This window comes from Pongo pygmaeus, chromosome 10 (genome assembly GCF_028885625.2).
Source record: "Pongo pygmaeus isolate AG05252 chromosome 10, NHGRI_mPonPyg2-v2.0_pri, whole genome shotgun sequence".
Classification (NCBI taxonomy): Eukaryota; Metazoa; Chordata; class Mammalia; order Primates; family Hominidae; genus Pongo; species Pongo pygmaeus.
In genome coordinates, this window is record NC_072383.2 from 43,702,071 (window position 1) to 43,846,249 (window position 144,179).

Genomic DNA, 144,179 nt, shown 5'->3' on the forward strand with positions numbered 1-144,179 from the left:
GGGTGGGATATTTAATACATGATGTTGGCATAATGGGATATGCCTTCAGAATAAATCAAAATTATATATTATCCTCAGACAACATTTAAAAATCTAGATGGATGGAAAGTATAAACTCTAAGAAAAATTAAGAATAAAAAAATTCAAGAGGAGCTCAAAGGTCATAAAAAGAAAGACAGACATACTTAACTACATGAAAATGAAACAATATAAAAATAAAAATTATAGACTGGAAAAATATTTATATTACATTTGAGAAATAAAGGGCTTCTACAAAATAGAAAAACAAATAAAAAATGTGATAGGAAGATGAGCAAAGTATATGAAGACAAAATTGACAGAACAGGAACTCAAAAAGTCCAACAAACATAAGAAAAGTTATTTAATTTCCCAGATATCCAGCAAAATTTAAATTGTATCATCTTTCAGCCATCAGATTAGCAAAGCCTTTAAAAAGTGATGGCATTTAATGTCAGAGAAGCTTTCAAGGGATTCACTGTCTAAAGAGAAAGATAAATATATTTAAAAAATAAATCTGACTGAAATACATGCTCTCATGCATTACTGGTGTATGAATTATTAGGAGCTTTTTGAAATAAAATTAACATTGTCTATTAAGATTTAAAGTCCACATAGTAATTGACTCAACAAATACTTACTTAGAAGTCCATCCCATAAAAATAAACACACACAAAATTTAGGATACACACAAGAAAGTGGTCATGAAAGCATTGTTTGTATTGGGAGGGAAAAAAGGAATAAAAACAAACTGAATGTTCTACAATAGGGAAATGATCGAATGAATTCCACTATATGCAATATTATGCAGTTATTTAAAAATGTATCAGATCTATATTCATTGAGCAAGAGAGATATCTTTGGGTAGATGGCTAAATTAAAAAAAAAAAGAAAGTTGCTGAATAATGTGAGTAGAATGATTCCATATTTACCAAAGTGAAGCAAATGAAAAGTAAGCAAATAAAACCCTTGTAGGTGTTCTGTGTTTGATGGAGAAAGTGTGGAAGGAAATATAGTTAAGCTCCAAACCAGCTAATAAAAGCCAATTTAGCCATAAAGTAGTGAGAAATGTTAGCAAAATAAGTTTTACATCATTTAACCAGGCTGTTCAGCTGTTCCTTGGGGAAGTGGGCATGGAGGAAGGGGGTGGGGGGAGGTAATGAATGCCTTGTGTTGTTTAATTAAATGCTTTGGATTGTTTAATTTGTTACAATGAGGATATATTACTTTTGTAAGTTAAAAAACCCTCTTTGAACACTCCAACCATTGTGTTATTTTCATCTGACTCTCATTATGCCTTAAAATGCTACTTATATTTTGTCATTCCCTCTTCCTTTCTGAAGACAAATTTTTATCTCTCCAGGCCCAGCTCTAGAGCTACCCCACTATGAAGCCTTTTTTGACTTGCTTACTAGGTAGACTTTCTTTGTACCCCTATGATTTTCTTTACTATTAATTTAGCGCTGATGTGGTTTGGCTCTGTGTCCCCACCCAAACCTCATCTCGAATTGTAATCCCCATGTGTCGAGGCAGGGATCTGTTGGGAGGTGATTGGATCTTGGGGGTGGTTTCCCCCATGCTGTTTTTGTGACAGTGAGTGAGTTCTCATGAGATCTGATAGTTTTAAAGTCTTTGGCAGTTTTTCCCTGCTCTCTCTCCTGCTGCCCTGTGAAGAAGTTTCCTGCTTCCTCTTCACCTTCCGCCATGATTGTAAATTTCCTGAGGCCTCCCCAGCCATGCAGCACTGTGAGTTAATTAAACCTCTTTCTTTTAAAAATTACCTAGTCTCAGGTATTTCTTTATAGCAGTGTGAAAATGAACTAATACAAGCACTTATCAGAGTTAACCATGTTATGTGTCTACTTGGCTGTCTACTTTTTGCTAGAACTTAAACCTTTCAAGGGTAGCGACTCTGTTTCATGTATTTAGTAATCTCTGTCTGGCACAGAGTCAGTGCATAGTAGATGTTTGTTGAGTGGAGAAGCTAAGTCTTTGAAGGAGAGACTTACCTTGTATCATGTAGTTCATAAGCCTATTTATGGCACTGTTCAAAAATATCATTGCTCCAGTCAGCAATCTTTAAAAAAATCTGATGATTAAGAAGATTATAAACACTTTTCTGCTGAATCTTAGTGGGAAAACAATCCCTAGGATTAATATATTTAAATTAACCTTGAGATGTTAAGTTCTCATATCAAGTATTTACTTGTAATAAAAATAGATTTTCCCCCTAGCTCTGCATTCCCTCATATTTAGAAAGGTGTCACCAAATATATACAAACATTTCTGACAGACCTAAATGACAGGGAGAAAAAGGGGATGTTGTCATACTCATTTTTCAAGGTCTATTTCTTTTCTGGTTTTCCCAATGAAAGTAGCATTTTTAAAAGTGCTATAAAAGTAATGCCTAATGATTTTTAAAATAATAAAATTCAGAAATTCACAAAAAGAAAGTGAAACCCACTTGGAATCTTATTATTTGCTGATAAATACAATTAGCATTTAACAATATATATCATTTCAGGCTTTTTTCTGTACCCAACTCACAAATATTTGTACAAAACAGGATCTTAAAATCATACTATTTTGCAACTGATTTTTTACTTAAAATAAATCTGGTCATTTTCATATTAATACATATAGACCTACATCTGCACTTTTAATGGTATTTTTTCTCTGGATGTATCATAAGTTATTAAACCAATATCCTATTGATGATGGATGTATAAAATTAAGGTAAGGGAACCAGACTGTCTGTGTTGGAACCCATGGTATGCCTCTTATTAGCTGTGTGACCTTGGGAAAATTTATTTAAATTCTCTGGACCTCAGCCTCCTCATCTGTAAAAGTGGGGAAAGTAACAGTGCCTACTTCCTAGGATGATCATGAGAATGAATGAATGCATGTGAGCCACCTATTGCAGTGCTGGTACACTGTAAATGCTCAGTGTTAGCCACTAGGTTAAGTATCTTTAGAATGGTAGTGGTACAGGAGAAAGCATAATCAAATAAGCTAACTGGTAACATATTGACAGACTAGAGAACTGAAATACAAAAGTGACATTAGGAATAAATCAGAAAGAATGTCTATCTGTAGTGTTCCTTTGACATAGTGGAGAATCTTTGCCTTTGTTTTTCAGGAAACACAATTGTTCTTGGCTCCACTTTAGAGGATGCACATGGCTCAGTACAGGGTGAGATTGATTTTGGCAACTGAATGGAACATTGGAGAGTTCAGTTTTAAGGCTCATTTGTGAAAAACAATAGCAATAAAGCAATTGACTAAAATGTCCTAATACAAGAAAATGATTGTTTAGAGTGTTGGATGTGATTTTTGGCTCTTGAATAAATTGCTTTGTTCCATTCATGAGAATAGCAGGGATTTTAACAAACATTATACAGTATTTTAAATTTTAGAACAGCTTAAGTCTTGCATAATTTTATTTACTGTTGAGTAAAACGACTGTACAGAACTATATTTCATTCACATGTGTGTATATATGCCACACTATTAGAGTTCCCTTGAATTTATATAATAATGATAAGAATAACTCTGCATGCTTGTATAGTGCTTAAAACTGTTGTATGAATTTTTCAATTTTTAGAGGATTGGTTCCTTTTTTTAATCATATACTCTGCTTAATCACTACTTTTGAAAAAAAGTAAGAAATCAGATCAAACTTATTTAACCTCAGGTTAAAGAAAAGAAAATGTGTTTTTTTTTTAGTTGTGGAGAAAATGCACAGCCAAGAAAATCCCTGTTGAAATGTAAATTTTATAATAACATGAACTATAAAAAAATCATATGAGTGGCTGATGCCATTAAAATCAATTGATTTCTGTAGGACACAAACTACACAAATCCCATGTCAGAAAGGAGGAATACAGTTATTTTTAACTTGGTAGCAAGATATTAATTTTGCATTATTTTTACCTGTAAAACCTTTCGGGAAGAGACAAATTACTTCCCCGTTGCCTAAGACAAAACAAAATTAAAACCATGTAAATTCTTTCATTGCACAAACTATTGCATTCCAGATGGTGGTGCTGTTCTCATTGAAAGAACACATCCTAAAAATGGTTTTGGTTTTTTTTGAGGTAAATTTTTGCAATTACTCTTTTATTTATAAATTAAACTGTTAAGACAACAATAAATTATAGATACACTTTCTACTAGCCTTTAAAACTATTGTTTTTAAATTTGGGATTACTTTAATCTATAGTGATTAATCAACCATGTACTTAGCAAAAAGTGGTGTGGTATATTTATTTATGGTGGGTAGTGGTGTAAAAGGGTACAACACCATTCTTTGTATCTAAAAAGCAAAATATCCAAAGAATGCCACTATCTTTGTAAAACACAGTGCTACATTTATGAAGACACAAAAACCTATAGAAAAGGTGCAAAATTTTAAGACAAATCATTACTCAGATGGTTTAGATGGAATTGCTAGTCAAATTCAAGCAGGGAAGCAGACTATTAAAGTCACACAATGTATAACTGCCAACAGCTTTGCTTTCATTTTAGATAACATTTTGTTGTTGTTATTTCATTTTTTCAGTTTCATATTTTTATTCCAGTCACTTCCTAAGAAATGAAAATTTCTTTCTTTCTATAACATTTGCTTTATGAAATAATGCCCAAATATTCATATGTAGCTCTCTGAATGCCTGTGGATGCTTAAAGAAAAAAATATCACCACATATTTATTTAAATTAGATAAAATCCAAATGTTTCCTGTGCGAGGACTGCAGCAGTTCTGTGAATTTGGGCAGGGATTGTCTCTAGTGTGGAAGTTGTTCCCCAGATAGAAGCCCATATTAAAATGATTAAACACATCTTTCACTGTAAGAAAAACCAATCACTTTCTGTCAGGAAACTAGACAGCCCATGTCCCCTTCCCTCCATCAAAATATCCTTAAAGTTTTTAAACTATTTTCTTTCCTTAGAAGAGTAAACAGTGCAGTTAACTCAGAAAGGAATCTGAGTCAGAAAGGAATCAGACTGGGATCAGCCTGGGATTCTGGAATCCATCAACCACTGACTTTCGGCCTTAGGCAAGATGCCTCACTTGTCTAAGCTGTTCCTTATACATAAATGAAAGGGTTGAACTAGCATATAGATAACCTCTCAGGCCACTTCCAAATCTATAACTATGATTCTAAAAGATAGTAATAGAGATTTAATATATATATATATATTTACACACAATAATATATATGTATATTTGAACAATAAGCAAAATGAATTATTATTTGGCCATAAAAGGAAAGAAGTACAGATACATGATAGATTAAGATGGATGAGCCTTGAAAGCATAAACTTTCATTCATGCTAAGCGGAAAAAGCCAGTCACAGAAGACCACATATTGCGTGATACCATTTATATGAAATGCACAGAAGAGTCAAATCTGTGAAGACAGAAAGTAGATTAGTGGTTGCTAGAGACTGGAGGATGGGAGAGGAGAGGTTGGAAGTGGGACTTGACTACTAATGGGTATAAGGTTCCTTTTTGGGGTAATGAAATGTTTTACAATTAGATTATGCTGACGGTTTCACTCTTAAAATATATTAGAAGCCATTGAATTGTATGATGTAAATGGGTGAACTTATTAGTGACATATAAATTATATCTGAATAAAGCTGTTTTTAAAAATGTATATTTATATATGCATGTATATGTGTATTGTATGTATACATGTGTGTATTTGTCTATGTATGTAAACTCTGAAGTAGCGTAGGTTTCCTATGATGATTCTTTGGCAAGCAGCATGATCTTAAGAGCTTTCACAAGCATAATATATTATGGGTTCCCATGAGAAAGAATGTGTAAATATATAAAGCAGTAATTTGGCTTTTCAAGTGCCTGAGACAGATGCTTTGGACAGGCTTAGGTTTATCCCTTCCTGCAACAAAAGTTATAGGTCCAATGGGTCCCTCTATCTAAGATGGCTTATTCTAAAATAAAACTTCTTTCTAAGGCCTGTTTTCATTGTTCTCAATATTCGAGGTAACTTTAAAAGGAGTGAATTTTGGATTTCCTATCATATGATTTTGTAGATTTTGTGTTTTTTGTTGCTTATTTTCTCCTCTTCTTTGTCTTTTATTCAATTATCGAAGTTTTATTTTGTTTTTGTTACATTTAGTTTTTCTAGTTGCTTGGAAGTTACACAATCTATTTCTACTTCATAATGATTATTCTTATATCTTTTATAATATACCTTTTAAGTATATTTTTCTCTCTACGTCTAGAGTGATCCAGCATTTAACTCAATCATGAGACAAATTTTGCATACCTTCATTTACCAGCTTCCTCTTTTTCTGCTGCTATTTTATGCTGAGATCATCTCGATTTTCATTTCTGGTGATTATTCTCTTTCCCTACCTCCAATTATTAAGATTTAACTTAATAATTGTTAAATTATTAATTAACAATTATAAGTATATAATAACTTAATAAGCCCCCTACTTATTATGATGGTTTGATTTATGATTTGTCAACTTTACAGTGGTGTCAAAGCATACCCATTCAGTATGCTCCTCGACCTAAGAGGTTACATCAGGATAAACTCATTGTAAGTTGAAAATGTTATCAACTTACAATAGGTTTATTGGGATGTAACTTCATCGTAAGTCAAGGAGCATCTGTAATTTTTTCTAGTTTCTTTGTCCATTCCTCCCTTTTTTCTTATCCTGTGTCCTCCTCTTGAGTTCATTTTTCATTATTTGGGAGTACATTCTTTACTAATTTTTTCAGAGATAACTCATGGTTGATAATTTTTTGAGTTTGAGTAGTTACATTGCCTTAGGTGAAGGCAAATGTCTTTGCCTTCACCTAAGTTATAGTTTAGCTAGGTATAGAATTTTAGGGTCAATCTTTTCTCAGAACTTTGAGGATGTTACAGTCTTCTTAATTCAGCATTATTGAAGTCTGATGTCAACATGATGTTTATTCTTACATAGATCATCTGTTGTTTACCCTCTAGAAGCCTTTAGAATGCCCACCTTATTCTCTTTGTTCTGAAATTTCACAAGGGTCACTCTGAGTGAATCCTTTTTTCTAAAATTTATTCTGCTTGGAACCTGGTGGTTAACAATATGAATATTTTCTTAATCTAAGAAATTTTATTTTACTAATTTCTCAATTTTTTCTCACCTACATTTTCTCTAGAATGCCTTTAAAATGAACTCCTATTTCTAGAACCCTTATTAAATGGCTGCGGAAATCTGGGTCAATCTTTCATGTCTCTAAACTTTTCTTTCATGTCTCTAAACTTTTCTTTCATGTCTCTAAACTTTTCTTTTTTTTTTTTTTTTTTTTTTTTCAGACAGAGTTTCACTCTTTTGCCTAGGCTGGAGTGCAGTGGCATGATCTCAGCTCACTGCAACCTCCGCCTTCTGTTTTGAAGCGATTCTCCTGCCTCAGCCTCCCGAGTAGCTGGGATTACAGGTGTCCACTACCATACCTGGCCAATTTTTGTATTTTTTATAGAGATGGGGTTTCACCATGTTGGCCAGGCTGGTCTCGAACTCCTGACCTCAGGTGATCTGCCCCCCTCAGTCTCCCAAAGTGCTGGGATTACAGGCGTGAGCCACTGAGCCTGGCTCTTTGTATTCTTTATTCCTTTGTGTTTTCCATTGTTTTGAGAGCATTCTCAAAATGCTATTTATCTATGTCCACTCTACTATTTTGCCCCTAAATCAATCTTTTTATTTTGATTTTCAAGTCTTAAATTTCTACCATATTCAGCTGATGTTTTAGTTACAGTGTCCTCCTACATCTTTCCAGAGATTTTTATATGCTTATTCCAAAATGTTGTGAGCTCTTTTAACTATGATTCTTCAAAATGTTTTACTTGCTGAGTTTTGCCTTTGTTTCAATGTATTAGTGTTTTCTAAATGTTTGCAGATTCTTAGTTGTTTGTTCATCTTTGTATTTGAGAATTGGTAAGTTTGTCTCCTCTGTTTAAACACTGTTTATGTGAGAGAGATGAGAGGTGCTAGCTGCTCAGCTTGTACTTTTTGTCTTTTCCTAGTGTAACTTCTCCACCTCCTAGAGGGCATTCTTCTTGGTTTCTTGCCCTGCTTCTCCAGCCCCAGAATGCAGGTTCACTGATTTTGCCTGTAGTAAATACTACTTCTACTTTTGTCCTGCTTTTTATCTGTCTGTATCTTTCAGTGCCTTACTTGGCTTGCCCACTGCCCCTTCCTGCTGTTGGCTGTAATTTCCTGAGAGAAGGGAAGAATCGGGTGGTGAGACCACCTCTACTTTTAGTTTTGTTTTGTTTCATTTTTAAGCATGGTGTAGGAACTCAGGCAATTACAAATTTTGAGAAAAAAATAAAGTATGTTTAACTAAAAAAATAGATTTCTGACTTAGGCTTTATACTGCTAACTTATTTAGCATCAAATGCTTTTTAAAACACAGCCTATGAAATAAGGAAAACTGATTTTTGAGTTCCAGTTCTGTCCCTTTTTCCAGGTGTTGTGAGTCATCTGTGAACCTGAATTTTTTCATCAGTAAGTTCAGGATAGTAAGTATACCTGCTGCATATATTCTGTGATGATGAAATATAACAGTAAAGTTAAAGTACTTTGAAAGCATCAAAGAGCCACTAACAATTTATTATTTATGGCACCAACTAATGCCCCAGTCAGACCTTTGGTGGGAGGATAAAGTAGGTAGTAAGAAAATATAATAAAAGACTGAGATACCCAAGATGAGGAAAGAGGAGATTGCCACAGGCTCTTGTCCTGAACTCTTGTTTTATAAACTTTGCTCTCTATTCTTTAGAATTCCTAAAACCAAGATTTTCTGCATGTCAGATCCAGGAACTTTGCTTTCCCTATGGCATAAAAGCTAGCCAAAAGAATCACTGTGAAGGTTCTCATCAGCCAGAGTAGATAATTGGTTATGGGGGATGAAGGATGGCTACTGATACTCAGTAGACAGGATTCTAAAATTATATTAACTTTTTCCTAGAACTTTATCAAAGTGACAGTTTTATATGTATCTCTGTGTACAAGAATTTGGAGCTAGCTAAAATCTAAATCTGAAAATATCTTCTATAAAAGAGAGGACTTTGTAGTTTTTTTTTCTTTCTCTCTCAGTGATGAAAAACTGGATAGAACCATAAACACTTCAAAGGATGTGAAATCCACATGGGCTGGAGTCCTAGCCAGAGTCCTTGCCAAGATCACTTTCCTCAGAGGATTTTCATCCTTTTCCTTTCTTTGGGGAATCAAATTTCCCAGCCACCTCAGCCCAAGAAGTGCTGTAGTTACATGTACTCACTTTGTGGCTTCATATTAAGAGGTCAAATGAGGAGTGGTAATGCTACAAGGCAGTGGGAATGGAGAGATTTCCTTCGGATGTGCTTTCACTTGGGTTATACCAGGTACTTGGAATTCTGTGTTTTACTTTTGGATAAAATAATTCTTTGCCAAAATGTTTTCTTCACTAGCGTGAAGCCATCTAGCTGAATCAAAATGGAGCTGTTGCCTGCCTACGGATTTTTTATGTGGGTGAACATTATTGTTTTTTAGAGAGGTGAGAATATTTATTTCCCTCCATTTTCATTCTTCAGAGATTATTCTATCACTTTGGATTCAGCACAGGTTACTCAGCAATTACTACTCACTCTTCTTGGGTTCAAATAAATGAGTTTGGTCCAACGTTTCCTGTATTTTAAAATGGAGGCAGTTCATGACGATCAGGATTTGGGGAGGAAGTGGATTTAATTAGACAAGGAAAGGGGTAGGAGACTGGACACGATTTGGGGCTATTTTCAGCTAGTTGAGCCAAATTGTTATTGACCTAAAGCTGACAGCTTTTCTGTGGCCTGCATAATATGAATTTAGTGAGCTCAGCCAATTCTCAGAGGACAAGTTCTCATATTTCTAGACATACCAGCAGTGGTTCCCGACATTTAGATTTCATGGACAAGTACAATTAAAAATAAAAGAAATATGGAGATAGAGAGAAGCCAAAAAATCTTAGGAAAAGGTCCGCCCTTTAAATGGAATACTTTCAAATATATGAAAGAAAAAAAAAAAACCTCACTTCAATGCCCTCAATTTTCTCATTTTTTTCCTGGCCAGTGAAAACTAGATCCTGGGACAGCACTGGACACACACAGATGTTTGAGAACTACGTTCCCAATCTATGAACGAAGCTGTAACTTTTCAATCTGCAAATTCACTTCAGATACTTAAGAAGAACCTTCTAACTGAAAATATGAAAGTGAACAAAAGCTTTCCTTTTTAAATACACTTGTGTAACCAATTGTTTGGAACAAGTCACCAATGATGCTTTACTTCAGTTCACTATTCTTTCAAATAAAAGATGTATTTGTGAAAGTATAATCATTCAAATAGCCATTTTGAGGGCTATGTTTTTGTTTTTGTTTTTTTTTTCAGTCACAAATCTAAGTGACCCTGAGAATTGTAAAAAGATACTATGGAAATATCAAGAGTGTTTTTATATTTTGAGCCAATCATTTTAAACTTCCACTTGCTAAAAAAAATCAAGAAAGATGAAGTATGACAACAAGCACGTAGATCTTTCTTTTGTATTACATGTGTGTAACTAAGAAACCAGTACTCAGGTAAATGGCTTACAATCTTAATAGCTCACTCCTGGAAAGCCAAAACTGCATTTCTCTTTTGTCAGGACTGGAAGTATGTAAATTGATTGCCCAATTGAGGAAAGGTTGACTGAAGGTGAGTAAGGTTTCAATGTTCCTGCCTTAATTGCTCAACAAGCTTTTTTAAGGGGCTAAATGGAGCAGCAAGGGAGTGGCTGGAGTGCAAGGGACTGCTTCTCTCCGAGTATTATTGGACAGCTGCCAAAGACAGTTAAAAAATAAAATAAAATAAAACTGCTCAAGCGTCCTATGCCGTGAAGAACAAGATTCTTCATGTTGGGGCTCGCAGTTTTAGTTATAGCAAACTGATTACAACATACATAATTTCTAGTTATGGATAAGGGGCCATTTGCACAGCATCTAGTAGTTTTCATATAATCTTGCCCTGGATTCTGTAAGTTAATAGAGGTAATATGTTATTATGGAAAAAGATGGAATCTGGCAAAGATCTCAGGCACTGAAGGAACCAGCTGTTCCATAGCAATGTGATTTTGCATGCTTCTTGGGGCCTGGCATTCTTAAACTTCCACCAGCGTTAGTTCTTACTGGTGAGTTTTCGCTCTACTGGGCCTGCTTATGCAACTCAGTGGCCCAAAAGTCTGATGTCACAGCCTAATGCTGTGTGTCCTCTGCCAAGAGTCTTTGCTGTGGGCACACATTTCTGATGAGAATCTACCCTGCTTTGACTCTTGACTGCATTAGTCTCTGGCAATTACCCTTGTGAAAATAACTCCTTTTTCAAGCATGCAATGTGTCTGGCTTTTATCCAATGGTTTAATCACAAACTCTCTGTGGCAGCTTTACCTTGAGTAGCCCCTTAGGGAATTCAGAAGAGCTAGGGTTGCATTTGGACTCTCTAACTACAACATTCTTTTGGCTTTTATACTGGCCTCAGATCTGGTCTAAACAATGATTTTGTACTTGCTGAGCAGAGTTTTTCACTACTTTGTTCCATGAATTCAAAGGAAGCATGGAAAATGGCACAGATAAGATCATCTTAATGTTAATAGGGGACCTTATTGTGGGCTTACTATGTGACAGATACTGTGCTAGACAATTTACAATATGCTATCCAGTCTAATTATTCCTTACAACCATTCTATGGGATGACTATTATTATTCCCACTTTATGGTTGTGGACACTGAGACTGAAAGAGATTAAGGAAACCTGCCCAATGTCACTTAGCTTTTAAGTAGCAGAGGCAGTATTCCAACCAAGGTCAGTCGGAGTCCAGAGCCATGTTCCTACCTCCTTGCAAATTCTCCTAGATAATACATTTGTCCTTGGGCCTTGTGGGGAATCGTGGAACAGAAGAACAGGCATTAACACAGAGAGAGAGAGAGACACAGACACACACACACAGACTCCAGAGTCTAGCTTTGCTTCCCATCAGACATGGGACTAGTGCTCATAGAGCTGACTGGGGATATCTCTACCTGCCTAGGACACCAAATCTCTGTAAAAGACAGCCCGCTTCCTGAAGCCTCGTCTAGTGGAGGGAGGTCCTGACATACTGTTTTGTTCAGGCTGGTCCTCCACCCCAAGAATGGAGCTCTGCTTCCTACCCTACCTACCTAAGGACTACTCTCCAAAGGAGTACAAGAACCCAAGCCAGTTCACTGCAAGGCAGATTATGCTGGATGCCTTTTTGGGCAGGACATAAGGCCTGTTTCCCACCTTATTTCCATTTTGTGTGGTGGTCTGATATAAGGCTTTGCTTGTGGGTAGTGTTGTAGCACTGGTTATAGCTGAAACTGCCCCACGAGGACAGGTTCCTTCATCAATTAACCCACTTGCCATAGAAGTTGGACCCTCCTTACCAAATTCCTCTCTAGTAAATGGTGTTATGAAGTTCTAGCCTAGATTTAATAAATTTGCATCGTATGCCTCCCCTCCCCCCAACCAAAGTTGGGAAAATTGAAAAAAAAATAGTCACTTTCACAGTATTATTTTGAGAACTGAAAAGTAAGAAGTAATACAAAATTAATAGAAATTTCAAAATGACAAGCATTTTGATGTGTCCTTCTAAAATACCGATAAAGAGAATTCTTCTTTCTGAAAGCAACTGGGTTCTGAAGAGACAGGGTGTGTTGAAATTTCCTGTGCTTTTAAATGGTTCTGGAATTCCACTTGATTGTTGGGGATTTGGGGTATCATTTGGAAAGCAAGATAACCCAAGAGCAAAAAAGAGTCTTTTGGAATTATCCTAATATCTGCTGAATTCTCTTTAGCTTCGATGATAATGAAGGTGAACTGGGCAAAAAGAGTTTGCTTTGAAGTCTCCTTTAATAAAAGCCAAATCATTTTGTTTTAGAGAGAATTTGGAAGGATAGGTATTCTATTAGCTAAATTTCCTCTATTGAGTTTCCCTTTAAGAAATAATCTAGAAGATCTTAAGATCATCTGATTATTTGCTAAAATCAAATTACAATAACTGTTTGGGGAACCTCTTAGATATGAATTTCTACCTGTTTAGTACCAGACAGTGTGTTGTTCTGCGAGGAAAGCATACGCACAGATTGCAGTTCATGATTGCATTGTTCTAAATCATGGATGATGCTACAGATGACAGTCTGTCTACTGCAATTTGGCCTTGGGTTAATTGATATTCAGAGGGGATATTTTAGCCTCAAATTCTGCTCAGTTCCTGCATTTGGTGTGAAACTTTCCACTTTCTCTGGAAAGCAGTCCTTAACTTAGAAGGAATTGTTGGTCTAGAGCTGAAGACAAGGCAGTTTAAAAGCTTCATCCATGTCCCTACAAAGGACATGAACTCATCCTTTTTATGGCTGCATAGTATTCCATGGTGTATATGTGCCACATTTTCTTAATCTAGTCTATCATTGATGGACATTTGGGTTGGTTCCAAGTCTTTGCTATTGTGAATAGTGCCACAGTAAACATATGTGTGCATGTGCCTTTATAGCAGCATGCTTTATAATCCTTTGGGTGTATACCCAGTAATGGGATGGCTGGGTCAAATGGTATTTCTAGTTCTAGATCCTTGAGGAATCGCCACACTGTCTTCCACAATGGTTGAACTAGTTTACAGTCCCACCAAACAGTGTAAAAGTGTTTCTATTTCTCCACATCCTCTCCAGCACCTGCGGTTTCTTGACTTTTTAATGATTGCCATTCTCACTGGTGTGAGATGGTATCTCACTGTGGTTTTGATTTGCATTTCTCTGATGGCCAGTGATCATGAGCATTTTTTCATGTGTCTCTTGGCTGCATAAATGTCTTCTTTTGAGAAGTGTCTGTTCATGTCCTTCGCCCACTTGTTGATGGGGTTGTTTGTTTTTTTCTTGTAAATTTGTTTGAGTTCATTGTAGATTCTGGATATCAGCCCTTTGTCAGACGAGTAGATTGCAAAAATTTTCTCCCATTCTGTAGGTTGCCTGGATGAAGCTGGAAACCACCATTCTTAGCAAACTATCACAAGAACAAAAAACCAAACACCGCATGTTTTCACTCATATGTGGGAGTTGGACAATGAGAACACTTGGACACAGGAAGGGGAACATCACACACTGGGACCTGTTGTGGGGTCGGGGAAAGGTGGAAGGAAAGCATTAGGAGATATACCTAATGTAAATGATGAGTTAATGGGTGCAGCACACCAACATGGGACATGTATACATATGTAACAAACCTGCACATTGTGCACATGTACCCTAGAACTTAAATTATAAAAAAAAAAAAAAGTTCAACAAAACCCTAACTGGGAGAAAAAGGGGAATTTGTGTGCCTGGTTAGGATATGGATTGGCGCTTCTTATCACCCACCTAAAAGTACATGAAGGAGAGGAAATAAGTCACAGGAATCATCAAATCAAGTAAACTTTATCTGTAATTTCCCAATTAATCCCAACAATGGATTATTTTTAGAACAAAGTCTTCCTTTTAAAATGTGAAACAAAAAAAGGATGAGACTTAGAATAAAAGATGAAATAGCATAGACCAATGAAAGTAGGGCAAAGCACATCTCTTCATCTCTAGCAGTGTTTCTCAACCTTTTGCATGTGCCAGAATTATCTAGGGAACTTCTTGTGTATGCAGATTCCTGGCCCTATCCTATGATTTAATAGGTCTGAGGGGGATTCAGGAATTTACATTTTTGTCAGAGACACCCAACTATTCTGATCCAGGTGATACACAGGCCATGTTTTGAATGACACTGAGCTATACTAGTACAGATTAACATCTGTAGATGCTGGTGTAACAGGCTGGATTTCCTCAGGGAGTGAAACTTCATAAAGGGTTGGGCAGACAAGCCTGAACAGAGAATCTCTGGAACTCATCTTTGGTCTGGGGCTTGCACATTGTCTCATTCCTTCTGGATTATATAAGCTACATGCAGGAAAAGGTGGGAGCAAAAACACTCTATACACACACATGTGCGCACACACACACGCACACACTCCCCTGATTTCTGTATTCCTGAATATCTTAGGCAAATACATGCTGAGATGCATATCTTATCATTAGCAAAAGTTTCTCTAGTCATGTCAGTGAATAAACCCTGGTACCTTATTACCTGTTACTTTCTCCACATTTGGACCTTGCAGAACTCTCCAAATTCCAACCAGCATGAACAAGGATCTTCTCAGCTGAGCCTTACACTGCTCCAAGATTGGGAGGATCTGCTGGCCTTTTTTCCCTTTCCCTAAACCCGCCTCTACCTTGGCTAGACTCTCCTATCCAGACCTATCCAGGTAGACTCTCTATATAAGTTCTGACCTGGTCCTTGATCCCATTTTGTCTGAGATAAGCAGGATACAAGCATACTTAGATTCCTCCTCCATACCAGCAGGACTTAATAATATTTAATTTACCTTCCATTCATTCAACAACATTTTTGTGCCTACTCAATACTTGAGTGTCTACTATGTGCCAGGAACTGTTCCAGGAACTTGGGATATATCAGTGAACAAAACAGAAGGATCCCCCATCCCCTTGTAGAGCTTATATTTCAGCAGACGATATAGACAACAAACAATATTTATAATTAAGGTGGTAAGTTCTCTGAGAAAATGACAAAATAGAGTTAAGGATGTGTGTGTGCATGTGTGTGTGTGTGTGTGTGTCTATGTATACGTAAGTTGCATTATTACACAGAATGGTCAGCGTAAGTCTTATTGAGAAAATGATAACTATGTAAGGATTAAAAGGATGAGAGGAAGGTAGCCAGATGATATTTGTGGAAAGAGCATTCTATTCTATGCTGGGTGCGATGACTCACACCTTTAATTCCAGCACTTGGGGAGGCTGACGCGGAGGGATCACTTCAGCCCAGGAGTTAGAGACCAGCCTGGGCAACATAGCAAGGCCTGTCTCTACAAAAATTTAAAAAACAGCTGGGTATGGCGGTGCATGCCTGTAGTCCCAGCTATTTGGGAGGCCCAGTTGATTGAGGCTGCAGTGATCTGTGATCACTCCACTGCATTCCAGCCTGGGTGACAGAGCAAGACTCTGTCTCAAAACACAAAGGTACACACACACACACACACACACACACACACACACCAAAAAACATTCTACCCAGAGGGATAAGTTACAAGAAAGTCTCTATGGCGGAGATATGCCTGGCATGTTCAAAGAACAGCCAAGAAGCCAGTGTAACTGGAACCAATTGAGCAAGAAGGATAACAGGAGACAAAATAAGGGGTACTGGTGGGGAAAGTCAAGAATAACTACAACTTTTTGTCTGAGCTACTAGAAGATTGGAGCTGACATTAGCTGAGATAGGGAGGGCTATGGATGGAGCTGGTTTAGGGAACAGGGAAATCAAGAGGCTTGTTTTGGAAATATCAGACATTCACATGAAGATGTTGAGTAGGCACTTGGGCATATGAGCTTGGAGTTCAACAGATTCATAAAAATGGCAATCATTAGCATATAGAATTTATTAAAGGACATGGGAATGCTTGAGGTTATCAAAATTAGATGAAAAAGAGGTCCAAGTCTGAGCCTTGGGGCACTACAACATTAAGAGGATAAATTAAGAGAAGCAAACAGCAAAAGAAAGTGAGAAGAAGCAACCCAAGAGGTATGACGAAAACTAAGAATGTGGTATGTTTGGAGAGTATTATGGAAGAGGGAGAGCATCAAAAGCTGCTGATATGTCAAGGCCCAAGGTTTGAGCATTATAATTAATAACATGGAATGGGTTCAAATGAAATACAAGGAAAGCAGCTGAAAACAGTAAATATAGATAACTCTTTCTAGGAAACTTGCTGCCAATGGAAAGGAAGAGAAATGGGACAGTAGGGAATAAGTGAGGTGTTGTTATTGTTGTTGTTTAAATGAGAGAAATATAAATGTTAATATGACTGATGACAATGATCGGAGAGAGAGAGAAGAAGGGAGAGAGAGAAGGTTGATGCTGTGGAGAGACAAAGGAAAATTGCTAGAGCAATGTCCTTGATTTGATAAGAGGGGTTAGAGTCCAGTCCACAAGTGTGGAGACTAGCTTTATATAGAGTACAAATAGATCATCTGTAGTATCAGAGAGAAAAGCTGAGTATGTGGGAGATGAGGCTGCTTGTTAGGTACATGAGATGGTGTGAGTTGGGGGAGGTTGTCTTCTGATTGCTTCAATTTTCTCAGGAAAGTAGGAAATAAAATCACCTGTTGAGAGTGAAGATGGGATGAAATTTTGGGGTGGGATGAAATTTTGGGGTTTAAGAAGACAGAAGAAGGTGTGAAATAGAGAGTAGGGGAATGAATGAACTTGAAATATGTGGTATCATTACCTGTAGCCATTAGGGGCACAGTGATAGTTCCTGGTCATAAATTTTAACTACAACTCATTAGGAGGTTGTAGTTTTTCTCCAGCCATATTTAGATGCACAGGAGCAGGCACTGAGTAGCTGAAAATTGGATTTCACCCAAGGAGGAAAGAAAAGACACTTTCAAGAGGAGTTAAAATTGAAGAGAATCTAATGAAGGGACAATTCTTGAAGGTAAGGGCTGTGATATGGGGAGCCCACAAGGATGATGAAACACTCCAGGGTTAGCAACAGCAGGGAGACATTACCACCTCAAGGCTAAAAGGGCAAGATTAGTTATCAGAACCCTGTGACAAGTGCAGCTGTAGGAGAAAGGTCCCTCATTCAGATCTGTGGCCTTAAAGAAACTCAGCCATTGCCATACTTCAGCCTGACTGTGAAGAGCAGAAGATCAATAACCCTACCACTCTTTCTCCTGCCCTCCATGCTCCTAGTGGTCCCTCTCATTGGCTGAAACTAACTAATAGCTAAAGGAGGGAGAATCTTGTTAAGACATCTATAAAAGGTAGCCTCCTAGGGCACAGAGCAAAGAAGGATAGAGCGAGAATCTAGAGGAGTGAACAGAGAAGAACATCCAGTCTGACAAGAGTTATGCTTTTGCCAAATGAGTACAATGAAGTGAGAGTGGCAAGGGAATTATATGCAAGTATGCAAGAGAGTGATTAGAGGCAGACCTTGGGGGTATTGTGGGTTTGGATCCAGACCACCACAATAAAGCAAATATCACAGTAAGTGAGTCATATGAATTTTTTGTTTTTCAGTGTATGTAAAAGCTTACACTATACTGTAGTATAGGAAGTGTGTGATAGCATTATGTCTTAAAAAATGTGCATACCTTAATTGGAAAATACTTTATTGGTAAAAAAAAATATGCTAGCAATCGTCTGAGCTAGTTGTAATCTTTTTGCTGGTGGAAGATTTTGCCTCAACGCTGATGGCTGCTGACTGATTAGCGTGGTTGTTGATGAAGATCAGGGTGGCTGTGGCAATGTCTTAAAATAAGACAAAAATAAAGGTTGCCTCACTGATTGACTCTTCCTTTCAGAAAAAAATTCTCTGTAGCATGTGATGGTGTTGGATAACATTTTCCCTACCGTAGAACTTTCAAAATTAGAGTCAATACTCTCAAACCCTGCCATGCTTTATCAATTAAGTTCATGAAATACTCTAAATTCTTTGTCTTCATTTCAACTGTGTTCAGGGCATCTTCACCAGGAATAGATTCTATTTCAAGAAACCACTTTCCTTGCACATCCACATGAAGTACCTACTCATTTGTTCAAGTTTTATCATGAGGTTGCAGCAATTCAGTCACATCTTCAGGCTCCACTTCTCTTATTTTTCCGCCACATCTGCAGTTACTTCCTCCATTGAAGTCTTAAACCCCCCAAAGCCATCCATGAAGGTTGTAATCAACTTCTTCCAAACTCCTGCTAATGTTACTATTTTAACTTCCTCCCATGAATCACAAATGTTATAAATGACATCTAGAATGGTGCATCCTTTCCAGAAGTTTTCAATTTACTTTTCCCATATGTATCTATAGAAGTTATAGTTTTATGAAATATATTTCTGAAATCAAAAGACTTGAAAGTCAAAATGACTTCTTGATCCATGGGCTGCAGAATGGATGGTGTGTTAGCAACAAGAAAACAACAACATTTATCTCCTTGTATATCTCCCTCAGAGCTCTTGAGTAACCAGGTGCTTTGGCAATAAGCAGCACTATTTTGAAAGGAGTCTTCATTTGAACAGTAGGTCTCAACAGTGAGCTTAAAAATATTCAGTGAACCAAGCTGTAAACAAAAGTGCTGTCATCCAGGCTTTGTTGTTCCATTTATAGAGCATAGGCAGAGTAGATTTAGCATAATTCTTAAGGGCCCTCATATTTTCAGAATGGTCAATGAACATTGGCTTCAACTTAAAGTCACCAGCTGTGTTAGCCTCTAACAAGAGAGTTGGCCTGTCCTTTGAAGCTTTGAAGTCAGGCATTGACTTCTCCTCTCTAGCTATGAAAGTCTCAGATGGCATCTTCTTCCAATAGAAGACTGTTTGGTCAACACTGAAAATATGTTTTTAGCATAGCCTCTTTCATCAGTGATCTTAACTAGGTCTTCTGGATAACTTGCTGCAGCTTCTCCATCAGCACTTGCTGTTTCACCTTGCTCTTTTATTGTAGGGAGATGACTTTTTCCCTTAAACCTCATGACCCAACCTCTGATACCTTCAGACTTTTCTTCCACATCTTCCTCACCTATCTCAGACTTCATAGAATTAGAGAGAGTTGGGGCATTTCTCTGGATTAGGCTTTGGCTTAAGAGAATGTGATGACTGGTTTGATCTATCCAGACCACTAAAACTGTCTCTCTACCAGCAATGAGGCTGTTTCACTCATCATTTGTGTGTTCACTGGGGTAGCACTTTAAATTTCCTTCAAGAACAATTCCTTTGCATTCACAACTTGGCTAACTGTTTGGTGCAAGAAGCCTAGCTTTCAGCCTATCTTGGCTGTCAACATGCCTTCCTCACCGAGCTTAATCAATTCTAACTGGGTTGAAGGGAGAGACACACAACTCTTCCTTTCACTTGAACACTTAGAGGTTGGGTTACTAATTGGCCTAATTTCAGTATTGTTGGGTCTCAGGGAAGAGGGAGGCCTGAGGGGAGGGAGAGAAATGGGAACAGCTAGTTAGTAGAACAGTCAAAACACGCACATTAATCAATTAAGTACACTGTCTCATAAGGGTGCAGTTTGTGGTGTCCCAAAACAATTACAATAGTAACATTAAAGATCAGTAATAAGAGGTCATGGTAACAGATGTAATAATATTGGAAAAGTATGAAATAGTACAAGAATTACCAAAATGTGACACAGACACTAAGTGAACATATGCTGTTGAAAAAATGGTGCTGATAGCCTTGCTCAAGGCAGAGTTGCCACAAATCTTCAATATGTAAAAAATGCACTATCTGCCAAGTGCAATAAAAGGAAGTATAATAAAACAAGATACCCTTGTGTAATAATTGTTTGTGGAATTTAAGCTGGATAAAGAAGTAAAAAGGACAGAAAAGTATAAGGGGCAGTTAGAATGCAGAGAACTTGTCATCTGGTGAAAATGAATGAGAGCTGGCATTCAGGTAACAGAAAGAGTAAGCTATACAGACAGGAAGTGGTGGTCAGAAAGTGGGATATGTGGAACTGAGATTATGGAGGAGTTGCAATTGTTGGTGACGACAAAGTCTAGATATTATGATGCAAGTGAGTGACTAGCATAGAGGACAAAGTCACTGAAGGAGGGGAGGTCAAGGAACTAAGAGGCCAGACCCAGGATCTGATGGCATACTGGCAGCCTTTGTGCCCAGGAGTTACTCCCAGACCACCTTGTTATCAGACCCTGCTGTTGCTGTACCTGTTTCGTGCCTCAGCTGGTGGCACTGGCTTTTGCCTCAGCCTTGGTTTCTAAGTTCCAATCAGTACCTTGTTGAGTACTCTTGTCCCTTCTAGGATTGGAGACTTGCCCTGAGGTACAGTATGGTTGACTGTGGACCTGCTGTCTTTGGAAAAGATTCCTGGCCAATGCTTGTCATCCTGACCTAGGAATTGCTTCTTACTTTCTTTTGCAGTTTCACCACTAAAAAGAGCCTAGTCACTTTCCTTTTGGAATCAGTAACTCCAACAGAAGGCCATCACCCCTGAAGCTGGTATGACAGTTCCTATAGGCCTCCTGAACCTCCCCTCAACTGGCAGCTGGATGGCCTCCCCCAAGAATCAGTCCTCATGCTGAATCTCTTTACCTTCCCATCTTCTCTTGCTGCTGAGGCCATTATGGCTTGAATTAGGGGGCTGAGTTATGAAAATACTACTGAAGGAGAATCTATAAATGGTCACAGCAAAGTGGCAGGTGCTGGTCGCACAATAGTCTTTTTAACCACATTGTGTGATGTAAAGTAATCCTATGTCCAACTCCAAAGCCTGAATTCTTAGTTTTTTCTCATAAATATTTGTAAAATACCTTTTTGGTTCATAGATAAAACCTAAGTACTTTTAATTTTTTTTTTTTTTTTTTTGAGACACAGTCTTGCTCTGTCACCCAGGCTGGAGGGCAGTGGTGCCATATCAACTTACTGGCTCACTGCAACCTCTGCCTCCTGGGTTCAAGCTATTCCTGTGCCTCAGCCTCCCGAATAGTTGGGATTATAGTCACGTGCCACCAGGCCTGGCTAATTTTTGTATTTTTTAGTATAGACCAGTTTCGCCATGTTGTCCAGACTGGTCTTGAACTCCTGACTTCAAGTGATCCACCTGTCTTGGCCTCCCAAAGTGCTGGGATTACAAACATGAGCCACTGCGCCCAGCCCTCTGTTAAACTTTCTTGCAAGGGAAAATCACATGAGTTATATATAAAGCACATAATATAAAGCAGATATAGATTTTCAAACTTACTGTAAGTGTTTAGAGCTAGAATAATGGCAAATTTTAAAGGAAAAAAGAATGTCAGTGATAAGTTGACAAGGCTGGAAATAAGTAAGATGCTTCTTCTACCTGGCATAATAACATAAAGAATCTAGAGTCTGCTGGTAATCAGTTAGAAATGGAGAAGGAGAAAAATATTCAGTTTATAATTGTGACAAAAACGACACAATTCTCAGGAATAAATCTTAAAAGAAAGGTATAGGATCTATATGAAGCAGACTAAATTCTTTCTGAAAGACACAAAATAGCATCTACATAAATTGAGAGACATGCCATGTTTTAGATGGGAAGAAGACTCAATGTAAGATAAACGTCTCTTTTTCCTAAATAAAAAAGGTTAATGTATTTCAGTGTCTAGCTACGTCCAAAAAGGCTTTCAAAACTTGCGCAAAATTATTTTAGCACCAAGAAAGAAGATTATACATTTAAAAGTGACCAATAATTTTTTAAAAGAAGGGTTGAAAGAGCCTTGCTATATCAATTATTGAAACATCATATAAAATGACTGTAATTCAGACAGTGTTAGCACAGGACTAGAAAAATTAGTAAGAAGGCTAGAAGAGGAAGCCAAGAAACAAATCGAAATATACTTGAAAACTTCATCAATAAACAGGCAAAGAGTGCCTTATATAATAAATGGTGCTGACTTAATTATCCATCCATCTATAAGAAAAGTTATGCCCTCACCTCATATACATACAAAAATATTTTTCAGATGGATTGAAGATCTTAAATATTATAAACAAGATAATAAACTAATTAGATTAAATTTTAGGAAGATATTCTTATTACTTGATACTAAGAATTTCTTTACAAAAACAAGAAATACAGAAAACCCCAAACCTTAAAATAAGAATAGATAAATTTGACTACATGAAAACATGAAATAAAAGGATACAAGAGATGTTATGAAGTCTAAAACCAAACACAGTAGACTGGGAAAAATATTTCGTAACACAAATAATAAACAAGTGTTCTTGCCAGGAATGGTGGTATGTGCCTGTGGTCCCAGCTACTCGGGAGGCTGAGGCAGGAGGATTGCTTGAGCCCAGGAGCCTGAGGCTGCAGTGAGTTATGATTGCTCCACTGCACTCCAGCCTGGATGACAGAGTGAGACCCCATCTCAAAAAACAAAAATTCAACGAACAACAAAAAACAAGTGTTCCTTTGTTCCTCTTATACAAATTGAGTAAAAAAAAAAAGACAACCCTACTGAACTATGGATAAAGAACTTGAAGAGACATTTCACAGGAAAGGAAATGAGAATTGCCAGTAAACACATGAAACAATGATCAGTCATGGTTTAAAATTTTAAAATAAAATGAAAACAAAATTCCATGTTTTTGTCATCACTAAGCAAAACTTTAAAAGTGTCTCAGCATTTAGTACTGGTGAGGGTGCAGGAAAAGGGGCAAATATTTATTATTTGTGGATTTGTGGATTATTACTAATAGTTTTAAAAAGTAATTTGATAATTTCTATTGAAGTTAAATAAGCACAGACCTTTTGAATCCCCAAAACAATCTCACTCTTAGGATTTTATGAGATATTTTGGGATATTTAGAGAAACAATGCAGCAATTTACAAGCACCTACGGTAAGGATATTTGTTGCAGCACTGTGTGTACTGGTTAAAACTATAAAAATCTGTATGTCTCTCAATACAGGAGAGATTGAAAAAAAATTGAAAAAAAATTATATCCCTGGTTTATCCATACCAGGGAATGCTATGCAAGTATTCCTAGAGTGAATTAAATCTGTAGGTACTGTTTCAGAGGCATATCTGAAATCTATTAAGTGGGAAAAGAATCAGATAATTTACTTATGCTTAAACGTGATGTGTACCATTCTAAGTTGTTGCTGTTGTTTTAATGAATGTCATTTACTTCTCACAGCAATTTTATGGAAAGCTTCTCTTATTACTTCCATTTTACAAAGGCAAAACCAGGCATCAAATAACATGTCTGAGATTGCTGATCCAATACATTTGAATCCAACCAGTCTGACTCTAGAATCCGTTTGTGTAACCACCATGCTGAAAGTCATATTCCTGATATTTAGTATCAGTCTAATATTCTAAAGACAAACAAACAAATCCGGCCCTACATCTATGTGTCTCTAGGTAGATATGTATTGCTATGCGAGCACTGGGGAAAAGGGTATTAATTTATATTTTTTCAGTGGGTGGGATAATAAGAGAGAAGGTTATTAGTCATTTCTTAATACAGCTCTGTAATATTTGACATCTTGCAAGGAGGAACCTATAATTTTTGGAACCCCTAGGAAGAAATATATTTTTAAATTAAATTAAACAATTGTAAAGAGAAAGAAAAATAAATCTGGAAACATGATGTTGAATCCTGTGTCTAATTATTCCACTTTAAAGATGAAATGTGACTTAGTGTAAACAGTTTCATTTATTTATTCAGTCAAATATTTATTTGAACACCTACCCTGTTTCAGGTGCTGAGAGACAGCAGTGAACAAAATAAACGCTGCCCTCATAGAGTTTACATTCTAGGTAGGCATAGACTATAAACAAATAACTAAACAAACTAAAGCATTTCAGATGAAGACAAGAGTTGACTAAAAAAATAATAATAATAAAGCAAGAGAAAGGATATAGGGAGTGAACTATGAGTGGGATGGGTAGGTAAGTTATTATTTGTTATGAAATGCTCTGAGAGTGTCTTAGTGAGAAGGCGACACCTGAGAAGAGACCTGAGGGCAGTGAGAATAAGTTATACAGGGCGTGAGAAGAGGATGACAGCAGAGAGAACAGTAAATGCACAGGCCCTGAGGTCAGAGTCTGTTTGTTATGTTCCAGGAACAAGGCCAGTTTTGGTGGTGGTGGCCAGGGTGGGGGGTTTCAGGATGTGGGAGGAAGAGATCATGGGAAGACCATCTGGGGAAGGGCTTCGGCTTTTTCTCTGAGTGATATGGGAAGTCGTGGAGCCTCGGAGGAATTGTGAACAATCACATGATATGACTTACTGACCTACTACTTGAAGAATCGATTATTTAGTCGGTCGTTTCAAATGGGAAGGTAGTAAAGTATTTGCCATTCATTTCACACAGCACACACAAACAATGCAGTGAGTGTCCCCTGAGAGCATTATTTGAAAAGAGGATGTGGTCTGCAAGAGTTTTCAGAGAAGTCTGAGAGGGGAACTATGGGGTGTTCCTGAGAACAGTTTGGAAATCCCATGCTAGGTCCCAGGTGAACAGACACTGCAGACATAATATGCTGTTTACATGGTTTATATGGTTACGTCATTCAGAGAAAGAACCTTGGGAGATTGGTAGGGGAATTTTATTCCAAAAGGAGCATTATCTATATGTTTGATATTGAACAAGGGGAAGAAGGTCCACAAGACTTAGCTAAGGACTGCCCCAACCCCATACTAAAAAAGAAAAAAAAAGACAAAAAACATAACCAGGATTTTATTTTACTTTTTAAAGAAAGATCAAAACAACAGGGGGGAAATGATTATTTTAAATATAACCTATAGATACTGTGGGCTGAGGCACACTTAACGTATTAGGTTGGGTTTCCCAGAAGCAAATCCCAAGACAGAATGTATGTGAAAGTGATTTATTAGAAAGTGTTCCCAAGAAGAATTCACAGAGGGTCAGGGAATGAGGCTAGGAAGGGAAGGAGCCGCGCAAGGAAGGATGCAGTATCCAGCAAAACCCAAGGGAAACTGGCTCCATCCCATGGGAGAGCAGTGCAGATACGCAAACACATCTCCACACGGTCCCCATCAGTGGTGGGGCTGCTGTGCCATTTACACCTGTCAGTCACGGGTTAAGTAAGGGGGGAAATGCTAAATACCCGGCATGTACATCACATAGGGGGCTCCACTGAAAATCTCTCAGGGAACAGATCCAGGAATAAAGACATCGTTTGACAGTCAAAAGGGTCTTTGAAAACTATGAATGGAAAGTAGATCTAACTTTTTCCTTCATGCTGTTCCAAACCATCCATATTCCACAGGAAAATAAACCTTTATCTCAAATAACTTTGATGTTTGAAAAGTAAAAGCAAGTGGCTTCCCCAGGCAGAAAGGACTGCTTCTAAACTACTTAGAAGAGCTATCCTTTCAAAAAGTAGGGATGGTATATAACATCTTTTCTGATGCCCTATCTCCAACTACTGAGCTGTTCATACAGATCTAATTTGCTTCCAGTGTGACTGACTGAAGAAAAAGTCACCAACTGGTGGTGGTCAGGGGCCTGTCCTGCTCTCAGACACGTTCTGTTTGGCCTGCCTATTGTTTCCGAAAATTGGAATTGCAATGTTTATCTTCATATAAGACATTTTTTGCCCATCAAGAATATATCAAAAAATTACTCTATGTCCAGGGTACCCATATCATGAATAAAATAAAAAGCTGATGATCAAAGATAATAAATACCATGGGGGCAGCAAGTATGACATCAAATATCACAACAGAGATGAGAATTTCACATCCTATGAATAGTATTTTTTTTTTTCCTTTTTTTAAGAGACAGAGTCTCACTCTGTCACCCAGGCTGTAGTGCACTGATGTGAATACAGCTCACTGCAACTTCAACATTCTGGGCTCAAGCCATCCTCCTGCCTTGGCCTCCGGTGTAGCTGGGACCATAGGTGCATACCACCATGCCCGGCTAATTAAAGAATATATTTTTTTGTAGGGGCAGGATCTCACTTTTTTGCCCAGGCAGGTCTCAAACTCCTGGGCTTAAGTGATCCTCCTGCCGATATTACAAGCATGAGCCACTGTGCCTGGCTGATAGTATTCTTAACAAAAATAATAAGACAAAGGCCACACACAGGCAATCTGAAGTAGGATGGTAAAACTGGTTAAAAGAACATTTTGCGGCCAGGTGTGGTGGTTTGCACCTGTAATTCCAGCACTTTGGGAGGCAGAGGCAGGAGGATCACTTGTTCTTATACCTTCTTGTAAGTTAGTAAGACCCCATCCTTACCAAAAAAAAAAATTAGCCAGGTCTGGTGGTGTGTGCCTGTGGTCCCAGCCACTGAAGAGGCTGAGGTGGAAGGATCACTTGAGCCCGGAAAGTCAGGCCTGCTGTTAGCCGTGTTCTAGCCACTGCACTCCAGCCTGGGTGACAGAGTGAGACCCTGTCTCAAAGAAAAAAAAAAAAACAAAACTCAGAGCATTTTGAAGAACTGGATGTTTATAGGCATATAGAAATAATAGAATAATATAACAAGATTGTTAAGTTAGATACAAACTTTTGAGATTATTTTTCTACTGGGCAGAAATCATTTGCATCTCTACCAGATAAAAATCTGAACAAACAAAAGTACATTCCTCTAGATAATTAAATAATCCTTGGCTAGGACTGGTAAATAATTTCCCAGTTTCATATTATGTCCTCTCTTCATCTTAAGTTTGGAGTAATTTTTTAAAATAATTTTTTTAATTTAACTTTTAAATTTGGGGGTACATGTGCAGGTTTGTTATATAGGTAAAGTTTTGTCCTGTGGGTTTGTTGTACAGATTATTTTGTCACCCAGGTATTAAACCATTAGTTATTTTTCCTGATCCTCTATCTCCTCCCACCTTCCACCCTGGAAGATTTTGAAAATATCTCTGACTATACCGCTAGAGATTATGATTTAATTGGTCTGAGGTAGGGCCCTAGCATAAGTATTTTTTAAAGCTGTCCTAAATTCATAAATTTCATAAAAACTACCGCTATCATTTTGAAACTGGCTATGTGGAAACAAACTAGAGTTGAACAGGGATTTGCCAATTAATATCTTCTGATGCATATGGTCAAATATCATCTCTAGTTTCTATCTGTGGTAGGGAGCTGGGCTAACTGGGAGCTTGAATATGGAAAACAGGGCTGGGGCTGGGTTTAGTTAGGGGAAGTATAAATATAAGCACTGTTGAAGAGCTTATTGAAAAAACAGAAGTGGTGAAGGAACAGCTAGGAGGACTACAGAAACATAAAAGAAGAGAGGCTGGAATACGAACTGAGGTAAACAGACAAGACGAGAATCTGACATTCTATTGTTCATATGTTCTTCTACCTTCTTGTGAGTTTAGAAAAATTCACAGACACAGAACTGATGGGACAAAAGTAAAGAGCACTTACAACATTCATAGATATTGCCAAATTGCTCTCCAAAAAGGTTGCAACAGTTTACATTCTCACCAACTGCATACACAAATGCCTGTTTCTTACATCCTTACCAGAACTATAACAGCAACCATTTTGGTCTTTGCCAATATGAAAAAGAAAGAAAAAGGTATCATATAGATATTCTAATTTGCATGTATTGATTTACGAGTTAGAGTGTTAGATTGAACACATCTCAAGTGTTTATTGTATTTCTTTTCCTGGTGGCTCCTTTTTTATTTTCTACAGCTTATTTTTTTCCTTCTTAGTGACTTTTAGAAGCTCTTGATTTATTAAGGAGATTAGCCTTATGCTATGTAGCCAAGGGCTGCTTAGGGAAACTTTGAGAGCTTCTAGGTGCTTCTTTGTGAAGACAATTAGTCACTTTTAAACAAGAGAAAAGTCGAATGGCCCTTAAATTCTGAATAGCAGCCAAATTTTCTTGAAAAGGGGATTTTTTAAAAACGAGCCAATCAGGCAAGCACCACTCCAAAGGAAGGATGTGACAGTGTTTCTGTGGTTTAACATGAGTGCCCCAAGTCAGACATTTCTGCACCAAAAATTATTGAGTCAGGCAAATTTGCAGAGGTACCAGGACAGCTCCTGGGAAAATAATATTGTCTCCTACTCAATTTTTTCCCTTTTGGGTTTTGCTACTTTTCATACTTCACTTGCGGATTAAGATAATAGTGGAAGGAGCAAGAAACAGTCCTAAGAGCGCTACAGGGGAACTCACCATGAGGACATCAGGAGTAGAACCTGGAATCAGTATCAAGTTTCAACTCCCATGCGTTGGGGGAAAGTGAGAGGGTTGGTTTTAACAGTGTACAGTTGTAAACAAAAGTCCCTCCTTAGCCAGACATGGTGGAGGGTATGGATTGGGAGCGAGCTGGTGGCAAACAGAGGAGCCATTCCTTGCTTGGGCTCCTAAAGTGACAGCTACCATAGCACTGTGTGGACTGGGGTCAACCTTCCTCTGCTGCTTCAGCCCTCCTCGAGTTGTGGACCTGTGAAGACATGACTGCAGCAGCAGACACAGATGTAACAGATTGCACAGGGCCAGTGTTCAACAGGGACATCATGTGGCAGTGACAGAAGTGACTGAGGTGGGAAGGAAGCCTGCTGTGAACTGATTACATTCACCAGTTCTCTCTTTGCCTGGAGTTTGGAAGCAGACACCTCTGGGTTCTTGCACCATTTGGAAGTGGGAAGGAAAGAGGTGTTAGGCATCCTGGAAATTTGGCCAGGGGAATATTTTGAATAATTTGAACCTCAAACTGAAGAGGCAGGTCCCACCCATTGCAACATGTGAGTGGCAAATGTTAGTTTTGTATCCCATTTGGATTTTCAGATTTTTTTGCATGTTAGCACTATTGTATGTCATACAGAGTTTTAAAATATTTACTGATCAATTACTTCCTCTGTGGCGCCTATGTTTTGTAAAAAGAAAGGTCTTCTGCACTCCAAGGTATTATCTGTATAAGATATAGATATACATATTGCAACAGAAAAATTGCGAAGGACTTTGAAATGGGCAAAACAGATTGTTAGGTGACCCTTCAGTGGAATACCACATGGTCCTTCAAGGTTATCGATAAGGATACCTAAGATATAATGGATAACTATTAGTTACTGAGGTAAATTAACTACAACCTTTTGGTCTTATTATCAAATAGGTTTCTGCTTCCTGAAACTTGCCTTAGTCTCTGCTATTAACTACAAGCCAAAATTTGGTTCTTCAGCAAAGAAAGACAGCCTCAGAGTCTCATGGAAGAAGACGGCGCCAAGTACTTTAAACAATCGAAGTCTATTCAAAGAATAGACTCTTGGGTACAAACCCTGAGCTGATGATATTTAGACAATTTTCAGTCTGTACCTGTGTAATGAGTATGAATTTACAGGAGTCTTTTCAATGCAGAAGCACATAGCTTTCTGAATGCAGAAATGCTAATCCAAAATTCAGCAAAACACAATTACGAAGGACAGAATGAGCTGATGAGGAAAATTTTTATTGTGGTTGTATTGATGTTGTTTTAAGGCTGTATTTGCTGGATATATAAGGAAGATATTTCTCTTTCTTCTTAGGCTATCTTCAGTCTACAACAATTCAGTAGACTCTGCTTTTGTAAAATGAAACTAAACATTTTTTTCCTGCTTCTCACTGAACTCTCCCCCACCCCGAGTTTAAACACTGTGACTGAGTTACCTTTTTGACAGCAATGTAGTTATTTGCATAGGTTCAACAAGAATCTTTTTCTTTCCCAGTACATAACTGGACAAAATTGAATGTCATCATGGCCTTACTTGGAAGATCATATGTGAGGGTGATGGTCATTTAACAGGTACGTCAAACAACTCCAAGGGACAAAGGTTAATTTTACTTCCGTAGCCAATGCTTACAAAACCCTGGCTTAGTACCAACCTTCTAGGGTTGTAACCTATGGTCTAGTACCTAAACTGGTCTTTAGGATCCTATTATGATGGGTGGTGACAAAGAGCACTTCCTGGCAGGCCATGAACCTTAGCAAATTTAAGGGAACTCAAGTAGAAAGGAATTCATCTAAATCTATAGATGGTATAGGTGAATACGGTGGAGTCTCTCAGGCTTGCTTTCCTAGCCCTGAGCTAGCAAATGATGGAGACTTTTTCCCCCTCAACCCATAGAGACTTTTAAAAGTGCAGTTCTATGGCTCCAGTAGCTGTTCAATAGTACATAGCTCTAGGTTTGCAAAGCAAACTCAAGGAAGCTTATGTGGTTAATTAACACTCTTGCCGCACCCATGCAAATAATCAGGCCAAGGCTAATGAGACCATTCTTTTTATGACCAAGAATAATCTTTGAGATTTTTATAGTCACAAAGGGGAAGTTGTTAGGGAAATTGGAAAGACTTTAAAAGAAGCAAAAAAGATTACTGGATGGGTGTACTTTCAACGAAATATTATATGCTGCTTCTGGGATATCCGATTCTATAAGAATTTTGCCTCGCACCCCCTTGTTTTTGGTTTTTGAGCTACTTTATAACCCTCTAAATTGTAGAAAACTGAGAGATGGAAATGATTATTGTCCAGACATACAAAATAATTCTGTCTGATTAAGATGCAATTAATTTCCCCATGTGGACAGGCCAGTTTTGCATCTATTAGCAAATTCATTTTAGAATTCCTGATTGCTTATATATGTATCTGTTCTTTGCGTTCTCCTTTGGACCAATTTTTAAACATATTACTTGTTCCTTAATTAATAAGCTAACTAAATTTTTTGACACATACTTTATTTAAGTCATGGTTTCATGCTTATAAAAATAGATATATTTACCCATGTGTTATTCAAAGTCTTTAATATATCTAAGTTCTCTTTAGGATAAGGGGTAATATAGAAATCTGGTTTCATTTTCTTCAAAAACTATGTATTTTTTCCTATCATTTATTAAGTAACCTTTATTTTTCCCCATTGGTTTGAAAGGCCACCTTTCTGGTATTATTTGGATCATTTATGCATTCACTAATATGATCTATTTCTTTATTTGTACCCAGTTCAATTCTGTTTTAAGTGCTATGGCTTTATAATACATTTGGATAATTTGGCAGATTATTTTGATGTTGTACTGACTCTCCCAATGAGCAGATTATTCTACTAACTTGGATTAGTCTAAAATGTAAACTAATAAAAGATTTTTAAAAATCGATATTCAAAAATTGGCCTAGTTATTTGGGCCTCATCCACCCTTTCCAAACTAGGCAGAACACAATTATAAATCTAGAAAGTAAGAAAACAGGACATCTGAGTTGCAAAGTTATCATTAAGCCCCGTGATGGTTAATATTAGGTGTCAACTTGATTGGACTGAAGGATGCCTAGATAGCTGGTAAAGTATTGTTTCTGGGTGCATCTGCAAGGGGATTGCCAGAGGAGACTGACATTTGAGTCAGTGGACTGGGAGAGGAAGACCCATCCTCAATGTGGGTGGGCACCATCCAATAAGCTGCCAGCACGGCTAGAACAAAGCAGGTGGAAGAAGATGGGCTAAGCTGGCTTGCTGAGTCTTCTGGCTTTCATCTTTCTCCTGTGCTGGATGCTTCCTTCTATTCCTCCTGCCCTTGGACATCAGACTCTAGGTTCTTCAGCTTTTGGACTCTGGGACTTACACTAGGGGTTTTTTGGGGGCTCTCTGGCCTTTGGCCACAGACTGAAGGCTGCACTGTCAGCTTACCTGCTTTTGAGGCTTTTGGACTCGGACTGAGCCACTACTGGCTTCTTTCTTCCCCAGTTTGCAGACGGCCTATTGTGAGACTTCGCCTTGTGATCGTGTGAGCCAACTCTCCCTAATACTCTCTTTCATATATACATATATCCTATTAGTTCTGTCCCTCTGGAGAGCCCTGACTAAAACAAGCCCATAGTTCATTCCATGGGAAAGGGGGAGAATAACTCTTCCCTGACAATTCTGTGTAAAAAAGGATGGAATGGAACAGTATTAGCAAATACTCATGGAGGGAGAGTAGGAGGAAGAAGCCAGAAATATCAAAGACACTGCAGGACGGGTCCTTTCAATTTGGAACAAAATCTGCTCAGATTCTCAATAGTCTTTTAACTTTTACTACTGCTTGAGTTTGAAAGTGATAATTACTCACTCACACCCTTTGCCTTTGGGGTTTTGATCAATTAAGTAGGCATAGGAGGCATGTAAGGATAAAAATATCAGCTTTATTCCTAACGAATTTATATTGGAGAACATGACTTGGACTCCCATGCCCCAGGTTTCTACTTTGAGTTTTGCGTGTGTGCCACCGAGGTCCTGCAGAATGTACTGCTGTCACCTGGGCAGGCCAGAGGAGTTCATCAAGGGAGTCTTCATCCCCAGCCACACCGTAAAAGACCCAGGCTATTCCTGTGCTAGCCCTGTCTACAAGAAGAACTTGGATGTCAGACTTTGGCCATCTTGCTGGTCTGGTAAAGCCTTTCTAAGATGCTGGAGAGGAGCTGGTGATGGATAAAGAAAAGACAAGGCTGCACTAGCTTTGACCCAATAGTTACGAGAAATGGAAGTGTTGATAGAATTTCTTCTTTTATAGGTGGCAGCAATGTGGGCAGAGGAAGACTCAACTCCTTCCAACAACACAGGGCAGAAATTAATACTTACAAAGGTAAACTTGAATTTAAAAAAATATTATGGCGAATCTACTCTGATGAAGAATGGAGAAATGTGGTATATGTTTCAGACCAGATAGATTTCTATCAGAAGTATTTTTTAAAATATTTACGTTAGGGTGCTTAAATATATAACCTTCTATGATCTAGAACACTGACAAATATGTACAACCCTTCTCCAGCAATCCTGAGTAGTGTATATAGTACACAACTGCCCCATTTTAGTATTGCATTGCAAAATAACAAACACAAAATTTTTAAATATTTTTAGTTCATATTTTTTAATGTTTAAAAACTATGTTAACAGAGCAGTTATAGAACAGAACTTCTTATATTTCTTTCTTTACACCACACCCTGAAAAAAAAAAAAACCCAGTTCTATTTGATTAACTATGAATAGCAAAGTTTTGTGACTTGTGACTCACTTAAATCACCCATCTGAAATTCATTTACAAGGTTTTTACATTACCAAAACAGTAGTGTGGTACATGTACTGGACTCAGATGAAGTCTAAAGTACACTGGACTCTAGAGAGTGGATTACATACCAATGACCAAGATTCAAGTGTTTGGAGAAAAAATTACCTTAGACAGTCTATGTTGGCGTCAACACTAAAATAAAAGGCAAACATGCAGGACTTTCAAAGCTTGATTAGATAATGGTTCTTTGTTTTCCTTCCTTCAAATTTGTGCTCATAATTAATATTCAGGTTCCCTCTCCCCGCTTTCATAGATCCCAAAGTTTGAGAAATGCAGCAATTCAATTGTGAAAAAAACATTCTTCTCCCCAGCTTCTGTTTTCATATGTACTGTGTAGTGGTATCAGTGTTAACAATGGAAGATCATTATGAAGAAACAATTTGTCGTTTGGGTATATCTGTTTCTATATGACAAGGATTTGTGTCTAAATATTCCTTATTTGTATCTCAGAGGACTATCTGTTAAATAATTGATCTTAATGCCAGCATAAGAAATCAATGGAACTATTTCTCAGACATTTCTTTCTCTAAATTAAGTAGGGTTTCAGGTTCCAAGTTTACATTCAGAGAACTATGTTACCTGGGAGAGAATGTAAATTTTTCTAATTCCCAAACAAAACCACTAATATCTAGGAAACATTTATTGTTTATATGCAGATCCTAGAGACTTCTATTTCAGTGTGGATCAACAACTTCAAAAATATACAGCCTCCTATTTATTTACAATAATATTTACATACAAATGAAGTATTTCCTGCAATAAGCCTCAGCTGCATAGATTCTTCCTTTAAAAATGTAAATTTGAGCCTGTACACAGATGGGCCCAGTTTCATAGCCCTTCCTTAGATAAAAGCCTAAAGAAGGAAAATGTCTGCACCTTGTGAACTTTACATATTTTCCAAGAACTTTCTCTTTGAGATTTAGTGATAGTTTTTAGTTTTTAGACACCCCACCTTCAGTTTGTACCCGAAAGCTTTATCTCGTTACAAATAATTCACTGTAATTTAGGGGAAGTATGTCCTGTTGCTAAAGGATTCTCAAACCTGCCATCCCCAAGGAAAATCATGTATTAGTATTGCTAAATGATGGTCTGTATCTTCTTTGTTTTGAAGGTGGCTAGATGTTTGCTGTAAACTTGAATGGGAGAATTATATTCTTAAAGTTTACACCCCCTCTATGCCTAAAGCCATTTAAATTGATAAACTGAGAGAGACTAATAGGTTTTGCTCTAAGGTATAAAATCCAATATCTGATTATATTCCTGACCTCCCCCCAACTCCAACTAAATGTGCCATAGTCCAACACTGTGCCCCACTGAATTGGAACTCAGTATTTCATTCTTTTGAGAGCAGTTTGTAGCTCCTTAAGCAGAGCAGACCTTTCAGTAGAGAATTTGCTTTAAAAGGAGGACAGGATTATCACCACACGATTAACACAAACACTGGAGAACTTCTGACACAAATTCAGTATTTCTTCTAAGTCTGCATTTACAAAAGGTCTTTTATTTTAATTTCTTTCACAACTGCCCCACCCCCACCAAAGCCTCACTTTCATTTCCTCACAGCTTTAAAAAATAAAATATCGTGCCTCAGCCCGAGGTAACACCAAGTGCAGGCAGGCTGTGTTTGGGAATTTGCACCTGCACTCACTGGTATTTTCAACGAGAGGGGGATGACCAGGTGGCAGCGCTGGATTCACTCACTGTCTTGCCATTGCAGAGACCCCTGCTGCCAGGCTCCTTTCCTCCCCTCCCTAAAGCCTGGCTCCTGTATCTTGCACCATGAGTCCTAGGAATCATCTGGTGGGGTAGGACTAATGGGAAGTAAAAGGGAGACTCATTGGCTTAGGGTGGTTCTCAAACTTGATGTACTTTAGAATCATTTGCTGAGTCCCTCCCTGACAGCTTCTGACTTCACCAAGTCTGGGAGGGGGCTGAGAATCTGCATTCTAATAAGGTCCCCAATGATGCTGATGCTATTGGTCTAGGGGCCACACTTTGAGAACCACTGGATTAGAGGCATGAATCAAGCTCTAGAAAGCAGTCAGTTCCAGGGTAACAGTCTTAGATGCTCTCCGAAGCACTGAGGAATCTTACCACAACCCTGTGTCCCACCACAAGCCCTGTCACCATCACCCATCTGGGTGCTTTTCTCAACAGGGTCTGTAACTGTAAAAAAGGAAAGTGGGTGGAGAGCTTTTTTTTCCCCTTTTTTCTTGTTTCTAACCTCCCAGCTGATTCCTGGAGAGTTAAAACATGGTTACTAGCACTAAAAACATTAAAAGTGCTGTGCGCTGGCCTCAATGACTGGTGCATGGGAGAAGCTCTGCAGCAGTATCCTTTTCTGTGGTGGGCAGGGCAGGAGATGAACCATAGGAGCCAAAAGTCAGACAAACAGAAGGAGGCAGACCAAGCCTGAACCCTCCAGACAACAGCAGAGGTACCAGCTGAGGGATGTCCCTGGAGGTTTCTGACCCACGAGAGGCCCCCTCACCCTCCTTCACCCTCCTCCTACCAGCAAGCTCTCCGGCAGTCATGGACTTATTCCTTCCCATTTTTTGCTGGACACCATGTTTCAGGCCACTCTGGTCACCCGTAGCCTGGTGGCATCTCTACCCCTACTGTCCAGTAGGTGGGATGTGGCTGGGATGGACAGTCCAGATTCTACTAACAGGCAACTCTGAACAAACACCCTCCCTGGAAACAATATTATATTTGATGGTTAGATTCTTTAGCAAACCTATTACATTATTCGATTTCAGCTAACCTATGGGTTTGATCATCTTTTCCAGCTGCTCTAGGGGCCTAACCACCATGGATAACGTGGTCTCTAAAGGAAAATACATTCCAGGTTGCAAACAACCAACTGACAACCTTTTGGAATATGATCTCCTTATACACTGGGGCTGCCTGTGCCTAAACAGAGTAGATTTCCCTCCTGTGCGTATTTCATCAGCCCCACTTCCAATAAGTAACATTAAGTAAATTAGGGATTGACAGTATTCTGTATTACAATAACTAGAGAACAGTTCTAAATCCAAAGTGTGAAACTGGCACTGTTCACTAGAATAGAGATCCTACCTATCAAAGGAAAACGTGCTGCTCCCCATGCCTAGGGTATAATATTCTTTAATCTACTAATTTAGCAGAAAAACTTCCATAGCACTTGACTGTGCTGTTTAAGTTTGACCTAACATCTGTGATACATGTATTTTTGGCTACCAATTAACTATTCTGAATAAGAATAAGAGCAGTATACTTTACAGCTAATCCCACACAAAGGATGTAACTTATCAGTGATATTTGACAAATTATGGTAGGGTCTATTATATTCAGTCAACAACAAATTTAGATAAACACACAAAGGTTTTTAAAAATATGTGTGGTATCACACAGATCAACAACACTGTGCCTCCTCTAAATAAATCTATTTTAAATAAATATTCCTTGTATTGACACGTGAAACCCAGAGGCCCAAAAATATCACTACACATCCCAGTTAATGATAAGGTTCTAAATTGACTTTGTGAGTGTAAAATGAATTGCTATAAAGTAACGAGGAAAATAGAAAGTAGCATAATATAGCTTACAAACTAAATTATGTATTTTTAAAGGTAAGGTCATCCCACTACCTGGCTATTTCATTACTTGGTGCTCTAGACAAGCTCCCAAGAACCAACTGAATCTTGGCTTCTTCTGTTTCTGTTGTTGCTAATATGGAAAACATTGCTGAAAAGGACAGAGATGGCCATGGATATGGCTAGGTTAGGTATTCATATCCAAATATCTGAACTCTAACCTAATGTGGATATGATTCTGTAGCATTATATTAAAGGCTATGATGATGCAATGCAGGAAATAACCTTTCATTCTCCCCCCAAGAGGATCACGACAGGTGCTTCAATGCCTGCCTTACCTATGGGACATTAGTGTGATTCTCAGTGAGAGTGAAGGCCTTTGGGGATTTGAGTCAGGAAGGGAACATGGCTAAGTGCCTGGAAACTCTGCCAACAGTCTGCAGTTAGATTCTATTTATCTCTGGATAAGAAATCTGTGCTCAATGAACTTATGTGTTTGGAAAATTCAACCAGAATATAGAGGAAACATAAGTCCTGTTTCAAGAGACCAGCTCACGGAGCATGCACATTTCTCACCATAGGCAAGCTATGGACAATTCAATCACAGGGGATGGCCCAACTTAGGGGAATGCAGTTCTGGGTTTCCTTGCTATCCCTATTCCTTTTTCAGCTACAAACTCTCTTCTTTTTCATTCTCTTCAGTTTCCTCGTGCTCCCTTTAGGAGAGAGACTAGGGTAAGAGTACCAGGCAACTCTGTCCTCCTGCATGGACAGTTGAGATGGGCAGTAATGGCACAGTCCTTGGTTGGGGGAGAGAAGAGGAGACAGCACAGACACTGAGACCCCCTTGTCTTTCTCATCTGGGGGAAGGAAGGTACTCAGTGATTCTGTCAGAAGCTCTTCACAAAGACTATCTCTTAGGGTTTTGTTTTTTTTTTTTTTTTTCACAAGACTAGATGGAGAATTAATGAAGAAGAAATAGAAATGAGGCTTATTTAAGGTACAAAAATCTTGTATTTGTAATAACCTAGATTTATAGATATAAAACAAGTCTTTTAAAGACTTCCCTAAAGTACTCAATATAAAACAGGAGTTACTTATCCTAGATCATCCTTAGTTAGGTACACATGATTCTCTGTGCAACTAGCTGGTGGACATGAATAAAAGCTGCTGGGCGTATAATGTACTAAAACATTTTTCTCCCTTCAACAAGACAGGTGGGGTTGAAGGCCAAACGCATCAGAGGAGTATTTTCTTAGGCATTTTGGACAATCTTTTTGCAGTAGGTTCCATAGGTTTTCCCCAGCGAAAGTTGACTCAGACCAGAGTAACTCTGACACAAGTTGCCAAGAGGGAAACAATACTTCATTTGCTAGATTACCCAAATGTGTAGCTTCATTTAATTACCAAGGTAAGAATCATCCCCAACCACTTTTCAGCTGAGAACACTTGCCAGAGAATGTCTCTGGATGGGAATAGATGTGGTACCAGCTAGGCCACTGGACTACCCGAGCTCAGCCGCCAGGAAATCAGAGCCACCTCAAATATTGGGCATACTCTGATTCAGCAGTGGCAGTGCCCTATAATTTTCAGATGATTATCTCTGTGTGCTATGTTAACCAAAATAGGCAAATTATTTACGAAACCATTTTTTTCTGTAAAGCAAAATAAATATATACAATTCAAGATTCTTTTCTCTTCTAAAAAGGTACAGATAGTGTGAGCTGAACATCAGTAGGAAAATTATTTCAGAATCTGGATGTATAATAAATAAACATGATTGCATATCATGTTTTCAAAGTTCTAAGAGACCGGGAAGCCACAAAACACAGAGTTAGATGGGTACAAAATGACTGTGAAAAGTACTGGGAAATATGATTGTATGAAATTTGGAAAAAAAAAAAAATTCACGATCCCTAAATTGATCTCAAATCTTGGAGGGACATGAAGCATTATAGAACCATGTCTCTGTTTTGCAACCAAAGAGTTATTCCATTTTAAGTATCCTGTACATTTCTGTTTGCTTCTGTAAACTTGCAAAAGAAGTGGTGAGAGATTGCTGATGGGTGGGGACTTGACTGAGCAGACAACAGGGATGTTTCTTTTTCTCGGCGGGTCTCAGTGGCCTTCGTCACTACTCGATGAGCAGGCCCAGTCATAGATGACCAAGGGAATGCTGACCAAGGAGAACAACACCCCCAGGCCCAAGAAAAGGGCAGCCTGGAGCAAGAGAAAGGCAAGGGTTATTTTCAGTGCAGCAAAAATTTTCCACATGTACCTGGGGAAAAAAAATAGAACGGTTTTTCCTCTCCCTTTGTGTCCTCTCGTATTCAGAGTTTGTCACAACCATGGCTGAACTGTGAGAATCTTTCTAAAATTTTATGAATCTGATTCTGCAAGGATGGGAAAATAGGAAAAAAAAAAACAAAAAACAAGCTAAGCAGAGTAGTCCTCTATGTCCCATTCTTTGACTTCATGGTCACCTCAAGTGTATGTATCCATTCTACAAATAACTGGGTATCCTTATGGCTTCTCTCAAACTAAGATTACAACCAAGGGGGAAAAAAAGGCCTTAGAAAATATCCAGGTCATTTTGTTATTCATTACCTACCAACCTAGCTTATCACTGGCAAGCAAACATTTCTGTTTGAAAAAGTGGAAAAAAAAATACAAAAGCAAAATAGATTTGATTAAGTGAAATAGGAAACCGGTGTCAAAACCTGAGTTACCTGAAGGGCTGATGAAGGCCATAAGTGGACAGATGATGATATGGTTTGGCTGTGTCCCTACCCAAATCTCATCTTGAATTTTAGCTCATAATTCCCACATGTCATGGGAGTTGCCTGGTAGGAGGTAATTGAATCCTTGGGGTGGGTCTTTCCCATGCTGTGCTCATGGTAGTGAATAAATCTCATGAGATCTGATGGTTTTATAAAGGGGAGTTCCCCTGCACATGCTCTCTGCCTGCCACCATGTAAGATGTGACTTTGCTCCTTGTTTGCCTTCTGCTATGATTGTGAGGCTTCCCCAGTCATGTGGAATTGTGAGTCAATTAAACCTCTTTCCTTTATAAATTACCCTGTCTCAGGTATTTTTTTTAATTATTATTATACTTTAAGTTCTAGGGTACATGTGCACAATGTGCAGGTTTGTTACATAGGTATACATGTGCCATGTTGGTTTGCTGCACCCATCAACTTGCAATTTATATTAGGTATTTCTCCTAATGCTATCCCTCCCTGGGCCCCCCACCCCACGACAGGCCCTGGTGTGTGATGTTCTCTGTCCTGTGTCCATGTGTTCTCATTGTTCAACTCCCACCTATGAGTGAAAACATGCAGTGTTTGGTTTTCTGTCCTTGTGATAGTTTGCTTAGAATGATGGTTTCTAGCTTCATCCATGTCCCTGCAAAGGACATGAACTCATCCTTTTTTTATGGCTGCATACGATTCCACGGTGTACATGTGCCACATTTTCTTAATCCAGTCTATCATCGATGGACATCTGGGGTTCCAAGTCTTTGCTATTGTGAATAGTGCCGCAATAAACATACATGTGCATGTGTCTTTATAGTAGCATGATTTATAATCCTTTGGGTATATACCCAGTAATGGGATTGCTGGGTCAAATGGTATTTCTAGTTCTGGATCCTTAAGGAATCACCACACTGTCTTCCACAATGGTTGAACTAATTTACACTCCCACCAACAGTGTAAAAGTGTTCCTATTTCTCCACATCCTCTCCAGCATCTGTTGTCTCCTGACTTTTTAATGATTGCCATTCTAACTGGTGCGAGATGGTAACTCACTGTGGTTTTGATTTGCATTTCTCTGATGACCAGTGATGATGAGCATTTTTTCATGTGTCTGTTGACTGCATAAATGTCTTCTTTTGAGAAGTGTCTGTTCATATCCTTCGCCCACTTTTTGATGGGTTTTTTTTTTCTTGTAAATTTGTTTGAGTTCTTTGTAGATTCTGGATATTAGCCCTTTGTCAGATGGGTAGACTGCAAAGATTTTCTCCCATTGTGTAGGTTGCCTGTTCACTCTGATAGTAGTTTCTTTTGCTGTGCAGAAGCTCTTTAGCTGAATGAGATCCCATTTGTCTATTTTGGCTTTTGTTGCCATGCTTTTTGTGTTTTAATCATGAAGTCTTTGCTCATGCCTATGTCCTGAATGGTATTGCCTAGGTTTTCTTCTAGGGTTGTTATGGTGTTAGGTCTTACCTTTAAGTCTTTAACCCATCTTGAGTTAATTTTTGTATATGGTGTAAGGAAGGGATCCAGTTTTCTACATATGGCTAGCTTTCTACATATGGCTAGCCAGTTTTCTCAGCACCATTTATTAAATAGGGAATCCTTTCCCCATTTCTTGTTTTTGTCAGGTTTGTCAAAGATCAGATGGTTATAGATGTGTGGTGTTAATTCTGAGGCCTCTGTTCTGTTCCATTGGTCCATATTATCTGTTTTGGTACCAGTACCATGCTGTTTTCGTTACTGTAGCCTTGTAGTACAGTTTGAAGTCGGGTAGCATGATGCCTCCAGCTTGTTATTTTTGCATAGGATTGTCTTGACTATGCGAGCTCTTTTTTGGTTCCATATGAACTTTAAAGTAGTTTTTTCCAATTATGTGAAGAAAGTCAGTGGTAGCTTGATGGGGATAGCATTGAATCTATAAATTACCTTGGGCAGTATGGCCATTTTCACGATATTAATTCTTCCTATCCATGAGCATGGAATGTTCTTCCATTTGTTTGTGTCCTCTTTTACTTCGTTGAGCAGTGGTTTGTAGTTCTCCTTGAAGAGGTCCTTCACATCCCTTGTAAGTCGGCTTCCTAGGTATTTTATTCTCTTTAGAGTAAATGTGAATGGGATTTCACTCATGATCAGTTGTTTGTCTATTATTGGTGTATAGGAACGGTTGTGATTTTTGCACATTGATTTTGTATCTAAGACTTTGCTGAAATTCCTTATCAGCTTAAGGAGATTTTGGGCTGAGACAATGGGGTTTTCTAAATATACAATCAGGTCATCTGCAAACAGAGACAATTTCACTTCCTCTTCTCCTAATTGAATACCCTTTTTATTCTTTCTTGTGCCTGATTGCCCTAGCCAGAACTTCCAACACTATGTTGAATAGGAGTGGTGAAAGAGGGCATCCTTGTCTTGTGCCAGTTTTCAAAGGGAATGCTTTCAGTTTTTGCCCATTCAGTATGATATTGGCTGTGGGTTTGTCATAAATAGCTCTTTATTATTTTGAGATATGTTCCATCAATACCTAGTTTATTGAGAGTTTTTAGCATGAAGCACTGTTGAATTTTGTCAAAGGCCTTTTCTGCATCTATTGAGATAATCATGTGGTTTTTGTCATTGGTTCTGTTTATGTGATGGATTACATTTGTTGATTTGCATATGTTGAACCAGCCTTGAATCCCAGGGATGAAGCTGACTTGATCATGGTGGACAAGCTTTTTGATGTGCTGCTGGATTTGGTTTGCCAGTATTTTACTGAGGATTTTCCAATCAATGTTCCTCAGGGATATTGGCCTAAAATTCTCTTTTTTGTTGTGTCTCTACCAGGCTTTGATAACAGGATGATGCTAGCCTCATAAAATGAGGTAGGGAGGATTCCCTCTTTTCTACTGATTGAAATAGTTACAGGAAGAATGGTACCAGCTCCTCTTTGTACCTCTGGTAGAATTTGGCTGTGATTCCTTCTGGTCCTGCACTTTTTTTGGTTGGTAGGCTATTATTTATTGCCTCAATTTCAGAACCTGATATTGATCTATTCAGAGATTCAACTTCTTCCTGGTTTAGTCTTGGGAGGGTTTATGTGCCCAGGAATTTATATATTTCTTCTAGATTTTCTAGTTTATTTGCATAGAGGTGTTTATAGTATTATCTGATGGTAGTTTGTATTTCTGTGGGATCGGTGGTGATATCCCCTTTATCATTTTTTATTGCATCTATTTGATTCTTCTCTCTTTTCTTCTTTACTTGTCTTGCTAGTGGTCTATCAATTTTGTTGATCTTTTCAAAAAACCAGCTCCAGGATTCATTGATTTTTTGAAGGGTTTTTTGTGTCTCTATCTCCTTCAATTCCGCTCTGATCTTAGTTATCTCTTACCTTCTGCTAGCTTTTGAATTTGTTTGCTCTTGCTTCTCTAGTTCTTTTAATTGTGATGTAAGGGTGTCGATTTTAGATCTTCCTTGCTTTCTCTTGAAGGCATTTAGTGCTATAAATTTTCCTGTACACACTGCTTTAAATGTGTCCCAGAGATTCTGGTACTTTATGTCTTGGTTCTCATTGGTTTCAAAGAACATCTTTATTTGTGCCTTCATTTTGTTATTTACCCAGTAGTTATTCAGGAGCAGGTTGTTCAGTTTCCATGTAGTTGTGTGGTTTTGAGTGAGTTTCGTAATCCTGAGTTCTAATTTGATTGCACTGTGTCTGAGAGACAGTTTGTTGTGATTTCTGTTCTTTTACATTTGCGAAGGAGTGTTTTACTACCAATTATGTGGCCTATTTTAGAATAAGTGCAATGTGGTGCTAAGAAGAATGCATATTGTCTTGATTTGGGGTGAAGAGTTCTGTAGATATCTATGAGGTCCGCTTGGTGCAGAGCCGAGTACAAGTGCTGGATATCCTCGATAACCTTCTGTCTCGTTGATCTGTCTAATATTGACAGTGGGGTGTTAAAGTCTCCCATTATTATTGTGTGGGAGTCTAAGTCTCTTTGTAGGTCTCTAAGGACTTGCTTTATGGATCTGGGTGCTCCTGTATTGAGTGCATATATATTTAGAATAGTTAGGTCTTCTTGGTGAATTGATCCTTTTACCACTATGTAGTGATCCTCTTTATCTCTTTTGATCTTTGTTGGTTTAAAGTCTGGTTTATCAGAGACTAGGATGGCAAGTCCTGCTTTTTTTTTTTTTTTTTTGCTTTCCATTTGCTTGGTAGATCTTCCTCCATCCTTTTATTTTGAGCCTATGTGCATCTTTGCACATGAGATGGGTCTCCTCAATACAGCACACTGATGGTTCTTGACTCTTTATCAAATTTGCCTTTCTCTGTCTTTTAATTGGGGCATTTAGTCCATTTACATTTGAAGTTAATATTGTTATGTTTGAATTTGATCCTGTCATTATGACGTTAGCTGGTTATTTTGCTCGTTAATTGATGCAGTTTTTTCATAGCGTCACTGGTCTTTACCATTTGGCATGTTTTTGCAGTGGCTGGTACTGGTTGGTCCTTTCCATGTTTAGTGCTTCCTTCAGGAGCTTTTGTAAGGCAGGCCTGGTGGTGACAAAATCTCTCAGCATTTGCTTGTCTGTATTTTATTTCTCCTTCACTTATGAAGCTTAGTTTGGCTGGATAGGAGATTCTGGGTTGAAAATTCTTTTCTTTCATAATGTTGAATATTGGCCCCCACTCCCTTCTGGCTTGTAGGGTTTCTGCAGAGAGATCGGCTGTTAGTCTGATGGGCTTCCCTTTGTGGGTAACCCAACCTCTCTCTCTGGCTGCCCTTAACATTTTTTCCTTCATTTCAACCTTGGTGAATCTGACAATTATGTGTCTTGGGGTTGCTCCTCTTGAGGAGTATTCTTTGTGGTGTTCTCTGTATTTCCTTAATTTGAATGTTGCCTGCCTTGCTAGATTGGGGAAGTTCTCCTCGATAGTATCCTGAAGAGTGTTTTCTAACTTGGATCCATTCTCCCCGTCACTTTCAGGAACACCAATCAAACGTATATTTGGTCTTTTCACATAGTCCCATATTTCTTGGAGGCTTTGTTTGTTTTCTTTTCACTCTTTTTTCTGTATTCTTGTCTTCTCACTTTATTTCATTAATTTGGTCTTTAATCACTGATATCCTTTCTTCCACTTGATCGAATCGGCTATTGAAGCTTGTGCATGAGTCTCGAAGTTCTTGTGCCGTGGTTTTCAGCTTCATCAGGTCATTTGAGGTCTTCTCTACACTGGTTATTCTAGTTAGCCATTCATCTAACCTTTTTTTCATGGTTTTTAGCCTCTTTGCGATGGGTTAGAACATGCTCCTTTAGCCCAGAGAAGTTTGTTATTACCAACCTTCTGAAGCCTACTTCTGTCAACTTGTCAAACTCATTCTCCGTCTAGTTTTGCTCCCTTGCTGGCGAGGAGCTGTGATCCTTTGGAGGAGCAGAGGTGCTTGTTTTTTGGAATTTTCAGCTTTTCTGCTCTGGTTTCTCTCCCCATCTTTGTGATTTTATCTACCTTTGGTCTTTGATGTTGGTGACCTATAGATGGGGATTTGGTGTGGAGGTCCTTTTTGTTGATGTTGATGCTATTGCTTTCTCTTTGTTAGTTTTCCTTCCCACAGTCAGACCCCTCAGCTGCAGGTTTGTTGGAGTTTGCTGGAGGTCCACTTCAGAATCTGTCTGCCTGGGTATCACCAGCGAAGGCTGCAGAACAGCAAATATTGCTGCCTGATCCTTCCTCTGGAAGCTTCGTCCCAGAGGGGCACCCGCGTGTTTGAGATATCTCTCGGCCCCTGATGGGAGGTGTTTCCCAGTCCAGCTACATGAGGGTCAGGGACCTGCTTGAGGAGGCAGTCTGTCTGTTCTTGGAGCTCGAATGCCATGTCGAGAGAACCATTGATCTCTTCAGAGCCGTCAGACAGGGACGTTTAAGTCTGCAAAAGCTGTCTGCTGCCTTTTTTTCTGCTACGCCCTGCCTCCAGAGGTGGAATCTATAGAGGCAGTAGGCCTTGCTGAGCAGCGGTGAGCTCTGCCCAGCTCATGCTTCCGGGCCTCTTTGTTTACACTGTGAGCTACTCAAGCCTCAGCAATGTTGGATGCCTCTCCCTGCATCAAGCTGCAGTGTTGCAGGTCGATCTTAGACTGTTGCACTAGCAGTGAGCAAGGCTCTGTTGGCATGGGACCCACTGAGCCAGGCACAGGAGGGTATTACCTGGTCTGCCAGTTGCTAAGACTGTGGGAAAAGTGCAGCATTTGGTCAGGAGTGTACCGTTTCTCCAGTTACAGTCTGTCACGGCTTCCCTTGGCTGGGAAAGGTAAATCTCCTGACCCCTTGCGCTTCCTGGGTGAGGTGATGCCCCACCCTGCTTCAGCTCGCCTTCCATGGGCTGCACCCATTGTCCAACCAGTCCCAATGAGAGGAACCAGGCACCTCAGTTGGAAATGCAGAAATCACCCGTCTTCTACATCGATCTTGCTGGGAGCTGCAGACCACAGCTGTTCCTATTTGGCTATCTTGGAAGCAAACTCAGGTATTTCTTTATTAGCAGTGTGAGAACAGACTAATACAGATTACTAAATCCAGAATCCAGAGAACACAAGATTATAAGTTCCTTGTGCTTGAGCATGTTCAGTGAGAGTGCTGCAGGGAGAAGGATGATGCATTCTGAGAGCCAGCAGGGCTGGACTGGAAACTGGAGGAAGAGAAAGAGCTAAGGAAGGAGAGGAGCAAATTGGGGGTTGACATGGCTGCACATGGCATACCATCCCGGGTCCAGTCTAACACCCAGTGGTCCTTACACAGATGGAGCCCTTGTCTAATGCCATTTGGCAGACCCTACTACTAGTTTCATTATAGGACCAGGGTTGGAGAGGCTCCGAATTCATGGGCAGCAGGCCTCCACCATTTTCAGATTTAATCTGAATATATTGTCCTGTTGTGCCACAGTGACTGCTTCTTCCTCTCTGTCCTCATTAAGCCCCTACAGATAAGGCTTGAAAGGATTTGGGAATTAAGGCTTCAGGGGTGATCATGTTGGGGAACTGGATGCTCTACTAGCATCAGTGCTTCTTTTCCTAAATGCACAGGGATGACCCTCCTGCCTACACCTCTCATCTGGATCTGTTAACTCAGGTAACAGGTACAATTGCAGTGCTTACACTAGCTGGGAGGGCAGCTGAGAAGCCTTCTCCAAGACCAAGCAAAATGGAGCTCCAGAAGGGACGCAGGTAGCAGCCACTTCACCCCTGCTTCCCTCACTGTCTCCAAGTGCACCACCTTCAAGATGCCCTTGAACTTCACCAGACCTGGAAACAAGAATCCCAATATAGAAAGGTAGTTTTTGAATCCAGGTCTGTTGTTCTAAAGCATATCTGTCAAATAATAAAAAAGACTATTTAAGCTAACTCAGACATTTTAATTAAGGCATTGCATGTTCCCTGGGCTGTAGGGAAGAGTTACATGACTAGAAATCATATGGAAACAGTGGACTGCATAACATCTGTGAGTCCCTCGTCACTTCCTCTCTTGCTGAAGACTAGACACTGTCCTATAGAGACACAGGAGGATGAATGTCCATTCTTCTGACTGGCCATGCCCTGGATCAGAACAAAAGCTGAGGCACAATAACAGTAAAACCAGAGGGCCGGGTGCGGTGGCTCATGCCTGTAATCCCAGCACTGTGGGAGGCCGAGGCGGGCGGCTCTTGAGGTCAGGAGATCCAGACCATCCTGGCTAACATGGTGAAACCCCATCTCTACTAAAAATACAAAAAATAAAAATAAAAAAGAAAAAAATTAGCCAGGCATGGTGGTGGGCGCCTGTAGTCCCAGCTACTCTCTGAGGCAGAAGAATGGCATGAACCCGGGAGGCAGAGCTTACAGTGAGCTGAGATTGGGCCACTGCACTCCAGCCTGGGTGACAGAGTGAGACTCCATCTCAAAAAAAAGAGTAAAACCAGAAAAGATATTTAGAGGGACGGGAGAAGATTCTGATATGATATTTTAAATATCTCCCAAGCAGCAAAGCTACAGGGCTTCTGCCTCCTTTCAAGGCAACTGAAAGTAGTCTTGATAGAGAGGTGGACTATTTATTTTGTAAATTTAAATGGAAAACTAATCAGAAAAGTTAGAGTGGCTGGCAAGAGACATACCCAAATTCTTTGAGTTCCTTTATCTCCATCCTGGTCTGTGATTTTTAAATAAAGAGATGAAGGAAGAATGAAAATAAGCATGTTAGCAGATGTAACTCCTGTAAAATAAGAAAAAAGAGAAAGTTTAGCATTGCTATTGTGAAAATTTCCCTCCAAACAGCTACTGTAGAATGACAAGCAGAAAGTCATGAAGCCATACCTACAACTCCAAAAATATCCTTCATGGAGGGTATGAAGATCACCAACAAGTTGATAACAACCAAGAGTATGCAGGTAACCACGGTATGACGACATAAATTAAACTTTGTTTTCTTAGCCAGTTCAAATAAAGATGAACGAACCTGCAAGAAAAGAAAACAAAGATTCTGTAAGTGCCTACAGCATGCCAACATTGACATTTCTCCGCAGAGTAACTGATTTATTGGTGCACACGAATTCATGAAATGTTTTGTAATGCCTAGTGAATTTATAGATAGCTTAACAGTTTTGGAAGTATGGGGGATTGACTTAAGAGGGAAGTATTTTTATTTATGAGTTTTCTTGTTGGGGGGTGTAATTTCTGTCTTTGGTTTATCTAAGACTTGAGTGTTCATTTCTGTTCTTTTTATATTCTCTCTTCATGTCTACTGAGATTTGAACATTTTATTGTCATTTCTTTGTAAAGAACAGGGTCAGATTAATTAGAATGGAGATTCACTGCATCAGAGGCTCCCTGACACACTGAATGCCACTTGCTTTTCAAAGAGCCTGAACCGAGTCTTGGGATCTTTCCCAGATGCAGATTCAATAACCCAGGAAAGTTACCTGGGGCAGGCTTTCTCTGCAACGGGCTCCTGCAGGCAGAAGGAAAGCCGAGACCTCAGCTTTTCTCATATTGCACAGAGGCCCTTACTCACCGTGAAAAATAACACCGGCACTGTGAGGATCACAGCAACAATGACAGCCAGCCGCACTGTCAGGATGAGAATGTCATCTTTACTCTGATATTTGTGAAGGAGGTCTGACTGCACGTTGTCTAAAATGAGGGAAAAGCAAGAGGGTTTTAAAAGGAGACAAAGTATACAGCTGAATGACAGTTTTTCTGAACAACAAAGAATTTGTAAACTAAAGGGCAAGAAAAGCAATGTTTTGAAATGTCTATTAAAACAATTAAGTTGGAAAGAAAAATCTCTATGTAAGACATGCTCCACTGTGCATATGTGACGTAGCAAAGGAATTTAAAGTAATCACTAGAAGAAGCTACATGGAGTGGGAATGCTTAATTTAGACTAAATTAAACCTAGGAGTACACTGGGCTTGAAAATGAAACATACAGTTGAAACACGAAGCTGCTCTTAATCTAGACTTTCCCTCCACTCTTCAAAACTAAACACTTAAAAATAGCTAAGCCTTTTTTATTTAATCCAAGAGTAATAAAAGTATTTGGTGTTCTATTCTATGTGAAAAATAATGCATTTACAAAGAAAAATTATAGCTTCAACAAGACAATAGTGAGACTTCAACTAACATTAAGTTCTCCGCCTCTCTCTCCCTGTACCCACTCCAGCCCTGCAACTCTGTATGCACCTTAGCAACACCATTTTTATGTAAAAATTAAATATGGTATTTATGAATTCATTAGACAATGCTATTCTCTATTGCTAGTGAAAACGATAATAATATCTGTATAATCAGAGTAGCCTTTTTCTCCAGGCTGAATTAATAATTTTTAAATGTGTTTAATTTTGAGACATTTGTGTTTATGAAAAAAAGTCCCAAAGAATTATTATTTAGTAGAGAAGATTGTGAAATACATATATATATATATACACACACACACATATATATACACATATGTATATTTAAATTGGGTCCTCAATTATAAAGATAATGAAAGATGTTAAACAAAGCTTCAGGATAATTTGAATAGGAGAGGATGAAGAAGCAGTAAAAGCCGGTAAACTGCTCATTCAAGGTCAGTAAAAGTTACATATGAAAACTTGTTCCCTTTTTCAGATTTCATTTTTTAAAATTTTCTATCATTCCTTTGGATCTTTGCAAGGCTCTGACTTCCAGTGAACAATTAGAAGTTTCATTTTTAATTAACTCAGAGTGTCATGAGTGTAGCACTCCGCTCTTTCTCACTTTCAGCATCTGTCTCTGTCTCTCCATTCTATTAATGGAATCTGACCCAATTTGCAGTGTCAATTAGGAAAGCCTTCTCTGATATAGTTTTAAACCTTCCTCAGTAAAGGTAGCATGCTTCTAAAATGCAATTTCTTTTAAGGACACTGTTAGGAGAAAAAAATTATAAATATTGTTTTAGTAATTATTTTATTTGGCAGTCTGCATGAACATGTAAAGATCACCATTGCTTTAAGTAGAAGAAAAAACTAGAAAAACCAATGGATAGCTTTGTTGCTTTCTTTGCCTTTCATGTTAAAAGTTATTTCAACACTAATTTTTACTAATTTGTTTACAAATACTTATATTTATGTACCAGTAGAAATTACTTACCATAGAATGTCAAGTAGCCAAAAATGGCAGTCAAGAAGTACATAACAAACATGGCGAAAAAGGAGATGTTTGAAACCATCTGCATTTTTTTCTGTGATCGGCTAAAAACAAATAAATGTTAAAAATTAAAAATCATATCACTGAATTTAAGCGCCAGTGTTAACATTGAAGAATACTAATTTAACTTTGCTTCTATCAGGTTAGGGAAGATCTGAACAGCTGAAATTACCCCTAGCAGTTATGCCAGTTGAAAATAAACTCTCTTATACTGAATTGGTATTGAGGGTGAGATCTATGGGACTACACTCCCGTTAGCGTTCTTCCCCATTCTTTTAAAAGAATATCGAGTTCTCATCAGAAGGGCAGACAGCATTTTTTTAATATTTGTGCTTGATATTATCTCCACACTAGCTGGGCAAAGGAAAAAAGGCAGAAAAAAATCAATGCTGTTCTCCTCGCTCCGGAGATTCGTGGCAGAGCTGGAACTTGACCTCAGGTGTTCTGTCTCTAAAGCTGCTGTTTTAGGTTCTGATTTTCCCATTAGGTGGCCTCAGGGATGCACCTGGAAGTCTGTAGGTCTCCAGCGCACCAAGTGGCCAAAAGATCACAGCTGGAATGATGAAGGGCTCCATCTCTCAGGTCAAGTTCACTCTGGGGTTGGGATGACCCTCTAAGTTTCTTTAACTGCCCAAACAATTAATCTGCAAGGCTTGTATTCAATAAATAACAGACCACAGATAGTCATAACATTTGGTTATGTCATAACAAGGAATCCGGGATGCCATGGGAGTATGGAAAACAAGAAAAACGGAGAAGTAGGCCGGGCGCGGCGGCTCACGCCTATAATCCCAGCACTTTGGGAGGCTGAGGCAGGCAGATCACCTGAGCTCAGGAGTTCAAGACCAGCCTGGGCAACATGGTGAAACTGTGTCTACAGAAAATACAAAAGTTAGCTGGGTGTGGGGGCATGTGCCTGTAGTTCTAGCTACCTGAGAGGCTGAGGTGGGAGGATTGCTTGACCCTGGGAAGTTGAGACAGCAGTGAGCTGAGATCACACCATAGCAATAGTCTGGGTGACAGAGGGAGACTCTGTCTCAAAAAAAAAAAAAGTAAAGAAAAATTGAGAAGCATATGCTTGAGAAAATTAAAAACTAAAACTAAAAGCTGAACTATTAAAAGATGCCAAAGATATTTCAAACTGGAAATAAATATTGATATTGTCTATCTTTTCTAGTTTTTAAGATACGCTATGGTAACTATTTTTGTTTATGTTTGATAACCATAGGCTAAAAAGAGACATGAAGAAGTTTATAAGCAGGCCTTAATTTTCTCAAAACCAGCAATCAAAAATAAATCAATAAATCCATAGAATTTTCTTAATAGTTAAAAATGAACAGCAATATTCTCTTTTCCTAGTTTGTGGTCTTAACATTGATTTCTTATTGTCTGATTTACTAGCCTTTTCACCCAAACCCACAGGCAAATCAGAGACGATGTATTTAGCAGTTTACAGATAAATCTGAAGATTATCACCCACTTGCAAAATACGCATACGTAATGGAAAGCAACACAAATACTTAAACTTTCCTCGGTGATACAATATTTGAAAAACCAAATTAATGAAAAAGCCCACATGGTTGGCTACTTTTTATGTTTATGGCCCCCCAAAATACTGCAAGTTTCTGATTTTTCTTGCTTTCTTGTTTTTTAAAATACAATGCTTGTTTAAGAACGGCACAATGTGAGTAAATATTGAAGCTGGGTGATGAATCCGCTGACGTTCATTAGAAAAGTCTGTTTATTTTAATTGCATACTTGCCTATTAATGAGGGGATGTAAAACGATTAAGATAAAAAATTAAACAAATTTCTTACTCTTTAAGCTCACTGTAAATTGGCAGGACTGACGGGTGGCAGACAAATGCAAATGCAATGGTGGGTAAAGCATACACGGTCTATTTGAGAGAAAAGAACAGACATTAGGAAAAACACTTTTACCATAAAAATGACACAGCTCCAGTATTTCTGAGCTGTCTTTTTATCTCACAGCTCTTCAGAATCCCTGGATTATTCGGTTATTAGGAAGGTTTTGATCTCTAAAATAGAAGCAGCTTTTCTAAGAGAGCTTATCTAGCTCGAGCCATTAGCCACTTGTCACAGAGGGACTTCAGATTTGGCTCACCTATGGTGTATTTTATATACTCCAGGTATACAACACCCCCTGTTTATACAGCATGAGCCAGTTACATGGCACTTTTCCTAGGATAGCTCGCTGGGTCCCCACAGCAATCCCAAGCAGTAGGCAGACTGTGGCTGTTCTCCTGGCTCCCTCCAACAGGTCAGGCGACTGGCCCAGCACTCCCACCTCTAGTTTACTGCTCTTTGCTCTACATCAGGTGCATGGAATCGGACTTAAAAGATACCCTCTGAAAAGAAAATCTGTTCCATATTGCACTACTTTGGCTATATCCTTACAATTAGAGAGAAAGAGAAAGATCGCGATCTATTTAGTTTTCTTAGATAAGGTTCTTTGAAACTCTCAAACTCAATCTAACTTCCTATGCAAAAAGAAGTGAAAACTAACCTATCTTATGCCCTAACTCTGCTGATACACTATGCTAGGCACATTCTAACAAAACCTTGTAAGATACAGAATAGAATCCTTATTTTTACTCAAGGGGGTTGGGTGACTTGCCTGAGGATTCAAATCCAAGCCTGACTGACTCCATAATCCTCTGTTTCCCATTGTATCAACAATATTTTAATAGTATGAGAGTTTTTTAAGTGCCAGTTTGTGGTGGCATCTAAATTTCAACTGTGCAAGCTGAGGAAGTCTGCAGTATTCCTTTCTGTCATCACCAGAAGAAGGGGGCTAAGGATGTTATTAGTCTATTTTTGAAGTATCACCTAGCACTCTACACAGGAAAAGCTGAGACAATTATCTAGAATGGGATTTTGACAGAGAATGCTTAATGGTAAGAGAGAGTGTAAAATATAATATTTGTATATTTCTCAAGGATCTCTACATAGATGTGTAATCTGGAAGCAATGGTATCATGTGTTCTTTTGAGAACTAATACGTTCAAACCAGTGCAATTACAAGCATGAGAAATAGAATGTCCTTAATAAAAATGCTTGTTTCATCTGCAAAGGATCAGGAAACTTACCTTCGAATTGAAAGTAACATATTTTGGCGTACACGTGTCAGCATTTGTTGAATTAGCACTTATCGTTGAATTTAGCTCTGGAACGATGCAGGGAATTTGAAATTTCTTGTAAATAACCTGGTATTAAGAAGTATAGCAGAAGCAATACGGACTTTAGTAAAGCCAAATAATGAATAATTATTACATGCCATTGTACTATCACAAAACCAAACCAGCCATTTCAGTCAGCACTTACCACTATTAGGAAAAAAACCATACAGCTCAAGGAAAATCCACTAGTATAGCCAAGATACCCTTTAAAAAAAAGTAAAAAATAAATTATTTCATTTTTTCCATTTTTTAAAAATGGAAAAACATCATAAACTGTTATTATTTCAAAATTCCTCACTTATTTCAGTGCATTATTTGAAGCATATTTTAGAGATCCAATAATAAACATACATGCCCAAGTGAATACAAGATTTATTATTTGACAGTGCTACTTTATTTGGCAAAAAAAAATTGGGCTCTGAATAAAAACATTATATTATGTGTTTTGATTCCAACTCTCCCTGGCACACTAGAGAACACAGATTCCCAGAATCCAGCAGAAAAGAGCCTTCCAATTTTTGCTGTAAGTCTGTGTTGGTGGACTCTGATGGAGTCCTATGGGCAAATCCATTTACTCCTTGATCCCCTCAATAGCTCTTTATTATGCACTTATTGTGTGCATACTGAATGTCAGTTATAATACTTTTCTCCCCAGATGAGAGAGAGTAGATGAAGCGAATTTCTAGTGGTAAATTGAGTATCTGGGGCTCTTCAGTATCTCCCCTTAGAATGCCTAGGAGATCTCCAATTGCCACCATGACCTCCAGAAAGGTAGAGTTAAGTAGCCTCTTGGGACTGCATTATTTTCAACCCTGGGGAAGAGCTTTTCTCTATTTAACTGAAAAGAGCTACCTCTATAGGTACAGAAAACACAGATGCAGAAACCAGAAAATTAAGTAGTTAAAAAAAATCTATTTATAAACCTCACAGAACAACTACAGAGTTGTTTTGTTTTGTATCCAAAACAAAAAACTGGGGCTCACAATTATTGTTTGGAGAGCTTTTATCCAAACTTCTGTTTGAATTAGCCCAGAATTAAAGTAAATACATTTTGCAGGTTTTTGACTAGATGGCAGTCTGGCCACATTATTCAATGTATGAAATTCCCTTAACATCAGGCATCCTTGTCTCCAAATACAAGCATAAAAACAAGTAGTAGATCAAAGCCAAATGGATACAACTTGGAGATTATCCACCGTTTCTGACTTTTGATTTCTCTCTCCCACTTCGAAGAGAAATAATTGAGGCTGGTTAGACTCTCTAAATTTATAATACTTGTGAGTATAAATCTAGGCAGCTTTCTGTCTCCATATTAGATTTGAAAATATATTTATCTAAATAATGAGGGTATTTAAGACTTCGTATGATGAGAATTCCATTTCTGGACTTTTCTTAGAGTAGCATATAAGTTGTACTATTGAAAATAGCCCTGTCTGTCCTGGCCCCAGAACCTCCCTTCTCCCCTCCACAGCTCAGCAGAGGGATTGTTGAGGAGGTCACATACTGACTATTATTTTTATCCAGTATTAAAGTTGGGACTGATTAATACTTGCAATTTATCACGCACTTAATCTTTGAGTGCATGCAGAGGGGAAGCAGAGGGCAACGCTGTCCATTTTTATTCAGTTTCTGATTCACTTGGGCACTGCAGAATATGATAAAAACAAAATCTGTCCTTACCTAAGTTCTTCAAGAGACACAGAGGGAGAATTATGCCAAAGGTAACTATCACCACCAGAACGCGGCCATCCACATACCAGGCTCTGAAAGGCATTTAAGTGATTAGGTTAAATTTTTTTAGAAAGTGACTTTTTTCCCCTCCAATGTAAAATTTCATGATATGTATTTTTATTAATTTTTACTATATGCATTAATTTTTAAAATCATTATTCAGGTCTTATCCAAACACTTTAACCCAGCCACTACTTATATACTACAGCTTCACTCCCATGTAATGGAAGAGGGAATATTGCTGGTTTTTTTTTTTCCCATTGGCTAAATGTGACATTCTTTTGAATTATTTACATGGTTTCAAAACTGAATGCATACATTTCATTCTGTCAGATTACAATTTGTCCTATCAATTATTTAAAGAGAAAGCTCCTTTTTGTTTTGCTGGGCTAGTATCAGTGAGAAACAAGTCACCACAGGTAGGCATTTCTCTCTCCCTGATTCCTTGGATTTGACCTTGAATCCTGAGAACACTAGAAACTCTGGCTTCTACGATTCTCCCTTGAAAGAAAACAGAGAAACTAAGACTGACAAGAACTGTTAAACAAGAGGGAGTCAAAACACAATTGTGCCAAATGTAGCTGCAACATTTTCCAGGGTTATCTATATCTTTAATGAGGTTGGCTCATGTAAATTTTGCCCGCAAAATGCTATGTCCCTTCTTTAAGCAAGAGGCTAGGGTCTTAATTTTTTTTGCATGTTCCACTTTTGTGTTAAAAATACTCCATATATGTTCTATTTCACAGAAACTAGATAAAGATTTCAGGCTTTTGGGAAAATGCAGTATCTACCGCTCACAGCATGACAGACAAATCTACTTTTCAAATGTGCATATTCAAATGGCTCTCCTGCTTTTTTCATTTATATAGCCCCAAAGAAATTTATTGTTGAAACAAACAAACAAAAAGCAGCCTAGGAAAAACTTTCTGCAATATTCATAAACCAAGAATTTTGATTAGCCCATATTTAAATTAAAAACATTTTAGTTATATCATAAAAAACTGGTCTATAACTTACGAAAATGTCTCTTCCTTTCCCATTAGAAACTTTATGGCAGAGGGTAGTTCGTTTTTTACGATGAAGAGGTAGCTCAGCATTGCTGAAGGAAAATGAGAACATTTTTAGAAAGAAGATACGAAGGCTTATGTTGCAAGCTATATAAAAAGTTATCAGCCCGTTCTTAGACCAACCGTCAGTAAGACATAAAGGCAACTTCAGCTACTCTAGCAGGATTTGTGGCTTTAAATAAGTGACTGCTGTCTCCGCTTTACTTTCTCTGTGCCATTTTAGCAATGAGGATGATAACTGCTTGAATTATGTTAAAATTCATGTGGCCGCTCAGCCACCAGAATTAGTTTCAAGTTATGTATATTAGAAAAGCATGTTCTTTTTACCTCCAGTGTTCTGTAGAGAGGTGGCTCCAAAGATTACGAACTTCCCTGTGGTGCCAAAGACTTGTTCCCCCAGCTTTTCATACACCATGCAGCCTATTTAAAAATCAAATTTAAGAACACAAGAAATGACAGGGTTCAGAAAGTTAAAATAGTCAAGATTTTGTCATTCTATTGACTGTTCCCCAAGTTACTATGTGCCTTTCTCAAACTCACACAAATAGTCATTTTGGCCTTCAGGGGTTAAGGTATCCTCATTACAAAACAAACTCTTGACATTTTAGAAAGTGAGACGCAACCATCATTTCTCCTTTTTCAAGCTGGCTACCAGAGCATTACAATTAACCTATTAGGTCATAACGCTTATTTTTAACTACCTCTATCTTACAAAGGGGAAATTCCTTCTATGATCTTTTTCTTCAGGTCTGGTATATACAATTAAAATACATATTTGATTTAAACAGATCCTAATGGTTGAAACAAAAAGATTCCTTTTGAATTAATGACCTGAACTGATTAGGCTAACAAGGAATTATCTTAATAACAACCCATCAATGCCTCCATGTTCTAAATGTAATAACAAGCTTAAAAACATTTTAATAGCCATGACATACAAAATCTAATTATTCATAAAATGTAGTTCAAATACATGCAACTCACAAAAGAGAGCAGAAGACTAATCTGTCAAAAGCATAATTTGTCTGTAGCAAAATTTGAAAGTGTTCGACTAGCTCATCTCAATAAATACTAAAACTCTAAAGCATTCACTTTTTAAAAAATGTTTATATTTCTTTATAACTGTTCAGTTCATGTTTTCAAAAGGTTCACGGAGAGCAATATGGGACAGGCTATAATTAAACCTTTGTTTAATCTCTCATAAGACTAGTGTTTAAACTAGACAGTGGTTAGCTCCTCAATTTATTATAAAATGTTCCAGTTAAATGGAGTCATGTATATACAATAATAGTTGGCCAATGTGGTTTTAGCTAATGTAAAAGTGAAAGAATTACAAACATAATCCAGTGTCCCAGAAATAGAAAATAAACACTTCAGGTATTACACTGCCCAGAGTACTTGAAGTCTCTTCATAGCTTGCTCACTCCCACATTGCCTCAGGAGTAACACTTTCTCCTTGGAATACACACAGGAGAATGAAAGGTCTGTTTACTTTTAAAACTTTGGAAGCTATAATATAAAAACATGGAATCTTTGTTCTGGATTTATAAAGACCTAAGGAAAAACTGAAGCTTTTAAAATGAAGTCATTTTAAACTAGAAAAACAGGTATAACTGAGGGTTCACTTTAAGTGACAACATTATTTCCTCATTGTCCATGACAATTTAATTTATATTTTGCTGCAACTGTTTCTCTAGATAAATACTCCCTAGGTCTTCCAATCACTCTAGGTCAAAATAGTCTTTCTTTTTAATAATCAAATTGCTGTACAGAAAGAACATCATTGTTCCATAATGCCACCATAAAAATAATTCACCCTGGTTTTAACAAAATCAAACATGTCCTCAGCTTACCTGTTTCTTTTGAACAGATCAATAGGAGGTTTATTGAATATATAGACAGCAATGTCACTGAAGTCAAAAGTACCCTAAAGCAAAGAAAATAAATCTTATTGTAATATCTAGAAAAGAATATATTCTGGCATTACAGTTTAGAAGGGCAAAGGTTTATTTGTATGGTTAACACTATTTGTTAATAGTATCCAAATTTTGGAACCTATTAGTCATCCCTGCTTTAAAATCCTCAACAAAAATGTCCTACCAAATAAAGAAGTGCTCATTAGAATCTGAGTAACAGATCAAATCCTTTATGTAATTCAAAGCCCAAATAGCTCTCTGGGAGCATTTCGGTTGAGATGACTTTAAAACAACATTATGAAAGAAGGCTTTTGTAGTCTATGTTGCACTCTCTGTTACATCCGGGTGAGAAAGTGTGAGAATGGGGTGGGAGGGGCGAAGGGAAAGGCTGGCAGTGACCTTAGGAGAATGACCACCTGACTTTGGGCAACTTGCTTAACATTCGCATCTCTGGATTCCTTGCCCATAATATAAAGATACAAGCCAAATGATGTCTAGGGTTCTTTTCATCTATTACTTCATGGCTATTTTAAAATCTATATATTGGGCTACTAATGTAATTCACTTTTTTTGCACCTGGTTCCTCTTAGATGAATAAGCACTGCTTGCTAACCAGTGAGAAAATTTGACAATCAAGTATAATGAAAAGACTTTTTTGAATGATGAACTCATGTTTTTGTTTTAGTACATCTGGCTCATTATCAAACCCTTCTCAAGAAAAAGTGCAGTAAAATGATGTGGGAGATTATATAGATGATTTCTGAAACATTTGGTTAAAACAGACATGATAATTGAAAATAAAGACTATTTATTAAAAAAGAAGAAAAAAAATCCAGTCCCCATATGAAACCGCTCACTTCCTGATGTGGGAAAATATATCCCTAGAACAATACATTACTGCAATTGACTCTACGTTTGAGTCATTAAAGGCAATTATTTTTCCACCAAGTGCTGTCGAGAGGCACTTGGCACATCATGCTGTTCGCTCTGCGTGGGCTGCATCCTCCTGGCCCTTCCCCCTCCCAGCACACCTGTTGAAGGCTGCTGTAGGCCCCAGCTCAGAGGCCAACTCCTCAGTTGCCTTCCCTGGCCCCAGGCAGAATGACTGCTCCTCAGCTGTCTATGATCCTACAGCACTTTATTTCTCCTGCATATGGGGCAGCCATGAGGGGATAAACCAGGAGTACGGAATGGTCAACAGCAGAACAGATGAATTGCCAGAAACTGGACAGCAAACAAAAGAGAGGCAAAGCTCAGCAGAGGCAAAACGAACACTAGGAGAAAGAACAGAAGACCTAACACTTTGGTTAAAGGCCCAACTGATCTGCCAATAAAGAGGAATTTAGGTTAAGATATGATTGGTAAGGAAGCACATTCAGATCTATACTTATTTCCCTAAAATCCTTGAGTGAGGAGGCTGATTGATATGGTTTGGCTGTGTCCCCAACCAAATCTCATCTTGAATTGTAACTCCCATAATTTCCACGTGTTGTGGGAGGGACCCCGTGGGAGATAACTGAATAATGGGGGCGGTTCTCCCATACTGTTCTTGTGGTAGTGAATAAGTCTCACAAGATCTGACGGTTTTTTTATAAGGGGAAACCCCTTTCACTTGTCTCTCAATTTTCTCTCATCTGCGGGCAAGTAAGATGTGCTGTTAGCCTTTTGCCATAGTTGTGAGGCCTCCCCAGTCACGTGGAACTGTGAGTCTGTTAAACCTCTTTTTCTTTATAAATTACCCAGTCTCAGGAATGTCTTTATCAGGAGCATGAAAATGGACTAATACACTGATTAAGAGGGTAGGTCTCTTATTATCTCTTCAGGTTGAGGGGTGTGTGAAATGGACAGCAAGCATTTATTAGCAAACCCAGTAGTTCTGAGATATGTAATGGAACAGGATTTGATATGCTCTGCCACAGAATAAGATATGGGACCTAATTGTGGCATGATTTTTTTTCCCATCAAGTAAGATAAGCAATATTTATGTCAAAGAAGCAAGCTTTCAGTTTCTTGCAGAGTTCACTTGTTTTGAGGGACACAATACTAAGTAGCCACTTCTACACGAACATGTGACAGGCCCTAGAGGATTTCCGTGTGGCACAGAAGAGCACAGGCTTCCTAGTGGGGTAAAATGAGTGACATCTTAGGATGAGCCAGATGCTATTCTGGAGTGACCATGTGCCCTGTTGGGTCTACTCTGCTGAGACCAAAGGGATTTTCCCATGGGCCCAAGGCTAATGTATAAAGAGTATGACCTTGTAGGAACTATCTATGTGCCTAGCAGGAGAGGATAATTATGAATATCTACATAATTATTTACAAAAGGCCCTAACCCTGGAGAACTCGGTATTTATTAGCAAAAGAAACATTCTAAGGAAACATTTGCTGTGTTCCCTCAGTCAGTAGCCCCTGCAACCACGTGGTTCTTGCACATGGTTGTGTCTTAACCAACCTATGCGTTGAATCTCTTTGCAGATGATGCTCAGTGGCATCTGGCCCTTTGAGCATCATAAACTGCTATCCCCCCTTTTCAAGTAGGAGAAAAGTGTTGATTAGGGAAGATTTTAGTAGTGTTCACTTATCTTCTTCCCCCCACTTAAACACAACAGAATGGGGTGCTCCCACAGTGATGAAAACAACCCCCTCCCATGTTTAAGAGACATAACATTGCACCCCAGTGTACTTAAAGTCTGATAGTTTTTGCCTTTAACTGTCTGATCTGCAAAGACTCTCTTCTTAGTCCTTTCCCAAATGTATATCTTCTCTTCCAAGACTGAAAATTAATATAAAGCAAAACCCCCTTTTCTATCAGATCACTAAGAGGCAAACTGTAAAGGTAAAATTCTAAGAGTACTTTAGCCTATACAAGAATCTGGCATTAATAGGATTAAAATTTAGAAAAGTATACTTCCTTGTTCAGATTCTTAGAAAGAAGGAATATGTTGTCTAACTGACTCTAATAGAACCTAGAAAGGGTTAGAAAAATCAAATCATAAATGTCTTGAGACACAGAAACCATGACATCTAAGAGAAAGAAGAAAGAGGAATAACTGGAGAGAAGGTATTGACTTGTTTGAACACTTCTATTTAGAGCATGATTATGCCCCTAATTGTCCAGGTAGATATTTGTACATATAATTATGGTTTCCTGGAAGAGAAACACATGCTGGGATTCCTGTGTTAACACAGAGGAACACAAGTGATTTCTTTTTAAAATTTCATCTGGATATAATTTAAGCTTCAACATTGTTAACCACCGACCACAAGTATTAATATGGCTGGGGCAAAAACTGGTTGCTAAAAAAGGTGTACTTACATGGGGACTACAGATCAGCAATTGATAATAGGGCTGCCAAGGTATTGATATTTCAGACTTATGTTGATCTTTGAGAGAAGATCTAGAGCATGTAATTGTACATGGGTCATGGGGAAGGGGTGGCAAGAGAGTTAGAATTGCGAATAATATGGTCAGGAACCTTCAAGAGTCTTTGAGTCAGCAACATTATGAAAGATGTGGTGCAGGACATTCTAGTAAATTTTTGAGTCTTCTGAGAAGAAACTTGGAATTCTAGACTCCTGAAGCAGGGAGAGACTTTCAGAGAGAACCTAGTCCAGCACAGGATTTTTATCCAGGACAGGAAACCTTTATGCTCCATGCCAACACACAGGCATCCAGGTCTGCAAAGTGTCTTTTAAAAGGGGACATATTATGCAACCCATTCTGTTTCTGAAAAGTTCTGTGCTTGGAACTGAGGCTCAGCTGAAATCACTGTCGCTACTTCTGTCCTTGGGTCCTCATTTTATCTTCTGGACCTATTTGAATCTACTTGAAATCTAACACCTCTCCTACCTAACAGTCCTGAGGGTGCTCATTTTAAGATTGTGCTCTTTAACTCAAACATCTTTAATTCTTTGAACTGTTCATCTTGTGATGAAGTGTTTGGGCTGTTTACATCTCAGTTATGGTCCAGTTCCTCAACCATCCTTTTTAAAGGCTGTGTGCTGAGATGAACACAATGCTATAACATCAGATTTGGTCCAAACAGCGCAAAGCATGATAGGATTTTTAATTTCTCTGAGTCAGACATCTTTCTTCTTTCAAGGTAATCTATTTTGGAATTCATTTTTACGGCAACCACACACTTTTCATTCTTTTTGAGCTTCTGGTGTGAATGCTACTAGGCCGTCTTCCTGATTCTATCTTGTGTACTTTTTTTGTTTGTTTTTGAAGCTAAGTGCAAGTCCTATATTTGTTTACATTACATTTTATCTTTCAGGTCTCATGATCTCTTCTTAAATTGTCGATCCTTTTTACTTATATATTAACCACTGCATCTAACTTCATATCTTAAGTGTACCTTCATCCAAGTCACTGGCATCAACTTTGAATAGAACAAGACCATCTGGAAATGGCCCATTGTCCAGCCAACTGCTTGAAGCCTGGAAGTCGACCTTATCTCTCACCCATTCCCTCATCCTTTATATCTAGTTCATTGGCAAGTGCCCTATCATTTCTATCTCCAAAATTTATCCCAAATCCATAGGCATTTGTTCCCATCTCCACTCTAGTGTGAGCCATCGTCTTTAATTTCTGGATAACTGTGATCATGTTTACTTGTCTCCTCACATCCATCTTCCACCCAGCAGCCAGAGTAATCTTTTTATTTTATTGCTTTATTATGTGTCTCCATCACTAGACTGTAAGACAGACCATGACAGTTTAATTCAACTATTTACCTATTTACATTCAACATCAAACACACACATAACAGAGTCTTCGCTGAGAATCAGTGAATTTAGAAACATTAGAACCTCATTGGCAAGTTATGTGAGACTATGCCAAATATCTTAACTAAAATCAAGACTCCCTCTATGAAGATAGTCCCGTGATCTACTTAGCTCACCTTATCTCAAAAGATGATATTAGTTTAGTGACTATTTAGAAAAACTGTTGGTTTCTACAGAGCAATCTTTTCTGCAGTCATTGCACATAAACAAGCTGTTTAATAATTTTCCCTACACTATTTCTTGGCATCTACTTTTTTGCCATTTTTGAAAGTTGGGATTAAATTAGCCTATTTCTAACCCTCTGGGGATACTCTTGCTTTCCATGATTTTTAAAAAGATTTCTGATAGTATCTTAGACAAAGTGGCATGAGCAAAAAAAGAAAAAAAGAAAAAGATTTCTCACAGTGGTCCTAGATATATTTACTCTTTTTGCTGCAAGAAAATTTTGACTCATCTTTTAAGCAACGAACATCTAAACATCTATTTAAAAAATGTTATTTGTCAATGTTTTGAATCATATTAACAGAATTGTAATCATTTGGTCTTCCATAATTTACCCAAAGATTATATGAATAATGTTATTATTTTCATATTTAAAAGTACCATATGCTAATAAAGTGGAAAGCTGTGACAACAAATAAAACCAAAACATTTAATGTGATTGAAATGTTCTACACCGTGATTGTGGTGGTGATTTCACAACTGTATTTGGGTAAATTTAACAAACCTCACCCTTTAAATTGGGGAATTTTATTGTATATAAAGTATACCCCAAAACAAACAAACAAAAAACCAACCAACAAACAAAAACCAACCTCAGGACACTTTAAGGGAGATAAGACTATATTTTAAAAGCCTAGCTACACAGCAACAAATCATATGACATCCTCCCAACACAGCATCAGAACCTTTGGTAGGGGTGGAGGTAAAGCAGCCGTCACTGCATCAGATCCAGAAATAGCTCAGATGGGGGTGTTTGGGACTGCCTTGCAGCTGAGTGCTTTCAACTCCTCCAGGACCCATTCCTCCCCAAAAAAGAGAGAACCGTTACCAGTCCTCCCTAGCATGACTCTCCCTTGCAAAGTTGAAAGCAGCTATTCTCAAACTTTAACGAGTGTGCAAATTAGGATCTTGTTAAAATGGATGGGTTGGGACCTGAGATTCAGCGTTTCTAACAAGTTGCCAGATGCTGCTGCTGCTACTGGTCCACTGACCTCCCTGGAAGCAGCAAGACTGAAAGCCCTAACCTCTGGCCCTGTGGTGTATACATTCCAGTTCTTTCTGTTTCTCACTACACTGTGCTGTGCATCATCTGCCACACTGTCTGTGGTGAGGTGCTGTGCCAACACTGCAGCTCAGTTACCTGTAAACACAGACCCCACGGCTACCCAGGTAAGGTGGCAGTGAAGAATAGCACTTACAGCTGAATCATTCTCATTGCTGTGGGATGCTGACTAGCTTCCAGTGTGAAAAGTAAGGTCTCATCTACTTCCTTTGGTTGACTTCCTCAAGCATTATTTTTTTTCTTGAGACAGAGTCTTGCTCTGTCACCCAGGCTAGAGTGCAGTGGTGCAATCTTGGCTCACTGCAACCTCTGCCTCCCAGGTTCAAGCGATTCTCCTGCCTCTCCTGAGTAGCTGGGATTACAGGTGCATGCCACCACACCCAGCTAATTTTTGTATTTTTCAGTAGAGACGGGTTTCACCATATTGGCCAGTCTGATCTCAAACTCCTGACCTCAGGTGATCTGCCCACCTCAAGCATTATTTACTTCAGCAGGACATATATTTAAATATTATTTTCAACCTCCCCTCCCCCATGTTTCACTCCTTCCAAAAGGGATCTGAGGCTTACTAAATTATGTAATTCTTCCTCTTCTAGATCCAGTTAGAAGTGTAAAACTTTTACTATCCTCAATTAAACAAGCAGGCTAGTACATATAAAAACTCCTTGAGCTGGAGTAAAAGTGGTCTTTATTACTAGTCCTCCTTTGATCTATCACTGTCTCCTGTTAACCCACAGCCCTCACTCCAAAACTTACAGACATACTGCTTGTTGAGGCAGAGTATTTACAAGAAAAATTTAAAATCCAGGACAAGGAACGTAGACAAACCATAGGAAATGCATCGGTTCTGGGCTAGCCTATCTTTCTCCACCCCTTTCTGCTATTGCTGGCCTCTCCCTCACCCTCTTCTACCTCTTACTTCCAGTCTACCTTTCTCAAGGGTCTCAACCCTCCTGCATCTTCACCTTGCACTTTCCTGTTCGTCTTTCATCTCCACCAACTCTCCCTGCTTCTCCATCCCACCCCCAGTTATTCTAGGGGAAATATCTGTATAAAGATTTGAAAACACTGTTGAAGAGACTAGAACATTAGCTGAAAATGATGGAGGGGCTGGACTGTGGGGAGGACCCAACTGAGAATGCAGACCAATAATTTAGTGTTGCCGTGTCTATGTGGTTGGAAAGCTCAGCTTCAGGGGTTTTCCAGGCAAGTGTGACAGCCAGCCAGTGGAAACAGGAAGCAGGGCATGAGTAGAAGGTTTAAGTGAGGGACCAGAGGCTCTCAGTGAGGCTTGAGGACAGGAATAGTGGTTTCTGGCCTAGGGAAGCAATGCCAATGGAAGACTTAAGTGGTGAGGAAAGAGACACAGAAGAATCCTGGCCAGGCACGGTGGCTCACACCTGTAATCCCAGCACTTTGGGAGGTCAAGGTGGGCAGATTGCCTGAGCTCAGGAGTCCACGACCAGCCTGGATAACATGGTGAAACCCCGTATCTACATTATCTACTAAAATACAAAAAATGAGCCGGGCATAGCGGCGTGTGCCTGTGGTCCCAGCTACTCGGGAGGCTGAGGCAGGAGAATTGCTTGAACCCGGGAGGCGGAGGTTGCAGTGAGCTGAGATCATGTCACTGCACTCCAGCCTGGGTGACAGAGCGAGATGCCATTTCAAAAAAAAAAAAAAAAATCCTTTGTTTAATGAGAGCTCAGATGGAAAGAGGCAGGCCCAAAAGCGAAGAGAGAGGGACAAGGTGTTCTGAGTCCCTGAATTCATATGAAAATGTTAAATATTTTGAAAAATTCAAAATGATCTTTTATATGAAAATGGGTTTTGTCAAGCTCTTTAATTTACCTTAAGGGATTCAATATAATTAATGAAACACTTTACTCATCATTAATAGTACCAAATGTTGGGGTATTCATTATATATCAGGCCCTTTCTAAGCACTTTTTAAAATACTTCACTTGTGAGTAGTACTATTACTATCCTTATTTTACAGATAAGGTAAATAAGGTAACAAGGAGGTTAAGAATTTTGTCTAAGGTCACACAGCTAGTGTCAGAGCACTCAAACCCTGGTAGTATGACTCCAAAGTCCCTACCCATCATGTTGCATTGTCAATCAAAGTCAAACATCCAGAGAGGAATAACACTGTAAAAAATAAGACCTAAGCGGCAAACAAAAATCTTAGAATGAAATACATTGAAATGTTAATGGAGCTTGTCTAAGGTGAGCCTGAACACTCTGAACAGAGAGACTTTGTGTGTTTTCTTTATACTTTATTTCATTTATTTTATGCATTTTCAAAATGGTTTAATGGTTATCTTAGTCTTACAATAAAAATATAAAGAACTTTTCAAGTGACAGTATTATTATTTTAACCCCTTTTTAGGGGAGAGTTGCATTTGTTTAAGTCTTAAGCTCATTAATAGAGTCCCTGTTTGATTAAGGAGCTCACAAAATACTTACAGAAAGGAGTAGAAACATAATTATTCAGTCCTAAAGTGGACTTCTTAGTCACTAAATTCTGATCAAATTTCAAAATTCTGAGGGTCAGAAGACCAGCACATGGTGACCTTGCAGCATGTGATCATGTATAATGCTTACAAATTAGATTAGGGAATTAAATGGGTGGTTTTAAAAGGCCAGGCAGGAAACAGGTGGAGAGCAATTATTTGTACAGTTCTTTCTATTTCTTTCCTTGTAGGTAAATCTAAGCTCTGTGGTGCAAAGCTTTTCTTAAACTAGCCTCACTGTCAGTTAGGTATTTTGTTTTGTCTAGAAAAAGAAATATGCATTGCTGATGGCCAATTCAAATAGTATCTAATATAATCCTAAAAAGAAAGAGGAATCTAAAAGAAGTATGCTGGTAAAAATAGAATTTTAGTTTAGTTGGTTCTTTGTAAAACAGTTAAAGAGAGGTCTGAGCTTAAATGAGGATGTTGTACCAGTGAGAAAGAGAGCCATGTACCACTACCGCTTCCTGTTTTTAACCTATAGTGGGTAGAGGGCTGTGGGTTTTGTGGGCACTCCATTTATAACTCTTGACACTCTTGATGTGTCCTCGTTCCTCTTTTCCCACTCCACAAGGACAAGTCGTTTCCCTTCTCCTCAAACCTAGATCCTTACTCTTTATCATACTCTAAAGATGTTAACTCTTGAGTGACAGTAAAATCCCATGTAACTGTTGAAATAAAGGAATATGCTGTTCTCGGTGGGTATTTGGGACTTTTGTTCCAGTAGAAAGGTGGATTGGGGGTTTCATTCATATTTTCCCATTCTGTTTTTGTGGTAACAAGGCACATTTAAGGAGAAATAGGCGGTTTAAGAGGAGCACCCAACGGACTTGTTGCTCTCCTCTCCACAGATGTCAGTCATCTTGGGCAAGTTACTTAGCCTCTGTTAATTTTAGTTTTGTAGTCGCCCAATGAGTTCACCTTGCCCGCTGCCTAGACAGAACCACTTTATCGAGACAGGGGAACTGCAATGGAGAAAGAGTAAGTCACGCAGAGTCAGCTGTGTGGGAGACCGGAGTTTTATTATTACTCAAATCAGTCTCCCAGAGCATTCAGGGATCAGAGTTCTTAAAGATAATTTGGCAGCTAGGGGCTTGGGAAGTGGGGAGTGATGATTGGTTAGGTTGGATATGAAATCATAGAGGGGTGAAGTAAGATTTTCTTGCTGTCTTCTGTTCCTGGGTGCGATGGCAGAACTGGTTGGGCGAGATTACCAGTCTGGGTGGTGTCAGCTGATACACTGAGTACAGCTCTGCAAAATATCTCAAGCACTGATCTTAGGTTTTACAATAATGATGTTACCCCAAGGAGCAATTTGGGGAGGTTCAGACTCTTGGAGCCAGAGGCTGTATGACCCCTAAACTGTAATTTCTAATCGTGTAGTTAATTTGTTAGTCCTGCAAAGGCAGACTGGACCCCAGGCAAGAAGGGGGTCTTTTTGGAAAAGGGCTGTTACCAGTTTTGTTTCAGTTAAACCATGAACTGAATTCCTTCCAAAAGTTAGTTCGGCCTATGCCCAGGAATGAACAAGGACAGCTTAAGGGTTAGAAGCAAGATAGAGTTGGTTAGGTCTGATTTCTTTCACTGTCATAATTTCCTTGGTTATAATTTTGCAAAGGTAGTTTCAGTTTCTTTATCTATAAAATGGGGATGATTAACAGGGTTGTTATAAAGATCTCATGGAACAATGTACACTTTGTAACTATCTTTTCTTTTTTAAAGTCCTTTATAAAATTAAAAGTCAATCTTACCTAGCCAGCCACACAAAAGGAGGCTGTGGGTGGCTTTGGTCTGCAGGCTGTCCCTTGCTGACCCCTGATATAGATGCAGATCTTTGAAATCACGTGCCTGACATAAGGGGAAGTCTGTGGCCAGAGAACAAAGCAAAACTAACTGGCCCACAAAGGAGCAGTTTTCCAATTAAACCAACTACCACTCTGTGAGTAATAAAAGTTTAAGCTAACCTGGAAAATCCAACTCTCTGCACCATACTTAACCTACTCTACTTTGCTAACACACACCTGGCCTACTGTAAACCAGAGGAGTGAACAGAGAAGGCATTCTACCAATCATGGAGGTAAATAACGCTGTAAAACCATAGCCAGTATAGTTAAGTTGTCTGTTGCAGGCTGTACCAAAACAGAGATCACACTGTTGTCCTTGGATAGGACCAAGGCACCTGATGCAACTCAGCATAAATAGGACTGAGTGAACTCAGGGTATACACTCTAGAGCATATGCGCGCACGTGCACACACACACGCACACACATGCACACACACCCTACCTTTCTGGGGCTAAGAGAATTGAATTCTTAGAACCCCTTTATCAGATGCATCACAGATGACTCATAAACTAGCAATAGCTGCTCAACTTCTAAAAACAATGGGTGGGACTCATCTCCTACGCATGCCAACTATTTCTGTTTACAAAATAGGCACTCATTGTTAGTGCAACACTAACCACTTTCCCATTTCCCTATTTCTGAAAAGCTTCTTAATCCAGTGGATTTCAATAGAGTTGAATGGCACTGCCACTGTCCCTTTTCCATGTATTTCAAATGTTGGCAAGCCTGAATGTGCCATTTCTCCCTCTCCCGGGTTATTACTCCCAAACAACAGACTCTGATGTCAATGATTTTTGCTGCCAGCCAAAGGACAATTTTCTCTTCAAATCATTTCTAAGGAACTGTGACTATAACTCAAAGAATTCTAAAAACAAGAAACTGATTGGCAAGAGGAAAGATGAATGTGACTAGTCCGATGGACCTCCTAGGATCATCCGGAAGAGTAGGGGTTTCCTTATTGACTTCCTCTTAACTGCTCTGTCTTTAGATCACAAGGTCCAGTGTGGTATTTCCTAAGGAGGCAAAGAACTGCTCACTTAGGAATGCACGGAGGAGATGACTTATCATTTATAAGGAATAACTTGATAAATAGCACACAGACCATCTTCATTGCCACTGAGAGCAAAATTATTATCTTGGTAGGTGTCATTCGACATTTTGGCATATATATAAAGTAATAAAGCAATGACAGCTTAAGAGCAGGCCGAGTTTGTATAAAGGTATGCTGCAATCTCACTGCAACTTAGTAGAATTTGCTGAAAAATATTTGGAGACATCAGAAAGTGATGCTGGTGCAGTTGGTTAAGAATATAATTCTCCCGATAGAATGAGAAGACTATTTTTTGTGATGGGATGATAATGATCAAATTCCCATAATATACGAGCAAGGACTTAGGGCAATGTGCTGATGAGTCTATACTTTTACTTCTATTTCTATTTACTCCTTATGTAGGCTCAATTGTAAAACACTAAATTTAAAGAGAGAAGGGACCTGGTAGTCTGATCTCAGTTTACACAGACACTTATATTTTTAGACTTATCCTTACTGGAAGGGGTACTTACTGATTTGTTTGTAAACATGGATCATAGACAATACAATGGTGCATTGTTTTGCTGGTAGGATAATTACAAATGGCCCACAAAGGCAAATATTGAGAGACAGACAGAGAGACAGGGAGGGAGAGAGGGCCAGAGAATTCACCTACAATTAAGTAAACAATCCACCAAAGTGAAGGTAATTGCTGTAACTGGCAATGACAATTACTGCCCTTTTCCCAAATAGCAATTTAACAACAAATGCCCTTTTGCAATACCAACCTCATCTAGTATTTCTTAGCAGTCTCAGAACTATTTTGAATTTTCAAATGAAGGAGGCATTCCTAGGAAAGTAGACAATGAGCAGCCAGTCCCATGCTGACTTTGTGATTATTATCACCACATCTCCACAGCCTACTAAAAGTTTGAGGGTGAACTAAACCTTTCAGTTGATCTTTTTCCTCTCTGATAAATTTGCAACAATAATGAAGGCTACTGTTTTGCCCTAAAGCCTGTTTCTGGTTTTGCAAAATCTAATTCTTACATATCCATTCACTCATTTCAGTAAAACTTTGCTGAGGAGCAGCTACGTGCAAATGCTGTTCTAGATCGTGTTAGCAGGAGGAGGATGATTTCAACAAGGAAGAATTTGGCATTAATCCTGCCCTTGTAGGGCTCAGCGTTCAATACGGAAGGTAAAATGTATGCCTAAATAATGGAAGTGATACTTACTATTAGAAAGATACAAATTACACTGAAAAGGAAAGGAAGAGAGACCTCCCTTCCACCTGGAAGGATTAGACAAGCAGTTTCGGAGGAGATAACATCTGATCTAGGCCTTCCAGGACCATGAGGATTCAGAAGACAGAGATGAGACAGGGTACAGGTGGGCTGCTGGAAAGACCAAGGTAACGGTTTTAAGGCAGGCAGCCTCTACAGAAAAGGGAAGGTTAGTGTGGCAGAAGCTGAGGTCATCTGAAGGGAAAAGAGGTTGAAAATACAGTCTGGAACAAGTGGCAACACAGCATTGACAGAGTCCTCATTCTAGCTTCATGGTCTAACTATCTACAACAAAAATATATTTTCTCTCTCAAGTTTTTAGTAGGTGAGAGGAAAAGGAAAAAGTCTTATTGCACTGGTGTTAAGTTCTTCAAAAAAACAATTTTTTCAACTAGCTTTTTTTCCTCTAAAAGCAGGTTAAAAATAAATTTAAAGAGTCTAAACTTTCCATCTCCACTCCATCTCTAGACCCTTTCTCACTCTCCAGAAGTAACCACTGCCAAGAGTTCTCTTGTGTACCCTCCCCAAATATTCTGGGCAATATAATGTATACATGTAGACACACCCTCCTTCCATGCTCACTTCCACCCAATATTCAGTTTGTATTCATGTAATAGTACTATGTTACACAGTATTAATAATACTATGCTACACAGTAACATAGTGTTACACACGATGTTCCCGGTTACAACCTAGGAGATTTTTCCTCACCTGCCCATATAAGTCTATTTTACTCTTTTAAGTAGTAGTCTAATACTCTATTTTATGAAAGTACCATGGTTATTTAACAAGTTTCCTAGGCTTAGACTTGGTATTATTTGATTTTGCTATCACTTGGTGTTTAATTCTTAATAACAAAATGTTTAGTTACTTCTTTCAGGAGTTCAAGGGCTCCTGAAAGCAATGGGAAATCTCAAATTGCACATGCAGGAACCCACATGACAAATATGAAGCCGCTGAGAGGTTTATTGGTTTCACAATATACTTTAAGCATACATTTTACTTGTTGTGAACAGGAACCTGACATCCTCGGTCTACAGTTTGGTACACTTGATATTGCCAAGCTGTTTTCATGACAGTAAAGGGGATGGTTATTGGTGGAACACTAGCAAGATAATTCAGGAACACTGGCTGATTTTATAAGGTGATTTTAAAGGTACATTATATTGGAAAGTAAAAGGTAAGTACTAACTTGCAAGCATCCATTGATAAAAATAAAGTTTTTCTCAAGTTGTAGAGTAATAATGCAACTTTGGTGTCTGAAGAAGGCATCACCAAAGGCGGTATGGTGTTTTAGATCACGCTGGCTCTAGAGTCAAGCAAGCCTGGATGGGATGCTGGCTCCCCTACTTTCTAATGTGTGATCACAGGTAAGTTATGAAGCCTCAGTTACTTTATCTGTAAAATGGGGCTAATACCTACCTCATAATGTTGTTGGTGGGGATTAAGATAGTGTAGCATATATAGATACTGTTCAGTAAACGTTAGCCATTATTTAGTGACTACCTAATACTAACTGTAGTATTTTAACAAATACCTACAGGGTGTACTATGTACCACGCAGTACTATCACTCTCTCCATCTCTCTTTCTCTCTCACATTCACACACACACATACCCCCCACTCATTTATTATTCCTAGCAGCTCTATGCGTTGGTACTAAAAAAAGTCTCCTTGCATGCCACTTTTCAAAGTCTGTTTTTAGATAAATTATCTTTTTCATTCCCACAACCACAACACAAATGAGATAGAAAATGGAAAACAAGAATCCAAAAGGTCTGGTATTATAATCAACCAAATAAAATTTAAACTATTGTTTTATACACATTGTACTTTTGTTTCACAATTAACATTTCAAAGAGATTGTTCACAAACTCAGTGTTAATAATAAACTGATATCTCAGAAGTGTTGTGAATTCTACTTTTGTTTTTTATGGTTTTCAACTTAAGGACTACATTATTAAAATAAAAATAATAATACATGCTAAGAAGTTATGAAAAAATAAAAAGCATTTATTGCTTTATCAGATTCTGTGTAGTGCAATAAACATCATACTTACCCTTACCTAGTACTATGAGATGTGTTCTAGAGATTAATTTCCTATAAAATGTATGCCTTTAATAGAAATCTTCAGAAAATGTAACAAAACGTAACAAAACAAAACCCACCATTCTTCCTTGTCAATATTGATTTCTAATCCCTACTTCTGCTATGATGGAGTTATGGGTAAGACTCAGATAAAGAGGAAGTTACGGTGGCAGGAAATTCCTTTAGCATCTATTGCCTTTTATTTGGGTCCTTACTCCCAGGAAAACAGCTCAACAAGTACTCTTTACCCTGAGGTACTTGTGCCTCAGTACATCCCTGACTTGCAGCCTCAGGGTCCAGCCCCACTTTGTTCCCCATAGAGGATATATACCTGCAGAACTATGATAAATCAAGAGTGCCCACCAGCATCCTCAGAATTCAGAAAAATGCAAAATCCAGCACCATTCTTACAACAGGACAGGACTCACTGAATCTAACTGAATTAGAGTGTGTTAAACAGGGATGACAGCCATTATGGATAGGTTAAAAAAAAAAATGAGCTGCAAACTCATCCAAGAAAAAGAAATCACACCAACAAGTTTCCAGATGACTGCAGAGAAGGCTCCACACCCAGCCTCAGGGAGACACTAAGGAGCCTTCCCAGCTGCTGGTCCAAAGAAGCCTGGACAGTCTTGGACTCCTTTCCTGTGTTGGCCAGTGTGAGTCTGGAATGGAGCCTTGTACCAGATGAAATATCTTGATCCTGCCAACTGCTTCTTGGCTTTGAGCAGCTGTAGGAGCAGCTGGTTTTACAACAGTCACAGAGTGAAATCCTTGTCCTGAGGTAGGAGCGTCCTAAGTTTAGTGAGAAACTTAAAGTTTGAGCCTTTGTACAACTACCTTCATGAGATTTAGCTGAAGACTTGGTGTGTTGCACTTGTTATCCATGAATCTTACAAATAACTAAATGACCTATAATAGTTTCATCCAGGAAAAATCTTCCTTCTACTACAAAAGTAAATTTTTCTAATTCCCTGCTTTAATCAGACACTAAAGTGTCATGAGATAGGAGGTCAATTATCCCTCAGCCAGTATAGTTAAAAATCAATTGAATTCTAGGAATAGTAGATTGAATACAAGTACTTACTCCCTCTCCCTTGATATCCCAGTAAAAAGATTTTTTTTAAGGCGTAAAGCTACTAGGATAAAACATAATAGTAGACAATAATGAAATTTTTAAAGCTGGAAAGCAGACAGACCTGAACCATAAATCAGCGGTGGAAAAAGCCAAGACCAACTCAGTTTACCTCACAGAATCTCTAAAAGGCACTGCTGGCATGACTGAAAGTTGGGGATAATGGAAGGGGTGAGCTAAAATAGTGAGGATCTGTTGAACTTTTTTCAAGAAATAGCTAGATTCCCCAGACCAGGTCCTACTCCATAAAGCTGACTGGTTGGTCCTCTCCCATCCTGGCAACAATCTGAATATATATTCTTTGGAAAATATACAATATATGTTTCTAGGTGAGAGACTAGGCACAATTTGTGGGGAAGAGGCATACTCTAATGAAAACTGGGAACTGAGTGAACACATGCCTGCTGGGATAATCATTCCAGCCCTTTCCCCCCTACTTGGTTCCCAGAAAGATGGCGGTGAGGTCCAGGCCCCCAGAACAGGGGATTGGGAGCTGTTCTCTGGGTGATCTGAACAGCCAAAGAAGAGGGTCCTAGACAAATGACCCTGGTGGTTCCCAAGTAAAGGGCTCGAGAGCATCTTAAGTGACGCTATTGCAAACAAGCCCCACTCATGTGTGCCAGGCTCAAATCAGCCTTGTTTTTCCTCCATTCTTGAAGACAGCAGATAAACAGGAACTATCTGACATCTGGGCAAAGAGTCTAAGGTGAAAGACCCCAAAACAAACAAAAATCAGCTTGTACCTCAGGGATACAAAAGCAAAATCCAGATTGTGGAAAACTTTACAGAAATGGCCCTGTTTCTTAAATAAATGGCACAGAATAAAAGGAGAGAAATGGGAAAATATAAATTAAAAAAGACTTAAAATACATATCAACCAATTGCACTGTGTGAACCTTATCTGAGTACTGATCTGAACAATCCATATGTTTAAAAACATAACATAATCAAAGCAATTTAAATACTGATTGTATATTTGATGATATTAGGGAACTGTTGTTGACTTGTTTCTAGATACGACATATTGAGTTAAAAGAGTCCTTATATTTTAGAGATATATATTAAAATATTTAGGGATGAAATAATAAAAGAGTTGAGATTTGCTTCAAGACAATCTTGGTGGGGGACTGACTAAAACAACCATCCATAGAAGGAAGGAAACATAAAAATCTTTTTCTACTATTCTCTCTACTTCACGTTTTAAATTTTTCATAATGCAGAAAAAAAACTATCATTAGAATCCTCAGAGAAGATATTGAAATCATGAAACAGAACCAAAATAATATTAAAAAGAAACATTCTTAGAGTTTTTAAGTTCCTATAAATAAAAAATAGTAACAGAAATAAAACATTCAATAAGGAGGGGAAAAATTGAGGACATATCCCAAAAATTACAGTGAAACATTATAGAAATGAAAATAAAGGAAAGATTAAAAAACTCAGAGGACTAGTTTAGAAGGTCCAAAAACTGGGGGTAATAGGAATTCATCAACACAATAATGTAAAAAAAATTCCCCAAACTGAAGGCCATGGATTTCCTTTTTTTTTTTTTTTTTTTTTGAGACAGAAGCTTGCTCTGTCCCCCAGGCTGGACATGATCTCGGCTCACTGCAACCTCCGCCTCCCGGGTTCAACCGATTCTCCTGCCTCAGCCTCCTGAGTAGCTGGGATTACAGGTGCCCGCCCCCACACCCAGCTAATTTTTTGTATTTTTAGTAGAGACGGGGTTTCACCATGTTGGCAAGGCTGGCCAGGCTGGTCTCAAACTGCCAGGTGATCCACCGGCCTCAGCCTCCCAAAGTGCTGGGATTATAGGCATGAGCCACTGCGCCTGGCCAAGGCTATGGATTTCTAAAAGAAAAGATTTCACCCAATGCCTGACACAATTGATGAAAATAGGCCCACATCAAGGCACGTCATTGTCAAACTGCAGGATATTGGGAACCAAGAGATTTGACAAGTTTCCAAAAAAAAAATTAACAAAACCCGGCTATATATAAAAGATCAGGAATCAGAAGCATATAGGACTTCACAACAGAAAAAAGCTAGAAAGAAATAGAGCAATACCTTCAAAATTGTGAAGGAAAATTATTGCTAGTATAAAGTTCTATATTCAACCAAACTACCAATCAAAGGTAAAAGTAGAATAAAAATATTTTTCAGAAATAAAGGTCTCAAAAATTTTATTTTCAGTCACCTTTTCTGAGCAGTAACAGCACATAAGTAAATCTAGAAAGAAGAAGAAATGGAATATAGGAAACAATGGATCTAGCAAAGAAGAGAGGTAGAGGAAATCCCCAGAAGGGTGATCAAGAAAGATTCCAAAATTAAAGCTACCCTTTATGCCTCAGTTTCCTTATCTGTGAAACAGGAAATTAATGATAGCAGCTACTTCATAGAGTTATTGTAAGGATTCTGCATAAAACACTTGGAGTAATGCCTGGCACTACTACATACTACTTGTATCTCTTGTAGAGATACAAGAATTACTGTTGTTACAACCATCAAAGAATTGATTTTTACACCAGGTTAATTTATAACTTGATATATTGCAATAACTTTTAAAAAAAGAAATCAATGTAATACACATTCTGAACTGAACATATTCCCAGCTTTGGAATGACTGAAAATAGTCACAGAACCATAGCGTTTTGGAGGTTTGCCTGGTTCTGAAATTTTTCTTGCACAATTTCCTTGTTTTGAAGAGGAAGGAACTGAAGCTCAGAGTGGCTAAGAAACTTGCTTAAAACTACATAGCCATTTAGAAGAGGAGTTGGGAGTAGCGCTCAGGTGTCTCATGTAAATGCACTGAAAACCAGAAGTGTAGCTCCTCAAGCAGTCTACTATCCTCAGAGAGTCAGAATTTCACATATACCCAAAAAAATCACCATAGAAATATGTTGTCCAATTCTGCCATATTACCCTAAAACCTGGCACTCAGCTCAAGTGGAAAGGCAACTTAGAAAGATGCAATCAGAATGATCAAGAGAGGAGGCTAGAGTTAGGTTCACTGAATTAGGCTGACAATATGGAAGACAATGTATCGAATTCACCATCTTACACAGTCTTTTAATTTTAGAAAGGACACGTTAGTTTACACACACAAAAAATATTAATGCCTAACACAGGGCAGCATGGATGGGCATTTCTGTTCCTGGAGTAATGGAATGGGCAGTAATATTCTTTTATCTCAGTTTTTGATGCGTTTTTTTGAAAGGATATCCACAGTTTGTAGGATTAGTAACCATTTCGGTCACTGCTTCTAAGGAAATGATGCTCCTGTCAAAAGCACATGGCAACAAGGACTATCTAGCCAGGCCAATGAAAAGCATGAGTTTCAAAGTCAGGGAACAAAAGGCAAGATCCTCGGAGAAGTGCTTTCTCCCTCACCTCACCACTGACACTCGTGGGACATTTGAGAGGGAATCAGGCTGGGCGAGAATTTTCTTAGTACAAATTCTATCATCTCTCTTAATCTTGTTCCAACTAAAAATAAGCCCTCCATACATTTGCAGAAAGTCCCATTCAACAGTTTGAGATAAAGTTATTTAAAAAGAAAATTGCCCATTTTCTTTTCACTGAATCTCAGTGGGAAAGTACATGCTAATTTCTCATCTTCAAAACACTGAAAATTTCTATGCTTCTTGAATATTTATTACAAACAAATTTGTAATCGCCCTTTGATGTAGTACACGCTCCACAGCAATCCAAAGGCCAAAGTAGTGATTGGCTGGGGTTAAACACCTCTTAATATTTTAACTGAGATTTAAAGTCACAGGTAGACTCCAAAAATACCAAAAAAAGTTATTTGCAAATGTTTTAATCCTTTTCACAAATGGTTATTTCAGTATTCTTGAATAATAAAAATATTTTCTCCTTCCTCTTTGTTGTAAGCATTAAGTACATTTTGAAAAATCACTCAGGCAATAAATATCAAAGTATGTACTTGTAACTTAGCCAAGTTAATAAAAAAAACTATTTATAAATATTTCACATTTCTTCTATGTAATAACAGAAACATACAAAAAGTTCAGTTTTAAAATGGAAAGTACCGGCACGTCAATACTCACAGAAAAAGTAGGATTCCAGTGTTTGCCAGGGCAAAGGCGAGTCCCAAAATCCCACTGCCCATAATGGCGTTGCTTAGGTTAAAAACAGACATGCCTAAGGAGGTTGTACCTGGAATCTGAACAAAGAAACCAACATTGACACTAAGCAAAATAATCCCCAAGAAAGTTCATCAAGCCAAAGCCTTTAATGCACTCTCAGGAACCAATATGGAAGTAAAATTCAAGAAAATCCATTCTTAGTTATCTAGTTATTTCCTTGAATGGATTTCAAGAGAAAATACATAAGGTATGAGGAATATCCTGGTGAATACAGGTAGTTATGCTTTTGGTATTATGCTACTTGAATTAAAAAGATTTGTCCCAATTTATATGATTAAAAAAATAAGCATACTTCATTATAATGATACTTACATACTCATCACACTTCTTTTTTTCCAAATGGCTGTTTGTGAGACTTCTTCTACTTTCACGATCAGAAATAAACTTGCTGTAAAGACATGCGTAATATATTTAACCTTATGATAATGATTTGAAGCTTGACATCTTTACTAAATGATATACTACTCACCAAAACATATATGAACAGTTATCAATCAGCTCTCTAAGAGTTTACAGCCCTATTCAACCACTAACTCCCCCCACTTTTTTTTTTTTTTTTGCCATTATGAGTTGTCTATATTCTCGTTTTACCAAATAAACTATAAATGCCCCAAGGGCAGGAACTTTGCCTCATTCATTTTTATATCCTGCACTCTACCTAGTACAAAACAATGCCAATAACAGGTGCTCATCTTGAGACGAAATGAAAGACAACCATAAGTCAAAAACAGCTATACATTTTGAATCATTTTAATAATAAATTTAAACACTATATACAACATAAATTAATTTTTGTATAGTTTTTCCCTAAGTGGAAAATTAGATAATATCAAGACTACTATAAACCTGGTATTTAAAAGGATACTAGAGGTAAGTTTTCTTTTGAGCTTAGGTTCTTTGACTACAAAATTGTTAAATAGAAAGTCCCTCTCCCTTGCAGAAAAGAAAACAACTGTTTCACCATCAAACACTCCTTCAGCACCTGCTATATGCAAGTCACTGGAACAGGCACTGGGGAGACATGGGGGTAGGTAATAAATGATGCAAACAGGAGGCTACAGGGGTTCAGACTAGGAAATTATGGTGGGGAGGCAAGGCATATGGTCAATGGTGAGGGTCAGAGCCAAGGCTTTAAGAAAGCAAGGGACTTAGAACTTGAATTCAAATCCTCACTATCTCTGAGGGCCTGAGCATGCTACCTTAGTTTCCTCATCTGGGAAACAGAAGTTAACACTATTACATTATCTTATCAAGTTACTGGGAGACTTAAATGAGAGAGCACACGTTAAGCATCAGTCCAGCACCTGGCACAGAGTAACAGCAATAGATGTTAGACAGTCCTCTCCATGGGGAATATAGGACTTGAGATGGGAACAATTCAGCCAGGCTAAATGGAGTAAATGATGTACAAATATACAGAAGTAAGAATTTAAAATGCTTTAAGAATCATCAAATATATTCAGGGTGAATATCAAAACTTTATAGCCTAAATTTCCAATTTAAAAAAATTATCCAACAAATGATTTTGTCAAAGAAAAGTCCAACAACAGACGTTGGCGAGGATGTGGAAAAAAAGGAATGCTTATACACCATTGGTGGGAACTTAAATTAAGACAGTCTCTATGGAAAACAGTATGAAGATTCCTCAAAGAACTAAAAATAGAACACCATTCCATCTAGCAATCCCGCTACTGGGTATCTACCCAAAGGAAAGGAAACTATTATATCAAAAAAATACCTGCATTCATATATTTTTCACAGTACTATTCACCATAGCAAAGTCATGGAATCAAACTAAGTTTCCATCAACAGATGACTGGATAAAGAAAATATAGTGTAGATGTATACCACGGAATACTATGTCACCATAAAAAATAATAAAATCATGTCTTTTGCAGCAATGTGGGTCTATATGAAATGACTCAGAAACAGAACATCAAAACCTGAATGTTCTTACTCATAAGTGGGAGCTAAACAATGGGTCCACGTGGACATAGAGAGTGAAATAATAGACACTGGAGACTCCAAAGAAGGGGAAGGTGGGAGGGGGCAACGGATGAAACACTATCCAATGGGTACAATGTTTACTATTTTAAAAGCCCAAACTTCACCACTATGTACTATATTTGTGTAACACAAATGGACTTGTACCTCCTAAATCTATAAAAATAAAAAATTAAATGAAATTAAAAGTCCATGCATAGGCAAACTGCTGCATATATTAGTAAGATATGTTAAGGATGCTTTTTGGCTCTTCTAGTCTAGAAATTCAATTACCTGATTACGGTTAGAACTGATGACAGTGAATTTTGCATTAATAAATATAAAACCACTTGAACTGGACTAATTTAATGAAGCAATGATGCATGCCTATTTAAACTGTACATTAGATTTTAATATACTTTTTTCTGAGACAGAGTCTCACTCAGTCACCCAGGCTGCAGTGCAGTTGTACAATCTCCACTTCCCAGGCTCAAGTGATTCTAGTGCCTCAGCCTCCCAAGTAGCTGGGATTACAGTTATGCACCACCACGCCCAGCTAATTTTTGTATTTTTAGTAGAGACGTGGTTTTGCTATGCCAGCCAGGCTGGTCTTGAACTGCTGGCCTCCCAAAGTGTTGGGATTACAGGCATAAGCCACCGCACCCAGCCTCACACACTTTTTTCAATGATGCTATATTTCACAATAAAACATTTTTAAATGAAACATATGTAACATTGATGTTGATTTTATTCATTGACGTTTTTCGTCTTTATCCAAGGGATCTGGTTCTTTCAGGCATTATTTCTCCAAGTTTGTGTTATTTCAAACAAACTAACCAAAGTTAGGCAATACACTTATTACAAACTTACTCTGGGATCATCACTTGGTTTAAGCTATACAATCTGCGGACACTGCTTTTGGCTAGGACCTACTGGGGATCAAAAGGATGTGGAAGAAAAACCTTGGTCTCTTGAAACACAGGAGCTGACATTCGGCCAAGGAGAGACCATACCAGCTAACACCAGTATAGGAAGGAACGTCAGGCTGTGCAGATTAAGATGAGGTAAGGAGTCCAGAGAAGGAAAAAACCAGCACAGACTGGGATTAGCCAGAGGAAACTAAAAGACAAAAACCTAAGAAATAATATAGAATGTTCTTAGCAAGAGATTGACATAATAAAAGCAATATATTTGCAGGCAAACTCTGGTGGTTGTATATAGCATTGCTGCTAATAACTGGTTTGGCTTTTCTTTTGTCTTTAACGTTTTGAATCTTTCCACAGAACTGAGGTTTACAGATCTGGCTGCAGAATGGCAGGGGAAAGCAGCCTTCCCTTTCACACAGGCTGCCCTAAGAAACGTGGGGACTGGACTTTCCAAAATGAAATTGAGTCAAAATATTTAAGTGTTGTTGTCAAAAGACTGTACAGTGTCCCTTGGTATTTGTAGGGGATTGATTCTAGGATACCCCTCTCTCTTCTTCAGATACTAAAACCCAAGGATGCTCAAGTCCCTAACATAAAATAGTTATAGAATTTGCAAATAACCTATGCATATTCTCCTGTATACTTTAAGTCATCTCTAGACTACTTATAATACCTAATACAAATGCTAGGTAAATAGTTGTTATACTATATTTTTAAATTTGCATTTTTAAAATTGTTGTATTGTCAATTTGTGTTTGTTTTCTCAAATATTTTCAATCCTGAGTTGAATCTGCAGTTGCAGAACCCAAGGATATGGGCAGCCAACTATATTTCGTCAAGCTAATTTTATTATTATTATTATTATTTTAGAGACAAGTTCTTGCTTTGTTGCCCAAGCTGGAGTGCAGTGACACAATCATAGCTCACTGTAACCTGGAGCTCCTAGGCTCAAGTAATCCTCCTGCCTCAGCCTCCCAAGTAGCTGGGAGGACTACTTGGGGACTCCCAAGCCCACCACGCCCAGCTTATCTTTTAAAAAAAATTGTGTAGGGATGGAGTCTTGCTATGTTGCCCAGGCTGGTCTCGAACTCTTTGTCTCAAGTGATTCTTCCAACCTCGCCTTCCCAAAGTACTGGGATTACAGGTGTGAGCCACTGTGCTTGACCTAATCTGGCTAATTTTCATAACCAACTCAAGTCTACTAAGTCTATCCAGCAGTTTCCCTTTGCCTTTCTTGTGGAGGGACTTCTTTTCCGGAGAGAATTTCCATTATATTTAAATTAATAGAAAAGCCTAAACATTTTCAAACAAACCAAACAAAACACCAATAAACTGCCTGTTATGGAAGATCTAAATTCCAGGCCTGGTAACACTCCCCTGGGTTGGTAGCAAAGCATAGGTGAGCAGAGAAGAAAGAGATCCAGGCACTGGGACATGAGGGGGTATTCAGCCAGGTCAAACATTGTACAGTTGAAGCAGATAAAGAATAAGTCCCTGTATGACTGCCAGCTGTTTCCTGCAGAACTTCTGCATAATGAGAATAATGATACTGACTGACAGAGCTATTTTAATGAGTAACCGTTAAATAGCACATTAAAACCCATTATTTGTAGAGTGTCTCCTTGATTCTGTCTCTTTCAGTCTACTTTCTGCAACAAGACTTAATAGGTTTTCCCAAAAATCTTCACTGCCTCCCCCACTGAATAAGCTTCAAACACAAATTCCTCACCCTGCAATTCCAGGTACTACTTAATTTGATTTTGCCTCAATGTTCCAATCTTAGCTCCCCCTGCTCCTCCTGAGAGGGGCTGAGGGCTGAGATACGACCAGTGCATTCTGAGAGCAGAGAACGAAAAACAAGATGGCAGTAGGAATTCACTTTCCTTTGAGGAGGTCCTCTTTCTTCCTCTCAGCCAATCTTTCCCTATCAGTTCAAAACCCTCATCATCCACAAGTCTTCCACACTCTGGTTTGGAATTTTTGGACTGTGACCTACTTATTACTTTATCTGTACCATACTCTGTCAACACTGAACTCATCTTGAATTGTGGTTGTCCAGTGCTGTCTCTCAGCTCCTTCTAGTATGTACCTACCCACACATTAGCAATTCAGAGGAGCTCTCCATAAGCTGAATATGCATCTTCTGTTTAGAAATTAGGGAGTAGCTTAAGCTGGAGGGAAATTTAGCTCAATAAGAATGAAGTACTTAAAGCCTCCCTATTCTCTTCATGGTGTTTCAACTTTTTCTTCTCTTTAAGTCTTTACATCTTTGCTTTGTATTTCTTTTTTTTTTTTTTTTTTTTTTGAGACGGAGTCTTGCTCTTTTGCCCAGGCCAGACTGCAGTGGCGCTATCTCGGCTCACTGCAAGCTTCGCCTCCTGGGTTTACGCCATTCTCCTGCCTCAGCCTCCCGAGTAGCTGGGACCACAGGCGCCCGCCACCACACCCGGCTAATTTTTTGTATTTTTAGTAGAGACGGGGTTTCACCGTGTTAGCCAGGATGCTCTCGATCTCCTGACCTCGTGATCCACCCGCCTCAGCCTCCCAAAGTGTTTGCTTTGAATTTCTATACATTTAAAACATATATAAAACTAACTTTTTGTAATGGAAAATTCCATTCGAAATAACTAGGTCAAGCAGCTTATCACAAGTTTCTGTTATCTCACCATTTAAAAGATGCACTTGCTTGTTAAAAAGCACGACCTTTGGCAATATAATTGATATAATATTTCTCTTTATTGACTTAAAATATGCTATGGAAGAAGGTGCCTTTGACATGTTATCTCAGGATGATAAAGTATTATTAAAAAAAGAGTTCTCACTGGGTGTGTCTGTACCCATAAAACAGAATTTAATTAACCATTAGGTAGCCAATTTCTCTGTGAACAAACAAAACAAACCAAACTCTGCAATGGGTGATTGGGTGACCCTGAACAGACAAAGCCTTAAAAAATGATGTAAGCTGTTATACTGAGGTACATTGTGAAGACAGGCAAGCAACAGAAAGCTGTTATTTAAAACCAGAAACAAATCAACAGTAACAATCTAATTAAGGATGAGTTGTACAACAGAAAGATAATCTTCCTATTTTAATCTCTTACCAATCAGGTTCTTACTAGATTATACTGTTTCCTCTGAGAATTCATAACATAAAAGAGATGAGTGGTTGAACTTAAATGACCTTTCCTACTCCTTTCTCTGAAATGCTAACATTGTATTAAAAAGGAGAATAAAATGAAAGGGAAGAAGCAAGTAACAAAGAGACTGGAAAACATGAAAAGGGAGGATTGAAGAAACAGGACTCTAAAGAGAAGAGATGACTGAGAGGTAAGCAAAGCCTTATTTGATGGACAAATTCCACTGAAAATAGGAAAAAAAGACTTTAATTGTAACAGGAGTAATGAAAGAGAAGAATTTTCTGACATGAAAATTGAATATAGAAAGAAGTTATGGAATCTTCTTCCCTAAGGTATAGAAAACATAGAAGAAGAGGTCTAACTTTTCAAGGGTCCTCTCAAGTGATAAAAATTTAGCCCACAAACTCCAAAAGATGTATAAAGACAAGTGGATTCAGGGTGTAGTGACAAGAGTTGCCTCGAATTCTTTTAAAAACAAATCTTAATGAAATAATCTCAAATTTTGTTAAATAGTTCCTGGGTCATAATAGCAATAAGTATACAGAAAGAACAATAGCAGATAAATATTAAAATACATGCATATTTGTCTGGATACACCTAGAATAATCTACTAATGTTTCACCAAATTTAAGGTGGCAATAACCAGCAATCATCCAAAACCTAGAGCAATGTCATTGCTTCTTGAGGTGGAGAAGAAAGAAGTGCTTGCCAAAGAAAGGGGACTGCATTTTTACTGATAGACTTTTCTCATACTAAGAGGCTTACTATTGCCAGAAACTGTGCCAAGTACTTTACATGGATTTCCTCATTTATTTTCACAATAATTATATGTGGTTGGTATTATTTTTAGCCCCAGTTTGGAAAAATTAAGTAACTTGACCTAAGTTACATTACTATTAACCCATTTATGCCAGAGGTTGCAATTATTTTTGTGCGAAAAATTAGACCTTGGCAATGACCTTGAGCAGTAGGATATAAATAAGTCCCACAAGCTTAGTGTTCCAATAAGGGAACACTAGGCATAAATGGGCTAACTAACCTGTTGTGGCAGGATTTGAATATAAGCAGGCTAAGTGCAGAGCCTATGTTCTTAACCTACAGATAATAGCGCATTAAACATTCCCCAACAATCCCATGAGGAAAGGTATTATTATTATCCCCATCTTAAAGGAATGGGATTGAGGCTCAGAGCACAAGATCAATAAGATCTATGATAGAGCCAGGATTCAATGCAAGTCTAAATCCAAAGCCATGTACTTTACTCTCTCTCTCAGTCAACACATAATTTGTAATGTCCACCCTGTAGACATTACCTAGACACTAGGATAGGCAGTCCACCCTGCCTAGACACTAGGATAGGCAGAAGGAATATAAAGATGATTAAGACAGTCCCTTCTCACAAGAAGTTCACATTTAGAGGAAGAGTCTAGAGCTTTCTACTCAAAGTTTGGTTCATGGACCAGCAGTTATGGGCGTCACCTGGGAATTTGCTAGAAATCAGAATTGCAGGCCCCACCCCAGACTTACTGAATCAGAATCTGCATTTAACAAGGTTTCCAAGTGTTTCATACACACATTAAAACACCAATTGGCAGCACTGGTCTGATGGATATTTTAAAAGGTATTGCCATTCCAGGTATAGGTTTCTATGACTACAACCCCCAAATTTGGGCATGAAATAAAACAACTGAACTGGAATAAGGGCAGATGTCTGAATGCTCAAATGACCCTACCCTTATTTTCAACCAAACTTAAAAGAATAAAAGGTTCTTATTGTATCCATTTGCGAAGTTTCCAGGCAGAGCTATCAGCTAGATGCCAAGTAACACACCATCAATGTTTGTTTTCAACATTTTCTCCAGCTTCCTAAAATTTCACTGTTTGGGGAGAAGTGGTTTTCTTAGATTCATATAATTGGACCTACCTTCCTCCCACAAATTTGAGAAAGCCACAGGAAGAATGAGGGGTATTTAGGTGTAGTTTTTGCAGGAATCATGGACTACTAAAATATGCCAATACAGTAAGCCAGATAACCCAGTAGGGACCTTCAATAAAATTGGCAAGGGTCTTTTTCTTTATTAGTTTCATGCTATAACGTGTTGTTTTTAATTTTCTTAGAGCCAGAAATGAAGCAAGAGTCATAAACTGAGTCAGAGAAGGAGGGGAAATAAAGAAAAAAAAATCGTCACACTGCATTTGCAATACAAGAACCAAAAGCCAACAGACCTCCCTCTGTACCAACGCTTGCCCTGGTTGGAGCCTATAGGGAAGTGAGCTCATCCAGGCAAGGTGCCTAAGTTGCGGGTGAGAATAGATGTTTCTCCCATCTACTGCAAGTGGTAATCATCTAAAAACTTGACATTTTTAGTAAGTGACACTTTTAAAAATCAAGTTCAGATTCTAAACTGACTATTATAAATGACTCCCACCTTTAAGGCCCTTGAGGTTTGGATTGCTTTGATAATGGATTGCTTTGATAATTTTCTAAAACCACAATGTCCTACTTGTGGTGAGAATTCCTTCCACTGTTCAGTGGAGGTCAGCAGGGACTACTGAACTGTCCAGGAGTACAGCACATAAAATGGCCCTGGTAGCATTTAATAGAACTATTAAAGACTAGCTTTTTACCAATGCCCAAGCATTATAACCAGAGGGAGGAAGGTAGAGTAAAAATACACAAATTTTAGACAGACCTGTGTGTACCCTTGGATAAGTTATTTTCTTCCTCTGAACCTTAGTTTCCTTATTTGTAAACAGAAATTTTACAGTTTTCTCATTTGCAGAATACCTGCTGTGCATGGCAGTTATAAGGATATGTGGTGGCATATGTAAAATACCTGGCACTCAAGAAATGGTTATTATTATTAAGAATTACTCAAAAAAGATAAAAGAAGTAAGTACACTTGAGTCCCATAGTAAGAAACATCACCTAGCACAGTTGACCGTACTTGGACAATAATGAGGAAAAGTGTCTGAGTTGGGGACTTAACCTCTAAGAACATTTAAAGGAGTAAAAAAGGAGAACATCTGTATTAATAAATGATGGTAACTAAATCCTATGCTGGGCTTTTAATCACATACTTTATCAGAATGTAGACTATCAGAAATGATTTCTACAAAGATGCCTGGTTAGTTGGCATAATGTTCTTATCCTCTTCCATCCCAATTTCCTTTTGACCCTCCCAAAGTATAACATTGTAGGTGTTCTAACAGTCCTGCATATGTCACTCTCTTCTCCTAATCTTTCAGGAGGCTGTGCTGCTAACTCCCAAGCTGGAGGCTTCCTACTAAGCCGGCTAGACAATCAGTGGGTCTAAGAATGCCCGAAATCATTTTTTTAAAAAGACATTTGGTTCTACTCTTGTGACGTAAGCAATAAAGACCCAAGGGTTGGAAGGACCTGCCTGAGGACACAGCTAGTGGCTGGGAGCTTCCAGGCCAGCACTCTTCCTACCCTGACCCTCTACTTCTCCCCCATTGCTTCTCTCCTCAGTCGTGGTCACTTTCCTTCTCTTTTTCTTTTATATACCATGTCTCTATTATAGTTCCTCACAGAGTCATTTGGGCTCAACCATTATTATTATTTAAAATCCATACTACAAATGATGCTTATAAGGATGACATACTTGTAGTTTAACACAGATTCATTAGCAAATGCAACTTTGACCATTTCTTGATTAAAATATGTACAGATGACTGTAGTACACATTTGGATATGGGATGCAGTGAAATTCCAGTAGTCTGTTTAATTCATAACACAGAGCTTGGTTGGGGTTCAATGTATTCATACATTTTTATTAGTCTCAATTGAAAGATTTTAAAAGATGAATAAATTACTTTCCTATTTGCTTCATCTGCTATTGCAAACTATGCCCAACAGATGTCACATAAGAAATTCAAATTGCATCTTCAAATGGAACATAACTTTAGTAATGAATAATTCAACAGAATAACTAAAAACCGGAATAATTTTTAAAGCCATTTCTTTTTCTTTACTTTTTTTTTTTTTTTTTTTTCCGAGACAGTTTCACTCTGTCGTCCAGGCTGTAGTGCAGTGGCATGATCTCAGCTCACTGCAACCTCCACCTCCCAGGTTCAAGGGATTCTCCTGCCTCAGCCTCCCAAGTAGCTGGGACTACAGGCATGTACCACCATGCCTGGCTAATTTTTTGTATTTTTAGTAGAGATGGGGTTTCACCATGTTGGTCAGACTGGTCTTGAATTCCTGACCTCAAATGATCCACCCACCTCGGCCTCCCAAAGTGCGGGGATTACAGGTGTGAGCCACGAGCCATTTCTTTCACTGGATAAGAGTGTTAGTGGAAAAATACTCACCTATTTATCTGACCATTTTCTACTTCAGTGAAATCATTGGAGTCATTGCTAATGTTATCATCCTCAGGCACTGTCATGTTTTGCAACTCAGTTAATTCGAGTCCACTTTTGAAATGCATCATGATTAGAAAGTATCTGTAGTCTGAAAATTAGTCCAAATTTCTCCTGTTCTGAGTGTATTTAGAAGTAGATACCAAAATGGAAGCTTGACACCCCTAAAATATAGCAAAATAAAAAAATAACTAAACATGAAATGCTACTGGTTAAAATTAAATTACCACAAATAAACAAGTAGTTAATTTACTGATTATACAACTTTTACATGTTGCTACTAGATGCATTAAAGCAATCTTTGTCTATCAAGTTATGGAGGTGTATCTAAATTTTATGCCTTTTATAGATTTCCTTCCATTTTTAACTATACAGTGAATCATGCCCCATAATCTTACTGATCAGGTTTATAAGAATATCATGTTAGCTGTAGGTAACAGAGACCTCCTTTTATGATATGAAGCAGTGTTGTTGTTGTTGTTCTTTGAGATGGAGTTTCGCTCTTGTTGCCCAGGCTGGAGTGCAATGGCACAGTCTCGGCTCACTGCAACCTCTGCTTCCCTGGTTCAAGCGATTCTCCTGCCTCACCCTCCCACGTAGCTATGATTACAGGCATGCGCCACCACGCCCGGCTAATTTTTGTATTTTTAATAGAGACAGGTTTCTCCATGTTGGTCAGGCTGGTCTCAATCTCCTGACCTCAGGTGATCAGCCCTCCTCGGGCTCCCAAAGTGTTCAAATTACAGGCATGAGCCACCGCGCCTGGCCTGAAGCAGTGCTTTTAAAATGAAAGTGATTCAGTTATTTTAATGTGTCAGATCACAGAGCACACATACAGCTGGATACAGACTGCACAGACACAAAAGCACCTTTGGTTTAGCAATCCCAGCTTAAAGAAAAATGCAAATCCTGGGATCAAGTACCCAACCTGGTAGTCAACCAGTAAACAACAAATTTATGATTTGAAATTTTGCAAGTAGTGTATCCATCAACTGCAAGAGATTAAATCAATCTCTTCAATGAAATCACTTTATGTCAGGGAATTAGGGAATTAAAAACTCATACTCAAAGGATTTGGTTTAATCCAACTGCTACTATATTACTCATCAGAAATGAAAAACTTCCAGAGTTCACATTTTCTCCCATATGGATGACTGTGGTTTAAGTTTCTGAGGGATCACCCATAGTAAGTAGGGAGGGAGAAAAAGAATTTTGGGGGCACAGCAGCCTCACGAATTAAAAAGCAGATGGCTTGTCTATGGCCATGCCACCCTGAATGTGCCCAATCTTGTCTAAAAAGCAGATGGCCACAGAGGCAAATGCAACTTCAAAAGCAAGGCGTATAATGCATGGGGAGCCTCACTGTGATACTCTCAGCAAAGTGATGGGGACCATGGAATGAAGCAGAATGTCAATGAGCTGGGGTTTTTTTTTTAATGTCATTAGCAAATCCCCTTGGACAATGTTTTGAATTTTGTCTGATCCTAAATTCCATAAGATGGCTGTAGCCTAGTTAAGGGTCAAACCCCAATGTGCCCAACTAAGTAGTATTTCAAGAGGCATCTTACTAATTTCTAATATTTTGAAGACCCACAGAAAGTGCCCTAGAATGATAACTTTTCCAGGTATCCCCCTCTTTTCCTCTTTCCACAGCCAGGCCACACATTATTCTTTTCATGCACACAGTCTCCTATTTAGAATAAAACTTCCCTGGTTTCAGGGTCCTGTAATGTGCCATAATATACACATGTTTATAACATCTCAGGTTCTAGGAACCTTGTCTTGTCTTCAGGGCAAGGCACCTCCTCAAGAAGGAGGAGAGCCAGGACAGGGAGATTTGACCCCATGACTCCTGGTCTGAGGCTGATTCCTCTAACCACAGTGGTGGTGCTAGAGACTGGCCCATCTCTGATTGTTTCTGGTACCTTCATGCAGTGGTGATGTTTTACCATCTGCCTTATTTTGCAAAAGCTGAAATGAATTAAAATGGTTGAGCCCCACTCTTACCCCTTGGCCCTCTTTGATGAAAGCTGTCCAAATGGGCTAGACTGGGTAATTTCTATAAGTCTTGCCACACTGACTCCCTCTTGTGTGACTACATCGCAGGCTACTGAAGTGATATTACACGGCTGATAGAAAGTTAATTCAGTGGATGGCATTTCCAATCTGGGTTAAGGAGACTTTTCTCTCTACAAAATGGAAGGAAATAGGGCACCAGACACAAATTTTCTGCGGTAAGAAAGGATTGACTAATAATAGATCTTGAGTCTACTGTTTAAATTTTCATATTAAAAATACATAGGTATGTATATATATGTGAGTGTGTGTATGCATATCACGCACACGTGTGCGTGTGTAAAACTAGTAAGAAACAGAGAAGAAGGCAAAAGAACGAAAACAACAGATGAAGTCCTGGCCACTAAAATTAGGTCAATATTATGTAAATACTAGTACAAATTAATCACAAAGAATAATTTTTTATTATTATTAAATAACCTCTCTGAAACCTAACTTGTTCTTGAAAATCAAAATGGAAATTGAAGGGAAAAATTAACAAAATTAATGACACCTATCACCAAGGCCACACTTGAAAAAATAGTATCAATTCAACTTCTCATATATTTATTGAGTACTAAGTGATGAAGGGATTGAAAAAGCTTGAAAAATGTTAAATGCAGGGATCTCAGGCAGCTTCATAGAAAAGTCACATTTGGATTGGACCTTGAAATTTTTTTTTCCTAATTCTAAAAGTAATACAATGGCTGGGCATGGTGGCTCACACTTGTAATCTCAACACTTTGGGATGCCCAGGCAGGCAGATCACTTAAGCCCAAAAATTTGAGACAACACAGCAAAATCCCGTCTCTACAAAAAACAAACAACAACAAAAAAAACAAAACAACAACAAAAAAATCAAAACAAAACATTAGCTGGGTGTGTAGCACGTGCCTGTGGTCCCAGCTACTTGAGAGGCTGTGGTGGGAGATCACTTGAGCCTAGGGAGGTCAAAGCTCCACTGAAATGTGATCATGCCACTGTGCTCCAGCCTGGGCAACAGAGTGAGACCCTGTCTCAAAAAATAAATAAAAGCAACACATACTCACTGTAGAATCTTTAGAACAGATATTGTAAAAGAAATTCTACCACCCCCAAATGGGCCACTGTTAAGATTTTTCTTCCTTTTTTCTTTTCCTTTCCTTTCTCTAGCTCTAGCTCTTCTTCCTTCTCTTTTTTAAGTTTAGCACTGGTGATTTTACATTGTTTTTAGCCTACTTTTTTCATTGAGTGTTATATTGTAAGCATTTTGAAGAACAGAAGTGATTATTTTAAAAAATATTAGTCATTTATTAATAAATACTAATTTATTAAAAATAAATAAATGAATTAATTAACTAATATAGATTTGGTAGAAAAGTTAGAAAATACAATTTTTCAGATGGAATAAAATGAGCAAAAAGAAAAAAATTCACCTGTTATCTCAGCAAGCAGAGACGATCACTCTATATATATTGTTGTATGGCCTTCCAGGGTTTTTCTATGCACATAGATATAGTGCCTGGCACACAGTAGACACTCAATAAATATCTGTCAAATGAAAGAATGAGCACAAATAAAAAATATATACACATTTACAAAAATGGAAATTATACCAAACATTGAGTTTTTAAAACATTTTTTTCACTTAACAAGATATCACTTCCTATCCTGAGTTATGTCAGTAAGCACAGGTCTACACCACTACTGTTGATACTTGGTTAACTCTGCCAGAAATTGACATCTAACCAGTTATTGCTGGACATTCAGACTGCTTGGTGGAGAGAAGATTGACAGATGGAGATGGGGCCTGAGCTGAGACTTCTCAGTGGAGGGAGAACATGGTCAATGGCACAGAGGCGGGAAGTGCAGATTGAGTTCAAGAAACAAAGAACTATAGTTTCACTGAAAGACAGAAATAATCCTCAGGCTATACGATTAATTAAAAGGCAGACTAGGGTCATCATGTGAAGATCTTGGTGTTAACACAACCATAATTACTATCTGTCAACATTTATAATAGCTTACAAATTACAATTTATTTAGCACAGAACATTTCTGATCCTTACCACAACTTTGTGAAGTACTTAAGGAAGGCATCAATTTCTTGTTATGCTTATTGGTACAATTTATTAATAGTACCAATGTAAAATACATAATCTTGCTATTTATACTGCATGGTGTTATATATCAAAGGAGAGGATACACAAAGAAACTTATCTGGCCTTAAGTCACTTAGAGCCTATTTAACCAAGCAAGACCAACCCATGTAAAATGACACTGTACCTCAAAACATTTGCATGATATAGACTAAACTACATGGCAGAATGAAGAATAAGTCTGGTTCAGAGACACACATACCTACACACTGCATACATGCATGAAGGAGGGAAGGAAGCAAGGAAGGAAAGAAGAAAGGAAAGTAGAACGGTGGAGAAATCAATGAGGCCAGGAGAGATCAGGTAAGTCTTAATTTAATAAAGAGATAGGACTTGAACTGTGTCTAACAATAGGTAATATTAGATTGGGGGAGAGGGAAGACTTTCCTTGTACCGGGGACAGTACTGGCAGCCTAGTCGCTAACACTTTGTGGCGGATTGGTCCACTCAATATTTGTTCCCACCTCTTTTTAGTCCAGTTCTATAAAGGATAGAAAGTTGAAAACTACATTTCCCACACTCCCTTGCAGCTAGGTTTCTAGATATAATTTAGATTCCACCAATGAGAGAGTGGTGGTGGCCAGAGCAAGGCATCCACTTTGCTGGTACCATTCTAGCAGGTGCTGCAGCAGCAGGTAGCCCTGGAGCCAACAGTTGTGGCTATGATTCTTGATCATCAGATTTGGCTCAAGTGATGTGTTCCTGGGGCATGCACTTGATATAATGGCTTCCTGATTTTCAGACTTCCTGAAGGAGGCACAGATAGCATTTAACCTTAGCAAGCCAGTTGAATGTGTTATGTTAATTATTCCTAGAGGCCCAGCCTAGAGCCTGCACTGCCAGTAATTTTAATAAATTTTTAGGCACTGAATTCCCTGTATTAAATCTGTTTTCCTTAGCATAAACAGATCTCTGTTAAATGAAACTAAACCCTGACTGATATCCTTAATTTTATTTCTCCCTTAAAATTTTTTTTATTACTGGAAATTTAAAACACATGTAAAAGTAGACAATGGTATAATGAACTCCCATATACCAACTTCAATTATCAATTCAGGCCTCTTGTTGGATTTTTTTATGCCCACCATCACCTGGAATTATTTTGCAGCAGGTCCTTGATATCTATCATCTGTAAATATTTCAGCAAGAATCTCTAAAAGGCGAGAACTCCCTTCTTAAACAATACCACTGCATGACTATCAAAACTAAAAAATAACAAAAATTGGGTAGCACTACATGTCTTGCCACATACACTTAATTCTAAAACTTGTTATGAATCATCATTGGTTTTTTATTGTGAAGAACTCATATAATCAGACCTCTCCTAGCTCAACTCCTGAGAATCAATTATAAAAGCTAGGTCAGTGATTTTGAGAAAGTATTAGTAGACATTTCTCCAAAGAATACATAAAAATGTCCACAATTGTGTGAAAAGGTGCTCAACATTATTAACCGTCAGCGAAATGCAAATCCATACTGCAATGAGCTATCACCTCACAGCTCTTAGGACAGCCATTATCAAAAGTCAAGAGACAACAAGTGTTGGCAAGGGTATGGAGAAAAGGAAATCTTTGTACACTGTCGGAGGGAAGGTAGTTTGGTGCGCCATTATAGAAAACCTTATGGAGGTTCCTAACAAAATTAAAAGTAGAACTTTACTGTTTCGTATGACACAGTAATCCCACTTCTGGATATATACCCAAAGAAAATGAAATCACCACCTCATAAAGACATGTGCGCTGAGCCTGGGGAGGTCAAGACCACTTAGCTGTGATCATGCCACTGTGCTCCAGCCTGGGTAACAGCGTGAGACCCCATCTCAAAAAATAAATAAAAGTAACACATACTCACTGTAGAATCTTCAGAACAGATACTGTAAAAGAAATTCTACCACCCCCAAATGGGCCACTGTTGAGATTTTTCTTCCTTTTTTTCTTCCTTTTTTATTTTTATTTCCTTTCTCTAGCTCTAGTTCCTTTTCCTTCCCTTTTTTAATTTAGCATTGGTGATTTTAGATTGTTTTTAGCCTACTTTTTAAATTGAGTATTGTATTGTAAGCATTTTGAAGAACAGAAGTGGATCTTTTAAAAAATATGATTTCTTGATCTCTGTCACAGTCTGTTCCAAGAGGGCCAAATAGGAACAGCTCCATTCTGCAGCTCCCAGTGTGAACAAAGCATAAGACAGGTGATTTCTGCATTTCCAACTGAGGTACCTGGTTCATTTCATTGGGACTGGTTGGACAGTGGGTACAGCCCACGGAGGGTGAGGCAAAGCAGGGCGGGGTGTCGCCTCACTCAGGAAGCACAAGGGGTCTGGGAATTTCCCTTGTCAGGCCAAGGGAAGCCGTGACAGACTGTACATGGAAAAACAGGAAACTCCCACTCAAATACTGCACTTTTTCAAAGGTCTTAGCAAACAGCAAACCAGGAGATCGTATCCCACGCCTGGATCAGCAGGTCCCACACCCACAGAACCTTGCTCACTGCTAGCGCAACAGTCTGAGATTGACTTGCCAGGCAGCAGCCTGGCAGCGGAAGGGGTGTCCACCATTTCTGAGGCTCGAATAGGTAAACAAAGCAGCCAAGGAAGCTCAAACTGGGTGGAGCCCACCGCAGCAGAGCAAGGCTTGCTGTCTCTATAGACCCCACCACTGGGGGCAGAGTATAGCTGAAGAAAAGGCAGCAGAAACTTCTGCAGACTTAAACATCCCTGTCTGACAGCTCTGAAGAGAGCAGCGATTCTCCCAGCACAATGTTTGAGCTCTGAGAACAGACACACTGCCTCCTCAAGTGGGTCCCTGACCCCCATTTAGCCTAACTGGGAGACACCTCCTAGCAGGGGCTGACTGACACCTCATACAAGCAGGAGCCCCTCTTGGACGAAGCTTCCAGAGGAAGGATCAGGCAGCAATATTTGCTGTTCTGCAATATTTGCTGTTTTGCAACCTCCGCTGGTGATACCTGGGCAAACAGGGTCTGGAAAGAACCTTCAGCAAATTCCAACAGACCTGCAGCTGAGGGACATGACTGTTAAAAGGAAAACTAACAAACAGCAGGGAATAGCATCAACATAACAAAAATGACATCCACACCAACACCCCATCTTTAGGTCACCAACATCAAAGACCAAAGGTAGATAAAACCACAAAGATGGGGAAAAAACAGAGCAGAAAAGCTGAAAATTCTAAAAACCAGAGCGCCTCTTCTCCTCCAAAGGATGGCAGCTCCTCACCAGCAATGGAACAAAGCTGGACGGAGAATGAGTTTGACAAGTTTGCAGAAGTAGGCTTCAGAAGGTCGGTAATAACAAACATCTCCGAGCTAAAGGAGGATGTTCTATCCCAGCACAAGGAAGCTAAACACCCTGAAAAAACATTAGACAAATGGCTAACTAGAATAAACAGTGTAGAGAAGACCGCAAATGACCTGATGGAGCTGAAAACCATGGCATGAGAACTATGCGATACGTGCACAAGCTTCGATAGCCAATTTGATCAAGTGGAAGAAAGGGTATCAGTGATTGAAGATCAAATTAATGAAATAAAGCGAGAAGAGAAGTTTAGAGGAAAAACAGGAAAAAGAAATGAACAAAGCCTCCAAGAAATATGGGACTATGTGAAGAGACCAAATCTATGTTTGACTGGTGTACATGTAAGTGACAGGGAAAATGAAACAAAGTTAGAAAACACTCTCAGGATATTATTCAGGAGAACTTCCACAACTTAGCATGGCAGGCCAACACTCAAATTTAGGAAATACAGAGAACACCACAAAGACAGTCCTTGAGAACAGCAACCCCAAGACACATAATTGTCAGATTCACCAAGGTTGAAATGAAGGAAAAAATGTTAAGGGCAGCCAGAGAGAAAGGTTGGGTTACCCACGAAGGGAAGTCCATCAGACTAACAGCAGATCTCTTGGAAGAAACTCTACAGGCCAGAAGAGAGTGGGGGCCAACATTCAACATTCTGAAAGAAAAGAATTTTCAACCCAGAATTTCATATCCAGCCAAACTAAGCTTCATAAGTGGAGGAGAAATAAAATCCTTTATAGACAAGCAAATGCTGAGAGATTTTGTCACCACTAGGTCTGCCTTACAAGAGCTCCTGAGGGAAGCACTAAACATGGAAAGGAACAACCAGTACCAGCCGCTGCAAAAACATGCCAAATTGTAAAGACCATTGATGCCGTGAAGAAACTACATCAATTAACAAGCAAAATAACCAACTAACATCATAATGACAGGATCAAACTCACACATAACAATATTAACCTTACGTGTAAATGGGCTAAATGCCCCAATTAAAAAACACAGACTGGCAAATTGGATAAAGATTCAAGACCCATAAGTGTGCTGTATTCAAGAGACCCATCTCACGTGCAAAGACACACATAAGCTCAAAATATAGGGATGGAGAAAGATCTACCAAGCAAATGGAAAGCAAAAAAAGGTAGGGGTTGCAATCCTAGTCTCTGATAAAACAGACTTTAAATGAACAAAGATCAAAAGAGACAAAGAAGGCCATTACATAATGGTAAAGGGATCAATTCAACAAGAAGAGCGAACTACTTTAAATATATATGCACCCAATGCAGGAGTACCCAGATTCATAAAGCAAGTCCTTAGAGACCTGCAAAGAGACTTAGACTCCCGCACAATAATAATGGGAGGCTTTAACACCCACTGTCAATATTAGACAGATCAATGAGACGGAAGGTTAACAAGGATATCCAAGACTTGAACTCATCTCTGGACCAAGTGGACCTAATAGACATCTACAGAACTCTCCACCCCAAATCAACAGAATATACATTCTTCTCAGCACCACATCGCACTTATTCCAAAATTGACCACATAGTTGGAAGCAAAGCACTCCTCAGCAAATGTAAAAGAACAGAAATCACAACAAACTGTCTCTCAGACCACAGTGCAATCAAATTAGAATTCACGATTAAGAAACTCACACAAGGCCGGGCACAGTGGCTCACGCCTGTAATCCCAGCACTTTGGGAGACTGAGGCGGGCAGATCATGAGGTCAGGAGGTCAAGACCGTCCTGGCTAACACGTTGAAACCCCGTCTCTACTAAAAATACAAAAAATTAGCCAGGTGCGGTGGCAGGTGCCTATAGTCCCAGCTACTCGGGAGGCTGAGGCAGGAGAATCGCTTGAACCCAGGAAGCGGAGTTTGCAGTGAGCCAAGATCATGCCATTGCACTCCAGACTGGGCAATAGAACCAGACTCCGCCTCAAAAGAAAAAAAAAAAAAAAAACTCACTCAAAACCGCACAACTACAAGGAAACTGAACAACTTGCTCCTGAATAACTACTGGGTAAATAACAAAATGAAGGCACAAATGAAGGCACAAATAAATACGTTCTTTGAAGCCAGTGAGAACAAAGACACATCGTACCAGAATCTCTGGGACACATTTAAAGCACTGTGTACAGGGAAATTTATAGCACTAAATGTCCACAAGAGAAAGCAGGAAAGAGCTAGAATCAACACCCTAACATCACAATTAAAAGAACTAGAGAAGCAAAAGCAAACAAATTCAAAAGCTAGCAGAAGGCAAGAAATAACTAAGATCAGAGCAGAATTGAAGGAGATAGAGATACAAAAAAACTCTTCAAAAAATCAATGAATCCAGGAGCTGGTTTTTTGAAAAGATTATCACAATTGATAGACCACTAGCAAAACTAATAAAGAAGAAAAGAGAGAAGAATCAAATAGACGCAATAAAAAATGATAAAGGGGATATCACCACCGATCCCACAGAAATACAAACTACCATCAGACAATACTATAAACACCTCTACACAGATAAACTAGAAAAATCTAGGAAAATTGGATGAATTCCTGGGCACATACACCCTCCCAACACTAAACCAGGAAGAAGTGGAATCTCTGAATAGACCAATAACAGGCTGTGAAATTGAGGCAATAATTAATAGCCTACCAAGTAAAAGAAGTCCAGGACCAGACAGATTCACAGCCGAATTCTACCAGAGGTAGAAAGAGGAGCTGGTACCATTCCTCCTGAAACTATTCTAATTAATGGAAAAAGAGGGAATCTTCCCTAACTCATTTTATGAGGCCAGCATTATCCTGATACCAAAGCCTGGCAGACACACAACAAAAAAAGAGAATTTTAGGCCAATATCCCTGATGAACACTGATGTGAAAATCCTCAATAAAATACTGGCAAATAAAATCCAGCAGCACATCAAAAACCTTATCCACCACAATCAAATTGACTTCATCTCTGGGATGCAAGGTTGGTTCAACATATGCAAATCAATAAATGTAATCCATCACATAAACAGAACCAATGACAAAAACCACATGATTATCTCAATAGATGCAGAAAAGGCCTTTGACAAAATTCAACAGCCCTTCAGGCTAAAAACTCTCAATAAACTGGGTATTGATGGAACGTTTCTTAAAATAACAAGAGATATTTATGACAAACACACAGCCAATATCATACTGAATGGGCACAAACTGGAAGCATTCCCTTTGAAAACTGGCACAAGACAGGGATGCCCTCTCTCACCACTCCTATTCAACACAGTGTTGGAAGTTCTGGCAAGGGCAATCAGGCAAGAGAAAGAAATAAAGGGTATTCAATTAGGAAAAGACAAAGTCAAATTGTCCCTGTTTGCAGATGACATGATTGTATATTTAGAAAACCCCTTCATCTTAGCCCAAAATGTCCTTAAGCTGATAAGCAACTTCAGCAAAGTATCAGGATACAAAATCAATGTGCAAAAATCACAAGCATTCCTATACACCAATAACAGACAGACAAACAGAGAGCCAAATCATGAGTGAACTCCCATTCACAATTGCTACAAACAGAAGAAAATACCTAGGAATCCAACATACAAGGGATGTGAACGCCCTCTTCAAGGAGAACTACAAACTACTGCTCAACGAAATAAAAGAGGACACAAACAAATGGAAGAACATTCCATGCTCATGGATATGAAGAATTGATATCATGTAAATGGCCATACTGCCTAAGGTAATGTATAGATTCAATGCCATCCTCATCAAGCTACCAATGACTTTCTTCACAGAATTGGAAAAAAACTACTTTAAAGGTCATATGGAACCAAAAAAGAGCCCACTTTGCCAAGACAATCCTAAGCAAAAAGAACAAAGCTGGAGGCATCACGCTACCTGACTTCAAACTATGCTACAAGGCTACAGTAATCAAAACAGCATGGTACTGGTACCAAAACAGATATATGGACCAATGGAACAGAACAGACGCCTCAGAATTAACACCACACATCTACAACAATCTGATCTTTGACAAACCTGACAAAAACAAGAAATGGGGAAAGGATTCCCTATTTAATAAATGGTGCTGGGAAAACTGACTAGCCATATGTAGCAAGCTGAAACTGGATCCCTTCTTTACACCTTATACAAAAATTAATTCAAGATGGATTAAAGACCTAAGTGTTAGACCTGAAACCATAAAAACCCTAGAAGAAAGCCTAGGTAATACCATTAAGGACATAGGCATGGGCAAGGACTTCATGACTAAAACACCAAAAGCAATGGCAACAAAAGCAAAAATAGACAAATGGGATCTAATTAAACTAAAGAGCTTCAGCACAGCAATAGAAACTACCATCAGAGTGAACAGGCAACCTACAGAATGGGAGAAAATCTACCCATCTGACAAAGGGCTCATATCCAGAATCTAGAAAGAACTTAAATAAATCTTCAAGAAAAAAACAAACAACCCCAGCAAAAAGTGGGCAAAGGATATGAACAGACACTTCCCATAAAAGACATTTATGGAGCCAACAGACACATGAAAAAAATGCTCATTATCACTGGTAATCAGAGAAATGCAAATCAAAACCACAATGAGATACCATCTCACTCCAGTTAGAATGGCCATCATTTAATAAGTCAGAAAACAACAGAGGCTGGAGAGGATGTGGATAAATAGGAACGCTTTTACCCTGTTGGTGGGAGTGTAAATTAGTTCAACCATTGTGGAAGACAGTGTGGAAATTCCTCAAGGAACTAGAACTAGAAATACCATTTGACCCAGCCATCCCATTACTGAGTATATACCCAAAGGATTATAAATCTTGCTACTATAAAGACACATGCACACGTATGTTTATTGCGGCACTATTCACAATAGGAAAGACTTGGAACCAACCCAAATGTCCATCAATGATAAACTGGATCAAGAAAATGTGGCACACATACACCATGGAATACTATGCAGCCATAAAAAAGGATGAGTTCATGTCCTTTGAAGGGACATGAATGAAGCTAGAAACCATCATCCTCAGCAAACTATCACAAGGACAGAAAATCAAACACTGCATGTTCTCACTCATAGGTGGAATTGAACAATGAGAACAGTTGGACACAGGGAGGGGATCATCACACACTGGGGCCTGTCACAGGGTGGGAGCCTGGGGGAGGGATAGCATTACGAGAAATACCCAATGTAAATGACAAATTAATGGGTGCAGCAAACCAACATGGCACATGTATACATATGTAACAAACCTGCACGTTGTGCACATGTACCCTAGAACTATAATATATATTATACCCTAGAAGTACAATAAAATATACATATTCATTCTTTATTAATAAATAAATGCTAATTAATTTATTAAAAAATAAATACATGAAGGAATTAACTAATATAGATTTGGTAGAAAAGTCAGAAAATACAATTTTTTAAAAGGAATAAAACCAGCATAAAGAAAAAAGTTCACCTGTTATCTCAGCAAGCAGAGACGATCACTGTATACATATTGTTGTATGGCCTTCCATGGTTTTTCTATGCACATAGAAATGTTCTTTCCATGTTCATTGCGGCATTATTCACAATAGCCAAGATATGGAAACAATCTAAGTGCCCATGGATGTGAATGGATAAGAAACACAGGCACATATAAAATAAAATGTTATTCAACCTTAAAAAAGAAGGGGACCCTCTCATTTGCCACAACATGAATGAATCTGGAGGACATAATGGTAAGTAAAATAAGCCAGAAACAGAAAGAAAAATACTGCATGATCTCATGTATACGTGGTATCTTTTTTTGAAAAAAAAAAAAAGTCTGATACACAGACATAGAGAATAAAACAGTTGTTATAAAGAGTTTGGGGAAGAAATGTGGAGATGTAGGTCAAAGGATATGAAATTGCAGATGTGTAGGATAAGTCTAGGGAGCAAATGTACAACATGAGGACTGTAGTTAATACAGTTTGAGTATTCCTTATCAAAAATATTTGGGACCAGAGGTGTTACAAGAAAGGGATCCTGATCTGGACCCCAAAAGAGGGTTCTTTGATCTCACGCAAGAAAGAATTCAGGGCAAGCCCATGGTGCAAAGCAAAAGCAAGATTATTAAGAAAGTAAAGGAATAAAAGAATGGCTACTCCATAGACAGAGCAGCCCCAAGGGCTGCTGGTTGCCCATTTTTATGGTTATTTGTTGATGATATGCTAAACAAAGTGGATTATTCATGCCTCCCCTTTTTAGACCATATAGGGCAACTTCCAGATGTTGCCATGGCATTTGTAAACTGTCATGGCACTGGTGGGAGTGCAGCAGTGAGGACTACCAGAGGTCACTCTCATCACCATCTTGGTTTTGGTGGGTTTTAGCCAGCTTCTTTACTGCAACCTGTTTTATCATTAAGGTCTTTACGACCTGTACTTTCTGCTAACCTCCTATCTCATTCTGTGACTTAGAATGCTTTAACCATCTGGAAATGCAGCTCATTGGCTCTCAGCCTCATTTTACTCAGCTCCTCTTTAAGATGGAGTTGCTCTGGTTCACATACCTCTGACATTTCCCCCCTCCCTTTTATAAGAGAACCCTTAATCCTAAGGGCTGCAGAAGGATGAAGATCCATCTTTACTAACTTCTTCAGGCTGAACAGGGGTGATGGTATTCCTACCTAACTATGAGAATATCTTGTGTTCAGGGTAGAGACGAGCTCAGTCAGAAAGCATCAGTATGGTGAGGGACATTCATGACTCTTAAGTTCTGACAAAAAGTAATATTTGGAAGATTAATACGTGTTCAACTTAAGAAAACATTGAGTAAGCTTATCCTTATTCCTATACAGAGTGCCATAGCAATGTATTCCACAAGAGTAAAGCAAAATAAGTAAAATCTCAAGTAAACTAAATTATAAGGCTTTCCAAATTATAAGGGCAACTGTTGGAACCAAGCTGATATGATGTTGCTAGATGATTCCAATATGTCCAGAATTAGAATATTGATCCAGATTTTTACATTACTCATCCCTCTTGTTTCTTCTGAGCAGCAGCTAGAGATCACTGGTTGGTTCACAGGAATAAGCAGGGTTAGCTTAAATTGCAGCAACTAACTTAAAAGCTACTGATAAGACTAGAATTTAATAACAAATGTAGCATAATTCTTGAAACACAGTTTCTCTCTCCAGTTTCCCATTTCTTACTAAAGACAAATCATAGTAACACTGATTTGCTTTATTATACTTGGCCTGATTTTTTGTACAAAGTGCAGCAAGAATAATTATTTTTCACATAAGCATTTTGTAATTTCGCTTTGATGGAACTCTGCTCCATAGAAGGAATCTCAGATAAGACTTTCTTAGAACCAAGCCTTGCAATGAGTTTGAACCCTCAAATACCTATGAGTTGGGTAAATTTCTCTCCTTTTGAGGTCCCAAGATAACTTGGGACTCCTGGACCTGTTAGAAAGTGACATTCTTATGACAGGTTAGAAACCCTGTACAGGGACTGTGTAGGCAAGTATGAGGCCAATTCCCCAAAGGGATTTGATTGGCTTTACAAGTCAAGTTTGATTCCTTAAAGGAAAGCATGCTGTTCCAGTCAAAGCCTTGGTAAAATAACCAGTTTCTCCAATTGTGTCCTGTTACAAAAGAAAACAGATTCTTATTGCACTTATGCAAATAACTATATTGCTAAAAGTTAAGAATACTCACAGATAGTTTCCAGATTCTGGGGAAATCAGCTAGAGAGAAACAAACATGCTCCAAATTTTGTTCAGAGGAGTATACTTTACATAATTGCTACAAGCTGTAAATAGCTCAAAAGAAAAGTTTCCTTGACTCTGAAAAACAAAACAAAGGGTAAGCAACATTTTAAGCAAAGTCAAAAAGATTACTTTAGTCTTCTATTGTTTCGGTTAATTTAGTTAACCCCTGTTCTCCTTGATATTCATGAACATATCACCTCTCTATGAGAGTTCTGAAAGTTTTTTCTTCTATTCTAATGTCACAATTTCCAAAGTTATCAGAAGCTTGCATTTTAGAACATCTGTCAAAGTCCTATTGTTGATTATAAAACCACCTTTTAAAGAGGATTAAAACAAGAAAACGATTGTCTGTGGACGACAAAATCTTTTAGGACAGCCACTATTAAAGCCACGATTGACTAGGAAATTTGGGTTACCTCTGTGCACACAATAATTTTATGTAACAATTATAATTATTAATAACATACAGATCATGAGAAGGTTTTTCCTCTAAGAAAAACCTGTTGTGCTTTTATTCCAATGTCTAACTTATGGAAAAACTAAATAATACCTCTTTAGTTTTACCCAACATCCACATACGGAATCTTTTTTTACAAGATTAGTTTTTTACAAACTTTCCATAACTTGCTTAAACCTTCAGCTTTATTCTATCTAACTTAAAACAATTCTTTAATCCTTTAATTTGGGCAAGAAAAATCCACATTCCCATACCTTCTTACAATCTTTCACCAAAAACACATTTCACTTTTCTTACACACTTTGCATGTAGAACTGTTTTTTCAGTAGTCTTAATTATATGTTATAATGCTAACTCTTTTACTTTTGATGAAAACCTTGGTAAGTTTGGGATTTTAACTGTGTACTAGGTGTGCAGCCTAGGATAGCACACGGAAGTGCAGATAAGGGCTGACTTTTTCCAGCATAGCTACGGGGTATGGCTAACTCCACATGTCCCTGGCCTTATCTAGAATCTAATGCTCCAAAGTCGCCAAAGTAGGTAAACTGAACAATTTTCAAAAGTCAAAGGGCTGGGTGTGGTGGCTCAAGCCTGTAATCCCACCACTTGGGAGGCCGAGGCGGGTGGATCACAAGGTCAGGAGATCAAGACCATCCTGGCTAACATGGTGAAACCCTGTCTCTACTAAAACTACAAAAAATTAGCGGGGCATGGTGGCGGGCACCTGTAGTCCCAGCTACTCGGGAGACTGAGGCAGGAGAATGGCGTGAACCTGGGAGGCAGAGCTTGCAGTGAATCGAGATCGCACCACTGCACTCCAGCCTGGGCAACACAGTGAGGCTCTGTCTCAAAAAAAAAAAAAAAAGTCAAAGTAGCAGTTTATGACCTTAAGGCATTTAGCAAACTTAATATCTGACCTGCATAATTTAGACCAAATGTCTTTATTTTACCAATAATCTTTAAAACTGTTTTTATTCCCCAAAGATTACTTAAGTCACATGAACTAAAAGGAATTACACTTTTTACTTATGTGACAAAATATTTGATTTAAGCTCATTATTATTAAAGCAATTAATTAAAATTATTTTATATTACACACACATAATACATATAAATACATAGACAAATAGAAGACAAAGGATGATCCCTTAAGCTGGGAATTCAACCCCAAACCTGGGCTGCCATTGTGATGGCAGGGACCAAGAGAAAGTACTGCCACATGATTGCAAGGTCAAGCTCCCAAGGACATGACTGACCAGAAGGAAACCTCATACAGTTTGCACACACACACACACACACACACACACAGAGACCAGAAGTCTGGCTGGTAAGAAATTCTTACCCTTTGGCCAGCATGCCAGGCTTCTGGGTTCCCTCTCCCTGAGACCTGGCTGGCTGCATCACAGCCCTGGGGGCCAAGCCTCAACACAAAGGAAAATTATCTTTTTCCATCTGGCCAGAACAAAATACGTGTGACAAAACATAGACATTATCCACTCTGCTTAACACCCAATATCAAACTGGCAAGGCTCAAACTTGCCCCCATGATTGTTAATCCAACCTCCAACCAAGAGTTTCAACATGTGGTCTCTGGGTAAGATGGTTGCCCTGAGTAACAGAAAAGATAAGAAACGGAAAGGAGAGACAGAAAAGCATTGCCTGTGGCAGGGTGGAGAAGGCGAAATGCTCAGGGAGGCCAGAAAAAGACCCACCCATTGTAGCACCACTGAAAAGTTCATGCGGCCACTTGTCAGTCAAGAAGTGATCTTTTCCAGCAGTCTCATCAGCTCTCAAGTTTCCCCTTTTAGGGAGGAAAAAAGCATTCCATGTCCCAAGATTCTATACATGCCTAATCCTGTCACCCACAGCCATCAGCAGAGACTGCCAGGCAGATTAATCCAAAGAGAATAGCAGTTAACAGGCCATAGTACCGAGCCCATTCTTAGCCGAAAGGGACTTTATGAGAAGGACTTTACTGAGAGGGACTTCTAACCCCCTAAATCTTGGAAGGATTTCTAACCCTCCTAATTTGGGCCTCTAACCCACTATGGGTGTCCTTCTGTTTTATCAAGAGGAGGCTTTAACCCTCTCTGTCTTAGGAGAAACTCTAACTCTCCTAAGTTGGGCCTATAACCCAATCCCATTCTTTACCCAGGTACCCCACCACTTACCCCAAGTCAGCTGATCAATCTATTGCCTTTGGGTTGAGGGGCTTCTTCAGTATTGTACCTACAGGGTTTGGCAGAAAAATGTTACCAGACTCCACCACTTACTCAAAGTTAGCTTTTGGATTGGGGGTTTCCTCACTAGTTGCTTCTGCAGTGGCCAGAAAGATGTCACAGGACCCCACCACTTACCCAAAGTTAGCCTTTGGATCAGGTGTTTCCTCACAATAGTCACTTCCACGGTCGCCAGAAAGATGTTACAAGACCCCAACACTTACTGGGGGTTTCTGCACTATAGCCCCTTCATGGTTGCCAGAAAGATGTTACAGGAAAAGGGTCCCAATCCAGACCCCAAAAGAGGAGGTTCTTAGATCTCACACAAGAAAGAATTCAGGGTGAGTCCATAGAGTAAAGTGAAAGCAAGTTTATTAAGAAAGTAAAAGAACAAAAGAATGGCTACTCCATAGAGCAGCTCTGAGGGCTGCTGGTTGCTGATTGTGGTTATTTCTTGATGATTTGCTAAACAAGGGGTGAATTATTCATGCTTCCCATTTTTAGACCATATAGGTTTCCTGACATTGCCATGGCATTTGGAAGCTGTCATGGTGCTGGTGGGAGTGTAGCGGTGAGGACAATCAGAGGTCACTCTCATCATCATCTTGGTTTTGGTGGGTTTTAGCCATCTTCTTTACTGCAACCTGTTTTATGATTAAGGTCTTTACGGCCTGTACTTTGTGCTAACCTCCTATCTCATTCTGTGACTTAGAATGCTTTAACCATCTGGAAAGGCAGCTCAGTGGCTCTCAGCCTCATTTTACTCAGCTCCTATTTAAGATGGAGTTGCTCTGGTTCACATGCCTCTGATAGTAGTTCAGATTTTTGATTTTTTGGATTTTGGAATATTTGCATACATATTATGAGATATCCTGGGGACAAGACCCAACTGCAAACTTGAAATTCATTTGTTTCATATACACCTTACAAACATACCCTAAAGGCAATTTTACATAATATTTTTAATAATTTTGTGCATAAGACAAAGTTTTCACTGCATTTTGACCGTGACCTATCACAGGAGGTTAGATATAAAATGTTCTACTTGGGCATCATGTCAGTGCTCAGAGTTTTAAGTTTTGGAACATTGTGAGTTTTGGACTTTTTAAAATGTGTTTGTTTATTTATTTATTGAGATGAAATCTCACTCTGTCACCCAGGCTGGAGTGTAGTGATGAGATCTCTGCTCACTGCAACCTCCACCTCCCAGGTTCAAGAGAATCTGCTGCTTCAGCCTCCCAAGTACCTGGAATTACAGGCACATGCCACCATGCCCAACTAATTTTTATATTTTCAGTGGAGACGGGGTTTCACCATGTTGGCCAGGCTGGTCTTGAACTCCTAACCTCAGATGATCCACCTAACTCAACCTCCCAAAGTGCTGGGTTTACAGGCGTGAGCCACTGTGCCCAGCCAGGATTTTGGATTTTTGGATTAGGGATGCTCAACATGTAATATTGTATTGTATATATGGGATTTTTGCTAAAAGAGTGGATTTTAGGTGCTCTTGTCACAAAAAAGAAGTGACCACATGAGATGATGGATATATTAATTTTCTTGACTCTAGTAACCGTTTTACCATGCATATGTATACCAAAACATCATGTTGCACACCTTAAATACATATAATTTTTAAAGTGGAGAAAGAAAGTGTTAAGCCTAAGGTCAACAGTGGTCCTATAATTCCGGGCCAGCTAGTCCCATAACTGACTGTGTCTGTTTACCCACTTGGGGTTCTTGGATTCTCACGGTTCATAGATGATAGTGATAAGGATCTAAGAACTAACATGGATCTATATTTCAAAAGACCTCAAACAGGCTGAACAGGTTAACTAAATGGTCAGGTATCCATACTGTTAGCAAGACTTCATTAACTTGATGTGATAATCCTAAATTTTGATTGACAATTTTATATACCTTTGAGTAATAAAAATGGGAAATGAATTAATATATGAAAGTCAACACTCAAAACTCATTAAACAGTATACTTAATATCTGGACACTGCATTGCATATAATTTATACTTTAATTAAAATGAAAAATTAAAGCCGATCATCAAAATCTTTAAAAATCTGGGGCTCTTGGAAGGTGGGGAATAATAAAAATGGCCTTTGGTAGTGAAAAACCTGGGAAGCTAGTAAGTGGTCTCAGAAAAATAAGTGGTTTTACTCTCTTCTTGCCCAAGACTAATGGTTTAACCATTAGTGGTTTAACCATTAAGGTCCTGGCTCCTCTGCTAGGACCTTGTTTCTCTACTTCCTCTCTCTGCCTTCCCTTCTTGACATCCATCATTCTCAGAGCTCTTTATCTGGAACATAACTGTCTAGAACCTTGAACTATCACCACACCCCTCTCTTTACTGCTAGCAGTCTCTAAACTACTTGCTCCTGCCACCACTCCCCTGATTAGTAAATTCTGGCTCCACCACTTAGAAGCTGTGTAGCCCCAGGCAAGAAGGTTAACTTCTCTTTGCCTTAGTTTCCTCATCTGTAAAATGGACTTAAAGCAATACCCATCTGATACAGTCATAAAGATTCCATGACTTCGTCCATGTGCAGCACTTAGAACAGCATCTGGCCTGGGTGTTGTAAATTCCTGTGACCATTGTTCCTGTTTTCTGACTTCTCCCAAATAACTCCACACTGCATCCTCCCAAGAGCTTCTTCTTGGTCTCCTCTGCCAGATCCCTCCTCCTCCCAACTTTCTGTGTAGAAGTAGCTCTTTGGGCCTGACTCTTCTTGCTCCACATATTCCAAATTCTTTCCTTTTTAGGGCTTCAGGGCTGTAGTGTCAAGTTTCATTCTACAAAGGCATCTTTCAGATCTTTCTTCCCAGTCTTTTTCACTTTATAAAACTAGAATTCCTTTGCATTATGAAATAGGATCTCCCTCATAAATACAACTTGATCATGATCATGCCACTTAACATGTCACATGTTTCTTCACCTGTAAAATGAGAGGGCAGGAGGAAGAGGTGATCTCTCAGGTTCTTTCCTTCTCAGAAATATTTCCATAAATTCTTTTCAGACTGCTGCTGCCTTCTGGACTGCTCCAATACGATGTTTATCATTACCTCAGATTCCACATGCCTAAAGTAGAACGCATCACCTGACCTCACATGCCAGCATTCTATTTCTGTTAAAGATATAATGCACTTTCTCCTTGTCAGACTTGAAACTTGGGTATGGCTTTCATACAACCTCATTAGCTAATCAGTTGCCAAGTCCTGCCAACATTCCTTCACAAAATCCCTTTCCTTTCCCTTATTCCTTACAGTTTCACAGCCTGAACTTTGCCACAGTCACTCTCCGCCACACTACCTCCTGCTTCTTGCCCTCTCTCACCTATAGAGGCAGATTCTTCCTGAAAATACAGCCTTGCACATTCCTCTTTCTGCCTTGCCAATCATAACTGTTCCCTCTACAGGATGAGGTCTAATCTCTAGAACCTCGGACAGCTTTCTCTTTAATTTATGCTCCCACTACATTCCTTCTAACTTTCCATTCCTGCAATGGGTCTACTCTTACGCAGTTTTCTGCTTTGTTCACACCATTCCCCTGGTCCTGGACACACCCTCTCCACCTTCCCATGAAGCCTATGCTAACTTAAGTATGATCTTTCTTTCAAAGCCCAGCTTGCTTGCTTTTTTAAAAAATTCAAGCCAACTCTTCTGTGATGCCTTTCTCCAATGACCAACCCAGGCACTGCCAAATACCTCCTGGGGGGAGGGAGAGGGACATAATTGTCCCAGCTGAGAACCTGTTTGACTGTTTACCTGTGACGAATTATTACAGCAGTTTTGTGTAGATTACTCACTGACTTATAGCAAGGGTGATCATATTTCAGTAATCTTTTTATTTACAATTTCAATTCCTTGGGGACAAGGACCATACATCTCAAAGGTCTAGTATATGGTGACAGTAAACACATGTTAACAATAAAAATGAGGACTAAATTTAAAAAGAAAGCTATGATCACCTGCCTGCAGACAATATATTCAGCGAGCATCACAAACACCATCTCCCCATGGAAAACAAAACAAAAATGGGAACATGAAGCAATGTGGATAGCCCTACCTCATAGTTTTCATTAAATTTACCACCTGATCTCCTTTACATTTGATCTGGGCATGTGAGATTTATGTAAAAATACATTTAATATTGTAAAGTACTATATAAATGGAAGGTATTTATCATTACTGTCCCAGCCACTATGCCTGGAATGTTTAAGAATTCTTGGCATGATTTCTAAAAGTCCAGAGAAGGAGTTGTATTAAAGAAGTGATTCTCAACTGGGGACAATTATGTCCCTCTCCCTGCCCCCAGGAGGTATTTGGCAATGCCTGGAGACATTTTGGGTTGCAATAAGTGAGGGAGTGCTGCAGACATCTAGTTGAGAAAGACCAGGGATGCTGCTAAACATCATACAATGCACAGGACAGCCATACACAACAAAGAGTTGTCTGGCCCCAAATGTCAGTAGCATGAAGGGCAAGAAGCCCTGTGTTACAGGAAGCTCACAGGAGATGAGTACAGACCCTCTCTTTGTGGGGCATGGAGATGAACCGCTAACTTCCTTGGACAAATTGCCCATTGCATCCTATCTTAACAGGATCCCAAAACCTGCTCTTAATAGCTCCATAATTCCTCTTGTCTTCAAGTTCCCATATGATCTTTTAAATGTCTGTTATCAACATGACCAGCTTATGATGTCGGTAACTAACATCTGATATAGATAGCTATATCAGAAATTTTGAAACAATTCCAATTTATTTAAGACAGAAAATATCAATAAACTCTAAAGTTAATGAAGTCAATATGTAACTGGATATAGGAGGACAGCCTGTACATTACATTTTAAAAAAACACCAAAAGAATTGAATCTTAATTAATTAGAACAGTGAGTGTATATGAGTAGTGTGAATACCAACAAAATTAAAAATATTTCTTGTCAATTGAAAATTAATGGATTTGTATAATTACTAAAAACTCAGGCAGTTGAAAACAGCCTGGAATATTTCAGCCCTTGAGAAAAATCTCTTTATTTGCATATATGTTTTTTGTTCTAAAGATATTTCTGATCAAGGATTGCTATTGTACTAAAAAAGATGGATACAGTTTTGTGTGTTTGTTTTTAAGCCCTAGCTAAGTTATGATTTCTAACAAAATACTCAAGGAAAAACAGAAATAATAAGAACTTTAAAGCATCACAAAGTGGTGCATACAAAGAGGATCATTTATAAAAAGAAATCTTAAAAATAGACTTTTATTTGAAAAGACAAAATGTAATAAAAGACTATATAATTCAATATCAGATGATGGTTACTGTCTCAGAACAATTCCTTTCTCCTCTCTGGGTCTCTGTCTCCTCACCTTAAAATAAGAAGATTGGATTAATGACTGCTCTCTCAAAGACCTCTCCCAGTTCTCTGAATTAATGATTCTATACACTATTTCTTAATGAATCACTTCCAAAGATAAGAAGGTGGACTTGTAGACAAATCTCTTGAATAGTTGCCTTTGTAGGCCAATAGGCCTCAGTTCTAACAGGACATTGGAACAAACTGGGGAGCTTTAAAAAAATAAAAGTGATAAGGGGACACTACACACACAACAGTCTCTGACTTAACTGGTATTGGACAGGATCCAAGCATGGTTATTTTAAATGCTCTCCAGAGGAGAGCATTCTTATGTGCAGCCAATGTTAAGATCCCCAGATTTAGAATAAAAGTTAAAACAAAAGCAGCTAGTGCTCAGGTAGGTAAGATAAATGGGCAAAGCAGACTGGGCATAAGGAACTGGAGAACACATGTCCCATCTATTTCCCTCCAACTAGTAGGAGGAATAAGCCCAGTCTTTTTATTTTTATGTTTTTCAATAAATGCCAGAAATCAAAATTCTAAGTGAAATTCTGATATTTAAGAGTTGGCAACTAATTTCAAATAATTTTAAAAGAAAGTGTAAGTCACATAAAATATGCCCACAAGCTTAATTTGGCTCTCTAGCCACCATTTTGCAACCTAAACAAAACCGGTTCAATAAATCAAACACAATGTTTTCTCTGTGCTCTGCCCTGTCTGTCTCCTGCTCAGAGCCTCTTTGTTCTATACCTTGGTCCATAGCCTATCCCTTTCTTTTTCCTTTCCATTGTCACTTTCTTTTCCAACCTTCGCCATTCCTAGGAGAAGGAAACTGAGATCTACACATTAAATCTTCATGTGGCTCTGGCTTTATCACTGGACAGGCTTCTATGCTTGGGAAAATTCAGGTTATAAACTGTAACCTGAGGCTGTGGCTCCATGATGTCAACAAATGGTTGGTTTAGTAAAATCAGGGGGAAAAGTCAGTCAAGCTCATAATTTCACACTACTAAGACTAAGACTTTGTCAAGCAACATATGGAGGTCCTCATTTAATTTCTGATATTTGTTTTGTTTTCCTTGCTTTAAATCTAAACCAATGCATATCAAAATCACCCCTGATATTTTCTAAGTTCCCATATTTGGGCTCCATCCCAGGCCAACTAAATCTGAATCTCTGGAGATGAAGTCTTGGCACTGACAGCTTTTAAAACACTCTAGATGAGTCTAATGTGAAGTCGGCTCTGAGCCTCACTAATCTAAAACCATCACCTGACCCTGAAGATTAGCAGCATGCTTAATGCCAGATGACTATCATCTTGAATAGTCTTTTTAAACTTGTTCAAGGACTTTCTCAGCTCTGCTCTCATTGTATCTTCACAACTCTGAGGCACACAGCACTGATACTATTATTAGCATTGGACAGATGAGAAAATGAGGCATAAAAATGTGAAATGAATTGCTCAAGGGTACCCAGCTAGTTATTGCCAAAGACACACTGTAACCTCACTTGAAACAGAGTTACTTACTAATAGTAGAGGAATTCAGTGATTGGGAAGGTAACATGGTTAGGGGAACTCCTCTGTTATTAGTAAGGTTATCGCTAGAAAACAAATGTGATCAATTTTCAGAAATAAGTACAACAATATTTTTAAATTTAAAATCTTATTTTAAATCTAGGGTCAGTGTCCTTTTTTAGGTTATTGAAGTTAATCTTTTAATTTTACTTAAAATTTTTTTATTTCAATAGATTTTGGAGTATCAGTGATTTTTGGTGGTTATACAAATGAATTGAAAGTGATGAAATCTGAGACTTTAGTGCACTTGTCATCTGAGTAGTATACACTGTACCCAATATGTAGCTTTTTATCTTGCATCCTCCCTTCCAGCCTCTGGCTTCTGAGTCTCCACAGTCCATTATATTACTCTGTGTGCCTTTGCATACAAGATGTCTTTTTCGAAGTCTGTCACACGTTCTTCAAAGTACTTATGCGCACATACTTCTCCTACCTCCTCACCACCTTTCATAGATGTATATTCTGCCAGAGACTAAAAAGATCCAGGTAGTTTCCATTAAGATATTTTCAGAAAAATATTTTTAAAAGACTACATAGTCATAGAATTTCAGAGGTAAAGGGAACTTTACTGATCAACTTTCTCTCCCTCCTCTGATAGATGACAGTCTGGTTTAATTCAATACATATGGAATGCCAACACTAAACCAAATACTTCACATTCATTATCTTAATTAAATCCTTACCATAACTCAATAAAATGGGTACCACCAACACTACCACCAGCATCATCATTCCTATTTAGCAAAAGAAAAAAACTGAGGCTTAGAGATGCCAAACACCTTGCCCAAGGTTCCTGGGTGAGTAAGCTGAGGCCTGATATTTATATTTGACTCAGAGCCTAAGCCCCTATTCACCACCTTCCATCATCTGGAGTAACAACAGTCCAAAACGTGAAGGATAAACAAATACTTATGAAAATGCCAGTGAGGTGATCAGTGAACACTTCTCCCAAGAGGTGGAAAAGTGGCATCAGGGATAGGCCATCACAAGTACACAGGATTTCAGTAGGCATTCTGGACTGGAATCCAATCCACACAGATATTGAAGCAGAAAAGCGATAGGGAGGGAATAGGGTGAACTGTGAGAAAGAAAATATCAAGAAAATTGGAAAGAGATGAGGAGGCAGATTGTGAAGGGTCTTAAGTGTATGGCTAAGGAATTTAGACTGTATTTGTGTGCACTGGAAACCCTCAGAGGTTTTTAAAAGCAAGGTCCTTTAACAAAATGTGAACTGAATTTTAGAAATATAAATCTCATGAGAGAATGGAGATTTAATTAGGGGAGCATAACCTGGTATGGAGGAGACCAACAGGAAAGCTGTTCCACCTCAGTAACTGGCTGTTTCACTCTTAACCATATGTTGTGCTTGCATTTTTCTCCACCGCCCACTCCCATTGCCCCTCGATTGTTCAAGGCACCTCTACATCTGTTTCATATGTCTCCAAGTCTAGGTAAGGTGACAGGGACCTGAACTAGGGCAGTGGAAATGGAGACAAGAGGACAAGTGTGAGGGGTATTTTCAAGGGCCTGGTCACTGCTCAAAGTGAGAAGGGCAGTAAGAGAAGGAGAAGCAGAGAAGAAAAAGCCTCTCATTTTCAAACTTAGGAGAAGGGGAACAGATGAGATATAGAAAGGAAAGGATGGTCAGTAATATCACAAAGCGATGAACAAGATGGCCTGATCAAGGTCTCAATCCAACAAGTATTTATTAAGCAGGTACTATGTGCTGGACATTAGAGGAACAATGAGCAAAATCGGTTTTTGTCCACAAGCATCACCCAGAGTAAAGAAAAGAGTAGCAATAGTCAGATGTCAGAAACATGGTGCTCCTTTCATTAAATGACCTTAATTCATGAAGCATCATAAAAAATATACATAAACAACATACATATAGGTTTAAAGATCCAAAACACCTTTAAAATCTATTCATCTATCTATTCAATTATATTACAGTCAAAGAAGAGTGCAGTAAGTACTTGCTGTTCCTTCTTCCTGTTCCTTCTGCTGGCCTTCTTCCCTCAATTATGGAAATAGCTGATACCTTTTCATCATTTGGGTCTGAGGACAAATGTTATACCCTCATGCTGGGCCTCTCGGTGAGTCACTCTATTTCAAGCATCCTCCCCCATCACATGATCCTGTTTTATTTCTTCATTGCACAAAGAATACCTGAAATGTATATGCCTACATTTATATAGTCTATTTCCCCCTGAGAACGGAAGCTTCATAGAAGGTGAAACAAATCTTGTTAGTTGCTGCCAGTCGCACAGTAAGCCCTCTGTAGAAAATGTTTATTGGCCACATTTTTTTAAAAAGCGAATAAACCTCAGGATTAAGACCTCAAACCAAACTATTCCAGTTTCCAATTGCTTACAGCGACATACTGAGAACTCGAGAGACTCTCAAGAGAAAGGCCATTTTGAGGCTGGGGTCGAACCAAAATCCAGGGGGTCCACACCAGGTCAGTACCCCGGAATTGGCTGTTTTGCAAGATTTCGGGAGTACCAAATTGGCATGAGATATTTGACAATGAGGCCAACCATGCACCGAGCTCAGGTTTTATTTCCGTTGTCCTTCTGACGTCAGAAAAAGCACGAGTTGCTGCACAGTTTCTTTTATCAAGGTGACAAATTACACCCTCGCTGGGCCCTGCATTCTGCAAACCATAAATTTATTTTCCTCCTCCCCCTTATATTGAAAAATGTAAAAACCCACTGCAGAGAGGTCAAAACCCCTTCCAAACGCAAATGAATACCGTTTTCTAGCAGAGGCGTCTTTTTTCACTTTTGCTACACACATCACCGTGGATTCGTCCGAGAAAGTACGTGATCCTGGCGGCAGTTAGGTTTCTAACAGAGAACGAGGGTTTGTACAAACCCCGGGTCCGCGCCGCAGAGCAAGACAAAGGACTCTGAATTGTAGCACCACCTTCCCCAGCCCAAGGCAGCCTGTGAAAGGCACTGGGAGCGGCGTGACGCGGGTACCGCGAAATTCCTTTTGCTGCCATATGCACTTGTGCCTTCTCTGACAACAGTTCAGCACAAACCTCGGGCCCGCGATTTGGCAGGGAAACGGTGCCCAGGCAGCCGGGTAACCTACAGGGTCCCAGTGGGTGCTGGGGAACCCCACGCGCCGGGAGGTGGATAATTTAGGGGGCAAGGGGCTCGCACAAGGGCGAAGATGCGCTCTCCACCCGGCACCGACCCACGCGTTTAAAGGCCTCTGTGGCAATGTTTAGGGACGCGAACTAGGTGCCGGGGGTTGGGGAGGAGGTGGGACTGGAAGCGAGAGCAGTCTGCGCCCAAGACCGCGCAAGAGGTGGCCTTTTGTTCGCTGGCTCCAGCACATCCCGGCTCTCGAAAAAACACTACCCCTGTCCCCTGCCACCCTCTGCATTTTAGAAAATCCTCTTCAGGGCAGGAAAGGACAGTGAGTCACTGCAAGCATCCTTTAGTAATTTCTCCCCGCGCCCTCCTACTTCCCCGCGTTACAGAGGGGCAGAGCACCAGGAAGGACAGCAAACATGCCCCGGTTTACTGGTGGTCCCCGGCGGCTACCCAGCCGGCCGCACGCAGCACCCCCGGGACATCACACGATCTCCTCTGGGCCTTGCGGACACAGGAAAATTTCCCCAAAGGCCGGGGTTTCAAACACTCCTAGAACACGGTCGCGCCCTCGGGTCAGCTGCGCTCTCCCTCCAGACGTGCGTGGTTCCTGGCCCTCGTAAAAATGGAACCAGATCTGGTACCACACTCTGCCACAGCCACAGGAAAACACACCAAAGCCACAGGAAAACAAACCAAAAAGTAACCCACAGCCCACGCAAAGGTGAACTCGGGGGCCCTGGCGCTTCCTCGCGCTGCCGCGTGCGTTCGGGAAGCACAGGAGACCTGGACTTTTCCTCTCCTAAAAGCAACATCCGAAAGCATCAGGCACAGCCGAGCTCTCTCTGCTTTCACGCCCGCAGAGATGATTTCTACGTTACCTCCTCCTCCGACATCTAAACATCCCCTTGCCGCTCGCCCAGCCCTCCCCGGGAACGGATAATCACCTTACCTCCGGAAATAAAGGGAAAGGTGGCAAAAGGCGATGTGGAGGTGTCCGCCCTTCCGGGGTTTTTACTCTCGGCAGTTTGGTGTCCTTTGTGTCAAGGTCTGGCTGCGGAGGCCGGGAAAAGGTGGCCCCCGTCAGTGAGGGCTGGGCAAGGAGCTTGGCGTGGCCTGGCGGATTTCCGAGGAAGGTGAAGGGCGGAGGCTCCTGGCGACCTTCAGGCGGAGTGGCGTGGCTGCCCCAGTCCGCGCTCGCCTGGCTCTCCTCCTTTCCGGGCCGATTGCATCAGAATCTCCCCTCACCACCAACCCCCACTCACACTCTGCTCGCCGGCCTCGCACTTACATCAACATGCACCGGCGCTGAGGGTCACGAATCGGAGTCATTCTCCTACTAGGGGGCGCGTGGCCCTTCCGCAACCATGGCTTGTGATGGTTTAACGGGGACAGGCCATTCCTCCCCGTCCCGCGCGCCGTCTCCTCCCCTCCTGTGCGCCCGCTCTTTAACCAAAGCTGCGTGTCAATGAGCCGTGCCGGTCACATGGTGTCACTGCTGGCGGCCGCGCCTTGCTGCCTCCCTCTTGCAACTCTCTGACGATGCAGCGACCGCGGCTGGCGGAGATTGAGCAACGGGGAAAGGGTGAGGGAGGGGTTGAGGGGCGCGCGTGTGCCCGGCGCACTGAAGGTGGCACCGGGAGCAGAGGCTGCGCGCCGCTCTGGCACCTGCCCCTCTCCCTCCCGGGGCCCGGCGGCGTGTTCGGAACCCAGCTGCGGCTGCAGCTGGAGAATGAGAGCCCTTAGGGATGGGGGTGGGGCGGCTAAAGGGGCACTGGCGGAGGACAGGAGGGCTGTGCGTTCCGCTGGGGCCTGCATTTTGGGTACGCCAGAGCCCCGCCGGGGCCGAAGGAGCGAGGGAGTTGCATTGTGGGAAGGGCGAAGCATGAGGATGGCCGCGGGAGTGGCAGGTCCGAGCGCAGCCCGGAGAGCCGCGGGCAGCGCCTGGGACTACGGGCAGCGTTGGAGCGGAGGGCTGGCCCTGGGCACAGCCTGCAGATGGCCCCGGTTGGCGGGAAGGGGACCGAAGTGGCAGGGGCGGCGGGGAGCTCGGGCACCTTTAGAAACCCTTTGTCCCTAACCTGAAGCGGGAGGCACCTCCCCTCTTCCGGATCCAGCACCCGCAGACCTGGTCAGCCCTTCCTGAGATCTGCCCTGTGGAGGTCTGCTTTGGGGACTGGGTGTGAGGTGAACCAGAAGGATTTGCTGAGCGCCGAGAAAGCACCTGCCTAGGCGCAAAGAGGCGGGGGCCAGCTCTTGGAGGGCCTGGAGACCCCACGTGGTTCCGACTGAAGGACCTGGCGCGTCCAGGTTAACGTAGCTGGGACGCTCCAAGTCCGAGGGACGAGGGAGCGGGATGGAGGGGAGCAGGGGCAACTGGGCCTGGTTCCCTTTTTTCCCGCTTACTCTTTGTTTCAGACACAGCCCCCTTCCGCTGGCTGGGCACTTGCTTGCAGAGTTGTGTCTTAAAATGGCGACAGGAAATCCCACCTGCGCCTCAGCCAATTAGACTGTCATTATAGCGCGATTTTGCAGGGTGGAAACGCGAGCTTTTTATTGATAGGGATGGTTCAGTCTCCTGTTCATGGTTCATCAAAACAGGAAAGGGAAGGTGAATCATAATTCAAAAATTAACTACCTGGAGCGTTTCAAGCAGACAGCAGTCATTGTATTTGGGTGAATTTTGCTTTTTCATCACCACTGGAAAAGCAAGATGATAACCAAATTTGAAACTCATCACGGACTAAACTTCTTACTCCCTTCGAATGGCAGTAAATGGCCTTTATTAGTTCAACAGTGGCTTCCTGAGAATCCTATTTAGAAGGCATGCTCTTGAGAAATACTGAGAAACAGAAATTTCAGAGCAAGCAGAAAGGGCAAACACATGGGCAGCCTAGCTCAGACAGACCTGCATTCAATTTCTTCCTCTGACACTTACTGCTTCCCTCATCTGCTTTACTTTTGTCCTAATCCTGTTTTCTAAATTTGCAAAATGGGGAGAAGAGTACACACAACATAGCAATATTCTGTAGGTCATCAAAAAATTGGTTCTTTCTACCTTACTAGAGGAAGCTAATTTAGTGTGAAATTAATGATTTTAAGTAGTGTGCACCTTGCCTGGCTCAAATAATTCTTATCAATAAGGTAAGAAATCTGAATAGGTAAAGTAGATGGACTGTGAGCCATAGCTTAATAGGCCTGTTGGAATATTTACCTTATTAAAGGCAGAATGTGTATTCATCGGTGTTTGAAGATTATCTGAACCAAGCTTATCTTTTGGTTCCAATTTTAACTTACTTGCTAGTTTCTATATATCAAAACGATTGCAGTTATTTAGCACTTTTTGAATTGGATTCAATAGTTATGAATTGAGCTCCTATGATATGGCAGCTATTGTGCTAAGGACTTTACATGTAAATATCTCATTTAAAGCTTTCAATCCCTCAGTTGGGTATTATCCTCTTTAAGAAAACAAGTACAAAGTTGAATTGGCCATGTTCACCTAAGACAGTAATTAGTGAAGAGGAAGTGATTCCCTTTCAGGTCTGAATTCAAAATCCGTGCTCAGTCTTCACAGTGGTGCTACAACCATTTGCAATCAGACATTCTTAGGCCTAGAGTTAGAAGGATCTTCAGCCCTTCTCTGGATTTTAGTTGACAAACTAGAACCAGAGTAAACATCAACATGGAGGCTGCTGTGGTCTCAAATTGAGGCCAGGGATGTCTAGATGATTCCTCTATTCACTGTGTGCTTACTGAGAGATAAACAGCAGGTTAAACACTTCACAGATGGTCTCTTGTTTAATTCTCATGACATTCCTGATAGGGAAGCCTATCCTAATCCCTGACTCAAAGGTTAGGGAACTTATCCCAAGTCCACACAGCCCTAAGTGGCACATCCAGAGCTGACTGCTAAGCCAGTTTTCTGTGGCTGGATCTAAAATGTTCCCTGATTCTGGAATAACCATCTTTGGAGGGTTAGTGGGTGGAAGGGGTCTCGGGCCACTCTGCCTCTGAATAGGAACCACTGCCCTATTTCAGTAGAGTCCAGGGAGTTAGTTTTTTCAGTAATAGGGTTGTGAGGTCCAAGAGCCTTGTTGATAATATCTAATGTTATTTGTGGACCTTTCCCATTTGAACAGATTTCCAATATTATTAAGGTATTCAGGACACATTACCAGGTTTGATTGCAGGCTGCCCTATGGAACTGAGAAAATTCTGTATTTGCTCTGAAAGTGACACTAGGGAAGGAATTTGTACTATGAAAGTAGAATTGGGTAACTTTAGGTCACCTGAGAGTTTTCTTGTAGCCCCCATAGCTCTTTTTTGTATGGTTCCAGGAAGGTGGGGCAGCTTTGTGAAGAAAAATCAATTATACCCAAAAGAGGATTCAGCCTGAGCTTAAGCCACATCTGCTCTCATCCCAGCTTCACCCTGTACTCACCCGGGTTGCACTTGCTCCCTACCTGGGTTGCCCAGTAGGACAGCTGCAGAAGGGGCCACCACCAGCTGTGCGCTTACAGAGAATGTGTGTTTCCCTGCACCGGTTTTCAAAGCTTTCCAAATACATCTGGTTTGATACCAGCAGTCTTCTTGTATAATAATTTTTGGGTAATAAGATCAAAACTATTTTCTGAATATAGTGCTTTTTAAAAATCTGTGAAGGACTATCAGTGGAAAATCTGATTTTTAACAATGATGAAAAAGTAGGAAAGTCAGCTGGTAAGATTATCTCAGAACAAGTGTCCTGCATATCTCCTACTTGTAGCAGAAAACACTGCAGCTGTTAGATGAACAAATCCAATCTCACTAGAAAATAAATTGTTTATTCTGCAGTCTTTTATTCCTATTTATAGGGTCTACCCTAAACAACAAATGGTCTTTAAGATTATTGGTTTTCCTTGACTTTCACATTTCTTTGCCTGATTAACCCTTTTTATCATCCTTGATGTTCTTTGAATCTCATCCATAGATGACAATATTTTGACACTAGAAGTTAGTAAAGCAGCCATAAGAAAAAGCACATTTGCAATTAAAAGAGCTCGCAAATTGTGTTGGTCAGCCTTCTGCAGATACATGGCACTGTGTGCCCTAACATTCCTTGGTGGGTAGCACTGTGTCAGGGGCAATTGTTACCTCTTCCATCATTGAAATGAACATTCTACCTCACCAGATTGATAATTGGTTCTTGCAAGAGGTCAAATACCCCCACTGATTCTAAACTGAAGTTAAATTAAAATCCCAGAACAAAACTATCTTTTATTATCTTATTAGTCAATTAATTTTAGAGACAAGGTCTCATTCTGTTGCCCAGGTTGGAGTTCAGTGGTTCAATCATAATAGCTCACTGCAGCCTCAAATGGAATCAGGGGATCCTCCTGCCTCAGCTTCCTGAGTAGCTGGGACTACAGGTGCGTGCCACTATGCCTGGTTATTCTTTATTATTATTACTGTAGAAACAGATTCTCACTTTGTTGTCTAGTCTGGTCTCAACCTCCTGGCCTCAAGCCATCCTCCTGCCTTGGCCTCCCAAAAATGCTAGGATTATAGGCCTGAACCACCATACCTGACCCAAGATGCTTTAAAAATGTCTACTGTCTCTGATTTTGGCCTGAGTCATATTTGTAAGGTCACTTATTTATTTTTTATCTGTTAGGGGAGCTGGGAGTGGAGTTTATTAGGAATTGCAACTGTATGGCAATACTGTGACATTTATTCAAGTTAACGAAAGACCCAGGACCACATAATCAGTCCTGGAAGTTTAATGTCTAACTTGTTTGATATGCAACATTCTGCAGGTCAACTGTGAGTGCAACTCCCTAGCTTGCTGCAAAATGGGGGAAATGATATGGATATAGTTTGGACGTGTGTCCCCACCCAAATCTCATATCGAAATGTAATTCCTAATGTTGGAGTAGGGCCTGGTGGGAGGTGACTGGATCATGGGGGCAGATTTCTGATGTATGGTTTAGCACCATCCCTTTGTGTGCTTTCCTCATGATAGTGAGTGAGTTCTCCGGAGATCTGGTTGTTTTCACTCTCCGGCTCCTGCTTTCACCATGTTAAGTGCCTGCTCCTGCTTTGGCTTCTGCTACGAGTAAAAGCTCCCTGAGGCCTCCCCAGAAGCAGATGCTCCCATGTTTCCTGTACAGCCTGCAGATCTGTGAGCCAATTAAACCTCTTTTCTTTATAAATCACCCAGTCTCAGGTGTTTCTGAGACTGGGTGATTTATAAAGCAATGCAAGAATGGACTAATACAGATACCCATCTGGTGATCAAATGACTCAATGCCTACAGAGTACCTAAGCACAATGCTTAGTATATAATAAATGTCCAATAAATGGTACCTGTTATTATTTTGCACACTTTGCAGAAATAAAAATGGGGCAATTAAGTTTCAAAGTCCAAGTTTGTAGGCACAAAGTATTCTATTATGTTCACTTCGTGCTGAAACAGCTGTTAAGCCCACACCTCCACTCCCATTTCTCCTACAGTGGGAATGAGGAGAGAGAAGGTATTAAAGAAGAGTTAGGCCTCCAATTCAACTCTCAATCTTAACTTTAAGGTGAGAAAGATAAGTTTTGAACCTATAAGAATGTGTTAATTAAGAAGTAGAAGTGGGCCAGGCGCAGTGGCTCATCTCCGTAATCCCAGCACTTTGGGAGGCCGAGGTGGGCGCATCACCTGAGGTCTGGAGTTTGAGACCAGCCTGACCAACATGGAGAAACCCTGTCTCTACTAAAAAAATACAAAATTAGCTGGATGTAGGGTGCATGCCTATAATCCCAGCTACTCAGGAGGCTGAGGCAGGAGAATTGCTTGAACCCAGGAGGCAGAGGTTGCGATGAGCCGAGATCACGCCATTGCACTCCAGCCTGGCCAACAAAAGCGAAACTCTGTCTCAAAAAAAAAAAAAAGTAGAAGTGTTCCAAAATGGAGTATAGCATTTGTATTTACTAATGGTGGCAATATAAATTGGTACCACTTTTTGTGAGGTAGCAAATTTAGGGGTTAAGAATGTGGGCTCTGGGGCCAGATTTGCTGAGTTCTAATCTTGGCTCCTACAGCCTGTTAGCTTTGTGACCTTGGTCAAGTTACTTAACTTCTCTGTGCCTCAGTTTCTTCATATTTAAAATGGAAATAGACAATAATACCTACTTCATAAGGCTTTGTGAAATATATGTTAATACATGTAAAGCATTAAAAATAATTAACAATGTATCTTAAGTATTCAGTCATTAATAATTATTATTACTGGAAATCAGTTTGGCAATAAGTAGGAAGAACTTAGATACCATTGGTGTCACTTCTGGGACTCTACACCCTAAAAATTATGCACAAAGTAGTTTCCTAATAACACAGGATCTACAAGCACAGGCGTCGGCATAAGTCAAGTAAAGGTAAAAAGCATGTTTAAAATGTTTCTCCAAAGCAAGTATAACATAAATCCGTAAATTTACAGTCCAAATTAAATATGCATTTGACTAGACTTGAGGGCAGCTGTAACACTTCCATAAGCCCTTAGAGATACTTTGAGAAACAGGATACAGGGCTGACTGTTCCTTAGTTCTGATCCTGTGTGATAATCCTTACTTTCTCATTTATAAATGGACATCCAAAGGTGATATAGCTGGAAAAAGGATCTTCATCCAAGACAAAGAGAAACAAAGTCGATAGCAGGAAAGTGATGAAAGGCATCAAGCAAAGTGAGGTTGGAAATGAGAAAACAAGATCAGAAGACAGGAATATCTGAAACAAGTCACAAATGCATAGTATGAGCTCTCAGGTAAGGACCAGGTCTGGATCATCCCAGGATGTTCAAGGCATACTCTCAGGGCGCACTGTGTTATACTGAGATCTTGCTAGGCAAAAACATGGTTTTTGTCTTTTCTGTTGAAAAGGTACCTTTTGGGAGGCCAGGCGTGGTGGCTCACTCCTGTAATCACAGCACTTTGGGAGGCTGAGGCGGGCGGATCACCTGAGGTAGGGAGTTCAAGACCAGCCTGACCAACATGGAGAAACCCCTTCTCTACTAAAAATACAAAATTAGCCAGGTGTGGTGGCACATGCCTGTAATCCCAGCTACTTGGGAGGCTGAGGCAGGAGAATCGCTTAAACTCAGGAGGTGGAGGTGGTGGTGAGCCGAGATCATGCCATTGCACTCCAGCCTGAGCAACAAGAGCCGAATTCCGTCTAAAAAAAAAAAAAAAAAAAAAAAAAAAAGAAAGAAAGAAAAATAAAAAGAAAAGAAAAGGTACCTTTTGGGAAGAAGCATTAAAAAAAATTTTTTTTTTCTGCTGGCAGTATTTAGGAGGAAGAATTCTATTTATTACTTCAGTAGAGTAACATGCTTTACTAAAATAAGCTTGCATTCTACATGGTTGTTCTTTTTTTTTTTTTTTTTTTTTGAGAGAGTCTTGCTCTGTTGCCCAGGCTGGAGTGCAGTGGCGTGATCTCGGCTCACTGCAACCTCTGTCTCCTGGGTTCGAGTGATTCTCCTGCCTCAGCCTCCCGAGTAGCTGGGACTACAGGAGTACACCACCACACCCGGCTAATTTTTGTAATTTTAGTAGAGACGGGGATTTCACCATATTGGTCAGGCTGGTCTCGAACTCCTGACCTCGGGTGATCCACCCGCTTTGGCCTCCCAAAGTGCTGGAATTACAGGCATGAGCCACTGCGCCTGGTCCATGATTGTTCTTAAAATAAGAAACACCACATAATATTCAGTGTTCCTTATTTTGAAGGACTCTTTATTTGGTTATATTTTAGGCATATGAAGCTATTTCATAATCCCAAAAGGGGTATTTAATGAGATTTAGAATTGATAGTCTTCTGTTGATATATATTTATAGTTATTTATACACATATTTATGTGTTCCTAAAATAAAATGTTCAAAGTTTTTTATTCAAATGTAACATGTCTAAAATTGAAATCATTGGTTTTTTTTGTTGTTTTTGTTTTTTTTTTCACAACTCAAAGCCTCTTCTCTTCCGATAAACACCATATTGGGAAATGGCACTACCACGGGCATAGTTGCTCAAGCTAGAAGGATGGGGGTATTTTGGCTCATCCCCTTCACTCTTCACATCTAATTAATTCCCTCTTTTGAGTAACATTTACTAAGTGCCGGGCCTTCTGCTAGTCTTTCATGAAGCTTGGAGTTAGAGTGAGAGACTGACATTACTCAAATGATCTTGCCAGTGAATGTACAAGTTACAGGTGGGGATAAGTGCTCTGCAGAAAGGAGCATGACTCTTGTGAGAGAAACAGAAGACCATGTTCTGACCTAAGAATCAAGGAAGACTTCCCTGAGGACATGACCCTTGTTTGGACTCTATTCTGTTTATGCTAAGGATTTTAATAAGGAGCAGGTGATGGACATGATCCAGTGTACATTTTTAGAGGAATATCACGAGTCCTATCACTTCATCTCCTAAATATTTCTGACATCTGTTCCCTTTCCTCCATCCTCGCGACCTTCACTGGCATGGGCCTCCAACTGCTCACTGTGGGGGAAGTTTCCCTCAAAGGGCACTGATAACACATCTTATTAAAACTATACCACATCATTATACCTCCCCAACATAATATGTACATGTATGTATTTGACAATAATATATATGTATTACTGTCCTATTTATTATATACATTAAAAGCATTCACAAAAAATTAAAAATCCAAATGGTAAGATTTTACATTTTTGATTTATTTGATAACAATACTTTATCATATTACTAAACATATATTCCTAATTGTCATTAAGATATTATCATGTTAGAGAAATTTGCTTCACTATACTATACCTTTTTTTAAATCTTAGTTTAATACTCTCTGATACAGCAATTCACAAGTCTACTTCCAAATCTGGCTTATTTTGATTCTTTCATGTAATGGCTGTCATAGCTGAAAAGGTACCTCACAGAGACCCAGTGGTGGCAGTGCCCTATTGGCTATACTTCCCAAATCAAGACATTCATTTCTCAAACCCGTTCACTAATTTACAAAGATTTACTTATTTTTCATTGTTAGTCTGCAAATGTACACTTAAATGAGGGTCATCCTTAATAATTATGAATGCGAACCCATGAAACCTACTTCATAATTCTGAATTTGTTTTGACAGTTTCTTTTCCACAGTCAGTTAGAGGGCCATTGCTATACCTGACATTATGGCTGACAAAAGAGCTCTTAATAGGACTGGAAGTGTCAGCCCTACTTTTTCTTCTTTCTTTATGCTCATGTTATTATTATTTTTTAAATCTGAAGTTTAGAGGAGTCTTTTAACTCTACTCGTCTATTTGGGAAGACAAACTAAACTACATAATATAATTTATAAATTCCCTCAACTAAGCACACAGAACTGTAATACACTGAAATCTGCCAAAGAGAACAAATCAGTGCGGGCAACACTGTATTCCTTTGTGTCTTCTTCAAGACACCTTGACTACTGTAAATGACAGGGTGCCATCTGATGTATGGGCTGAAGGGGGCCACCATCAACCTAGTAACCCAAACAGAAATTCCAATATTTTCACCCTGCAGTCCACTTTGTAACCCTTTCTTAGCCTTCCACAAGAGTCTCCTAAATGGACTCCCTCCATCCACTTCTGGGCACCTAATGTCTGTACTACAGATGAGAAATTACTTTCACAGAAGGCCATTTCTGAAACCCAAACTAGCTTATGTGTTACCCTACATTGAAATTATTCAGAGGCTGTCTTCCCCGCTAATCTGCAAGTTTCACAAGGGTAGATGCCATGTTCTTAATGGTTTCCCAGCACATAGCACATAACAGAAGCTCAATAAATATTTGTCGAATGAATAAATGAGTAAATAGAATATTTTTACAGTTAAATACCTTTAATTTTTTTATATTTTTTTAAATTTCAAGTCCTTAGAGGAGGAAGAATTGAAAAAATATGAAATATCAAATATACATTTAGTTAAATTTTTAAAGTTTAGTAGGCTATATGCACAAATCAAGTGAATAGCAATATTTGGAAATATAACTATTTTTGGAATCTCGTGTGAATAAATTACAATTTTAAAACATCAAGAGTAAGTGCCTATTGAATGTCATTTTTAAAGGAAAAAAGAAACCTCAGTCTGTATTTAAAAAGTAACATGCCTCATTTAACGGTTTTCTAATTTATGCAAACTATCTGGAAAATTCAGAACGCCAATCACCTAAAGATTACCTTCCTTAAGAGTAAGTGTGGTTTTTGCTTCCAGAATCATCTGGATAAGTGCCAGCATTCTCCAAGTCACTTTCTTGGTATGAAATGAACATTTGTGGCCAGGTGCAGTGGCTCAAGCCTGTAATCCCAGCTCTTCGGGAGGCCTAGGTGGGCAGATCATGAGGTCAAGAGATCAACACCATCCTGGCCAACATGGTGAAACCCCGTCTCTACTAAAAATGCAAAAATTAGCCAGGTGTGGTGACGTGTGCCTGTAATCCCAGCTACTTGGGAGGCTGAGGCAGGAGAATTGTTTGAGCCTGGGAGGCAGAGGTTGCAGTGAGCCGAAATCGCACGACTGCACTGCAGCCTGGCAACAAAACGGGACTCCGTCTCAAAAAAAAAAAAAGAAAAGAATATTTGTAAATGGAGTCTAATTAAATTTTGTACTTTAAAAGAAGAGTTACAAGTTAATTTGTTCTGTTGTTTCTCCTTGCTATTTTTATAACAATTAGTATTAAGGAATAACACTGTGGTTCAGAAATGAACCATTTCACAAAATCAACTTAATAATGAAGTCAACAATTATTTCTCTTTATTCAATCTTGTCACTTAGCTCAAAAAAGAACTGCACTGATCTTTCCTTTTCAGTGATGAAAAGGAATAGAATGCTAGAAAACCATCTTACAGCTTGGCATTTTTTCATTTGTTTATTTGTTCATTTATTCAATGAATGTATTCCAAGCTAATTCCTTTTGCAACATTCTTTATCTGATTCAGGTCTCCTCTGAAAACTTCCTCCTTAATTTATTTTTTGCTTTTATTGTTCATCCTCGTTTCTATTGATTGTAAAGTAGTCAAACCTCTCTCATTAAAAAGGAAAGAAAGAAATGGGGAGAAGAGAGGAAAGGGGAGACAAGAAAAGAAAGAGAGGAAATATCCCTTGATTTTACATTTTTCTCTATGGCTCTTATATTTCTTCTATTTAAGAGCCAAGATTTTCCAAAGAATAGTTAATAATATAAGTTTCAAAATTTTATTTCCCATTCAGTCTTTAAGTACCCACACCAACTCGCAAAATTAATTTATTCTCACTGTAGAAAACTTGGAATATGCAGCAAAATGTAAAGAAGAAAATCAAAACCATCTATAAATTTATATACCACAGTTACCATTGTTGATTTTTAGTTCACTTTGTTTATATGCATGTCTTTTTTACATTCAGAATCATGTCCAATTTCATATTTGTATATGACATTACATTATGATCATTTTATTATATCATTAAAATTTTTCAAAAACATAAATTTTAATAACTACAAAATATTCTACCATACAGTTTTATAATAATTATTAATTTCAGATTTTCATTTTGTGTAAGTATGTATAATACTTTGTCCCTATCTCTGATTACGTCCATAAGATAAATTTCTGGAAGTAGAATTACAGGGTTAAAAGAGCAACATTTAAAAATACCTGATACAGAGGAGTAGCTTCTAGATAGCTGATAGAAGTACCAGGTACTCACCTCCTCCTAAAGGGAGGACCTAAACAACAAGTAGATAATCAGACATCAAACAGCGTGTCTATGAGAGAACACTGGAATTCATCAGGAAAGTGACAGGGAACATCTGGGGCATGGAAGGAAAGAGAAGCAAGGCAGCTGGCCCGGCTGGCATCAGCTGGGAGCCAGGAGATGCTCCTCGGTGCAGCAAAAGGGTAAGTGAGAGACTCCCAGTGGTCCATATTCCCACCATGGACTACTACAGTGCTAGCCATAGGAAAGCCCCTCAGCCCTCAGAGGCCCTGAGACTAGTGTAGGAAACTGCCTGACGTCCATACCACAGCACTGTTCCAGACACAGTTTGTGCTGGGTCCCACACATCCCTCAAAACCCAAGCAGCTGGCCAGGTGCAGTGGCTCATGCCTGTAATTCCAGCACTTTGAGAGGCTGAGGTGGGCAGATTGTTGACCCCAGGAGTTTGAGAATAGCGTGGGTAACACGGAGAAACCCCATCTCTACAAAAAATACAAAAATTAGCCAGATGTGGTGGTGTGCACCTGTAATCCCAGCTATTTGGAAAGCTGAGGTGGGAGGATTGCTTGAGCCCGGGGGGTCGAGGCTGCAGTGAGCCATGATTGCACCACTGCACTCCAGCCTTAACAACAGAGTTAGACTTTGTCTCAAAAACAAAAACAAACAAACAAAAAAAAACCCAAGCAGCTGCAGCACCATGCCATTTTGAGAGCCCAGCCCCCATAAGACTGCATCCTGCCCTGGGTTCCAACAATCCCTGCATCTCCGCATTCATGGAGCCCTACTGACCTGCTCCCAAGTCTGCCTGGAAGGCTGCAGTGGCACAATGCTGGCTGGACCCAGCAGTGTGGCCAGGTCCCTAGCACTCTAGCCCACAGTGTCCTACACCCAAGAAATGGGCAGTATAGCACACCACAGAAGTTGCCACCAGGACAAAAAGAGCTGAAGTATGCACTCCCCAGAGCTTAAGGCCATGGCCACTGACAGCAACTCTGCTCTCCCACACCCCCAGTAGTGGGCCTGCCATGCACCTGCACATGCCTGCAGTGGGCCTGAGGACTGACCTGCCCAAATGCCATCCTGGAGCCTGAAGACAGGCTTACCTTGCTCACTGCCACCACCACTAGGTGACCAGGGATTGCCTTGCTCTGTCCACCACAGCCAGGCCCATGTGCACCATTGGGATACCTGAGAACAGGCTTACCCTGCTCTGTGCTACCCTCTACAGTGCCTAAGTGTTCAGGGCCCTAGGGATCAACCTGTCCCTGCCTGTCATATCTGACACATGCATCTGGGGGCCTAACACAGGCCCAGATTGCCTGCTGCCAGCATCCAAGCATGCAATGCCATAGAGGAGCCTGAAGAATGCCCAAACCCAGCCACCACAGTTGACCCTGTGTGCACCATTGAGGGGCCTGAGGACAGGCTGATTCTGTCTGACATACCTCCCTGCATTCCCTGAGTGTAGCATCTGGGGGCCCGGGGATCAACCTACCCCGCCTGCTACTTCTGATATGTGCCTACACCATCAATGGGCCTCATAACAGGCCCAGACTGCCTGCTGCCAGCACCCAAGCATGCTATCTGAGGGGCTTAGAAATCACTCCACCCTACCCACCACAGCCCGTGCCTGAGCACATTATCAGGGGCCTGAGGACAAGCCCACCCCACATGTACTACTCAAACCCTCACCTGCACAAGCATGTTGTCCAGAGGGATGGGGATTGTCACATCCTGCATACTACCACTACATAGACACACACACACACACACACACACACACACATCCCAGGGGCCTGAGGATGGGCCTGCCCAGCATGTTGCCACCACCACCACCTGCACCCACCTGCACCATCCCACAAGGGCTGAGAACTGGCCTACTCAGCCCATTGCTGCCACCATTGAAGCTAATGTATGCTGACTGGGAGCCTAAGGGTTGGCCTGCCACCACTACTGCAATTGCTGATGCCATGCACACTGTCCAGGGGCCCAAGAACCTGCCCACCCACCCAACTTAACCCTGTCATTGCTGGTACACAAAAAAGCAACCTTGAGGCCCAATAAACTGTACCAGCTAAAACTGTACCCAGAACCAGCTAAAACTGTACCCGAGAGCTCAAGGAAAGGCACGTTGGCCTACTTCCACCACTACTGGGGTCTTAGGACAGGTCCATTTGGTATCCCCATCTCCGGCAAAGCCTCATTACAGCCTCCACTAACAATTGTAGCCTAAGCCACTGAGGAAATCACATGATGCTGTCTACAGCCAAATAAATCATACAGAGATTACACTGCTGCATCCACCCAGAATCAAAGCTAAAGTGCCCTACCCAGCCAACACTATAGATACATCTACAGGAAAAAATATTTACCTATGAAAGCCAGACCAAAAAATTAGAAGAGGTGACTCTTATAACAGATTGAGTAGATATCAATGTAAGTACAAAAAAAAAAAAACAACCCGAAAAGCCACAAAACATGATAAATTCAGAGAAACACAATAATTCTCCAGTAGCAGGTTCCATCAAAAATTTATGAAATGCCTGAAACAGAATTTAAATAATAAAGAAGCTCAGTGAGATACCAGAGAACACAGATAAATAATATGAAGAAAGCAGAAAAACAATTCATTATGTGAATAAGCAATTCACCAAAGAGATAGATGTCATTAAAAAAAGAAAAACAAAAACAGAAATCCTAGAATTAAAGAATTCAATAAATAGAATAAAAAATACAATGGATAACCTCAACAATAGACTAGATTAAGCTGAAGAAAGACTTTCTGAACTTGAAGACGAATCTTTTGAAATAACTCAGTCAGACAAAAAAAATGAAGAAAGGAAGAAAGAAAAAGAGTGGAAAATCATAGACACCCTATGTGACATGTGGACACCATAAAGTGACCAAATAATCAAACTGTAATGTTCCATAAGAAAAGAGATGGACAAAGGCACAGAAACCTATTTAACAAAATCATAGGTGAAAAATTCTCAAGTCCTGCAGAGATATAAATATCTAGACACAACAAAGTCAAAGAACCTCAAACAGATTGAACTCAAAAAGGTCTTTTTAAATGCACATTATAGTCAAACTGTTGAAAGTCAAAGACAAAGAAAGAACTCTTAAAAACAGCAAGAAAAAAGTGTCAAATCACAGAAAAGGGAATACCAATCAGACTAACAGCAAATTCTCAGCAGAAACTTCACAGGCCAGGAGAGAATGGAATGATATATTAAAGTGCCAAGGAAAGGCCATTCCAAGATGGCCGAATAGGAACAGCTCCAGTCTGCAGCTCTCAGCGTGATTGACGGAGAAGAAGGGTGATTTCTGCGTTTCCATTCAAGGTACCTGATTCATCTCATTGGGACTGTTTGGACAGTAGGTGCAGCTCACAGAGAGCAGGCCAAAGCAGGGTGGGGCATCACCTCACCCGGGAAGCACAAGGGGTCGGGAAATTTCCCTTTCCTAGTCAAAGGAAGCTGTGACAGACTGTACATGGAAAAATGGGACATTCCCACCAAATACTGAGCTTTTTCTAATGGTCTTAGCAAAAGGCACACCAGGAGATTATATGCCACACCTGGCTCGGCAGGTCCCACACGTATGGAGCCTTGCTCACTGCTAACACAGCAGTCTGAGATTGACCTGTGAGGCAGCAGCCTGGAGGGAGGGGTAGGGGTGTCTGCCATTGCTGAGGCTTGAGTAAGTAAACAAAGCAGCCAGGGAAGCTCAAACTGGGCGGAGCCCACCGCAGCTCAGCAAGGCCTGCTGCCTCTGTTGATTCCACATCTGAGGACAGGGCATAGCTGAACAAAAGGCAGCAGAAACTTCTGCAGACTTAAACGTCCCTGTCTGACAGCTCTGAAGAGAGCAGGGATTCTCCCAGCATGGTGTTTGAGCTCTGAGAACAGACAGACTGCCTCCTCAAGTGGGTCCCTGATCTCTGTGTAGCCTAACTGGGAGACACCTCCCAGTAGAGGCCAACTGTCACCTCATACAGGTGGGTGCCCCTCTGGGACAAAGCTTCCAGAGGAAGGATCAGGAAGCAATATTTTCTGCTCTGCAATATTTGTTGTTCTGCAGCCTCCACTGGTGACACCTGGGCAAACGGTCTGGAAAGAACCTCCAGCAAACTCCAACAGGCCTGCAGCTGAGGGACCTGACTGTTAGAAGGAGAACTAACAAACAGAAAGGAATAGCATCAACATCAACAAAAAGGACATCCACACCAAAACCCCATCTGTAGGTCACCAACATCAAAGACCAAAGGTAGATCAAACCACAAAGATGGGGAGAAACCAGAGCAGAAAAGCTAAAAAGTCTAAAACCCAGAGCTCCTCTTCTCCTCCAAAGGATGGCAGCTCTTCACCAGCAATGGAACAAAGCTGGACAGAGAATGAGTTTGATGAGGTGACAGAAGTAGGACTCAGAAAGTTGGTAATAACAAACCTCTCTGAGCTAAAGGAGGTAGTTCAAACCCATTGCAAGGAAGCTAAAAACCTTGAAAAAACATTAGATGAATGGCTAACTAGAATAAACAGTGTAGAGAAGACCTTAAATGAGCTGATGGAGCTGAAAACCATGGCAAAAGAACTACTTGACACATGCACAACCTTCAATAGCCAATTCGATCAAGTGGAAGAAAAGGTATCAGTGATTGAAGATCAAATCAATAAAATAAAGTGAGAAGAGATGTTTAGAGAAAAAGGAGTAAAAAGAAATGAATAAAGTCTCCAAGAAACAATGGACTATGTGAAAAGACCAAATCTACGTCTGATTGGTGTACCTGAAAGTGACAGGGAAAATGGAACCAAGTTGGAAAACACTCCTCAGGATATTATTCAGGAGAACTTCCCCAAACTAGCAAGGCAGGTCAACATTCAAATTCAGGAAATATAGAGAACACCACAAAGATAGTCCTCAAGAACAGCAACCACAAGACACAAAATTGTCAGATTCACCAAGGTTGAAATGAAGGAAAAAAATTGTTTTTTTAAATATAATGCAAAGTTTAATGGCTTAATGTGCCCCCATCATATCACCAGATGCATCACAAAAGTCTTTTAAATTGGTGATCAAATATTATTTGTTTTGACAAACCATACAATTTTATTTGCAAACAAATTTAGAAAGTTATATTTAAAAGTAATCATGCCAATATGAAACACAAAAACCTGCTCTGGTGAAATAATCACACTTGGACATTTGTGCCAGTAAGAATTATTTCACATTGTGTTTTGAAATTCGGAACTCGAAAATAAATTTTGTGGTTTATTGAACACCTTCCTGAGTAATATGCTAACCCATGAGGCAAAAAGTCCTGGCCCCTGCTGGCCTGACCTTCTTCATTTACCTGGGGGTTGGGAGGGCCCTTACAAGGATAATTCAGGAGCTGGAAGAGCAAGGCACAGAGGCAATAAAGAAGGGTAAGTGGGAGGAGAAATACAGAGGAGAATGGAGGAAGCAACAGAGGGTGCAAGAAGCTGGTAAGAGATGAAGCCTGCACTGACAGACCTCTCTGGTCTGTACTAAAGTCTAATGTGTCTCAAACATATTTTCCCTATGTGTTTCTTTTTTTTTTTTTTTTATACTTTAGGTTTTATAGTACATGTGCGCAATGTGCAGGTTAGTTACATATGTATACATGTGCCATGCTGGTGCGCTGCACCCACTAACTCGTCATCTAGCATTAGGTATATCTCCCAATGCTGTCCCTCCCCCCTCCCCCCACCCCACAACAGTCCCCAAAGTGTGATGTTCCCCTTCCTGTGTCCATGTGTTCTCATTGTTCAATTCCCACCTGAGTGAGAACATGCGGTGTTTGGTTTTTTGTTCTTGCGATAGTTTACTGAGAATGATGATTTTCAAATTCATCCATGTCCCTACAAAGCACATGAACTCATCATTTTTTATCGCTGCATAGTATTCCATGGTGTATATGTGCCACATTTTCTTAATCCAGTCTATCATTGTTGGACATTTGGGTTCGTTCCAAGTCTTTGCTATTGTGAATAATGCTGCAATAAACATACTTGTGCATGTGTCTTTATAGCAGCATGATTTATAGTCCTTTGGGTATATATCCAGTAATGGGATGGCTGGGTCGAATGGAATTTCTAGTTCTAGATCCCTGAGGAATCACCACACTGACTTCCACAGTGGTTGAACTAGTTTACAGTCCCACCAACAGTGTAAAAGTGTTCCTATTTCTCCACATCCTCTCCAGCACCTGTAGTTTCCTGACTTTTTAATGATTGCCATTCTAAATGGTGTGAGATGGTATCTCATTGTGGTTTTGATTTGCATTTCTCTGATGGCCAGTGATGGTGAGCATTTTTTCATGTGTTTTTTGCCTGCATAAATGTCTTCTTTTGAGAAGTGTCTGTTCATGTCCTTCGCCCACTTTTTGATGGGGTTGTTTGTTTTTTTCTTGTAAATTTGTTGGAGTTCATTGTAGATTCTGGATATTAGCCCTTTGTCAGATGAATAGGTTGCGAAAATTTTCTCCCATTTTGTAGGTTGCCTGTTCACTCTGATGGTAGTTTCTTTTGCTGTGCAGAAGCTCTTTAGTTGAATTAGATCCCATTTGTCAATTTTGGCTTTTGTTGCCATTGCTTTTGGTGTTTTAGACATGAAGTCCTTGCCCATGCCTATGTCCTGAATGGTAATGCCTAGGTTTCCTTCTAGGGATTTTATGGTTTCAGGTCTAACGTTTAAGTCTTTAATTCATCTTGAATTGATTTTTGTATAAGGTGCAAGGAAGGGATCCGGTTTCAACTTTCTACATATGGCTAGCCAGTTTTCCCAGCACCATTTATTAAATAGGGAATCCTTTCCCCATTTCTTGTTTTTCTCAGGTTTATCAAAGTTCAGATAGTTGTAGATATGTGGCGTTATTTCTGAGGGCTCTGTTCTGTTCCATTGATCTATATCTCTGTTTTGGTACCAGTACCATGCTGTTTTGGTTACTGTAGCCTTGCAGTATAGTTTGAAGTCAGGTAGTGTGATGCCTCCAGCTTTGTTCTTTTGGCTTAGGATTGACTTGGCGATGCGGGCTCTTTTTTGGTTCCATATGAACTTTAAAGTAGTTTTTTCCAATTCTGTGAAGAAAGTCATTGGTAGCTTGATGAGGATGGCATTGAATCTATAAATTACCTTGGGCAGTATGGCCATTTTCATGATATTGACTCTTCCTACCCATGAGCATGGATGGAATGTTCTTCCATTTGTTTGTATCCTCTTTTATTTCCTTGAGCAGTGGTTTGTAGTTCTCCTTGAAGAGGTCCTTCACATCCCTTGTAAGTTGGATTCCTAGGTATTTTATTCTCTTTGAAGCAATTGTGAATCAGAGTTCACTCATGACTTGGCTCTCTGTTTGTCTGTTATTGGTGTATAAGAATGCTTGTGATTTTTGTACATTGATTTTGTATCCTGAGACTTTGCTGAAGTTGCTTATCAGCTTAAGGAGATTTTGGGCTGAGACAATGGGGTTTTCTAGATATACAATCATGTCATCTGCAAACAGGGACAATTTGACTTCCTCTTTTCCAAATTGAATACCCTTTATTTCCTTCTGCTGCCTAATTGCCCTGGCCAGAACTTCCAACAGTATGTTGAATAGGAGTGGTGAGAGAGGGCATCCCTGTCTTGTACCAGTTTTCAAAGGGAATGCTTCCAGTTTTTGCCCATTCAGTATGATATTGGCTGTGGGTTTGTCATAGATAGCTCTTATTATTTTGAGATACGTCCCAACAGTACCTAATTTATTGAGAGTTTTTAGCATGAAGCGTTGTTGAATTTTGTCAAAGGCCTTTTCTGCATCTATTGAGATAATCATGTGGTTTTTGTTTTTGGTTCTGTTTATATGCTGGATTACATTTATTGATTTGCATATATTGAACCAGCCTTGCATCCCAGGGGTGAAGCCCACTTGATCATGGTGGATAAGTTTTTTGATGTGCTGCTGGATTCGGTTTGCCAGTATTTTATTGAGGATTTTTGCATCAATGTTCATCAAGGATATTGGTCTAAAATTCTCTTTTTTGGTTGTGTCTCTGCCCGGCTTTGGTATCAGGATGATGCTGGCCTCTTTTTCTATTAATTGTAATAGTTTCAGAAGGAATGGTACCAGTTCCTCCTTGTACCTCTGGTAGAATTCGGCTGTGAACCCCTCCGGTCCTGGATTTTTTTGGTTGGTAAGCTATTGATTATTGCCACAATTTCAGCTCCTGTTATTGGTCTATTCAGAGATTCAACTTCTTCCTGGTTTAGTCTTGGGAGGGTGTATGTGCCCAGGAATTGACACATTTCTTCTAGATTTTCTAGTTTATTTGCGTAGAGGTGTTTGTAGTTTTCTCTGATGGTAGTTTGTATTTCTGTGGGATCGGTGGTGATATCCCCTTTATCATTTTTTATTGCATCTATTTGATTCTTTTCTCTTTTCTTCTTTATTAATCTTGCTAGCGGTCTATCAATTTTGTTGATCCTTTCAAAAAACCAGCTCCTGGATTCATTAATTTTTTGAAGGGTTTTTTGTGTCTCTATTTCCTTCAGTTCTTCTCTGATTTTAGTTATTTCTTGCCTTCTGCTAGCTTTTGAATGTGTTTGCTCTTGCTTTTCTAGTTCTTTTAATTGTGATGTTAGGGTGTCAATTTTTGATCTTTCCTGCTTTCTCTTATGGGCATTTAGTGCTATAAATTTCCCTCTACACACTGCTTTGAATGCATCCCAGAGATTCTGGTATGTTGTGCCTTGGTTCTCGTTGGTTTCAAAGAACCTCTTTATTTCTGCCTTCATTTCATTATGTACCCAGTAGTCATTCAGGAGCAGGTTGTTCAGTTTCCATGTAGTTGAGTGGTTTTGAGTGAGATTCTGAATCCTGAGTTCTAGCTTGATTGCACTGTGATCTGAGAGATAGTTTGTTATAATTTCTGTTCTTTTACATTTACTGAGGAGAGCTTTACTTCCAAGTATGTGGTCAATTTTGGAATAGGTGTGGTGTGGTGCTGAAAAAAATGTATATTCTGTTGATTTGGGGTGGAGAGTTCTGTAGATGTGTATTAGGTCTGCTTGGTGCAGAGGTGAGTTCAATTCCTGGGTATCCTTGTGGACTTTCTGTCTCGTTGATCTGTCTAATGTTGACAGTGGGGTGTTAAAGTCTCCCAGTATTAATGTGTGGGAGTCTAAGTCTCTTTGTAGGTCACTCAGGACTTGCTTTATGAATCTGGGTGCTCCTGTATTGGGTGCATATATATTTAGGATAGTTAGCTCTTCTTGTTGAATTAATCCCTTTACCATTATATAATGGCCTTCTTTGTCTCTTTTGATTTTTGTTGGTTTAAAGTCTGTTTTATCAGAGACTAGGAATGCAACCCCTGCCTTTTTTTGTTTTCTGTTTGCTTGGTAGATCTTCCTCCATCCTTTTATTTTGAGCCTATGTGTGTCTCTGCACGTGAGATGGGTTTCCTGAATACAGCACACTGATGGGTCTTGAGTCTTTATCCCATTTGCCAGTCTGTGTCTTTTAACTGGAGCATTTAAGTCCATTTACATTTAAAGTTAATATTGTTTTGTGTGAATCTGATCCTGTCATTATGATGTTAGCTGGTTATTTTGCTCGTTAGTTGATGCAGTCTCTTCCTAGTCTCTATGGTCTTTACATTGTGGCATGATTTTGCAGTGGCTGGTACCGGTTGTGCCTTTCCATGTTTAGCGCTTCCTTCAGGAGCTCTTTTAGGGCAGGCCTGGTGGTGACAAAATCTCTCAGCATTTGCTTGTCTGTAAAGTATTTTATTTCTCCTTCACTTATGAAGCTTAGTTTGGCTGGATATGAAATTCTGGGTTGAAAATTCTTTTCTTTAAGAATGTTGAATATTGGCCCCCACTCTCTTCTGGCTTGTGGAGTTTCTGCCGAGAGGTCCGCTGTTAGTCTGATGGGCTTCCCTTTGAGGGTAACCTGACCTTTCTCTCTGGCTGCCCTTAACATTTTTTCTTTCATTTCAACTTTGGTGAATCTCACAATTATGTGTCTTGGAGTTGCTCTTCTCGAGGAGTATCTTTGTGGTGTTCTCTGTATTTTCTGAATTTGAATGTTGGCCTGCCTTGCTAGATTGGGGAAGTTCTCCTGGATAATATCCTGCAGAGTGTTTTCCAACTTGTTTCCATTCTCCCTGTCACTTTCAGGTACAGCAATCAGACGTAGATTCGGTCTTTTCACATAGTCCCACATTTCTTGGAGGCTTTGCTCATTTCTTCTTATTCTTTTTTCTCTAAAATTCCCTTCTCACTTCATTTCATTCATTTCATCTTCCAGGGCTGATACCCTTTCTTCCATTTGATCGCATCAGCTCCTGAGGCTTCTGCATTCTTCACGTAGTTCTTGAGCCTTGGTTTTCAGCTCCATCAGCTCCTTTAAGAACTTCTTTTCATTGGTTATTCTAGTTATACATTCCTCTAATTTTTTTTCAAAGTTTTCAACTTCTTTGCCTTTGGTTTGAATATCCTCCCATAGCTCGGAGTAATTTGATCGTCTGAAGCCTTCTTCTCTCGCTCGTCAAAGTCATTCTCCGTCCAGCTTTGTTCCGTTGCTGGTGAGGAACTGCGTTCCTTTGGAGGAGGAGAGGCACTCTGCTTCTTAGAGTTTCCAGTTTTTCTGCTCTGCTTTTTCCCATCTTTGTGGTTTTATCTACTTTTGGTCTTTGATGATGGTGATATACAGATGGGTTTTTGGTGTGGATGTCCTTTCTGTTAGTTTTCCTTCTAACAGACAGGACCCTCAGCTACAGGTCTGTTGGAGTACCCGGCCGGCCATGTGGAGTGTCAGTCTGCCCCTGCTGGGGGTTGCCTCCCAGTTAGGCTGCTCAGGGGTCAGGGGTCAGGGACCCACTTGAGGAGGCAATTTGCCCGTTCTCAGATCTCCAGCTGCGTGCTGGGAGAACCACTGCTCTCTTCAAAGCTGTCAGACAGGGACACTTAAGTCTGCAGTGGTTACTGCTGTCTTTTTGTTTGTCTGTGCCCTGCCCCCAGAGGTGGAGCCTACAGAGGCAGGCAGGCCTCCTTGAGCTGTGGTGGCCTTCACCCAGTTCAAGCTTCCTGGCTGCTTTGTTTACCTAAGCGAGCCTGGGCAATGGTGGGCGCCCCTCCCCCAGCCTTGCTGCCACCTTGCTGTTTGATCTCAGACTGCTGTGCTAGCAATCAGCAAGACTCCATGGGCATAGGACCCCCTGAGCCAGGTGCAGGCTATAATCTCCTGGTGCACCGTTTCCTAAGCGCATCAGAAAAGCACAGTATTCGTGTGGGAGTGGCCTGATTTTCCAGGTGCCATCTGTCACCCCTGGAAAGGGAACTCCCTGACCCTTTGGGCTTCCCGAGTGAGGCAATGCCTTGCCCCTGCTTCAGCTGGCACACGGTGCGCTCACCCACTGACCTGCGCCCACTGTCTGGCACTCCCTAGTGAGATGAACATGGTACCTCAGATGGAAATGCAGAAATCACCCGTCTTCTGCATCGCTCATGCTGAGAGCTGTAGACCGGAGCTGTTCCTATTCGGCCATCTTGGCTCCTCCCCCCAGAAAAAATGTTAAGCATGGCCAGAGAGAAAGGTTGGGTTTCCCACGATGGGAAGGCCATCAGACTAACAGCAGATCTCTTGGCAGAAACTCTACAGGCCAGAGGAGAGTGGGGGCCAACATTCAACATTCTTAAAAAAAGAATTTTCAACCCAGAATTTTATATCCAGCCAAACTAAGCTTCATAAGTGAAGGAGAAATAAAATCCTTTACAGATAAGCAAATGCTGAGAGATTTTGTCACCACCAGGCCTGCCCTAAAAGAGCTCCTGAAGGAAGCTGTGAACATGGAAAGGAACAACCAGTAACACCCACTGCAAAAACATGCCAAATTATAAAGACCATCAATGCTAGGAAGAAACTGCATCAACTAACGAGCAAAATAACCAGCTAACATAGTGACAGGATCAAATTCACACATAAAAATATTAACCTTAAATGTAAATGGGCTAAATGCCCCGACTAAAAGACAGACTGGCAATTGTGACAAAGACTCAAGACCCATCAGTGTGCTGTATTCAAGAGACCCATCTCATAACTTCAAAATAAAGGGATGGAGGAAGATCTAACAAGCAAATGGAAAGCAAAAAAAAGCAAGGGTTGCCATCCTAGTCTCTGATAAAACAGACTTTAAATGAACAAAGATCAAAAGAGACAAAGAAGGCCATTATGTAATGGTAAAGGGATCAATTAAACAAGAAGGGCTAACTATCCTAAATATATATGTACCCAATACAGGAGCACCCAGATTCATAGAGCAAGTCCTTAGAGACCTACAAAGAGACTTAGACTCCCACACAATAATAATGGGAGACTTTAACACACCACTATCAATATTAGACAAATCAATGAGACAGAAGATTGACAAGGATATCCAGGACTTATACTCAGCTCTGGACCAAGCTGACCTAATACACATCTACAGAACTCTCCACCCCAAATCAACAGAATATAAATTCTTCTCAGCACCACACTGCACTTATTCTAAAATTGACCACATAGTTGGAAGTAAAGCACTCCTCAGCAAATGTAAAACCACTAGCAAGATTAATAAAGAAGAAAAGAGAGAAGAATCAAATAGATGCAATAAAAAATGATAAAGGGGATATCATCACCAATCCCACAGAAATACAAACTACCATCAGAGAATACTATAAACATCCCTACACAAATAAACTAGAAAATCTAGAAGAAATGAATAAATTCCTGGACACATACAGCCTCACAAGACTAAACCAGGAAGAAGTTGAATCTCTGAATAGACCAATAACAGGCTCTGAAATTGAGTCAATAACCAGTAGCCTACCAACCAAAAAAAGTCCAAGACCAGATGGATTCACAGCTGAATTCTACCAGAGATACAAAGAGGAGCTGGTACCATTCCTTCTGAAAATAGTCCAATCAATAGAAAAAGAGGAAATCCTCTCTAATGAATTTTATGAGGCCAGCATCATCGTGATACCAAAGCCTGGCAGAGACACAACAAACAAGGAGAATTTTAGACCAATATCCCTGATGAACACTGATGCAAAATTCCTCAATAAAATACTGGCAAACCAAATCCAGCAGCACATCACAAAGCTTATCCACCACAATCAAATTGACTACATCTCTGGGATGCAAGCCTGGTTCAACATATGCAAATCAATAAATGTAATCTAGCATATAAACAGAACCAAAGACAAAAACTGCGTGATTATCTCAATAGACACAGAAAAGGCATTTGACAAAATTCAACAACCCTGCATGCTAAAACGTTTCAATAAACTAGGTATTGATGGAACGCATCTCAAAATAATAAGAGCTATTTATGACAAACACACAGCCAATATCATACTGAATGGGCAAAAACTGGAAGCATTCCCTTTGAAAACTGGCACAAGATAGGGATGCCCTCTCTTACCACTCCTATTCAACATAATGTTGGAAGTTCTGGCTAGGGCAATCAGGCAAGAGAAAGGAATAAAGGGTATTCAATTAGGAAAAGATGAAGTAAAATTGTCCTTGTCTGCAGATGACATAATTGTATATTTAGAAAACTCTATCATCTCAGCCCAAAATCTCCTTAAGCTGATAAGCAACTTCAGCAAAGTATCAGGATACAAAATCAATGTGCAAAAATCACAAGCATTCCTATACACCAATAACAGACAAACAGAGAGCCAAATCATGAGTGAACTCCCATTCATAATTGCTACAAAGAGAATAAAATACCTAGGAATCCAACTTACAAGGGATGTGAAGGACCTCTTCAAGGAGAACTACAAACCACTGCTCAACGAAATAAAAGAGGACACAAACAAATGGAAGAACATTCCATGCTCATGGATAAGAAGAATCAATATTGTGAAAATGGCCATAGTGCCCAAGGTAATGTATAGATTCAATACCATCCCCATCAAGCTACCAATGACTTTCATCACAGAATTGGAAAAAAATGGCTTTAAAGTTCATATGGAACCAAAACAGAGCCCGCATTGCCAAGACAATCCTAAACAAAAAGAACAAAGCTGGAGGCATCATGCTACCTGACTTCAAACTATACTACAAGGCTACAGTAACCAAAACAGCATGGTACTGGTACCAAAAGAGATATAGACTAATGGAACAGAACAGATGCCTCAGAAATAATACCACACATTTGCAACCATCTGATCTTTGACAAACCAGAAAAAAACAAGAAATGGGGAAAGAATTCCCTATTTAATAAATGATGCTGGGAAAACTGTCTAGCCATTTGTAGAA

The 144,179-nt window shown here is 39.5% G+C and overlaps 1 protein-coding gene and 1 long non-coding RNA gene across 22 annotated transcripts; one reads left to right on the forward strand and one right to left on the reverse strand.

The window, feature by feature from the left end:
* Positions 1–28,575: 28,575 nt before the first annotated feature.
* LOC129009479 (uncharacterized) lies at positions 28,576–38,209 on the forward strand. Its single transcript, XR_008492782.2, has 3 exons — positions 28,576–29,374; positions 30,332–30,408; positions 33,139–38,209. It is a non-coding gene; the product is annotated as an uncharacterized LOC129009479 (long non-coding RNA).
* Positions 33,479–119,631, reverse strand: SLC38A1 (solute carrier family 38 member 1). Of its 21 annotated transcripts, XM_063672683.1 has the most exons (21): positions 118,103–118,835; positions 104,384–104,511; positions 103,349–103,437; positions 102,155–102,290; positions 92,665–92,779; positions 91,202–91,383; positions 89,144–89,358; positions 79,075–79,150; positions 78,664–78,779; positions 58,557–58,630; positions 57,031–57,123; positions 56,654–56,735; positions 55,586–55,668; positions 54,051–54,109; positions 53,816–53,932; positions 52,524–52,603; positions 50,650–50,750; positions 49,050–49,168; positions 48,353–48,494; positions 48,154–48,251; positions 33,479–39,488 (listed from the first exon to the last, which is right to left on the reverse strand). In XM_063672683.1, exons 7-21 carry the CDS (start codon positions 89,263–89,265, stop codon positions 39,387–39,389), a joined length of 1,464 nt encoding a protein of 487 aa, XP_063528753.1. In that variant the 5' UTR covers positions 89,266–89,358; positions 91,202–91,383; positions 92,665–92,779; positions 102,155–102,290; positions 103,349–103,437; positions 104,384–104,511; positions 118,103–118,835; the 3' UTR covers positions 33,479–39,386. The 21 variants fall into 21 exon arrangements, with proteins under 21 accessions (XP_063528753.1, XP_063528747.1, XP_063528744.1 ...); XM_063672677.1 differs by lacking the exon at positions 103,349–103,437; XM_063672674.1 differs by lacking the exon at positions 91,202–91,383.
* Between the last annotated feature and the right edge of the window lie 24,548 nt (positions 119,632–144,179).

What these genes read in the sequence shown, in the direction of transcription:
- SLC38A1 (XM_054442437.2), bottom strand. Translation starts at nt 89,265, where the DNA reads ATGATGCATTTCAAAAGTGGACTCGAATTAACTGAGTTGCAAAACATG. An exon ending in GGAAAGGAAGAGACATTTTC is followed by an intron (nt 55,669 to 56,653) that starts GTAAGTTATAGA and finishes AATGCCTTTCAG; the next exon opens with AGCCTGGTATGTGGATGGCC. An exon ending in GTGTCTCTTGAAGAACTTAG is followed by an intron (nt 54,110 to 55,585) that starts GTAAGGACAGAT and finishes TTTTTTTTAAAG; the next exon opens with GGTATCTTGGCTATACTAGT.